This window comes from Artemia franciscana, chromosome 4 (assembly GCF_032884065.1).
Source record: "Artemia franciscana chromosome 4, ASM3288406v1, whole genome shotgun sequence".
Classification (NCBI taxonomy): domain Eukaryota; kingdom Metazoa; phylum Arthropoda; class Branchiopoda; order Anostraca; family Artemiidae; genus Artemia; species Artemia franciscana.
In genome coordinates this window covers 15127821-15271999 of record NC_088866.1, presented here as the reverse complement: position 1 = coordinate 15271999, position 144179 = coordinate 15127821, and the positions used below count along the sequence as shown (strand labels likewise).

Here is a 144179-nt window from a genome sequence, read left to right as displayed (position 1 = left end):
AACATAAATCAGCAGGCAACAGGTTCTAAGGACAATAATTAGCGAGCAGCAAATTCCTTGAGCAAAATCAGTTTCACGAAAAGAAAAATCAATGTACAAGTTTTGCGAAGAGAAATATCAAAATGCAACAGGTTTCATGAAAAAAGCACGAATCAAGTTCTACTGACAAAAATCAGCACACAACAAGTTCCATGAACAGAACCAGTTTCAAAAGGAGAAAAATAGATGTACCGGTTTCATGAAGAAAAAATCAACATACAAAACATTTCACGAACAAAAATCAGCACGCAAGATGTTCAATGAATAAAATCAATATGAAATAAGTTCCAAGAACAAAATGAATTCTACGAGGAGAAATAAAATCAATGTAAAAGTTCCTCAAAGAGAAAAATGAACATGCAGGAAGCTGCACGAACAATATCAGCACGTTGCAAGTTTCACAGACAAGAATATCAGCACCCAGCAAGTCACCTTGAACAAAATAAGTTTCACGAGGAGAAATCTCAATGTAAAAATTTCACTATGATAAAATATCGATATACAAAAAGTTTCATGAAAAAAATCAGGAAGCGACATGTTCCACAAACAAAATCAGCGTGCAACAAGTTCCATGAACAAAAACTGTTTAATGACGAGGAAGATCAATGTGCAAGTTTTACCAAGAGAAAAATCAACATGCGACAAGTTTTACAAGCAATGTAAGCATGCAGTAGGTTCCATGAGCGAAAATGAACATGCAACAATTATCACGAACAAAGAATCAGCATACAGCAAGTTCCATAAACAAAATTGGTTTCACCAGGAGAAAAATAAATATACTAGTTACACGAAGAGAACAATCAAAATGCAACAAGTGTCACGAACAAAAATAAGAACGCAATAAGTTCTATAAACAAAGCCAGTCTCACAATAAGAAAAATCAAGGTACAATTTTCGCGAAGAGAAAAATCAACATGCAAAAAGTCTCATTAACAAAAATCAGCACGCAAAAAGTTCCAAGAACAAAAAATCAGCACCTAACAAGTTCCATAAACAAAATCTTCCCCAGGAAAAAAAAATCATTGTACAAGTTTCACCAAGAGAAAAAGAAACATGCAACAAGTTTTGTGAACATGCAGCAGCATAAAACAAGTTCCACAAACAAAATTATCACGTAACACATCTGATGAACAAAATCAGTTTAACAAGGAAAAAAATCAATGTACATGTTTCAATAAGATAAAATATCAATAAGCAAGCAGATCAATGTAAAAGTTTTGAAAGGAGGAAAATCAACATGCGACAAGTTTTACGAACAATTTAAGGAAGCAATAGGTTCCAAGAGCAAAAATCAAAACGCAACATATACAATGAGAAAAATCAGCACGCAGCAAGTTCCAGGAAAAAAATTGGTTTCAGGGGGGGAAAAAATCAATATACAAGTTTCACGAAGAGAACAAACAACATGCAACAAGTGTCACGAGCAAAAATCAGTCTGCAACAAGTTCCGCGAATGAAAATCAGAACGTAACAGGTTCCATGAAAAAAATCAGTTTCACAAGGAGAAAAACAAATTTACAAGTTTCACAAAGAGAAAAATTAACATGCAAAAAGTGTCACTAGCAAGATTCAGCGCACAACAAGTTCCATGAACAAAATCAGTTTTACGAGGAGTAAAATCAATGTAAAATTTTCACGAAGAGGGAAATCAATCTATAACAAGTTTTACGATCAAAAATCAGCACAAAACAAGTTTCATGAACAAGTTCAGCACACAACAAGTTCCATGAACAACATCTGCTTCACGAGAAGAAAAACCAATTTATTAGTTTCATGAAGAGAAAAAACAACATGTAATAAGTTTCATGAATAAATATCACTTGCAACAAGTTACAGGAGCAAAATTCAGCACGAAATAAGTTCCAGAAACAAAATCAGTTTCACGAAGAGAAAAAAAATCAATACATAAGTTTCACGAAGACAAAAATCTGCATGTGCCAAGTTTCACAAACAAAATCAACACACAACAAGTTTCAAGAACAAAAATCGAAAAACAACAAGTTCCATGAAGCAAAATCTTTTTCAAAAGGAGAAAAAATGAATGTGTAAGTTTCACAAAGAGAAAAGTCAGTAATGCAATCAGTTTCAAGAACAAAAATCAGCACGTAAGAAATCCCTCGAACAAAAATCCACACGTAAAATGTTCCATGAACAAAATTAGTTTCACAAGGAGAAAAACCAATGTGTTTCATGAAGAGAAAAATCAAAATGTAACAATTTTCACGAACAAACATCAGCAGATAATAAGTTACACGAAATAGAATCAGCAAGCAACAAGTTCCATGAACAAATTCAGTTTCACAAGGAGGAAAATCTAGTCACGGATTTCAAGAAGAGATAATTCTATATGCAAAAAGTTTTTCGAACAAAAAAACCAGCGCGCATTAATTTCAATGAACGAAAATTGGCACGTAACAGGCTCCATGAACAAAATAAGTTTCGAGGAGAAATATCAATGTACGAGTTTCACGAAGAGAAAATTCAACACGCAATTTCTTGAAGAAAACTGAGCACGCAAAGAGTTCCATGAACAAAAAATCAACACACAACAAATTCCTTGAGCAAAAATAATTTCACGAGGATAAAAATCAATGTGCAGCTTTCACGAAGAGAAAAATCAATATACAAAAGGTTCAGGAACAAAAATTCACCGGCAATCATAACCAAATGAGCATATTCCATAGCCAAAATGAGCATCCAACGGGTTCAATGAACAAAATTGGCACGCTATAATTTCCACCAACAAAATTAGTTTCACGAAGAGAAAAATAAATATGCAAAAGCTTCACGAATAAAACTCATTCACAAGAACTTACAAGAGCAAACATCAGCATGAAACAAGGTTCATTAACAAAATCAGTTTCATGAGGAGCAAAATCAATGTAAATCAAAATAAAGTTTAACGAAGAAAAAATCAACATGCAACAAGTTTCACGATCCAAAAATAAGCACGCATCAAGTTCCACGAACAAAAATAAGCACATAACAACTTCCATGAACAAGATCAGTTTCACGAAGAGAAAAAAAGTCAATGTATAAGTTTCAAAAAAGAAAAACCAACGTGTACTTAGTTTCACGAACAGATCAGCACACAAAACGTGTCATGAACAAAAATCATACCGCACCAAGCTACATGAATAAAATCAATTTCACGAGGAGAAGACAAATCAATGTGTAAGTTCCACGAAGAGTAAAATTAGTAATGTAACAAGTTTCACGAACAAAAATCAGCTGGCAACAAACCCCAGGAACAAAATTCAGTTTCGAAAATCAAACGGCAAGTTCCATGAACAAAATCAGTTTCAAAAGAGGATAAAACAATATGCAACAAGTTTCACGAACAAAAAAAAATCAGCACGCATGAAGTTCCAAGAACATAAATGAGCACTAAATAAGCTAAATGAACAAAATCAGTTTCTCCGAGGAACATCAAAGTACAAGTTTCAAGAAGAGAAAAAACCCAACAAGTTTCACGAACAAAATCAGCACGCAACGAGTTCTATGAGCAAAAAATCAACACCCCTTAAGTTCTATGAGCAAAATTAGTTTCACTTGGAGAAGTATGAATGTACAAGTTTTACGAAGAGAAAAATCAATATGCAACAAGGTTCATGAACAAAAATTCACAGGCAACAAGATCCACGAACAAAATCAGCATCCACGAGTTCCGTGAACAAAAATTGGCACGCAATAATCTTCTCAAACAGAATCAGTTTCACGAATGGAAAAATCAACCTACAACAAGATCTACGAATTAAAATCAAGACGGAGCAAGCTCCATGATCAAAATAAGTTTCACGAAGAGAAAAGAAATCAGTGTATAAGTAATACGAAGAGAAAAATCAACTTGTGCCTAGTTTCACTAACGAAAATGAGTACGCAACAGGTTCCATGAACAAAAGGAGTTTCAATAGGAAAAAATCAGTGTACAAGTTTTACGGAGAAAACAAATCAACATTCATTAAATTTCACGAGCAAAAAGAACCATGCAACAAGCCCCACGAACAAAAATCAGCAAGCAACAAGTTCAAGGAACAATAACAGTTTCACAAGGAGAAACACCAATACATTTAATAACTTTCACGAACAAAAATAAACACGCAACAAGTTCCTTGGACAAAATCAGTATCACGAAGGGAAAAATCTATGCTAAAATTTAGAAAAATCACTATGCAACAAGTTTCACGAACAAAAAATCACCCCGAAATAAGTTCCACGAAAAGAAGTGAGCACATTATAAGCTCCATGAACAAAATTAGTTTCGAGAAGAAATACTAGCTTACAAGTTTCACGAAGAGAAAATTCAAAACGCAGCAAGTTTCACGAATAAAATCACCATGCAACAAGTTCCATGAAGTGAATGTCAGCACGCAACAAGTTTCATGAGCAAAATTAGCGTCACGAGGAGAAAAATCAGTGTGCAAGTTTCACGAAGAGATAAATAAATATGCAGCGAGTTACAAAAACGAAAAAATTAGTGTGCAATAAGCTCCACGAACAAAAATCGGCACACAATAAGTTTCATGAACAAAATCAGTTTCGTGAGGATAAAAATCAATGTACAAGTTTCACGAACATAAAAATCTATATGCAACAAGGTTATTGAACAAAAATTCAGAAGCAACAAGCTCCATAACTAAAATCAGCGTGCAATGAATTCTCTGAGCAAAATCGGCACACAATAATTTCCACGACCGAAATCAATTTCACATTGAGGAAAATCATCATGCAACAAGTTTCACGAACTGAAATCAGCACGCAACAAGTTCAAATAAAATCGACGTTAATTTTTTACTTTATAAATTATTTTTGTGGTTAAAAGGTTGAAAAACCTTATGTGTGAATAATATGCGCCAGAAGGGTGTCATTGGGGGAAGAGGGGGAGGGGGCTGGAACAATGTGGTACACTGGCCTCAATTCCTCAATTCCACTGGTTAAAAGTTCCACCAATAAAATCAGCACGCTACAAGTTCTATGAATAAAATCAGTTTCACGAAGAAAAAAATCTATGTATAAGTTTCACGAAGAGGAAAATCAATTTAGAAGTTTTACAAAGAAAAAATCAAAATGCAAAAGCTCCCCGAACAAACCAACATGCGATAGGTTCCATGATCAAAATCAGTTTTACGAGAAGAAAAAGCAGTTTCTAGGCTTCACGAATAGAAAAATCAACATGCAATCAGTTTCACGAAGAATTATCAGTACGCAACAAACCCCACGAACAAAAATTAGCACGAAATAAGTTCCATGAACAAAATCAGTCTACAGGAAAAATATCAGCGAGCAACAGCTTTCAGGAAAAAGTTCAGTTTCAAGCAGAGAAAAATCAAAGTACAAGTCTTGCGAAGAGAAAAATCAATATGCAACAAGCTCACGAACAAAAAAATCAGCACGCATTAAGTACCACGAACAATAATGAGCACGTAACGAAAAAGGTAAAGGATACAGCACTAGACCCTTAAGGTCCAGACCGGCGGTGCTGATCTCCGTCTCAAAGCCCTTCAGCCTGGAAGTGAAATGGGGGGATGAGGGTCAGCCATCAATTAAGAAGAGAAAAATAAATCTAACAAGATTCAGAAACTAAAATTTGCAGGAAACAAGCTCCATAACATGCATAGCATGCAACGGGTTCCATGAACAAAATTGGCACGCAATAATTTCCACGAATAAAACAGTTTCACGAAGAGAAAAATCAACATGCAACAAGTTCCACGAGAAAAATCAGGTTCACGAAGAGAAAAAAATCAATGTGTAAATTTCACGAAGAGAAAAATCAAGATGTACCAAGCTTCACGAAAAAAATCAGCAAGCAACAGGTTCCATGAATAAAATCAGTTTCACGAGGAGAAATATTAATGTACAAGTTTCACGAAGAAAAAAATAAATACGACAAATTTATCGAAGAAACATCAGCACGCAACAAGTTCCATGAACAAAATCGGTTTCATGAGCAGAAAAATCTACGTATAAGTTTCACTAAGAGAAAAATCAATTTGCAACAAATTTCACGAAAAAAAAAATCAGCACGCATTTAGTTCCAAGAACAAAAACGAGCACGTAATAAGGTACATCAACAAAGTCAATTTCTCCAAGAAACATCAACTTACGATTTTCACAAAAAGAAAATTCAACACCCAACAAGTTTCACGAACAAAATCAGCTCGCAACGAGTTCCATGAGCAAAAAGACATCACGCAACAACTTACATGAACAAAATTAATTTCACTAGGAGAAAAATCAATGCCCAAGTTTCACGAAGAGAAAAATCAATATACAACAAGGTTCCCGGACAAAATTTTGCATGCAACAGGATCCACGAGCAAAATTAGCATGCAACGAGTTCCTTGAACAAAATTGGCACACAATAATTTCCACGAACAAAATCAGTTTCACGAAAAGAAAAGTCAACATGCAACAATTTCCACGAACAAAAATCAGCACGCAAAAAGCTACATGATCAAATCAGTTTCACGAAGAGAATAAAATGTATCAATGTAAAAGTTTCGCAAGGAGAAAAATCAACGTCTACTAAGTCTCACGAACAGTTTTGAGCACGCAACATGCTCCATTAACAGAATCAGATCAATAGGAGAAAAAACGTCAATGTATAAGTTTCACGAAGTAAATAAATCAGTGCATAAGTTTTACGAAGAGGAAAAATCAACGTCTACCAATTTTTGATACACGAGGTTCCATAAATAAAATCAGTTTCAATAAGAGAAAAAAAATTTAATGGATTAGTCTCACGAAGAGGAAAGTCAGTAATACAACCAATTTCACGAATAAAAATCAGCACGCAACAAGCCCAACGAAATAAAATCAGCAAGCGATAACTTTCATGACGAAGATTAGTTTCAAAAGGAAAAAAACCAATGTATTTCGTGAAAAGAAAAATTAATATGTAACTAGTTCCACAAACAAAAATCAGCACAAAACAAGTTCCATGAAACAAAATCAGTTTCGGGATTGTCTGATGACATACTCTAAAGCATTACTTAACAAGCATGTGTACTTCAAATGTAGCAAAATATCAGTAAATTGCCCTGCATATCAGTTATATCCATCATATGGGAACATTCAATTAATAGCTTAATCATTCTAGTATGCGTAAACAGGGGATTCTCCTCGCGTGCAACGGAATATCATGTAGAATACATTAGTTGAATCAAAATATTAGAGGGGGTTCATGGTCTAATTCGTTAATGCTCCATTTCATTTAGGAGGAATCCAATCCAAAACCAAACGGGGACAAAATATCTCTAGTTAATTAAGGTTCCCTGAAAAAAAACTTCTTGAAACAAAAAAGAACACCTTGAAAAAACATGAAATCCTGAAGAAAATGGAATCTCTTAAAGTATTATTTAAATCCCATGTGTATATTTTTTTACGTAACACCCTACGGGTGCTCTGCCATTACGTAACATCTCACGTGTGAGCTGTCATTATGTAACATCCATGTATGCGCTGCCATTAATTAACACCCAGTGTGCGCTGCAATTACTTAGCACCCACGTTCGCACCATCATTACGTAACACCCATGTGTATGCCCTCCTCGGCATACACATGCCAATTTTTTCTCATTGTGAAATTTTTTTTAAGTTGATTACTATAAAAATCACTAAGTCTCATTTTCTTTTTCGTCAATTTCTTTTTCATGTTTTTCAATGAAAAAATGTTCTATTTTCCATAATTTTTTGTTTTTCAGTGATTCCATTTCGTTCCTATTTGCATGTGTAGATCGTGTATTCATATTCATTTTTCTAAGTTTTTAAACAAGAAATCATTGTCTTTAACTGGTAAATTTTAGGAAGTAAAAGACGCAAGTATCTGGGAGGAAAATTTATCTGAGCAAACTTGGCAAAACAGGAACTATAGTACTTTTTCGCTATTTGCCATTAACCGCACTGTTTTTCTCTTAAAACTTTGTCCACAGCATCTCAGTCTAAAAAGTGTCACATTACTAAATAATTTGCTACCTAAACAGACCTGACTATTGTCTCAATAATAACCACGCTCACTCTTATCACCTTTCTTATACAGTAGTTTGATTAAGGTTTTTCGAAAATTGCTAGGTACTTCCCTTTTATCAAAATCAAACTCATAATCTTCAGTAGCTTATTTCTAACCTCAAAGCCGCCATATTTAAAAAACTTATTTACAACACAATCAGCACATTGAACCGAGCTGTTTTTCAATCTTATTTGTACTGTCGCTACTTCTACCTCACATAACAAATCTCCCTTCACATCCAAAGTATCACAAACTTTTTTCATTTTCTTCTATACCTTTCCCTGCAGCTCTATCTCAATTTAGCATGTTCTCAAAATGTTCTGCCCATCTCTCATTAACCTTTTCTTTATCACTAATTCTGGCGCCTTTACATCTTTAACTGGGACGAGTCCAGAATGACTAATCCCTCTTAATTTATTAACATACCAGAAAAGTATATTACTATTATGTCTTATAGCTGCATATGTTAGATCCTTGGCAATTTTATCCATGGCCTCCACTTCACATCTCCGTAATTCATATTTTAAAGCTTTCCCCACTTTCGTTACATTCCTATTGTTTTCATATGATCTATGTTTCAGGTAATTCTTGTACAAGCCCCTTCTCCTCTCAATTAACCATGAAGCTTTGACACTAATATTCCTAGCTGCGGACTCAACCTTCTTCCCCAAGACACCATCAGCAACATCACAAATTGTTTTTCTAAAGTTATTCCATCCATCTTTTACATTGTCAAATTTTAAATTCTCCAAAGTCATAACTTCCTGGAAGGTAGTTACCCTTCCAAAATTTCAGCTCTAAATTTACCTAGAGACTACCAGATGGTGGTTTTTACTTTTAACCTCAATAAGAGCATTCTTATATACCTTAGTATCCTGTATTGACGCTGCAATTCTTCGGTTTACGATACCATAATAAATAAGGTTTTCTGTCTTACCATCGAGTGTATACCATGTTAACTTATGGATCATTTTATTACCAAACACCGTAATGTTTAAAACTAGATTGTTATGCCTACAAAATTGTAATAGTCTGTAGTTGTTTCTGTTTTTCTTATACATCAAAATTACCTAGGTTAGGATACTATCTATTCCAATTTCTACCAACCTAGGTTTTAAAGTCTCCTAATGAAGCACTATTTTTCTACCTGGTACCCTGTCTATTTTCTCCAGTAGCTGTAACTAAAATTCATCTGAGTCGCTAATATCTCTATCAGTTGATCCTACAGGGGCATATTCCAGGGGGGTAGCTACCCTTCCAAAATTTCAGCACTAAATTTACCTAGACACTACCAGATGGTGGTCTTTACTTTTAACCTCAATAAGAGCACTCTTATATGCCTTAGTATCCTGTATTGACGCTACAATTCTTCGGTTTACGATAACATAATAAATAAGGTTTTCTGTCGTACCATCGAAGGTATACCATGTTAACTTATGGGCCATTTTATTACCAAACACCGTAATGGTTAAAACTAGATTGTTATGCCTACAAATTGTGATAGTCTGTAGTTGTTACTTTTTTTTAATACATCAAAATTTCCTTGGTTAGGATACTATCTATTCCAATTTCTACCAATCTAGGCTTTAAAGTCTCCTAATGAAACGCTATTTTTCTACCTGGTACCCTGTCTACTTTCTCCAGTACCTGTAACTAAAATTCATCTGAGTCGCTAATATCTCTATCAGTCGGTTCTACAGGGGCATATACTACTATAACTGGTATCCTGAGCTTTTTAGACGTAAAATGAACAATTAGTGTTCTATTATTAATGCCCTTCCAGCCTAAATAAGACTTAGCAGTTTCCTTACTCATCATGAGATCTACTCCCTATCTATGGCCCCATCCTTCATTGCTGAGTAAACAAATTCTATATCCCCTAGTTTCATGCTACCTATCCCCTAGAATATGAGTTTCTGAAACTCATAACAAGTCCAGTTCGAATCGTCTGAATTCATCAGTTTAAATGTCAACACGATAATCATTTTTAATGTTGTAACATTGCAAGTTCCAGTTTCCAAATTCTTTAAATTGTAGAAATAATTTTGGTCTCAAGAAAATCAATAGCCATGGATGCCAGTGGAGGATGGAGACAAACAAACCTTCCCAAGTCTACACTGAAGTATTTAAGCCGGCTTAGAACCGGATAGCAAGAAGTCCCTGGGAGCTCTAGTAGAATAAAGGCTTTGTGCAATCCTGGGCCCATCTTGGTCACAACATGGTTTTCAGCAATTGGCGATGCTCTTCTGTTTTGCGCTAGAATTCAGTTTGTTTAACTGGATAATTTCCGAACAAGAGCAGCTGATAAAAAGCGAATCTTTTCGTGCTATTATTTAACCGTATGTGTGTTTGATATGTGTCCTACTGTAATTATGGCCTAAACTGAAATAAACCCTGCGCAAAAGGGAGAGTAATTAACTTGGCTTGAACACATCTGTCAGCTTTTGTAATTCTAGCCCGCTGATTGAATATGCTTGAAAGCGTATTAATAAAAGTCATGGCTCTTACAGTAAAGAATATTTAGACGTGATAAAAAAAAGAGACATTTATCACTGAGAGAATCGTGCAATAGCAGATGGGAGGGGATTTTAGTCGCTATTCCAAAATAGAAGATAATAGTAGGTTGATTTGGGTTTTCACACCTTTTTTCGGTGGGGGGAGGGGGTATTTAGAAAACGGCTACCTGTTGGCATCTTTGAGATATATCCATTTTTTAAAGTTGATTTGCTGATCACTTTCAGAATATTATATAAAACTGATGGGGAAGATCGTTCAATAGCAGTTTTTATGCCCCCCCCCCCCCGCGACAATAGAAAATTATTCGTTCCCCGTTAGAATAATACAGGATCACGTGGTGCTTCTGTTTCCTGGAAACAGTGGTACATCCTTTGTTTACCAACAAGCCTTTGTACATAAGAAAATCAATATATGTCTAAACTCTTTAACGGTTCTGGTCATAGAAAATGGCGGCAAAAATTCCTTGTTTGCTGACATGAAATGGCTCTAGAGCATTAAAAATATTGGGTGATGAAGATTTGGGAGCACTTCGCAACTTGAGGGTGACTCCTGAAGGTTTAAAGAATCCAAAAAAATATTAGGTAGCATTCAAACCTCCATTATGTAACAATAATCAATGGAATCCTTTTTTGGCGGGGTCTCGTAGGTTTTTTAAATACTCAAAGAATCTACCTTAGTTCTTCTGCCATAGGAATGACGAATGGACGGATAGTAGGTAAACTTATCTATTAACAAATGAGCTAACATCGTTTTTTACAATCCTAACAAGGGGGTTAATGCCAGATTTGTGTCCCACTCAGTCGGAGTATCTGTCTTAGCTTTTTCTGCAATTAGCCATGGCTTAATGACCACATCTAGTGGATTTTAATTCAAAGGATCTATTAACAAATGAACTAACATTAATTTTATACAATCCTAATAAGGGAGCTAATGCCAGATTTGCCTCTCACTCAATCAGACTATCTGTCTTGGCTTTTTCACAATTACCCATGGCTTGATGACGACAACTACTTAATTTCAATTCAGAACTTCAAGCAATTGTGGTCATGGCTAATTGTAGAAAAGCCAAGACAGATAGTCTGATTGAGTGAGAGGCAAATCGGGCATTAACTCCCTTATTGGGACTGTATAAAACTGATGTTAGTTCATAGTAGTTCAAAGTGATGCTAGTTCACAGTACTTCAAAGCAGCAAAAGTGGAAGTTTTTACAGGATTTAGATTACATACTTTATTAGTAATATGTATAATATTAGACTACGCTAGAGGAAAAAGATGCAGAATCAGTAAACTTTTACTCTGTTGCCTAGGGTTACACCCAACCCTATTAAGGAGGAGGGAGGCTCTCTCAAATAAATTAATATTGTTGTCAAAAAATACGATTGTTTGCTAGTTTTAACTACTATACTGGAAAAATATTATCCACGTCCTCATTTAGTACCCAAATAAAATATATTTCTGTAACCGTTTTGCGCTAGAATTCAATTAATTTAGGTGAATATTTTCCAAACAAGATTACCTGATAAGAAAGCGTAAGAGTCACTCCTCCTGACATCGGCTATAGAATGCTGTCACTTATCATGACAATTCTTATTTCTCGTTGCTTAAGCCTAGTGCAAGTGCGTAACAGGTACAATAAAACAACTAATACCTGCACTAGAACCCCTTTTCTGCGCCTAATGTGATGACTGTCTTAACCTCTAATTTATATGGTGAACTTGCTCAGAAAATAAAGTTTTATCATACACCCCAAAAGGCTCGTATGGAATTTGCACTCTTTCCAATATCTTTTATTTAATACATCGAGTTTTAAGATTTCTTTCATCTTTATTTGAAAATAACCCATGCAAATTGGATAGAGAATACTATCACCTTACATCTAAGAACCCACAGAACTTATGGGTGGTGGAAAATATAAATTTTGTTTTTTGAAGAAATGTTGGGTAGATTGGTTACAAACCCCAAAATAATAAGCTTTAAAACCTTCTTATTAAAATTTTGATAGGGACATAAGGAATCTCAAAGGGACCAAACAAAAATAGAAGGGTCGGAAAGAACTATAAGAAGTTCAATTGGAGCACTGGTAGTTAAAATATGTAAGAAAGTCTTAAGGAATTGGAGAAGTTCAAAGGGATCAAAGAAATCTAGAAGACTTTAAAAATCTTAGAAAGGACTAATAAACGTTGAAAGAACTAAGAATATCAGAAGGCTCGAAAGGAATCTAAAGGTAACATACAATGTTGGGAGGGTCAGACAGGACTAAAGAAAGTCGAAGGGACGAAAGAGATTTGGGAGGGCCTAAGAATTTCGGAAGGGAAAAAGGAAGCTAAAAAAAAAATCAAAGGATCAGATTAAGCCTCCTTAATGAACAAAATCTTGATCAAATTTGCCAGTAATCTGTGACTTTTATTTTTGACATTAACTTTGTCACTAAAAAAGCAGTAAGTTGAAATACCGAAAAATCGGTTTGAACAGTTTCAATTCTAATTTGTTCCAAACTGTTGCGTCTAAATATTTTTACTAATGCTATAAAATTACTATTTCTAATATTGTATCTAAATATTTTAGTAGATTGATCATGCGCATAAGAAAAATGCTGCCAAAAGATTGCATTTTCATTATTTCTGAAAAAACATGGCTTAAGTTTCAACTCTAATTTGCCCATGTTAAAGTATATCGTTGAAAGCTGAACACAACCCAATACACCCAACTCAGCAAATGATGTAGCGGAAATATTACTAGTGTTGTAGTAAAGCATAAATTTGATTTTATCCATAAACTTTATTATATTGAAAAAAGAATCCTTTTATATTATTAAGAGAAAAGACAAAACAATCCTAAGCATCCAAGCAAAGAGAACAGGTTTATTTATTTAATTCAACAAAAATATAAAACTAAAGAATATGGAACATATTTTATTTTTCCAGCCTTTTACCACATCTTTTGCAATGATCTATACCAAGGTTCAGACAAATGCAGAGTCCAATGAATGGGATCAGTAGAAGAAACAACGCTTCAGGCTTCCAGCGCGTAACAGTTCCTTCATGCTAAACGAGGAAGAATAAAATTAAAGTTCTTGGATCGAAAAAACATACAAGACGTTTTGCAGTTTAACCAGAAAGTATTCGCATACAAAAACTAGGCTGTCCCTTAAAATGCAAAAAATTCCAAGATCTACTTATGAAAATTCCCAAAGTTGGAATTATTTCAAAAATATAAATAGTTAACGCCTGCAAACGAATTTTTTTTATCATCGCCTTTACAGGTAAAAAAGTGGAGTAGCAAACAAAAACAAACAAAAAGAAAAAAAGAGAAAATATATTGCAGAGACCTATCTAAACTACAACCACTGTAAATTTATCGCGGTATAGTGACTTCCCAGATTAGTGGGTGATTATCACCCAGTGTATCTCAAACTATTTTTTTTTTTAATTGAGGCTTTGCCTGGTAAAGTAATTTGTAACATTAGGAACACTAAAAACTTTTATTTTCCTACTATTGGATCTGAGAGAAAGGTACTGCAAAACGTCCCAACGTTGCTATTAAAGACATAAGCTATACACCGTAGCTATATAAATGAGCACTTTGTTCGACAAAATTCTGCATAATTGGTTACCTTTCATAGCATCAGAAATACGTAAGGGTCACTCCTCCCAACATCAGCTATAGAACACTGTCACTTCTTACGACATTTTTTTGGTCTGGTTTCTTAAGCCTGCTAATACCGGCACTAAGGAAAAGCCTCTTTCATATACGGAGCAATTTCTGTTCGTTTTAAGTTATAATGTCGCCCCTTGCTTTCAGTTAAAAAAAACTTGTTTTTTTTTTAATTTAATTTCTGAACGGTTTTGAATTAATGCATGTTTTGATTTTGGCTCTCTGCAAATAAATAATTAAAACGAAATTTGCAAATTATTTTTTTGGCTGAATAGCTTTCTCATAGTTTTAATCGACATATTTTGAGAGGAAAAAGGAGTGGGGGAAGAGGCCTAGTTGCCCTCCAATTTTTTGATTACTTAAAAAGGAAGTAAAACTTTTAATTTTGTTACGAACATTTTCATTAGTAAAAAATATACGTAACTTATGAATTAACTTACGTAACGAACTTATATATTAGTATGTTTTAATTGTGTATAAGAGGGATTCACCCCCTCGTCAATACCTCGCTCTTTACGCTAAGCTTTTGTCCCTATTCCTTAAGAATGACACCTGAATCACAAAGGCCGTAAAATAAATAGTTGAAACTAATAAAAATACTTTAGCGTAAAGAGGAGGTATTTCGAGGAGGTGAACACCTCATATTCATAAAATTTCTGTTCGTTTTAAGTTTTAATGCTGCTCCTTGCTTCACAAAAAGTTTTGAAAAAACTTTTCATATTTATTTTTTCATTGTTTTATTATATAATGCTAGAAAATCCTGCGATCTCTACATTGAAATTCTCTTCCCCTATGACAAAGTCCTACGTGAAAATATCCTCCCACGTAACCCCCCTCAAATTCTCCCCCCACCCTCAAACCAAAAAAAATCCCCTGTAAATGCCTGTACACTTCCCAGTAACCATTACTATATGTAAACACAGGTCAAAGTTTGTAACTTGCAGCCCCTCCCACGGGGACTTTGGGGAGTAAGTCGTCCCGAAAACACAGTTATTAGGTTTTCCGACTATGGTGAATAAAATGGCTATTTCAGAGTTCTGATCCGGTGACTTTGGGAAACATGAGCGTGGGAGGGGGCCTAGGTACCCTCCATTTTTTTAGTCACTTGAAAAGCGCACTAGAACTTTTAATTTTTGTTAGAATGAGCTCTCTTACGACATTCTAGGACCACTGAGTCGATACGATCACGCCTGGGAAAAAAACAAAAAAAAAACAACAAATAAACGCGCATCCGTGATCTGCCTTCTGACAAAAAAAAATGCAAAATTCCACATTTTGTAGATAGGAGCATGAAACTTCTACAATCGGGTTCTCTGATATGCTAAATCCGATGGTTTGATTTTCGTTAAGATTGTATGGCTTTTAGGGGGGTATTTCCCCCTATTTTCTAAAATAAGGCAAATTTTCTCAGGCTCGTAATTTTTGATGGATAAGACGAAACTTGTTTAAACTTATATATTTAAAATCAGCATTAAAATTCAATTCTTTTGATGTAACTATTGGTATCAAAATTCCATTTTTTGAGTTTCGGTTACTATTGAGGCGGGTCGCTCCTTACTATAGTTCGTTACCACGAACTGTTTGACTTGCTCAGAAAATAAAGTTTTATTATACACCACAAAATTTTGTATGGAAGTCGCACTCTCCAATATCTTTTATTTAATATAACGGGTTTTAAGATTTCTTTTATCTTTATTTAAATTTAATCCGTGCGACTGGGTGGGAGAATATTACCACCTTACATTTATGTACCCATATAAATTCTGGTTAATAGAAAATATAAGTTTTATTTTTCGAAAAATGGTGATGTAGCTTGGCTACTACCCCTAAAATACTAAGTTTTGAGAGCTTCTTATTAAAATGTTGATAGGGACAAAAGGAAGCTCAAAGAGACCAAACAAAATTGGAAGGGTGAGAAAGAACTAAAAGAAGTCCGATTGGAGTAATAAAAGTCAGAAGATTGGAGTAATAAAAGTCAGAAAAGTGTAAGAAAGTCATAAAGGGATTGAGGATGTTAAAGGGAATCAAAGAAAGTTAGATGGTTTTACAAATATCAGAAAGGACTAATGGATGTTAGAAGGACTAAGTATTTCATAAGGTTTTAAAGGAAGCTGAGGGTAACAACAAAGTCAGGAGGGCCAGAAATGACAAGAGAAAGTCGAAGGGACAAAAGAAATGTCGGAAGGGAAAAAAAGTAGCTTAGAACAATCAAAGAAAGTCTGAAAAAAGTAGAGAAAGTCGGTTTTAACTATGAATACCAGAATAGATACTAAGGATTAGGGGACTAAATGAAATTGGAAGAGATTAAGAGTGTCGAAAGGCACGAAAAGAAGCTCAGAGAAACCAAACATACTTAGGTGGGACACAAAGGACTTAAGAAAGTCGGAGAGACTAAAGGACTTTGGAAGGGAATAAGAAGTTCGGAAGGGCTAAAGGAAGTTCAAAGCAATCAAAAGAATTTTGAAGGGGACTAAAAAAGACATAAGAGACTAAAAGAAGTCGGTAAAACGATTAATATCGAAAATAAATCCGACGTAATTGGTTTTATGAGAATTCGGAAAAGACTAAGGATGTCAGAAGGTATGGAACGAAGGTTAAGGAGACTAAACCAACCTGGAGGGGTTATAAAAGATTAAAAGAAGTCCATATGAATTAAAGAAAGTCAAAAGGAATTAAGGAGATTTGAAGGATCTAAAGAAAGCTTGAAGGAATTAAGGTTGCAAGAAGGGACTAAGAAATTTGGGAGTTGGAGGTTGGAAGTTGGTAGGAAGTTGGAAGTTGGACTGTAGGAAGTTGGAAGAAACAAAAGGACGTTGTTAAAAAAAAAAAAAAAAAAAAAAACAACTATGAATGTCTAGGAATATCAAAGAATTTGGAAGGGACTAAGAATGTCAGAAGGCACAACAGGAAGTGCAAATATAGGGTCAGAATGAACTAAAGTCCAAATGAAATAAAGAAAGTCAAAGGGGAAAAAGAAAGCGGACGGGGCCTGTAGAAACTATAGGAAGTCATTAAGGACTAAAGGAAATTGGAAGGGAAGAGGAAATCAGCAGAAGTCGAGGACACGCTGGAAACAACCCTAAAAGTCCAAAAATTTAAACGAAAGTCAAATTCAACTCGACAAGAGGAAATACAATAAAATGAAGTCTCTCTATAGGTCACTTTCATGCCACCATCTCCACCCCTCAGCATATAGACGCCATAAATTCGAACATTTTTCAGTTATTTCTAAAAGTGCATATCCATAATATTAATTTTGGATCATCTGTTTGTAATAGCCTACAAAACTGCATGGAATAATGGCTCCTCACATGGCCGCTTAGAAAACCCATGGGCTGACATGATTTTTAGACAAGCAGAAGAAGCTCTGCCCATGAAAATCAATGTGATGCAAGATAACATTAGCAATCCAATTGAGATTATACCCATCACTATAAAAAAAAAATTCTAGTGCAAGAAGTCAATTCTGAATTATCAAATATTCAGTGAAAGGCTGTTCCTCTTCTCCAGACCCCAACAAATTCAGGAAAATCAGGCTTTGCTAAAGGAAAATAGGATTAACCTATAGACATATGAAACATGCAATGCAACTTTTACATCTAGTTCTCGTCTATCCAGATATTTGACAATTCATATTTGTGAAAACCTTATGGGTGCAATATCTTTACTAAAACATTTCAGTTCTACCCTATCTACATTTAGGAGACCTCATACTGGAGGAAAAGCCTTTGCCTGCAAATTATACTTGAAACCATATGCTCCCATATCTAATTCACACGAACATGCGATAGTTCACACCGGACAAAAGCCTTATGTCTATAAGATCTGTGCGAAACAATTTTTTCAGAGTTCAAACTTGCACACCCATTCCAGACTTATTCTTGAGAAAATCCTTATGCCCTCAATATCTGTACTAAAGAAGTTTCTCGGAAAATTTACTCGAATAATCAAAAAGAGTGAGAATACTCCCCGAGAAAATCAATTTTTCAACTTTATTTTGAATATATTTTTTTTTTATAAAATAATCTCGCAATATATTTATTCTTTTTATCTTATATCTTTGATTTAACCCTAAAGCAAACATATGATGTTTTTCTTTTCTTCTTCAAATCTTTATGCATACTTTGAATTTGTCCATTATTGGAGGACAATATCGATTGTTGAGCCCCCTCCACCATCACTAGCACAATATAAGTAAAGCAAAGTTCAGTTTGGCAGCCAGCCAATCCACCAAAAAAGAGACTGTATCTTGAGAAACAATACCCATGGGCAGTGCTGTCGCTTTTTTGAAGTACTTTTACTTGAAGTACTACTTAAGTAAAATTTTCCATTACCTGTATTTGTACTTAAGTAAAAAGTCTAAGGTGTACTCATTACTTGATACTTAAGTAAGAATACGAAATACTTATTACTTAAGATACTGAAAATGTACTTGTTTTTCAAAACTTTACCTTTGACACGAAAGTTTTTTGTGCGTGTGCTTTGGCAATGTACAATAAAACATCGCTTTTGGATTTAGAGTAAACTCAGATATGAGTTTACTATGTCCTATTTTTATTTTCTTGATAGCTTGTTTTCTGATTATTTAGATTGTTTTCTTGAGAGCCAAAGATAAAATAAAATGAATCAAACAGTTCGTGGTAACGAACTGTAGCAAGGAGCAACTTGGCTAAGTAGTAACCGAAACTCTAAAAAATGGACTTTTGATACCAATAGTTAGATAAAAAGAATCGCATTTTAATGCTGACAAATAAAAAAAAACAAGTTTTTAAACTGAAAGTAAGGAGCGACATTCAAACTTAAAACGAAAAGAAATGATTCTGTATATGAAAGGGTTTGACCCCTCCTCAACGCCTGGCTCTTTACGCTAAAGTTTGACTCTTTCTCTCAGCTCTACTTTTTAAACAATAAAAACTTTAGCGTAAAGAGCGAGGCGTTGAGGAGCGGTCAACCCCTTTATATAAGGAATAATTTCTGTCCGTTTTAAGTTTTAATGTCGCTCCTTACTTGCAGTTTAAAAAATTTCTTTGTTTTTTTATTTAATTTCTGAACGTTTTTTAATTAATGCATGTTTTGATTTTTGGTCACCGCACATGCATAATTCAAACGAAACTTACATATTATTTTGTTTTTGGCGAAATGGCTTTCTCATAGTTTTGATCGGACGATTTTGATAAAAAGGGGGTTGGCGAGGAGGCCTAGTTGCCCTCCAATTTTTTTTTTTTTTGCTTAAAAATGCAACTAGATTTTTTTGTTTTTTACGAACATTTTTGTTAATAATAAACATACGTACCTTACGAATTAACTTACGTAATGAATTTCTATATCTGTGTATTTTTATTACGTATATGAGGGGGTTCACCACCTCGTCAATACCTCGTTCTTTACACTAAAGCTTGAATTTTGTCCCAAATCTGTAAGAATGACCCCTGAATCACAAAGGCTTTAGAATAAATAGTTGAAATTATTAAAAATACCTTAGCGTTATGAGCAAGGTATTGGGGAGGAGGCGAACCCCCTTATATACGTAATATTTTATGTTCGTTTTAAGTTTTAATGCTGCTCATTACTTCCAGTTGAAAAAAAATATTTATTTTCTTATATTTTTTTAAATAATGTTAGAAAATCCTGTGCCCCTTCACAAAAATTCTCTTCCCTCATAAAAAATTCCTCAATGGAAAGATCCTCCCACGTAACCTCCTCCCCACGACCCATCCCAATCCCAATTCGAAAAAGCCCCCCTGAAAACGTCTGTACACTTCATAATTAACAATTACTATATGTAAACAATGGTTAAAGTTTGTAACTTGCAGCCCCTCCCCCAGGGACTCGGGGATAAGTCATCCCCCAGTTTTCGACTAAGGTGAACAGAATGGCTATCTCAAAATTTTAATCTGGTGACTTTGGGGAAAAATGTGCGTGGGAGGGGGACTAGATGCCCTCCAATTTTCTTGTCACTTAAAAAGTGCCCTAGAACTTTCAATTTCCGTCAGATTGAGCCCTCCTACGACATTCTAGGACAAATGGGTCGATACAATCACCCCTGGGGAAAAAAAAATTAAACACGCATCCGTGATTTGTCTTCTGGCAAAAAATACAAAATCCACATTTTTGTTGATAGAAGCGTGAAACTTCTACTGCAGGGTTCTCTGATACGATGAATCTGATGGTTTGATTTTCGTTAATATTATGTGGCTTTTAGGGGATGTGTCCCCCTATTTTCTAAAATAAGACAAATTTTCTCAGGCTCGTAATTTTTGATGGGTTTGATGAAACTTGATGAAACTTACATATTTAAAATCATCATTAAAATGCAATTCTTTTAAAGTGCAATTCAGTAAACTATGATGTAACTATATCGTTTTTTAGAGTTTCGGTTACTATTGAGCCGGGTCGCTCCTTACTGCAGTACGTTACCACGAACTGTTTGATTATAAATATATAAGTTTCATCAAGTTTAGTCTTACCCATCAAAAGTTAAGAGCCTGAGAAAATTTGCCTTATTTTAGAAAATAGGGAGAAACACCCCCTAAAAGTCATAGAATCTTAACGACAATCTCACCATCATTTCAGCGTATCAGAGAACCCCCAGTAGCAGTTTCAAGCTCCTATCTACAAAAATGTGGATAATCGAATTTTTTGCCAGAAGATCGATCACGGGTGCATGTTTATTTGTTTGTTTGTTTTTGTTTTTTTCAGGGGTGATCGTATCGACCCAGTGGTCCTAGAATGTTGCAAGAGGGATCCTTCTAACTGGAATTAAAAGTTCTTGTGCCCTTTTTAAGTGACCAATAAACTGGAAGGCACCTAGGCCCTCTCCCACGCTTTTTTTCTCAAAGTCACTGGATCAAAATTCTGATATAGCTATTTTATTCACCATAATCGAAAAATTTAGTAACTATGTCTTTGGGGACGACTCACTCCCCCACAGTCTCTCTGGGAGAGGCCGCAAGTTACAAACTTTGACCAGTGTTAACATACAGTAATGGTTGCTTGGAAGTGTACAGACATTTTCAGGGGGATTTTTTTTGGTTTGGGAGGGGCGAAGGGTAGAAGTTGAGGATCTTTCCATGGAGGAATTTGTCACGAGGAGAAGAGAATTTCGATAAAGAGGTCGCAGGATTTTCTAGCATTATTTAAAAAAAAAACATGAAAAAATAAATATGAAAAGTTTTTTCAAAACTTTTTGTGTAGCATGGAGAGGCATTAAAACTTAAAACGAACAGAAATTATTACGCATATGAGGGGTTAACCTCCTCGTAATACCTTGCTCTTTACGCTGTAGTGTTGAAAAGAAGAGTTAACAGAAAGAGTCAAACTTTGGCGGAAAGAGCGGGGCGTTGAGGAGGAAAAGCCTCTTTTGTATACGGAGGAATTTCTGTTCGTTTTAAGTTTTTTTTTGTCGTTCCTTACTTTCAGTTAAAAAAACTTGTTTTTTTATTTAATCAAATAAAAGTACTATTAGAGCTTTACATGACAACAATAAATTTAACTTGGTTAACCAGGCTGTAATGAAACAGGCCAGAAATATCTTTGAACTAATTAAATTTCTGATAATACGATGTTACAAAAAAAAAAAAAAAAAAAAAAAAAACAGAAGACAAACAGTGCCCTTTTCACCTTTGTCTTTGCGGGCAGCAGATTTTTTTTTTTATAGGTACAGACGACATATCGTTTTTAAGAGGACTGTTGAAATAGGGAATCATAGAAAAGAGCATCAGGCAGAATTGATTTTGACATGTTTTCCACCTTAAGATAGCGAACTGTAAGTAAAGAGTGACGCGGCTTAATAGTAACTGAAACTCTTATAAAGCGGAGTTCTGATATCAATAGGTATATCAAAGGGATTTGATTAAGTTTACTGTTGTTCATCAAAAGCTACGAGCGTGAGAAAATTTGGCTGATTTTCGAAAAAGAGCTGAAACTCTAATGGAAATTAAAAATAAATAAAAGTCTAAGAATCTTAATATGAATCACACCATCAGATTCAGCGTATCCAAGAACCCTGTGAACCCTGCGTTGAAGTTCGCTGCCTATATCTTCAGAAATATGGAATTTTGCATTTTTTGCCAGAAGAAAGATCAAGGATGCATGTTTATTTGTATGTTTATTTTTTTTTTCTTGGGGTGATAGCATCGAGCCAATAGTCCGCGACTATCAAAATCCAGCTCATTTGCTCTGAAATTAAAAGTCCTAGTCCCTTTTTAAGTGACTAAGTAATTGGGGGTCAACTCAACCTCTTTTTATCTGAAAGTCGTCGGCAAAATTTCGAGATTTTGATTCAGCTTGATTGAAAAGTCCTGCAACTATGCCTTTGGGTATAACATAACAACCCAGTGCTCCTGGGGAAAGGTCTGTAAGCCATTAAATTCACCCTTTGTTGATGCATAGTATTTGTTATTGTTAAGTATGTAGACATTTTTCAAGGAGGATTGAATTTTAATCTGGTGGGATTTTCCACGGGGAGAATTTTTCGTGTGGAGGGATGTTTCCAGGAGGTGAAATTTCCAGGGCGGAATTTTACACTGGGAGAAATTGTTAGAATTCATATGCAAAATTCTTTTTATTTGTCCGACTTTATCTTTGCTGACTCAATTTTACATGTGGAGATATTAATGGGAATGGCCTGGAGGGGAATTCTTAACATTTTTAAACAATTGTAACAAATTTTACGAGGTATTGAGGAGGGGGAAACCCCTATCGAATACAAAATAATTTCTATTCGTTTTAATTTTTTGTGTCGTCATTGCTTTCAGTTGAAAATTCTTGTTTTTAATTTAATCAGACAATGATAAATTCCTTGCAAGTTATCAAATCAGATTAAACAAAATCTACTTCTTAGGCGTGTTATGAAATAGTGATAAGAAACTATAGATCAATAAAACAAAAACTTTTTAGATCATCACAAAAGAGGGAATAATAATAGTCAACGCGTAATGTTAATCCAACATAATCTACTTCTTATGCTTGTTAGGGAATTATGATAAAAAAAACAACAATAAATCAACAACATAAAAAAACAACCTTTTAGATTACCACAATAAAAAGGATGATAAAAGCCAACGCGCCATAATTTTAATGATAATTTTGACTGCTGAAGTTGAAATACTAATGATGGGTGCATTATAGTCAGTAGTGATGCCCCTCTGTTTTAAATGAGGCCCATAGAGTCTGTACAGAAGGAGCTACTAGTCCCTCAAGACGTTATTAGATAAAGAAAAACAAGTTTTTTTTTAAACTGAAAGTAAGGATTGACATTAAAACTTAAAACGATCAGAAATTATTCCATATAATAAAGGGGTTGTCCCCTCCTCAAAACCTCACTCTTTACGCTAGAGTTTTACTCTTTGTCACAATTCTACTTTTTAAAACCATAAAAAGACTTAAGCGTAAAGAGCGAGGTGTTGAGGAGGGGACAACCCCTTTACTATACGGAATAATTTCTGTTCGTTTTAAGTTTTAATGTCGCTCCTTACTTTCAGTTAAAAAAAACTTATTTTTTATTTGATTTCTGAACGTTTTTGAATTAATGCATGTTTTGATTTTAAGTCCCTGCACATAAATAATTAAAACTAAATTTGGATATTAATTTTTTTGGCTAAATGGCTTTCTCATAGTTTTAATTGGAAGATTTTGAGAAAAAACTAGCGGGGGAGCACCTAGCGGGGGGCCTAGTTGCCCTCCAATTTTTTGATTACTTAAAAAGGCAACTAAAACTTTTACTTTGTTACGAACGTTTTCATTAGTAAAAAATATACGTAAATTATGAATTGACTTACGTAGCGAACTTCTATATTCATATATTTTTATTACGTATATGAGGGGGCTCACCCCTTCGTCAATACCTCGCTCTTTACAGTAACGCTTACATTTTGTCCCGATTCCTTAAGAATGACCCCTGAATCACAAAGGCCATAGAAAAATAGTTGAAATTACGAAAATACTTTAGCTTAAAGAGCAAGTTATTACGATTAGTTATTACGAATTTCTTTTCGTTTTAAGTTTTAATGCTGCTCCTTACTTTCAGTTGAAAAAACTTTTCATGTTTATTTTTCATTATTTTTTTAATAGTGCTAGCAAATCCTAAGCCCCTTTCATTGAAATTCTTTTCCCCCGTGACAAATTCCTCCATGGGAAGATCCTCCCACGTAACCTCTTTCAACTTCTCCCCCCACCCCCGAACCAAAAAAATCCCTTTGAAAACGTCTTTAAATTTCCCAATAACCATTACTACATGTAAAGGCTAGTGGAAGTTTTTAACTTGCAGCTCCTCCACGGGGAATGTGGGGGAGAAAATCGGCCGCAAAGACATAGTTAAAAGGTTTTTCGACTATAGTGAATAAAATGGATGTCTCAGAATTTTGATCCGGTGACTTCGGTGAAAAATGAGCGTGGAAAGGAGCCTAGGTGCCCTCAAATTTTTTGGTCACTTAAAAGGGCACTAGAACTTTTAATTTCTATTATAATGAGCCCTCTCGCGACATTTTAGGACCACTGAGACGGTACGATCACCCCTGGGGAAAAAACAAACAACACAACAAATAAAAACGCATACGTGATCTATCTTCTGGCAAAAAAATTCAAAATTGCACATTTTTGTAGATAGGAGCTTGAAACTTCTGCATTAAGGTTTTCTGATACGCTGAATCTGATTTTGTGATTTTTGTTACGATTGTATGACTTTTAGGGGCTTCCCAGGCCTTCTGAAATAGAGGAAGTTTTCCCTCTATTTTCTAAAATGAGGCAAAAATTTCCCAGGCCCTTAATTTTTAATGGATAAGACCAAACTTGCTGAAACTTATATATTTAAAATTAACATTAAAAAACGATTCTTTTGATGTAACTATTGGTATCATTTTTTATAATTTCGGCTACTATTGAGCTGGGTCGCTCCTTACTACAGTTCGTTACCACAAACTGTTTGATTACATGCACCAGGGTCATACGCAATACTATAGCGCACCTGTAATGGTATAGTACACCTACGAAGTGGCAAATGTTTTCTAAGAGATTTTTGCGTTATTTACTTAAAAACCAAGGATTACTGTTATTTAATAGGGTTTGGGTGCTTATATCAATGACCTGTAAATATACAGTACGCCTCTATGCAACGTAATCTTGTTATTTCACTTTTGTCTGTTACATAATAGGGTTTGGTTACTTCAAGATGTATGTGTTTGTGTAATAGTTTTGTTTAATTTTTGTTGTTACGTTAAAGGACTTTTTTTGAGTCCGCTATTCAAACATGGATTCCCTTGTTGTAACCGAGGGGGACACACCCATGTGTGTTACGTGACAACGGTGCAAACGTGGGTGTTACCTAATGGTGGCGTACACGTGGGATACTACTTAAAGGCAGTACACACTTGGGATTTTGCATAGTGACGATGAACGAATTGATTGTTACATAGTGCTTTCAGGGATTAAATGGATTAAGTGTTCTAATATGGCTGCAATAATTGACATGTAGTGATTAGATGCACCTACATGTTACAGCGTTATTAATTTCCTAAAGTGACCTTAACAGGTTAGCTTTTGAATCTATAAGATGTTACATAGCATTGACTTTAGATATTTCATTGCGTAAACGATTACACAAAAATACATGCAGAGGCAAAAACACACACACACACAACCAGACAGAGCCACACACATAGGCACGCACCCAGTCAGAAACACATACACGTAAAGCAAGACAGAAACACATTGGGAACACATAAACATACACAATAACAACAACACAAATTCAGACACACAGGCAAGGAGAGAGAAATAAAAAAATACACAGAGGAAGAGCACACAAACACACAACCAAACAAAGTCGTCACAGACAGGAATTCACAGCCAGACACGCATGCATGGAAAGAGAGACAACAAAACACAGAGGAAAATACATACACACACAAACAGCAACACAAAATCAGACACAGAGGGAAAAACACAGTCAGACAAACAGTCACGGAGAGAAAGAGAGACAGAAACGCACAGATGGAAAGACACACAAACAACCAAACAAAGTCAGACACAGACACATACAGTCAGACAAAAAGGCAGGGAGAGTGTGACAAAAGAACATACAAGAGGAAACCCACACACAAAAAGACACAACCACAGACAGTCAGACACTAAGGCACGGAGAGAAAGAAAAAAACACACATAGGGAAAAACACAAACACACAACTAAACAAAGTCAGACACACAAGCACGGAGAGAAAGGACGATACAAAAATACTTAGAGGAAAACAACACATACACACACAACCAAATAGTCATAGACACAGGCAAACAACACAATCAGAAACACAGGCACGGGGAGAGATAAACAAACACACAGAGGGAAAAACACACACACACAAACAACCAGACAAACTCAGGCACACAGAAACGCACAGTCAGAAACACAAGCACAGAGAGAGAGGCAAAAATACACAGAGGGAAAAACAGACACAGAACCACGCAAAGCCTGAAACAGAGGCATAAACAATCAGTCACAAAGGCACGAAAGGAAAGGCAAAAACACGCAGAAGTAAAACAGATACACAAACAACCACATAATGCCTGACACATAGGCCCAAACCAGTCAGACACAAAGCCAAAGAGAGAGACAAAAACACAAAGAAAGAAAAACCAACCCACTCAACTACAACCATACAAAATCAGAAACAAAGGTAAACACACATTCAGACACACAGACAAAAAAGAGAGAGAGAGAGGGACAAAGAGAGTGAGAGAGAGAGAGAGAGAAAGAGAAAAACACGGGGGGAAACATACACACAGAACCATAGAAAATCAGGTCTAGGCATAAACAGTCAGGTACAATGACACTCACACAGGCAAACACAGAGGCACGGAGAGAGAGACAGAGACAAAAACAAAACAAACTACTACATAAAGTCAGACACACAGGTACAGACAAAGTCAGACACGCAGGCACGGAGAGACAAAAACACAGAGAGATAAAACACACTGACACAACCACACAAAGTCAGACGCTCAGGCACACACATACAATCTAACACACAGGCCCAAGGAAAGAGAAAAAACACAAAGAGGGGAAAAACACACAATCAGAGACAACTACACAAAGCAAGACATACAGACACACGCATACAATCAGACACACAGGAATAGAGAGATAAAACACTCAAAGGGAAAAACATACACATCCTAATGCACAAATAACCCCACAAAGTCAGACACACAGGCATACAGACAGGTACAGAGAGAGAGAGAGAGAGAGAGAGAGAGAGAGAGAGAGAGAGAGAGAGAGAGAGAGAGAGAGAGAGAGAGAGAGAGAGAGAAACACAGCGGGAAAACACACACACAGAACCATAGAAAATCAGGTCTAGGCACAAAAACTCAGGTACAATGACACAGAGACAAAAACAAAATAAACTACTGCATAAAGTCAGACACGCAGGCACGGAGAGACAAAAACACAGAGATAAAACACACTGACACAACTACACAAAGTCAGACGCACAGGCACACACATACAATCAGACACACAGGCACGAGGAAAGAGAAAAACGCACAGAGGGGAAAAGCACACAATCAGAGACAACTACTCAAATCAAGACATACAGACACACGCATATAGTCAGAAACACAGGCATAGAGAGATAAAAACACTCAGAGGGAAAAACATACACATCCAAATGCACAAATAACCCCACAAAGTCAGACACAGACAAGTACGGAGAGAGAGAGAGAGAGAGAGAGAGAGAGAGAGAGAGAGAGAGAGACCGAGGGAAAAATACACACAAACAAAACAAAAGGTCAGAAACAGGGGCACACACACAGAAAGTCAGAAACACAGAAAGTTTCAGTACAAAAAGGCATAAATACAGTCAGACACACTGGCACAAAGAAAGAGAAAGAAACACACAGATGGAAAAAATACACCGTCAGACAACCAAAAACTCAAACAAACAGGCCCACATACAGTCAGGCACACAGACACGGAGAGAGAGAGAAAACAAACAGAAAAGACACACACGTACAGAGGCGCAGAGAATAAGACAATATATACAGAGCAAACACACACAAATAAGTCCACACAATGTCAGACACAAAGGCACGCACACAGTCCAACAGACAGGCACGGAGAGAGAGAGAAAAATACACAGAGGAAACAACACACACAAAACCACACAAAGTCAGACACACAGTAAGTAAGACAAACACAAAGTAAGACACAAAGTAAGACAAACAGGCAGAGACAGAAAGACAAAACCATAAAGAGGGAAAAACACAAACACACAACCACAGAAATTTAGAAACACAGACCCACACAAAATCAGATGCACAAGCACGGAGAGAGAGGCAAAAATGCATAAAGGGAAAACACATATATACACATACAAAGTCAGACACACAGATAGACACACAGTTAGACAGAAAGACACGGAAGGAGAGACAAAACACACAGAGAGGAAAACCCACAAACACAACCGCACTACGTCAGACACACAATCACACAAACAGTCAGACACAGAAGCACGGAGATAAAGACAAAAACACACAGAGGAAAAAACACTCACACGAGCGCATTCACAAAAAATCAGATACACAGGAACAGACTCAGTCAGACGCTACGACACACACACAGTCAGAAACACAGACACGGAGAGGGACAAAAAAACAAAAAGGGAAAACCCACACACAAACGCCACCACACAAAGTCAAACAGACATAACCAGACACACAAGCACGGATAGAGGGAGAAACACCACAGAGAGAAACACAAACACATACACACAAAACCACACAAAGTTAGAAATTCAGGTACACAAACAATCAGAAACACAGGCACAGAGAGAGAGAGAGAGAGAGACGAAAACAAACACACAAACAGCCGCAAAGAGTCAGACACACAGTTATAAACAGTCGGACACAAAGGCACTGAGAGACAAAAGCACACACGCACGCAACCAAGCAAAATCAGACACAAGCAAACACACATAGTCAGACACACAGGCACAATGAGAGAGACAAAAAGGCTCAGAAGATAAAACCACACAGACACAACCACATAAAGTCAAAAACACTTCCACACAAACAGCCAGACAAGCAGGCATAGAGAGAGACAACAATACAAAGAGGAAAAAACACATACACACACAGCCACACAAAATCAGACACACAGACATAAAGAGTCAGGCAAACAGCGACGGAGAGAGATATAAATACACAGATGCAAAAAAGCATACACAAAGGTAGACACATAGGTACACACACCGTCAGACATAAAAGCGCAGAGAGAGAAAAATAAAAACGCAAAGAAGGTAAAAACACACACGCACACACATAACCACACAAAGTCAGTCACAAAGGCACAAATATAGTCAGAGGCACAGGCAGGAAGAGAGACAAAAACAGAGCGAAAAAACACACACCCACACACATGACCACATAAAATCAGACACCAAGCCACTCACAGAGTCATACATGTAGACACGGAAAGTGAGACAAAACGCATATAGGGAAAATACATGAACGAACACACAATCACACAAAGTCAGGCACGTATACAGACACACAGGCATGGAGAGAGAGACAAAAGCATACACACACACACACAACCAAACGAAGTCAGACACACAGGTACACATACAATCAGACCCATATGCTCGAAGAGAGAGGAAAAACACACAGAGGGAAGCCCACACACAACCACACACAAAAACACACAACCACACTCCGTGCCAGTGTGTCTGAATCTGACTGTGCCTGTGTGACTGACTTTGTGTTGTTGTGTGTGCTTTTGTTTTTTCTGTTTATTTTGTCTTTCTCGCAGTGCCTGTGTGTCTGACTGCTTGTGTGCCAGTGTTTCTGACTTTGTGTTGTTCTGTATATGTCTGTGTGTGTTTTTCCCTCTGTGTTTTTTTTCTCTCTTTCTTTCCAGCCCTGTGGGTCTGACTGTGTGTGTGCCTTTGAGTCAGACTTTGTGCAGTTGAATGTGTGTTTTTACCTCTGTTTTTTATCTCTCTTTCCGTGCCTGTCTGCCTGACTGTTTGAGCTCCTGTATGTCTGACTTTGTGTGGTTGTGTTTTTGTGTCTCCTTTCCGTCTGTGTTTTTGTCTCTCTCTCTCTCTCTCTCTCTCTTTCTCTCCAAGTCTATGTTTCCAAATATGTGCGTGTGCCTGTGTGTCTGACTTTGTGCGGCAATTGTGTATGTGTTACTTTTCCATCTGTGTTTTTTTGTCTTTCTCTTCGTGCCTTTGTATCTGACTCTGTGTGTATGACTGTGTGTCTATTTTTTGTATGGTTGTTTATATAAGTTTTCCCCTCTGTGTGTTTTGGTCTCTCCCTCTGTCCCTGCTTATTTGACTGTGTTTGCACCTGCAGGTCTAACTTTGTATAGCTGTTTGTGTTTTTCCTCTCTTTGTTTTAACCACTCTCTCTCCGTGCCTTTGTGTCTGACCCTGTTTGTAACTGTGTGTGTGAATTTGTGTGGTGGTGCGTGTTTTCCCTCTGTTTGTTTTTGTCTCCCCTCCCGTGCTTGTGTGTCTGACTGTGTATGTACCTGTGTGACTGACCTTGTGTGGTCGTTTGTGTTTTGTCTGTGTGTTTTTGTCTCTCTTTTCTTCCCCAAAGTCTGACTGTGCTTGTGCCTGTGTATCTGACTTTGTGTGGCTGTATGTGTGTATTTCTCTCAGTTTGTTTTGGTCTCTCTTTCTCCTTGCCTCCGTGTGTGTGCTTTTGTGTGTCACATTGTGTGGTTTTGTGTGCGTTTTTCCAACTATGTTTTTGTCTTTCTCCATGCCTGTGTGTCTGACTGTATGTGTGTCTGAGTATCTGAGTATGTGTGGTTTTGTGAGTTTGTTTTTCCCTCTGTGTTTTTTCTCTCTCTATCAGTCCCTTTGTGTCTGACAGTGTGTGTGCGGGTGTGTCTGACTTCTTATGGTCTTATATTTTTCCCTCTGTTTATTTTTGTCTGTTTATTTTTGTGCCTGTGTGTCTGACTTTACGTCGTTGTGTGTGTGTGTATGTCACCCTATCCTTATTTCTTCTCTCTCTCTCATTCCCTGTTTATCTGGCCGTGTGTGTGCCTGTTTTTCTGACTTTGTGTAGTTGTGTGTATATGTCTTATACCCTTTCTGTATTTTTTTTCTCCTTGCCTGTCTCCCTGCATGTCTGTGCTTGTATGTCTGACTGTTTGCGTGCATTAGTGACTGACTTTTTTGTTGTTGTATGTGTTTTTCTGTCTGTGCGTATTTTCTTTCTCTCTCCGTGCCTCTATGTCTGACTGTGTTTCTGCCTGTTAGTCTGACTTTGTGAGGGTGTGTTTTTGTGTTTTTCCCTCTGTGTGCTTTCTCTCTCTCTCCCCTTTCTCACTCTCTTCTCTATCTGTCCCCCTTTCCCCTCTCTCTCTCTCACTCTCTCTCTCTCTCTCTCTCTCTTTTTTTTTCTTTCTTTCTCTTTCTGTGATTGGGTGTCTGACTCTCTTTGTGAGTTTGTGTCTAACTTTGTGGGGTTGTTTGTTTGTTTTTCTTTCTGTGTGTTTTTGTCTTCCTGTCAATGCCTGTGTGTTTAACTGTATGTTTGACTGTCTGTCTGGCTTTGTGTGATTATTTATGTGTTTATTTTTCCTCTCAATGTGTTTTTGTTTCTCTCTGTGCCTCTGTGTCTGACTGTGTGTAATAAATGTGTGACTTTGTGTCGTTATGTGTGTGTGTATTTTAACCTCTCCGTGATTTTTTTCTCTCTCTTTCAGTCCCTGTGTGCCCGATAGTTTGTGTGCCTGTGTTTCTGACTGTGTGGGTGAGTGTTAATTTAATTTACTCTTTGTGTATTTTTGCCTTCTCTGTGCCTGTCTATCTGACTGTGTGAGTGCCTTTGTGTAAGACTTTTTTGGTTGTATGTGTGTGCTTGTTGTCTGACTTTGTGTGGTTTTGTGTTTTGAGTCAATTATTGTAATGATGACCGTTTTTTGATTACTCATTATTACTTATCTTTCAGACCCTTCCCCTTTAAAATAAATATTTGGAGGGATGTACTTTTTTAAGGACGATTAGCATTCTTGAAACATTGCAATACGAATATAAACCTTGAACGTAAACTGTGGGGTTGAAGAATAGAGTAGTAGCCTCTCTCAAAGGGATTCTTGGATCAAACATTTTCCAGTAACAAGCTGTAAGCGAGCTTAATGTGTTTCTCTGTGTTTCCGTCAATATGGACTTGCAACCTTTGATACAAGGCTGTCCAATATGTTGAAGTTGTTGATTTTATTTTCAATGGAATTACTTTAACTTTTGGATGTCTTATTCAACTTTTTTGGAAATGATGAAAGTTCTCTCAGACTTGGAGCTTATAGTAGTAGTCTTAATTTTAGCTAATTTTACATATTTTAGAACTACCACAAAACTACAATTCCTTAGACTTATGCTATATATTGCTATCAAAAGTCCTTTTCTTCGATTTTTGGTTACTATTTGCAGGATTCACTACTTATTAAAGCTTGGTAAGTTTGATTTTGCCTGAACTCATAACTTCTTCATAAACGTTTAAAGAGTGTTAAATTGATGCTACTTAGACTAAACTTCAATGTCCTTCAATGTACTGACGGTAAGTTCATAATTTACTACGAACAGCTTTAAGCCTTAAAAATTTGAAATGAATGAGATTCAAACGTAAAAGCGAAGTAAGCTCACAATTTTGTCAGGCTGTGGATCCGTTAATGCTTACCCTTCCCATAAGAAACGTTGATATTTTTATGATGGTTCTAATTTTCCTTAAAATTCATCAGCTTTTGGTACTTATTTAAGTTATCCCTCCTAAAATAAATTTTCTTATCAACCTGATGAAGACAGCTACTTTGAGCGACCGGTATCTTGGCCCCATTGATAAGTAGAAAAAACAAAATAACAATGCTTACCTTGCACTCATTGGTTGGAAATGCTAGCTCTGTATCGGCAATTAAATCTGGGAAACCTTGAAATGTTACATGGGATGGGCTTGATGTGTGTGAGTGACTTGATGATGATACTCCAGAAGGATGAAAGTGTCGTGGATCTGTTACCTGAAGTATATATGAACTGGTATAGTACCTAAGGTTGGCATAGTACTGGCAATTACCAAGCATATTAAAAATAGAATCTATTTCTTTAAATTGGATAAATGGAAACTTAAACAGCCCTATATGACTTCAAAATTACGAATAATCGGATATTTAATTTTGAAGGAGAACAAACAGTAATTTTGAATTCAGATTCTTGTAATCATGGGTACCAAGTTAAAAAAACAAAGAACCATGCGTGAAAAATCCAAAGAAAAAAGTTTTTGTTAAAAACAAGATGTTTTGTTAAAAACAAGATCATGGTTCAATATTTACAGTTGAGGATGACGTAATCTTGCGTGACTTGCTATATTTCAGTGACTTACATAGGAAGGATAAACACTAATTTCTTTTTTTTTTTTTAAGTGAAGATGAAATATACCAAGAAGGCGCGTGGTCATGATAGTGTTGTAGTTGCATTGAATGCTGAGAACTATTAGAATTTTTTGAAGTATGAAACAACTACTAATGGTGACGTTATTGAATATGTATGTTTGTGTTGTCATTGTACAAAACTCTGTGTCCTTTAGATTTCTTCTTCAACGTACAGCCAACCATCGTTAATGATAAATGGCGGGAGTTCGTCAGGATTCAACTTTTATTCGTCTTGAGATTCAAAATGAGGGTCACATTTTCTATAATATAATGAAACTTTATTTTTATTATATCTGTTAGTAAAGTCAATAATACTGTTTCGATGCATATTATAGAATTAATCAGTTTCAATTATCTTATTTGAAGCAACGTCGCACACAAAATTCTCGCATGAACAATCACTTTCTGTAACAGTCAGATAACGATCAGTAGGTTTATAATCATAGTAGCCAGTATATTCACTGCAATGTCGTAAAAACCTAACTTTTTTATTATTCCAGCAATTGAAGTGTAGACCAGGTTCATCTTCCCAAAGTAATTTGAAACCACAACGATACCTGTCTCTTAAGAATAAACTGAAATCATGTTTACGGTTTTTTTTGTAATCATGTAAGGGTAAGTAATATCCCAATAGTCATATTTATGATAGTGACGATTGGAGCAGAGGAAACCTATAGTGTGCTATCAAAAATCTCTTCGAGTCTTTGATTATTAAAGTCTTTTATTTGTGCAGTATATCCCTAATGCAATTTACTAGATATGCATAATCTACACTTTGCATTATACTCATTAATAATAGGACAATTCTCACAGGATGACGAACCGCTCAATGCATACAAACATAATATACATGTGTAAAACATTTTTAATGTTGACTATCTCCTTTCCAAAAGGAAACTGACCCACGATTAATAAAATACAAGTTTTCTGTTCTAGTTTTAGAGACAGAGGGAGGAGTAATCGAGCGACGTCACAAAACTTATTCGACTTATTTTTTGTTGCCGTGGAAAATAGCCGTCTTGGTGGTTAAAAGCACAATCAGGATATCATTTTGTTTTGTTTGAATTAGTAAATCAGTATTTTGAACAAATAGATCTGGGCTACGTCGTAAAAGTTTCATGCTATAGTTCAAAGACGGAGACTCATTTCTCATCATATCGTTAAGCATTCTTTGAAAAAATATTTTCCTTTAAATAGAAAACTAGAGAATCATCATCAAGAACCCAGTCTTTTTTAATTGTGTCACTCTCAATACCGATTATATACCAACAATGATTATCACTACTAATAAACTTACTCCTTAAGATAGATTCAAGGCTCAATGAATGTGTTTGTGGTTAGAATATCAATGGAACTAGTAAAATTGTTTTTCATCAGTTCATGCTTAATTTCCTTGCAGATTATGTCTGCTAGTGCCCGTTTTATTTTACTTGCAGTTTCTCTGTTTATTTCCACATATTTTTGTAGAGGTAGCAGTTTCGGCCCCCAGACAAGATATGTTGCATGACGTTTCGGAGGTACATATTCTTCTTTTACATTTCGTTGAATCGTAATAGTAAGAGGATAGCGATAAGGTCTATCAATGGGTAGCTTTTTACCAGCAGCAAGAAGCTGGCCTTCTTTAAACACTAAAAGTTTTATGTTTGAGTTCTCTTTCAGCACTAACTTTTCTGGAAATACCCCTCTTGCATAAACACCTCTATAAGACTTTTACATATTTTCTTTTTCGGCATTCAACGCTTCCACATCGCTATCATGAATAAACGTCTTCTTGGTACATTTCATCTCTACTTTCTTAAAAATAATATAAAGATTTATCTCTCAGATACAGAAATAATCCTAAGGCAAATCTAGCAAGTCACGCACAATTAGGTTACCTTCAACTGCAAGTAATGAACCGTGATGAATTTTCTTAACAATCAGGACTTCCTCACCTGACTAACGGACTCTAGCATTTTCTATGACGTAGAATGCACCTGCATCTTGTCCTGAGGGAATCACCGTTCAACTTAAATCCTTAAAGGAAGAAAGGAGTAGCGACTATGAGTCTTTTGGAATCCAGAAAGGCCTCACTACTAGTATCCAGTTGGGAAATGTTTCGATTTATGTATTAAATTTACAAAATATTTCCTTTTTTGCTCTTTTATGTCCCAAATTTCTAAAACAAGTCGCTTGTTTGGCTTTTTTGTCATTCTTTTCCGGCACATTGCAATGTTTCCTTTTGACAAAAAATGTTAGTAGAGCTTGTTTGTATAAAAGAGAAATTTCCGCTTGCCTCTTTCAAAATTCAATCATGGCAACAACGGAGAGAATTTACGCAGCAAAAAAAATTACAGGTGTATAGCCACCAAAAGGAAAATCGTAGAAAATTCCGTTTTCCAGGTATGAACAGACCGAAAATCGAGACAGGAGGTAGACATTTTTTTTATCTTTATATCCTTTGTACTTTCATTCGAAAAAGAAAGTCATTTTTCGTGGAAGTAAAAAGTGAGGTTGAAACTTAAAACGAACAAAGATTATTCCTTCGCAGATTGCGTAGGATCTATTTACAAAACTACCTCAAAAAGGTTGGCTCATGATATCCTCCGATATTTGTTGGATTCTAAAACTCTAGCACTTTGCTGGGGACACAAATTAATTCCGAAAACAGGATTTTTTTGGAGCATAAATTTCCGTAAGCAGCCTGCAGGAAATAACGGACTGATTTACAAGACATTCAATAGTGTTTCCCCTTTCATGATGTCATTAAGTTGTAGTATAATATCAGAGACAAGCTTGTTTTCAGTAAAGCAATAGTTTTTAGATTTCTATAAATCTTAAAAAATATCACAAATCAGTTTGGTTTAGTAACTCGTGTGTATCTATACCTTGTTTAATGCGAGGCAATAATTCTTCCGCGTTTAAGTTTCAATTTTGCTCTTCATTTAAGTAATAAACAACTCGTTTAAAAAAATGAAAGCTAAGCTAAGATTTATACGCAATAGCCTTAGTAATTTATTGGGCACAATCAACTGAACTTCAATAAACATAACTTAGGCGATGAAACTATGGAAGTCGACATAAGTTATTGTAGGAATAAGATATTAAACATAGGTTTTAGTTCCTATTTCCCTTAAACTTTCCACGACCTAAAAGTAGCTTTGTCACACAGATAAATCCAAGAGATACGTTCCCATTGATACCTTTGATACTTTGTACGTACAAAATTAATTTTTTTTTATGTGAATAAAAATAAACAAATGACTCGCTTTTCACTTGGTAGTTTATCTTCAAACACATTTTGAAACACTGGTATGGGGATTGTTAACCTACAGCAAAGTGTTTTCAACCATAGATATTACAATGGTGTCCCTATTGCGCTTCCCAGTCTTTCCACTCCAGAAATCGAACTAAAAAGTGTAATTTTTAGTGTCAAATGATGCCCAGCGGCTGGTTCGTTTCCAATCACTTTCGACTTATAAAAAATGACTTGAAATCTCAATATCTGATCTAATGAACACCCTCCAATGTTCCTGTTTCTCTGAGGTGGAAGTGTGGATAAAGAAGGGGCGTCCCCTTCCTATACGGCATAAATTCTGCTCGTTTAGGAGTTTAATGTTACTCTTTACTTTCATAATACAAGCGTAGACCAGAAATGTTCACAGAAATCGAAAGGGAGTAGATATCAAAGTTACATATCTGATGCGTTTTTAAGTTTATTTTCTAATGCTCCACCATCACCCCTCCAAACGAAAATACTGGTTACGACCGTGAGGATCGTCCATCAATCTCTATTTCCATTCTCCCCTCGTCCCTCCCTTAGAACTATTTCTATATTTATCTGATGGTTCAGATAGCTGGGACGTTTTGGTATTAAAATGCACCTTTTGGAATATCTCTCTCCCTCCAAAACTACAAAATAATCAGAGGACACCATTGTAGAAGTTTAAGTATCTTTTTGTGTTTTGTAATTTGTCCACTGCTTACAGATAGTATTTGTTACTGGGAAACAAACATAAATATTTCGCAGAGGAGTTTTCTGCAGGGGATTGTCTCATGGAATTTTTAGTGGGTAGTAAATTTTGTGAATAATTTCCTTTCGGCGAGGATGTATTTTTTGGAGAATATATTTATCGGAGGGTATTTTAAGGGGTTTATTTGGGGGGGGGGGGGTTCCCGTTCGGTATTTTCCGCGGGAGTATTTCTCGTGGGAGCTATTTCCTGGGAGGTACCTCCTAGAAAAGAAATTAAATTTAACTAAAAATTTAACTACAAAAATTTAGCTATATCAAAACACACTTTGTGAATAGATATTTTCTTAAAGGTATATCAGAATAATCTTGGGAACGGCTGAGGGTATTTTCCTGGGGTATTTTCTGCGGGTGGAGGGTATTTTTAAGGGGTGAGGCTATTTTCCGATGGGGTATTTTCTGGGAGAAAACACCTAGAACCGCCAGTAGTGCCTTTCAAATGGGTCATTAAACATCTCTTCGTGATACTCCGGTAGCGTTCTAGTCTTGGCAGAAAAGTAAAATCATAAATATATAAGGTTTTGCATATTAAAGTCCCAATGATAGCCAATATTTTCTCCTTTTTTGGGAAAAACTGACGTTTTTTGCGAAAAATATAAGAAATTGCTCTCTTGTTGTGGCGTCATCTTCATTCAAATATTCAAGATTCAAAAACACCAGTGCCTAAGTAAAAATTCAAAAGCAATACCTCCAGTACTGTTCTAGTGACAGGATCTCCAAGAGCCCTGGAGCAAGGGCCTTTAAGTTATGTAGGCTGCCCATTGTCTCAATAGAGGGCTTTTTATTTGGAAAGGGTGCATATTTGATCCCGGTACTCCAATAAGAATAAAGGCATTGTGCTAAAATTTTCAGGAAATATTTAGGTTGATGTTGAACTAAATCAAAACAAACTTTGTGAATGTAGATTTTCAAAAAGGTATATCAGAATTATCTTGTGAACGGCGGAGGGTATTAAGTTGAAACTTTCATATCTACTACTACTGCTACTACTACTACTACTGCTACTACTACTACTACTGCTACTACTACTACTACTACTACTACTACTACTACTACTACTGCAACTACTACTACTACTACTACCACCACTACTACTACTACTACTACTACTTCTACTACTACTACTACTACTACTACCACTACTACTGCTACTGCAACTACTACTACTAATACTAATTCTACTGGTATTACTACTATACAATTCCTCAGATATTACAGGCATATCACTTTGACAACAAGGATGCATATGGTATTTTTGATTTAGTTTAACTTCCCGATCGACGATTCCTGTATGTATTAACTTAACAATTTTAGCTGATCCCCAGATATTACTGCTACGCCCATTGACAATTGGGATGTACCTAGTCTCCTTAGGTTCGACATCCATCTTAACATTCACTAGAAATTTTAACTTGTACTGTTCTTAAAATATTGAACATATGCTATTTTGATAACCTGGATACGTATATTGTCTTTTGATTTTCTTTTAAATCCTTCTTAGCATTCTATGATACTTTTAACTTAATACCTTTAGTCGTTCCTGAGATCAACATAGACACACTCTTTTGACAACTCAGATGTACCTAGAGTCTTATGATTTAGTGCAAAATCTCCTCCCAACCGTTTCTAATATTTTCAACTGAGTAACCTGTGGCATTTGTAAGATATTTTGTTTTGACAACCTTGATACACTTTGCCATTTTAACAAGCAGGATGCAGTTAAACCCTTTTGATTTTGTTCGATAGTTCTGGCTGTAAAAGTAAAAGTTATAGTAGTATTTCAGTCACAGTCACAATCACAGTAGTAGTAGCAGTTTACTAGTAGTTGCTCAAGTCGAAAGTTGTAGCACTTGCTGTTATAAATTATCCCAGTCGTAAGTAGTTGCAGTCATAAGTATTCATAGTATAGCCTCACCCTCTTCATGTCTGTGAAATGCATTCGAATGTGATACTGAATAGGCATGAGTTGTAACACTTTAATTTAAATAAAAAGATTGTCACAACAAGAAGTACACTGCTCCCCCCCCCCAAGTAATGAAGGCGTAGATCCAAAATGCATGTGGGAGCAAGGAAATATTAGGCAATAAGTCTTAAAATCTATTCAATTTTCACCTGAAGGCTCAATGATGCTTAGAAAACTAGGCCGTTAAAACGCACTCCCTTAGAAGTCTTGACCCTCCTCCACCTACACATTGACCTACCAACTCCCCTTCGCAATAGCAAATTCGTTCTTATACATCACCGTATTATTATAGGGGGGGTACATTACTTGGAAGCTCAATTGGAGACATTACACACACTTTTCATGGTAAAATCTTGCTAGACAATACCCTCCCAGCTAAAAATTTATTCCGGGCAAATCCCCTAGAACATTCCCTCCATGCGTAAAATTGTCCATCCTAAACAGTAAGAAAGGCAAAAAAAACAATTTTGCATATGAATTAAGGTAATTCCTTCAGAAAATTTTCTTTGCACGGAAAAGTTACTCCGTTGAAATCCCCACCCCCAGAGAAAACTCTACCACGAAAGATTTCCAAATGTTTCCCAGTGACAAATTCATATCAAAGCCAAGGACAAATTGTATAACTTAGATCATTTTGCCCAGGGAATGTGGGGGGCCACATTATCCCCAGAGGCATAGTTATTGGACCTTTCAATTATGTTAAACCAAATGAATATCTAAAAATCTCCACTGGGGGTCTTTGGGGAAACAGAGGCTTTGGAAAAGGGCTAGTTGCCCACCAAATATTTTTGGTCACTTAAAGGGAAGCCAAAATTTGTAATATATAAGGAGGCCTCACCCAATATTCTAGGAGTCTTGGTTCGATACGATCATCTCTAGGAAAAAAAACAAACACTTGTCCATGATCTTTATTTGGCCAAAACAAAATCCAAATGTTTGTAATCAGAGCTAGAAAGCTATATAGTAGGGTTCTCTGATCTTTTTGTAGTTGGGCAGGGGGCAGATGCCTCAATTGGTGCGTTTTAATACCATTAAATCCTAACTCTCATTGATCCTTCAGGTAAAGACAGAATTGGTTTTAGTTTGGGGGGGTCCCAAGTTGGGGGAATCATATTTGAGTTCCGGGAACATTTGTGGCCTTTACCGTTATTATGAAAGTAACGAGTAGCAATAAACCCCGAAACGAGAATAATTTATTTCGTGTAGAAGGGGGGGGGGTACCATCATCCCCCCTATGGTGATCATACACAATCTGGTGATGTTTATTAGATCAGAAATTGAGAGTTGTGCTCTTATTTTACTTTAAAGTTGGAAATGATAGGAGACTAGCCAGCCCTTGTCCAAGAAATTTCTTTAATATGTGGTCCTTTTGTAACCCCTTAGAATATTTGCATTTCGAGGTAATCATTTTGTGCGTTCTCTTTGCCTGCTCAATTTTGCACATGGGGAATTTTCTTTTGGGGAATTATCCAGAGAGGTTTTTTCTTTGGGAATGGGGAGTTCCAGGAAATCTTCCACTATAGCAGTTTGGGGTAAGACACTACTAAGTTTAAGCCTGAGGCTCTTAATATTGCCTATGCTACAGAGGCAGTTTGGAGTAAGACACTACTAAGTATAAGCCTGAGGCTCTAAATATTGCCTATGCTACAGAGGCTACACGCAATCAGATTGCTTATATTCAAACAGGTACATATTGCCTAAATTTAACAGGTACAAAATTAGCATATCACAGACGGCCCATATAGCCTATATTCCAACAGGTCCAAATTGCCTATATTTCAACAGATACATACTTAATATTCAGGAATTCCATGGTAATTTTATAACTAAATTTTTATTCTGGTTGAATGAAACCGGTTTACATTTTTATAGGAATCTTACACTGAGTGAATATAAAGCGGGATTTTAAACGAACTTTATCATACGAATCGAATTTGAATGTATCAAATAGCAACAAGTCTGCTACCCCTTTTTCTTATAATGCACGCTTGGGTAAAGTAAACCAGCAAACTTTTGGCCCCAATGAATCAATTATTTTGTCATTTTTATTAACTAACTTATGATTGTTCATGTCCCACCTTCAAGGGTCCCCAATGCCCTCCCCAAACTTTTTGCCCACCTCCTTTTTCTAAACTTAAGAGTTATTTTTTCAGCTTTGAATTTTTTTTAACTTAAAAATTTTTTCAAATTTTTTGCATCTCTTAAGATGCCATTGAAACATGTTCATATGAAAACTGGACATAGTATAATGGTATTGTTGTTGAAATAGACATTTTGAAATGATTTCTATGTAAATTTGAGACGTTATTAGCAAATGGTTTTGTCAAAAGAATATTTTTGGAAGGGGCCATATGACAAAAGGTTGTAATTGGTAAAAACATTAAACATAAATCACGGGTATGTCTAGCAACTGGCCTGTTTTATGGAAATTTATGACGTTACATGCTAGAAAGAAGCTTGAGTCAGGGATTGAACCCTGTGAAACATTTAAATAAACCAATTTTGCGTACAATAAACTCAGCTAGTAGCTGATTTCCGAGTTGCTGACTGATTATCAAAAATGTAATAAAAGCGCTTTTGAGTACAATAAACTCAGGTTATTAATAAATTCCGAATGATTTAATTGTTGACTGAGCATCTTTGATTTAATGAAAGTACTTCTGAATACAACACACTCAGCTAGTTGATACACTCTCTATGTCTTAGCTGCAAACTGAATACCAAAAATTTAATATGTGCTCCTTTTGGATATAAAAGAAAAAATAAAAGTATACAAGAAGAGAGTACAAGAAACTCTGCTAGTTCGTATATTCTGTGTGTTTTAGTTGCTGACTGAGTAACAAAAAATTTAATGACTGCTTTAGAGTACAACAAACTCAGCTATTTGATACGTGCTGGGTCTTTCAGTTGCTGATTGAGTAACAAAAATTTAATGAACGCACTTTTGAATGAAGCAAACTTAGCTAGTTGATAAATTCCAGGTGTTTTAATTGCTGGCTGAGTGTCAATTTTCTTTAAATAAAAGCACTTTTGAGTATAATAATCTCAGCTACTTGTTAAATTCCGAATGTTTTAGTTACCGACTGGGTATTAACAATTGTAATAAAGGCACTTCGGAGCACAACAAACTCAGCTAGTTGGCATATTCCGAGTGTTTTAGTTGCAGATTGAGTAACAAAATTTAATTAATTATAAGACCCAGGTGTGTGTAATAACGTCTTGAGGAGGTAGCAGTTCCAATAGCAAGGAAGGGAACTGGTTGCCCTCTGGTCAATTTTGAATCTTTAAAAAGAGACTGGAGTTTTCAATTTATAAGCGAATTAGCCACCTCTGGGTTTTATATGACCACCCATATCACACCACCAAATTACGGAAAAACACCACAAAGGAATATGGCAGGGGGGCCACCCACGCCGCATTATGTGTGGTGGCTCTAAGACAAAAGTACCATGGGATAATAGCCTGTTTCCATAGTCTTTATACTAGACAATATTAGCTTCGGCTCGGGGTTAAACTACTTTGTAGCTATATAATGATTAAACATTTAGTTGGTGTTTTGGTTAGGCTAGGCTAGGATAGTCTAGGTTATGTTTTTAATATAAGACGGTCTGAATGGCCCCCATTCCATAATTCTGTGTTATAGTTTTCATAATTTTGTTGATAAAGTATTATATTTTCATCATATTTTGTTCTATTTCATTAGCATTAACCAAACTTCACTTCTCGACAGAACTTGAGTGTGATGGCTATAGGACACAAATACCGATGATAAATATTGTGACCAAAATATGGGGGTCCATTTTATTCACTGTTTTGAGCAGAAGAGTAGCAGTTTTACCCACCAATAATTCATTAATTTTCATTTCATTGAAAATAATAATTGAGTGTGACAGACAACTGATATTTACCGATATAACAGATTTGTCAGAATTTCTTCGACTTGCGTTATCTAGCTGTATCCGCATAACTCCATTTCCACAAATAGCGAACCTGCTATCCCGTGAACCATTCGATTTTTCCCGGTGTACTAACCTTGCTGGAGGTAAGTTCTGTAGATGTAGCTCATATGCAGAACCTCGGTTGACTTCTGTCTTAATTACTGCAACGAAATAAACATAACAGAGGATCTTTACATATATTCTAAATTAAATAATTGCATATAATTTTCTACAAAATCTGAGGTTTCGTTGCCCCATCCTTCCTCTATTTCTTTTACCGACAGAAGCTGGAAGTTTCATCTCTATCCTCCAAACAGTTCAAGCACTTTTACAGACGCACGATTTTGCTGACTTGACTACAAACAGTGTCTTTCGATTCAATTTTGCCTTCTTCCCCTATTTTACAATCAAGTTTCTTTGATCTACCCCAAGTATTCCCTAAAAGTCTGAGCTTGATTGCTCAAGATATTCCCGCGATACTGCAGATAGTTCATAAATAAATCTCGGCTTACCGAAAAACCTAGCTAATGCGACAACCAAAGTTAGACAAGGCCACCTTTCTATTATTAAATAAAAAACGAGTTTTTTTTTTTAATTGAAAGTAAGGAGCGATATTAAAACTTAAAACGAACAGAAATTACTACGTATATGAAAGGGCTTTTCCCTCCTCAACGCCCTGCTCTTTACGCTAAAGTTTGACCCTTTCTTTCAACTCTACTTTTTAAAACAGTAAAAAACCTTAGCGTAAAGAGTGGGGCGTTGAGAAGGGAACAGCCCCTTTCATATATGGAGTATTTGTATTCGTTTTAAGTTTTAATATTGCTCATTACTTACAGTTAAAATACTTGTTTTTTTTTAATATCATTTCTGAACGTTTTTGAATTGATGCATGTTTTCATTTTGGCTCCCCACACATGAATAATTAAAACAAAATTTGCATATTAATTTATTTTTATGGCTAAACGGCTTTCTCATAGTTTTGATCGGACGATTTTGAGAAAAAAGGAGCGAGGGAGTAGGTCTAGTTACCCTCCAATTTTTTGATTATTTAAAAGGCAACTAAAACTTTTAATTTTTAAGAATGTTTTTATTAGTAAAAATATAAGTAACTTACCTAACTTACTTAACGAACTTCATATGTTTTTATCACGTAAATGATGGGTCCCCCCCTCATCAATACCTCGCTCTTTACACTAAAGCTTAAATTTCGTCCCAATTCCTTAAGAATGACCCCTGAATCACAAAGGCCGTAGAATAAATACTTATAATTGATAAAATCACTTTAGCGTAAAGAGTGAGGTTTAGGAAGAGGTGAACCCCTCATATGCGTAATAATTTCTATTTGTTTTAAGTTTTAATGCTGTTCCTTACTTTCAGTTCAAAAAAACTTTTTCATATTTATTTTTTCATTGTTCTTGAAGAAAATGCTAAAAAATCCTGCACCCCCTTCATGGAAATTTTCTTTCCCCGTGACAAATTCCTCCTTGGAAAGTTCCCCCCGCATAACCCTATCCCCTCAATCCCTCCCCAAGCCAAAAAATTTCCCCTGAAAGCGTTTGTACACTTCTCAATAACCATTACTATATGTAAACACTGGTCAAGGTTTGTAACTTGCAGCCCGTCCCACGGGGATTAAGTCTTCCCCAAATACATGGTTATTAGGTTTTTCGATTATGTTGAATAAAACAGCTATCTCAGAATTTTGATCCGGTGACTTCGGGAAGAAAATGAGCGTGGGAGGGGGCCTAGGTGCCCTCAAATTTTTTTGGTCACTTAAAAAGGCCACTAGAACTCTTAATTTCCGTTAGAAAGAGCCCTCTTACGACATTCTAGGACCGCTGGGTCTATACGATCACCCCTGGGGAAAAAAAACCAAAAAAACAAAGAAATAAACACACATCCGTGATCTGTCTTGTGGCAAAAAATGCAGAATTCCACATTTTTGTAGATAGGAGCTTGAAACTTCTACTGTAGAGTACTGTAGTACGCTCAATCTGATGGTGTGATTTTCGTTAAGATTCTATGACTTATAAGGGGTGTTTCTCCCTATTTTCTAAAATAAGGCAAATTTCCTCAGGCTCGTAACTTTTGATGAATAAATTTAAACTAAATGAAAATTATACATTTAGAATCAGCCTTAAAATGCAATTCTTTTGATATAACTATTGTTATAAAAATTTCTTTTTTTAGAGTTTCGGTTACTATTGAGCCGGTTCGCTCCTTACTACAGTTTGTTACCACGAACTGTTTGAAACCCTATCACTGAATCTGTAAACAAAGGGTAATTTCCAAAACTTTAGATTATTGATTCTGGGGTTTTGGGGATAATGACGATCATAGATGCACACTTGTTAAACCTGTTGACGTTTTGAACCATATGGCAACCAATTTTGACCTAATATAGTGGGGTAGGGGGTAGAAAGGATAGTAGAACTGACGATGGCTAATCGAACGAGCCCCTCCCAAGAAGCTACAGCAAACCCCTCTATACGAAATGGTCAGGGAAAAAATTTGTTGACATTCCTTTCAAATAAATAGAAAGAAAATTCGTTTGTGAACTATTGAAAGATTGCCCACTACTTCAACATTCCAAGCTGAAGTAGCCTAACATTACTATTTCGAAAACAAAAACAGCGACGCGGTTTTATTATAACGCCTTTGAAGCATGCCCAGTTTTATTTTTATAACGCTATTTTTCTACGGGCATATGCGAAGTAGGCTATATCTGAATACAGTAAATATCTATGAGTTTGGGATTCCTATAAATCGTCAAACGGTAGGCCTACTTCAAGGTGGATTATTTTGAAGTTGGAGGTTTTCTAAAGGAAATGAAGATTCTTATGGCAATAGTTAAGGCATAAAAATTATTAAGCCATCTGTTTTCTTCATAGTTGTACCCGAAAATAGAATTATACTCTGTAAATCTCAATTTCCACCCCCTTCTCTCTAAAAACAACGAATGTTCACTTTGGAAGCTACATCTAATTATAATCAAATACAAATCAAACCGATTTAAAAAATTGATTGTTATCAGTTTGCTGGTAAAATTTCCTATGTATTTGAGAAAAGATTCTGAAAAAGTATCCTTTTCAAATAAGAAGATTAAGTTGGAAGTCCTACATGTGTTTATTCAAAGAAACAACATTTTCTTCTCTATGATCCTTGATGAGTCTTGTGATTGTATGCTCTTTTTGTTGTTGTTATTCTTGATGATGGACATATAAAAAATAAAAGACTGAAATACATACTGTTTTTAGTGAGGCATAAATGACATCCTGGCCTTTAGAGCGTTTGAGGTGGCAGTATCCCGATTTTTATTTATTGTAGCTCTCATTCCTTTGGCCTGAGTAGTGTTGTGATTGTGCTGCTGTTGACGCAGTATAAAAAAAACACACTTTTCCAAAATAGAATATATATATATATATATATATATATATATATATATATATATATATATATATATATATATATATATATATATATATATATATATATATATATATTTTGATCGAATGATTTTGATAAAAAAAGAGCGGAGGAGGAAGCCTAGTTGCCCTCCAATTTTTTGGTTAATAAAAAAGGCAACTAGAACTTTTAATTTTTTACGAATCTTTTTATTAGTAAGAGATATACGTAACTTATAAACTAGCTTACGTAAAGAATTTTTTATTCTCATGTTTTTATTACACATATGAGAGGGTTCGCCCCCTCGTCAGTACCTCTCTCTTTACACTAAATCTTAAATTTTGGCCCAATTCATTAAGAATGACCCCTGAATCACAAAAGCCGTAGAATAAATAGTTGACATTACTAAAAATACTTTAGCGCAAAGAGCGAGGTATTAGGAGGAGGTGAGCCCCTCATATGGGTAATAATTTCTGTTCGTTTTAAGTTTTAATGCTGCACCTTACTTCCAGCTGAAAAAAACTTTTTCCTATTTATTTTTTCATTGTTTTTTTTTTCAAAATAATGCTAGTAAATCCTGCGCTCCCTTCATGGAAATTTTCATCCCCCATGACAAATTCCTCGATGGAAAGTTCCCCCAGTATATCCCCCTCTTTTCTACCCCTCCCCCCAACCAAAAAATCCTCCTGAAAACACCTGTACACTTCCCAATAACCATTTTTATATGTAAGCACTGGTCAAAGTTTGTAACTTGTAGCCCCTCCCGCGGGGACTGTGGAAGAGTAAGTCATCCCCAAAGATATAGTTACAAGGTTTTTTGACTACGCTGAATAAAATGGCTATCTCAGAATTTTGATCCGTTGACTTTGGGAAAATAATTAGCGTGGGACGGGGCCTAGGTGCCCTCCAATTTTTTTGGTCACCTAAAAAGGGCACTAAAACTTTTCATTTCCGTTAGAATGAGCCCTCTTGCAACATTCTAGGACAACTGGGTCGATACGATCACCCCTGGGAAAAAAAAAAAAAAAAAAAAACAAATAAACACGCATCCGTGATCTGCCTTCTGGCAAAAAATACAAAATTCCGAATTTTTGTAGATAGGAGCTTGAAACTTCTACAGTAGAGTTCTCTGATACGCTGAATCTGATGGTGTAATTTTGTTAAGATTCTATGACTTTTAGGGGGTGTTTCCCCCTATTTTCTAAAATAACACAAATTTTCTCAGGGTCGTAACTTTTGGAGCGTAAGACTAAACTTGATGAAACTTATATATTTAAAATCAGCATTAAAATGCGATTCTTTTGATGTAGCTATTGTTCTCAAAATTCCTTTTTTTAGAGTTTTGGTTTCTATTGAGCCGGGTCGCTCCTTACTACAGTTCGTTACCACGAACTGTTTGATAAGAGCTCTACAAAATCATGCAGTTAGGCTTTTAGCAGGGATTCCTCTTTGTCAATCTGTTCGGGGATTTTATCCAACCTGGAAAATTTTGCCAGCTGCAAGTCTCCGTGAACTTTATGTATTGTGGTTTATTTTGGATTACTGCAGGATATTCAACCACACTGTTTAAGTGATTTATTATGAGTTAGGTCTTTTTATCATCCACACGATACAAGGGTAATGTTGATTTAAGTGTACCTAGAGGCATTTCTTCCCGTTCATGTTTTTCTGTCTTATACAGAGGTACACGGAAATGAAATAGATTGACGAGTAATATAAAGAGTATTTGAGACTCGGTTATATTTCGAAGACCATTAAGGAACTTCTTTTTTTAGATAATGAGTTTTGATTCATTTGTTTATTTTGAAGGTTATGATGATATGCAACTCCCAGAGGAAAAGTAAAGTAATGATGATGTTGTTTTTTTCATATTTATAGTTGAGTTTGGCGGTATTAGTGGTGTCGGTGGCCTAGTGTTGTTTTATTTTATCTATTTTGTTTTCTCTATCTCCCCCTCGGAATAGCTTTGCTTTTTAGAGGAGGTAGTAACCATTTTTGGTTTATTATCTGTTTAATGAATAAATTCTTCTCTCTCTATTTACTAGATGCCCTGGCAGAACTCATTTAACAACAACAAACCAATAGCCACATGTTCGGCCTTGACCTATGTGTGCTCGATAAGAACCCTAAGGAAAAAGCTTCGTTATTCCTTGCCACACCCATTAGAGTAACATAAAGAATCTAAATTGGAAATCGTAAAAACATGCAGCTTGGAATTTCTTTGCATCTTAAGAGGGTTCAAACGCCCTCTGATAGACATTGTGGTTGTTTTGCTCCATAACTGTGATCCAGATGCCACAGTTTCCGAACTACTTCAAGCCGCCTTAGCTCCAAAGATCTAGTTAGTGATTAATTTTGACCCTAATTTGCCAGAAAAAATATTGACACCACACAAATATGTCCAGTTAAGAGCGCTTACCCCCCCCCCTCTCTCTCGTTTGAACAGCCCTGGCCATGACTTATAAATACCTTTAGAGCTAATAAATATCATATCATATCCCTTATCCTATAATAACTAATCTTTGGACAGCTGAAACACAACCGAAATTTGACTTACCAACTGAATTCTGCATATCACTTATTCATGACATACCGTCAGTGAAAACACAACTGTCTTTTGGCGGAAGTTTATCATCCCTGGTATAAGCAAGAATAGACATGCATTCAGCAAAAAAACCAAATAGATAAGATATAATCAAAAACATTTCTACAGCAAAGATGTATTGACAATGATTTATCTTTGCATGTTATATCCATGGAAACAAGACCACTAGATTATAAGTAAGATGTTCTTTGTAATTGCGACCTTTTTTTAAAAAAGCCGACTCCATGTCGGCATGATATTAAAAAATTAAATAAAAAGAAAATCAGTTCACTCGAAAAACCAAAAATCACTGTAAAATTTGCCTTGGTAACGCAGCATTTATCTGTATTTTTATTCTTAGCGAAATAAAAGGTAGATTAATTTGATTTTTTTTCTCATTGATGACAAAAATAAGTTTGGGGAAATTTTGAAGAACAGCATAGCTCTTTACAAATTCATTGGAGACAAATATGTTTTATCACAATTTCAAACGAACATATAAACTTTCAAATTGGGATTTGAAAGTTTTTTACTGTTTTAAAAAGAAGAATTGAGAGACAGAGTCAAACTTTAGCGTAAAGAGCGGGGCGTTGATGAGGAAGCAGCCTCTTTCATATACGAAGTAATTTCTGTGCGTTTTAAGTTTTAATGTCGCTCCTTACTTTCAGTTAAAAAAACTTGTTTTTTTTATTTAATTTCATTAAGATCCGATCACTCCTTCGTAAGTTAAAAATACCGCATTTTTTCTAATTTTTCCAAATTGACAACCCACAGCTCCCCTAAAGAGAAAGGAGCGGAAAGGAGCGGATCCGTTCCAGCTATGTCAATCATATATCTAGGAATTGTGATTATTTTTCCCACCAAGTTTAATCCTGATCCCTCTACTCTAAACGTTTTCCAAGATTCTAAGCTCCCCCCCCCCTAACTCCCCCCAATGTCACCGGATCCAGTCGAAATTTAAAAAAAGAGCTCTGAGACACAATATCCTTCCAAACAGCAAATTTGATTAAGATCGGATCACTCCTTCGTAAGTTGAAAATACCGCGTTTTTTCTAATTTTTCAGAATTAACCCCCCTCACCCCAGTTCCCCCAAAGACAACGGATCCGTTTCGGTTATGTCAATCACATTTCTAGGACTTGTGATTATTCTTCCCACCAAGTTTCATCCCGATCCCTCTACTCTATGTGTTTTCTAAGATTTTAGGTTCTCCCCCCAACTCCCCGCAATGTTACCGGATCCAGTCGGAGTTTCAAAAAAGAGCCCTGAGACACGATATCTTTCCAAACATCAAATTTCATTAAGATCCGATCACTCCTTCGTAAGTTAAAAATACCGCATTTTTTCTAATTTTTCCAAATTGAGAACCCACAGCTCCCCTAAAGAGAAAGGATCCATTCCAATTATGTCACTCACGCATCTATAACTTGTGTTTATTCTTCCCATCTAGTTTCATCCCTATCTCTCCACTCTAAGCGTTCCAAGATTACCGGTTTCCAAGTTTTCTGGTTCTCCCCTCCAGCTTCCCCCAGTGTCACCGGGTCTGTTCGGGATTTAAAATGAGAGTTCTAAAGCACAAGACCCTTCTAAAGAACAAATTTCATTAAGATCTGATCACCCGTTCGTAAGTTACAAATACATCCTTTTTTCTAATTTTTCCGAATTATCCCCCCCCCCAACTCCACCAAAGAGAGCGGATTCAGTTCGGTTATTTCCGTCATATATTTTGGACTTGTGCTTATTCTTCCCACCAAGTTTCATACTGATCTCTCCGCTTTAAGCGTTTTCCACGATTTTCGGTCCCCCACCCCCAATGACACTGGATCCGGTCGGGATTTAAAATAAGAGATCTGAGTTACGATGTCCTTCTAAATATGGAATTTCACTAAGATCCAATCACTCCTTGGTAAGTTAAAAATACCTAATTTTTTTCTAATTTTTTAGAATTAACCCCCCCCCCCCAAATCCCCCAAAGAGAGCAAATCCATTCCGGTTATGTCAATCACGTATCTAGGATTTGTGCTTTTTTTTCACCAAGTTTAATCCTGATCCCTCTACTCTAAACGTTTTCCAAGATTCTAAACTCCCCCCCCCAACTCCCCCCAATGTCACCAGATCCAGTCGAAATTTAAAAAAAAAGCTCTGAGGCACAATATCCTTCCAAACAGCAAATTTGATTAAGATCGGATCACTCCTTCGTAAGTTGAAAATACCTCATTTTTCTAATTTTTCAGAATTAACCCTCCCCCCAACTCCCCCAAAGAGAGCAGATCCGTTCCAGCTATGTCAATCATATATCTAGGAATTGTGATTCTTTTTCCCACCAAGTTTCATCCCGATCCCTCTACTCTATGTGTTTCCCAAGATTTTAGGTTCTCCCCCCAACTCCCCGCAATGTTACCGGATCCAGTCGGAGTTTCAAAAAAGAGCCCTGAGACACGATATCTTTCCAAACATCAAATTTCATTAAGATCCGATCACTCCTTCGTAAGTTAAAAATACCGCATTTTTTCTAATTTTTCAGAATTAACTTCCCTCCCCCCAGCTCCCCCAAAGACAATGGATCCGTTTCGGTTATGTCAATCACATTTCTAGGACTTGTGATTATTTTTCCCACCAAGTTTCGTCCCGATTTCTCCACTTTAAGCGTTTTCCAAAAATTTAGGTTCTCCCCCCAACCAAACTTCCCGCAATGTCACCGGATCCTGTCGGGATTTAAAATAAGAGCTCTGAAAAACGATATATTTCCAAAAGTAAAATTTCATTAATATCTGATCACCCATTAGTAAGTTTAAAATTCCTCATTTTTTCTAATTTTTCCGATTTAACTATCCCCCCCCCATCCTCCCATCCCCAGATGGTCAAATCGGGGAAACAACAATTTCCAAATTTAATCTGGTCTGGTTCCTGATACGCCTGCCAAAATTTCATCGTCCTAGCTTACCTAGAAATGCCTAAAGTAGCAAAACCGAGACAGACAGACCGACAGAATATTTATATATTCTTTTATATACTTTATATATATTCTTATATATATTCTTAATATATACTTATATATATTCTTTTAATATATATATATACTTTTCTAAACATGTCTTTCTGATGACAGAGAAATTTTTATTCGTGCTTATTTTCATTTCGTTTGTAAAACGCCACGGCATGCATCATATATGCCCCAGAATAAGAATATCTTTCAAATTAGAAATCTTTACTTTCATAGAATGTTAATAACCGGGGGCGAATTAATCCCCAAAGTTTGTATTTTCGTCACTATTATAAACAAAATTAAATTACGAAATTTTTCAAACGAAATAAAAAGGCGACATTAAAGTTTAAAACAACAAAAATTATTCCGTGTTTTTTTCAGTTCTTGGCATTTACACCTTCCCTCCGAAAAACAACCCCCACAGAAAATAACCCCCCTCCTGGAGCCCTCCCCCCATGGAAAATACTCCCCAGTGCTTACCCCACCCGGAAAATACCTTACCCTCCGCCGTGGAAAATAAGTCTTTCCAATTTTTTTTATCTGTAGGGGGAAGGGATTTTGGGTCTTGGGTATTATACGCCACTTACTCAAGTTTACGCTGTGTGAAGCTCGAAAACGAATCGTTTTCTTCTTTCGTTTCTTTCAGCTTAGCGTGAGCCAAGACAAAGACAAGTGACAAAATTGATGAGGAATATGTAATTTGGGTTATGCATTTGCACATAAGAGGGGGGGAGGGAGGAAAAGTAACTGGACAGTTTGAAGTCAGAAGGATAGTTTTACCTAATACATTTTCCACGCAGACCCGCTATACTTTATCTTCCGCCTCCCCTAATGTACAAATATATAGCCGAAATTTATTTCTAAAGTAACCAGGAAAACGGTTTGCTCTTGAGTTTTATCCATCGTAAACTTGGGTGAGTGGCGTATAATACACAAGTACCGGAATTTTTCATGAAGAAAGAGCCTGATTTCCTCAGAAGATAAATATAAAAAACAAGTTTTTTTCAACTGAAAGTAAGAAGCAACATCAAATCGTAAAACGAACAGAAATAATTACCTATATGAAACGGGTTGCCTATTACTCAAGATTTCACTCTTTACGCTAATTTTCAAACAAATCTTATTACTCTAATTAAACGGCCGTTGTGTTTCAGGAATCAATCATAGAAAATTAGGACAAAAAGTCAAAACTTTAGCGTAAAGAGCGACCTCTTGTGGAAGGGGCAATTCCTTTCATATACGTAATAATTTCTGTTTGCTTCAAGTTTTGATGTTACTTCTTTCCGGTGGGTATTGCCAAGGTTAATGCCAGAGGGAATTTGCAAGAAATGTTAAGGGGAATCGTCCACGGGAGGTTTTTACTGGTCGGAATAGTATAATGTCTTTCTGTACATTTTTCATGGGATATATTTTCCAGAGAAAACTTTCTGCAGGAGCAACTTTCAACTAGGGAATGGATGGGGAATGTTGCGGGAAAACTACCACAGAGGAGGGGATTACCGGCTTTACTATCAAAACAGTGAAAAATTAGATTATGTTTCAAATGAAAGTGCGCTAAGAAAAATGTCTCACCCGAGATCGTCCATAAGAAATTTTCTTTGCGGAATTTTCAGCTAGAATAGAATTATCTTGGGGGGGGGGAATTGGAATATTTTAATTAAAAAAAAACTTTTTAAACCAAACAATGTTTTTAAAAGAAAAGTAAAGAGCTACATTAAGTCAAAATAAGTAAAAAACTAATATTATTAGGGATTACAGCCCCCACTCCTCAAGACCAAAACTTTATTTGCACTTTACTAGAAACAAAATACCTTTTAAATGCTTTTCGCTTCTTTGGCTTATAATAAATAAAGATGTAATAAATAATAGATAAATAAAGACATTAAATCAGATGAAACTGACAGTACATGATTATCTTTCTGTAATAAAATGCAAATTATGTTCTGATCTTGTAAAGACATAGTGGTTGAGATCCCAATCCTTTCAATTTTTTGTACGCTCTGACTTTGACTATATTTTCTTTTGCAATTTCTTTTCCTTTTGGGTTTCATTTATTTATTAATGGTGATTTGTTGTAGTTATAAACTTGGAAGATAGAAAAACTAACTCGTAGAATTTAACAACGCATTTGTCCGTAGAAATAATGTATTGTTTTCAAAAGGAAAATATTTCCATATGCCTTCAAAGGAAAGCTAAACCTTCCTAAACTTTATGGTGTCATGTGTTTTTAGCTTAATTTTAATGACTGTCTGTCTACGTTTTTTGTTCTTCTTTGTTAATTTGGTACCAGCTACCGCCGAAAATCTTAGAAACTTATATGGAGGTCCTTTCAACAAAAATGGATTTGCAATTTTTTGATTAAAGTTTTTAAGATATTTGTGGTGTATAAATTCCTCCTTTTTTTTACTTTCCTTAGATCTCCTCAACAAAAATTAAAAATATAAATAAAACACAACTCAAATAAAATTCTCAAATTTGTGAATCCCTAATTTATACGGGGGTGGAGAGGGGTTCCAGGCAATATTATCCACGGGGGGGGAGGTGGAGCAAAAAACTAGAGTCCGATCGTTATTCATATCAATATTCATTCATCCTGTTGACATCGTTAAGCCTAATATTTAGTCCACCGTTTTATTAAAAAAAAATTTCGTGTTACATTTAAATACAACCAAAATAGTAAAATTTCAAAAGCTACAAAATAGTTATGAACCAACCAATACAATCATATTTGTTCCTCAGCTTGTTATCGCATTAAATCAATGAATAATTTTTCAACATTATTCATATGCTCTCCAGGTCTCTTCAGCCTTCGGCTTTAGAATTACGAACAGGGCTTTGTCTTTGTCTTTGTCTAAGAAAACTTCTATCCGATTTTGAAAGTGTACTCTGATTCAAAATACAGATCTTTCCTTCCCTTTAAAAATAGGAGTTCGTATTTGGTGCAAAAGTGACACTAATTGTTCTGTCAAATCTGTTAAGCTTTCAATAGAACTACATTTGAAAGCAAATGCTCATATTTACTTGATTTAAACTTTTTTTTTTTTTGACTACACAATCGTATCGTGCAACATTGCGGAAAACTGAACTTTTTAGTACACGAAGGTTGGAATAAGGAAGGCTATGAAGGATGGAAGAAATATCACTTTATTACCATCTTTAAGAGTCTTTAACTGTATATTTAAAGTCTCCCATCATAATTACCCATCTCCCATACCCCAGTTGTGCCATTATAGAAGGTTTATCTTATTCAAAACTGAAATTTCTAGTTCACTTTTTAAGAGTCAAAGGTAATTGGAAGGCAACCACCCCCCCCCTCTCTCTCCTCCGCGCCCTCTTTTCCCTAAATTCGTCTAATCGAAATTTTTGCATCGCCATTTGTGGTGTTGCCAAACAATGAGAGACACTACGCCTGAGGTTCTGGGACAAGGTCAATACTCAAGAGCTTACCGCCAAGCCATACATCATTAGTAAAACCGGCTAGTATCGAAGTAACAGGGCCGACGATTCCATAACTAGCATACTTGCATTAAAGTAAAATTAGAACACGTTCTAGATAAGAATAGTAAGCGCAAGGAAAGTTGAAAAACCTCTATTTTTGACATATTCTTTGTATATAAGATTTATCTCTAATAGAAAATTCACACTATCGAATCAAAAATTCAATAATGAGTAATCGATCTTAAGATTTTTATGTAAGTAATTTTGAATTCATAATCTATTAGAATTATATATACCTTAACTATTAGATTAACATTTTTATACCTTATCATTTAGACTATCCTTTAAATAATCCAAATTTTTCATTGCAAAAAACATACGAATTAACTTTCATGATTAACTGTTTAAACATACCATTGAACTAACTTGTTAGCACTGCACTGTATCTACTATCAAAATAACCTATCAGAGAAGGATAAGATAGAACACGGACGATTAGCATCCCGTGGGATTCTCGTATTTTGATAATATTATTCTAGTTATGCAGACTTTTATATTAGCAGCGACTGTCAAGTTTAAAAGGAAAACATATATATTTGAGAAATCAGCAATAGGGGAGGGCTGGTGACATTATTCAGGCTAATATTTAGTCCACTGTTTTATAAAAAAAAAAAATTCGTGTTACTTTTCAATACAACCAAATTAGTAAAATTTCGAAAGCTACATAATAGTTATGAACCAACCAATACAACCAGAATTGTTCTTTAGCTTGTTATCGGATTAAATCAATGATCAATTTTTCAACATGTTACATATGCTCTCCACGTCTCCTCAGCCTTCGGCTTTGGAATTACAAACAGGGCTTTGTCTTTGTCTTTGTCTAAGAAAACTTCTACCCGATTTTGAGAGCATACTCAGATCCAAAATACCTCTGCGATCCCCCTAAATATTGTATTGATGTGCGTAAGCCTAACAGATCTTTCCTACCCTTTAAAAATAGGAGTTCGTATTTGGGCCAAAAGTGACACTAACTATTCTGTCAGTTACGTTAAGCTTTCCATAGAACTACATCTATGGAAGCACTATCAATGTTACAAGATTCTTGCCTAGTATTTCCACTATTAGTAAAACTATCAAAAATACTTTCTTCATTAATAACAATATCATGGTAAACATGATGAAGGGCAAGTCCGGTGGGTCTTTCCTCTGTCTTTTCGTTTCTTTGCAACATTTGCAATATTCTCTATTTTTGTTCTGTTTAAAAGACGCCGCACTGAAAGGTAGGGTCATGAAGATCCTCCCAACTAAAGAACAAGAAAAATCAATTTTTCCCCTCTATCATCGGTGCCATTAGATTACAGGAAAATCCCAGATAGGTGGTACTTCTTGATGCCACTTCCAAAATACAGAAGTTACTGAAAGTAACTGCTCCTGATCACCTTTGGCTGGATGTTTATATTGTTTCATGGTGGTTGGTAGCAGCCAACAAGTAAAGACCAAAACCCAGTAACAATTAATCGAAAACTATATAATTTTTTCTCAAAGAAACTGTACAACAAAAAAACCTAATAAATTAATTCGGGTATAATAATCTACTATACCATATTATGCATACGTTGTATTAATGCGGTTATGCGTCTAATTTATTCTCTATCTTTGCTTTCACCTGTGCTATTAGGCTACAGGAAAGTCGTAGAAAGATGGTTAATAGGTCATTTGAACATAAATGCTCATATTTATTTGATTTTAAAATTGTTTTTTGACAGCACAATTGTATCGTGAAACACAGGGAAAATTGAACTTTTTAGTGCACGAAGGCAAGAATAAAGCAGGCTAGAAAGGATGGAAGAAACATCACTTTATTACCATCTTTCAGAGTCTTTAACTGTAGATTTAAAGTCTCCCATCATAATTACCCCATCTCCCATATCCAAGTTGCGCCATAATAGGAGGCTAATCTGATTCAAAAGTGAAATTTATAGTTCACTTTTTAAGAGTCAAAGGTGATTTGAGGGCAACCAGTTCCCCCCCCCCCCTCTCCGCGCTCTATATTCCTTAAATGCGTCTAATCGAAATATTTGCATAGCCATTTGTGGTGTTGCCTAAACAGGGAGATACTTTACGTCTGAGGTTCTGGGATAAGGTCAATACTCAAGAGCTCATAGCCCTGACGTACATCATTAGCAAAACCGGCCACTATCTATGTAACAGGGCCGATGATTCCATAATTAGCATACTTGCATGAAATTAAAATTGGAGCATGTTCTAGATAAGAGTAGTGAGTGCAAGGAAAGTTGAAAAACCTCTATTTTTTTACATAATTTTTTGTATATAAGGTTCATCTCCAATAGAAAATTGACACTATCGAATCAAAAGTTCAATAATGAGCAACCGATCTCAAGATAATGCTTATTATGTAAGTAATTTTGAATTCAAAATCTATTAGAATTGTATATACCTTAAAATTTAGATGATCCTTTAAGTACTTCAAATTTTTCATTGCATAAAATATAAGTATTAAATTTCATGGTTATCTGTATATGATGTTGATCTGTATATGCAGTTATGCAGACTTTTATATTAGCAGCGACTGTAAAGTTTAAAAAGATAAAATACATAGTTGAGAAATCAGCAATAAGGGAGGGCGGTTTATGTGGTGCTGGAAAGGGACTGAATCCTTTTTTCATTCATTATTAGTTGTATTTCGAATAAGCTCCTATGCAACATTCGATGGACTAAGACTACGAGATAGCATACTCAAAAAAAGAAGTGCTTTTCTGAGTGGAAACCCCTGGGGGACATAGTAAATGTATAGCGTAACTATTGTACAGTTTAAAACAGAGTCTGTGATGCACGATCACAAATCACGGTTGAATTCTTCAAAATTATCTAAGACTCTTTAATTAAGTTATTTAGACTTCGAAATAAGAATTCTAAACTAAGTTATAATCAGGGCCTTTGTTATAGCATCTTCAATCTCATTTGAATTTTTGAAAATTACCTTATACTCTATAGTTACACCCAGGCTTCGAAATAAGAATTATAAGCTAAGTTTTAAGCAGGGCGTGTGTCACACGTTCTTGTATCTCGTTTGAAATCTTGAAAATTATCTAAAAATCTTTAGTTAAGCTATTCAGGCTTCAAAATAAGAATTCCAAGCTAAGTTTAAAAATGGCTTGTTTTACAGCCTCTTGAATCTCGTTATATTTCTTGAAAAGTATCTCAGACGTATTTTTCTTTTTAAGGTTTTCAATTAAAATGACCTTGAAGATCTAATGCCAAATGGCGGGATGAGGATTGGTTACACTTCTCCTTCACTCTTACAGATACGACAATAATATTCATACCTTTAAAAATAAAATGTATACCTCTAATGAGGCACAAGGAAACTATTCCGAGCCTCATAACTTTACTCAATTCTGATTTACAATGATTTGAGGATTGAAAATGCATTTCTCAAATTTAGGAAAGATATCCTTGATGTGACTTAGAATCCTGCTGAAATGATAGAATTGCGTTATCAAAAACAAAAAAAAAATGAATAAAAAGACTGAAAACCCAAAATTAAGGTGAACTATTCTTTGTCCAAATTTAGATAGATTAGGTATAGGCTAGACCTGTCATCGGTGGGGTATTCTAAGCCTTAAAATTACAGACAGGTAGAGATAGAGGCTTGATTGCACCTTCCATGTGAATATTTTAAGCCCTGGTTTCATTCCTGAAAGTTTTATCTATCTAAATCAGCTAGGCTACTAGATAAGTAAATTCTAGTACAATTTCATTAGCATACTTACGTAAGTTTAAATATTAAATAAAAAAGTTTTTTTTTACTGAAAATACATTCTAAAATACTCTCTGGTAAAGAAGCATCAACACCACCGCCAGGAAAGAGATATAAGAAAATAAGAATGGTCAAACTCAAAATACCACGAACAATAAATCCTATAGTATTTGTGAGGGAAAATAGGAATGAGATTCAACATCCTGTGTACGTAAATCGCTCATTTATGGACTTTTTTGAACAAGGTAGAGATTATTCCAAGCCACAGCAGCTCTATGATATAAGATGAGCCCATCGAGGTTCCACAAGCCAGTCACAATGGACGATGTAGGTGTCCTTAGTGACAATCTTGACCAGCTTAAGTCTGAACTCGAGACACTCTCCTCCATAGCCTCTAGAGTTGGGCTGCAAATCAACTGGAAGAAAACGAAGATCATGTCCATAGAAAAAAATGCATCAGTACCACTCTCAACTGTTGAGTTTAACGGCCAAGCTGTTGATGTGGCAAGGCAGTTAACATATCTCGGATCAACCACATCATCATATGGCACACTTGATGCCAAAATCTCAGCTAGATTAGCCAAGGCAAGCTCTGTGTTTGGACGACTCCTGAGAGCAGTCTTCCACAAACCAAAAATTAGCCACCATACTAAAACCCGAATTTACAACGCCACAGTCTCAAGCATCATGCTGTATTCATCTGAGATATGGCCGATGACCCTAACTCAACTAAAAAGGATCATACCGTTTAGTCTAGGCACCTGTGTCGAGTCGAAGGCCTCAGATGGTATGACAAGATCTGGAATTCTGAGATACTGGAGACCATCAAGCTGGCAAATCTCTCTACCAAAGTAGAAGCCCACTCTCTAAGGTGGTAAGGCCACTTACTCTGTCTCCCGCTAAGTACTACCCAAAAATCATCTTGGACTTCAAACCCTCGGAAAATGGCTGAAATTGCCCTTGAGGAAGGCCACACACTAGATGGGCAGATGTAATAAACCAAAGCCTTCTCAGCCGCAACATCAACACAAATGAGGCCCCTCCCTTAATCCTGTACAGGGCTACTTGGAGAAGACTGACGGCACTTTCAACCACTTCCCTCTACACTGGCGACCCTGCTGAGTAAGAGCGTTAAGTAAAAGTAAGTCAATGACAAACTTGTTGAAATATTATTGAGTGACTCTGATGATACTTTGAAGAGATTAATTTGGATGCAATATTCACTTATCGCTCACCTCCATATAAAAAGGCAAGATATAGTTCATTGAATACTGAAAGAGAAGTCAAACTACAAGGAAAATATAAAACAGTTGACAGATCATTTGATACTCTTGTTCCTAATAACTGGTTGTCGTTAACATAAATGAGCTTACTGACTCACTTCTCAATGATTCAGATAGTATTGCTGAACAAACTGATTTAGAAACGATATGATTGGATCATATCCCTCAAGATAAAAAAAAGGGCAGTACGATGCATAAAATATCAGAGTAATATCTACAAACAAGACTGCAGGGGTTATTCCTATCTCTACTGAATCACACAACTCTAATGCTGGAAGGAAACGTGAATAGAATTTAAAAAAAAATATATATAAAAAAGGAGACGCACCAACTAATATCTTTTGGCAATTTAGAGAGGTTTGCCTTACTTAAGTCAGCTTTGGGCTATGGATTTCAGTAATAATAACACACACACTATTCATTCAATTAACTAAGGCTAAAGCAATCTAATAATGTTTGTAAATTTGATTATTAATAAAAATGACTGCATAAAAAACATTTTCTCATTATTCAAATTTACATGTTCATAAATGAATCCATACAACAGGGAATCCAAACAATTCTAGTGTAATTCAGAAAGGCTTAACCAGGTTTCAAATTTACATATACATGAAAGAATTCACACAAAGGAACAATCTTATGGGTGTGAGGTATGTATAAAAGGTTTACTCGTAATGCAACTTTACATTTCCATCGAAGGTTTTACACAAAAGAGAAGCCATACAAAGTTAATAATAACGAAACTAATGAAATCTTTTAAATTCTAAGCAATAATATGACAGCCCTATGAAAGATATGATACATCCTGGAACGTTGTTAACTGCTCCTAGTTACTTAAGATTTATTTTTTGAATATAGAATAGAGTTTGAGACATGAACGAAGTCACATTCTAGTTGTGTAACATAGTGTTTTGGGATCAGTTATATGTTAAGCTGCAACCTAACGTCTCTATAATTAGTGATGACCACCGTACTAAAGACGGAGTTTTAGTAATTTCGCCACTAAGCAATCGAGCACCAAAGTGGTTTAGTGGCCCTACATTTATGACGGTTGAAAAAATTAAACGTCCCTGGAAATACCGTGAAATACCTGTGAATTACGTACGGTAATGATGTCAGAAGTTTTTATTTACTAATAATCGAAGAAATTACAAATGGTATTTGTTCAAGTTACAGGAATATCGTCTTTCTGAAATTTAGCTTAAACAGGAAGATTTTTGCAAAACCTTAAGCATCGGCTGCTCTCCCTCACCTGCTTTAGGTATCTTCTCTTTGGGACTGCTTCACACATAGTGAAAGAATAAAACTCCGATCTGTATACTACAAATACCTCCAGTTTTTGCTTCGATACCCACTTTACAAGAGAAACACATATGTTATAAGATATCCAATTTAGTGGACCCGATTGCCGCTGTGCTGTCTACTGAAACAAGTACAGAAAAAGGTATCGGAAAATGTTTTCGAGTTTTGCCTCTACATCTGATCTACGAGTGCGAATGAATTAATTCTGTTCTTCGATGTTGAGTGTTCTTGTTTTTTTCTTAATAAATTTCCTTTTCTATAGTTAAAATGGCAGCTATTTAGATAATCCGACTGAAACAATCCCTGATACTCCAGCCAGCAAGGGATGAAAAGTGCGCAACTATCTTACAAGCTTCTAGCTCCAATAGGAAACGTCCAAAGTGAAAACAATACAACATCAATTAAGAAAACATTTTCCAATGAGTAAATCTAATATTTTATAAATTGGGCTTAAAAATGTTTTCATGAATATGAAGAAAGAACGTCATTCCTTAGAAAATTTATTTATTATGAGTTTTTCCTTAGAAAACTTATTCCTTATGAAATTTATTGTAGTACTGATCATTCCACTTTATCTGTAATATCTTACCAAATTTTTTCTTCTTTTGTATTACTTCACTTTTTTCTTTTTGTATGAGTAGGCAAAAATAAGATTAGTTTTATTATTATACCGAGGAATATACCTGGTCGAGATAAGTGCATATGATACGATAAAGAAAAGTATGCTATATCAAGGGAACCACCGTTTATGGATGTTTAGTATGGAACTATGTGAATATGTTTTTTTTTTTAATCGTTCTTGATATCCACTCTGTTTTTTAAAATATAAGTGTTTTAGTTGCATTCAATATAAAAGATTTTAAATGCCCTAAATTTGAAGGAGTTTATCGCTGTGCTTAAGATGAGGTTAAGTTCTTCAAACAGTAGATATCAAGGGACGTATATTATCATCATATATATATATATATATATATATATATATATATATATATATATATATATATATATATATAGTAAATCTGATGCAGTAAAAGGTATGATATATCACAGGTGCCCCGTTCTGTGGATGTGTGACAATGAACCTTAAGCAATAAACATCTCTAAGCTTAACTTGTCCTTAACCTGACCTGTTACAAGAAGCATTCGGACTGCTAGTTTCAAACACAGCTGATATGGATAAAAATATTGAAAAAAAAATATCTTTTTACTACGATCATAGCATTTGTAGAGGCAGTTATTATGACTTCACCAATTCTTATGAGTGTAATGCAATCAATTTAGAATATGTAGATATTGGAACCCATGAGATGAATCTGGAAGAGATGAGAAAAATCTTGAACGAATTGAAATCAACTAGAATGGAGAGAAGTTCAATTTTAAATTGGTCAAGTAAGAAACTAGCGGAAGAAATTGCGCCCTTTAAAGCTCAAAATCACCCAATGAAAGCTCGAAATCACAACGACACCATTTGCTGAGTAGGTACAGTATACTAGAAAGGGAACATGAAGAGAAAAATAACAGATCAAGAACTGAAGAGTCCCTCTACAGAAATTGTTTGCCTTGCTTGAGACATAAAAGAGAAGATTTTGTATAAAAGACTTAAATCAAGAATTTGTCATTGTTACTTAACTGTTTTAAAATAATATTTAACGTTTGTCTTGAATTTATTATTTGAGTGTTCCACATTAATATATTGTGGTTTAACTTGTCTTAACTTATTAATTTGATTAGTTCGTTGTCTGTTAGGACTTTCGAATTATACTTTGGCTTTTTGTGGATGTTTCACATCGGAAGCTTGTTAGTTGAGATTTGTACTGTGTTAAAAACCTGGTTAACCTATCTCAGACTCTAGTATACTGCCTCTGAGCAAGGTAATAGTGTTTATGTCTGAAAATTACTGTTCTGACATCTCTGAGTACTTGAACAAGCCTTCTAAGTGTTGGAGTTGCTAGCGTGCCCCTAAAAAAGGAAACAGCAGAAATATCAACACAAAAAGGACATATTCAGCGAAAGCTTAGGTTACATCAAGCTAACTACTTTTAAGTTAGGTTCCTTTAGGTTACTTTAGCGTGGCCAGCCATGCTAACAACTCCAGCGTGTTTAAGAGTACGCTAGCATCTCCAACGTTTAGTAGGCTAGTTCAAAAACTCGTGCTAGCAACTCCAACGTTTAGTAGGCTTGTTCAAAAACTCAGAGATCTAGAGCAGAAATTTTGGACATGAATACTAATACCGGGATCAAAGGCGGTATACTAAACTCTGAGATATTTTAACTGGGTTTTTAACACAGTAAACATTATAACTAAAAACTTGAAAATATCACTGAAATTTAACAACCTATTGTCATATGGCCCACTTCCAAAAATATTCACTTGACAGGAACATTTGACTTTTACCTATGGAATAGGACCATTCTAAAAATAAAGACAGGTTAGGGTTAAGGATGTTTACTGATTAGACATAATCCTTAACCCTCCTCTAAGGAGATCCAAGAGTTAATTAATATGGAAAAAGCGGATTTATTGCATATATAAAAACAAAAATACACTTATAAGTGCCATCAGTAACAAGATTTGGCATAAATTGGTAAGTGGCAGTTCTTCCAGTACGAAAAAAAATTCTTGTGTTCTCTACAATCTTCTTTGTTATTTCTCAAGGAATGTGTCTCCTTTTCTTGATCTTTTAGTTTTCTCTTCATGATCCCTTTCTAGAATACTCTACCTCCACATCAAATGGCATTTTTTGCTTTTGAGTTTTCATGGGGCGGCAAGAGCACTTTTTCTTCCACTAGTCTCCGACTTGACCAATCTACAATTGAGCTTCTCCTATTCCTAGTTATTTTTATTTCATTCAATATTTTTCTTACCTCTTCCAGATTCATCTCATCGATTCCAATATCCGCATGTCCCAAATTGATTGCATTAGACTCATAATAAAACTTGCTTCATCGTATCATTTCATAAGTCATATATTTGTCGTTGGATTAGGTATTTTCGCGTTGTATACTGTTTATGTATGTGCTTGGAATTTATTCTGTTGTTTAATATCCTTCCTTGTTTGTTATTTATTTATATTTTTGTGTATATATGGCCCTTGGACTGTTGAAATCCGGTCTGTTTGGGGAGTTAGGGGCGGGGGTTCCGTGCTTTGGCGACTTCGGTGCTTTAGGACGTGCTAGGAAGATGAAAATTGGTAGGTGTATCAGGGACCTGCACAAATTGACTTAATAAAGTCGTTTTCCCCGACTTGACCATCTGGGGGGCTGGAGGGAGAGGAAAAAGTAGAAAAAATGAGGTATTTATAACTTAAGAGTGGGTGATTGGATCTTAAAGAATTTTAATATCTAGAAGTATTTCGTGTCTTAGAGCTCTTATTCTAAATCCCGACAGGCATTAAGCCTTTGATTTTTTTAAATCAATCTATTGATTCATAGAATTTTGTTAGAGCTCATGCCATATGAGCTCTTGGCTCTTGGCTCTTACGGCGTCGTCACAAGTGCCATATGAGCTTTTGGCTCTTGCTATGGAAGCGAAGGTCATATAAAATTTGGAGGTGGCTCACTTGACTGGAAATCAAGTGTGCCCACGGCCACTGGGGAAAGGATTGTAGATTATCGTGTTTGTTCATTTTTATCATACAGAATTTACCAAGGGGAAAAGGGTAAATGTTTGATCATGGGCTAAACCGAAATGAGTTAAAGTAAAATTTTTTGTAGTATTGAGGGTTTTGATGAACTAAATAAAAATATAATGTTTACATCTATATTATCAAACATGCATATCTGCGTCATTGGAGCAGTATTGAAAATTATATGTGTATGTAACAATTAGGAAAGAACTAGTTAAATTAAACTGAATAAGTCCAAAGGAAGTATTTTAATATGATTTGTTTGAAAATGGTATGTGTTTTCAACAGTCCTTGAAAAGATCTAATGAAATGAAACTGAACAATTTATACATAAGGTGATTAATTACTGAAAGCTCAATAATTCAGGATTTTATTTCACTGTTATTTTATTTTGTTTTAAATGCTTTCATTAAAAAAGAAAATATTTTAGAAGTTACTATTTTTGTGTTCTTTTGATGGTGTGCTATTTCGATGGTGTGTTCTTTTGATGGTGTTTTCTGTGTGTCTTCTAACGGTGTAGTTCCTATACGTTCGTTTCGCTGAAGATCAACATGGTAGAGAGTGTCAAAAAAAAATATAGAACAAAAGAATGATATAAATATGATATATAATAGCAAATTTTTTGTAATAAATAAGATATAACAACATAACAAAGCATAACAAATTTTTTATGACTTTGAAAGAATAAACAAGAAGAGACTTAATATTTTGGGATCGGATGTGTGGATGATTGCAATGGCAGAACACAAGCAAAAAATAAACAAACAGAAACAAAGAGAAGAAACAAACACAAACACTAACTTACATCAAAACTGAAATTCTGTGCAGCAAAATCGTGCTCCATTGGAAACAAGACTGAAATATCTCGTCAGCAATGCATCTTAAGCATCAAAAAAAAAATAAACATTCGGGAACTATAAAAGCACATAAACATCCATGAATCACTGAAATAAAAACTATATTGAGAAAACTAACTTTTATCTGAGGTGAAAGTTACTTTATGGTAATTCCATTGCAATTTCATTATCAGAAAACTAGCCTATTCGTCGTATAGTGAATTCTTCGAAGCTAAAATCATGATAAAGCTAATCCATCTTTTATGATAGGCATTTTAAAATGTAAATATGCTATTGAAATCGCAATAAATATAACTTTTCTATAATTTGACATTCATTTTCATCTCAAAATGTAACAAAATCTTAAATTGTTTTTCCTGCTACTCGAAAACGTTGAAATTTTATAGTCCGCATCCAGAGGCGTGTGTCTTTCAGGGGGTGGCACACGTGTGATGCAATTAGTTTCAGGGTGGAATGCAGGGTAACCGACAATGCTTATTCCAGATATTATTATGGCACTGGCGCTGGCTCGTGCCTGTATAGAAAAGGCATATTTTTGTCTATAGGCTCAAAACTGCCTTATAAGGACCCTGCTGCATAATTTATTTTCTGCAGCTCTGAAATTGAAAGCAAATTATAACAAACTGTGCATGTTCTGAATCACATAGAGGAATAATTTTGAGTGGTGTTTTTTGTTTTACATTTAGATAAACGTAGTACATATTAGGTGTCTCCATCTCAACTAAAGATTACATTTTGCAAATGTTACTAATGATTTTTTACTTTTTTCTTGAAACTTCTTCGGGGCTGCTTTTTTACTTCATTTTGAGATTTTCTTACCTATTTTTAAATATTTTTTACGGATCCTTGAAGATGAAAATTTCCTTTTTTGAGGAAGCTACCATATGCATTTATCCACCATACCTGTGACATGGTCATACGAACATCGTATTGGTATATGTCAGTTGTTTTTTTCATTGAAGCGACGCAGATTGATGAGTATGGGATCCAAATATGAGAAGAAGCAATTAATGTGACATCTAAGATATTTTTGCACTTGCTGATTCATACTGTGGGCTTGCCACAGCTATGACCAGTGTGGGTGTGATAAGTGCCCTACATGTGGGAAAGTAATTGACACACTATTTGGCCCACAGTGCCTAGGCCTGTGCCACCAATAATTTACATACAAATTTATCTTTGTAGGGGACGGGCCCTCTAGTGGATAATTATAATGACGGCAAAATCCAAATAGTCTCTTCCCAACACTACCAGATTTTGTGGAAAATAATTAAAATCGTGCGAATATAACTCACTTTATTTGTACAGTTTCAAAATGAATAAGTGGTTTTTACCGATGTCAGATCCAATATATGAATCTGAACTCCAAACATGAACTCTAGAGACGAACTCTTAACAGGAACTAACAAGAAACGCGTGTGCAGAAAAGGGGCAAGTTTACTTCCTTCACTACCAGGTGACGACGTGGGCCAATCAAGCAAATGGAGCCCCAAATTAAAGTAAAATTATCCATTAATTATGAATCAATGGCAAGATTTAGCTAGCCCGTGAGAGAGCTAAAACAGAATTTCAATCCAAGCCAATTGATTCCCTCTAGTGAAATTATTATATTGAAAACAGGTTTTCAATGTTTAACCTGCAAGAGTTTATAAAGAGTTTAAGAGTTTATAAGAGTTTAACCTGCAAATTAGAAATGTATTATAAGTAAATCTATGAAGAAACGAAAAGAGTATTTATCTGATATGGGGTAGGGGCCCCAACACCAACCCTGTGAGATAAGTGGCCACCAGCTCGTCACGCTGGTCAGCCATTAATAACACAAAACACTAAACATCAGCTTTAAAGAGTTCATTATCCATCAAATCGTCTATCTCTGACCTATGTCTGTACTGCTGTTCTCAGCAGCTTGTCTCAGGATCCACCAGCATTCCACTATGCAACAAGGGTGCTAGATTGCACAGCTATCAGAGTGAGGTTTGAGGTTTTGGTGAATGGAAATCCATTCTTTTAGTAGAAAATAATTGTACCAATCTAATCAAGTGATTTTTTGGCCTAGGAAGAGTAAACTCATATCCACCAATCCTATGGCACAATGGAAAAATTCCAAACCGATAAGAATCATACAGGCCTTTGGGCATAATTAATCCGAGGTTTGTAGCACAGTAACCAGAACTTTCCAATTCTCAAGAAATTACATTTAAAAGAAGCAAAGAAAAGGGATTCTGGCACATGATACGATGCCAGAAGTCGAGAGAGACTGGCTAAACTAACCTTTTAACCTCTTTCAATGAAAATTAATCCATATTTCAATAAAGACTTGAATTGCCCCATGTCATAACTTAAATTTATTCATGGCCTAAAGTACAATTAGTCAACGAAAATGACTGAGGTACAGGGAAATCAAGTAAAAATCTAAGCGAAACATAAATGGGCTTCCTCTGGGTCCCATCCCAAGGAATAGTCGAATGAAGAATGAACATGGACGCCAACTGAACGTCAAATCTGGATATAGCTCAAGGACTATGGTGTGGATGAAATAAGGGTCGACTTCAATCCACGGTAAGAATGGCGAATGGGGCTACCCGGTAAAGGCTAGGAGGAAGTATTCAGTGATTGGTGATAGGAGAGAGTTTCCCCCTGGAGCCTATGATTGGAAAGGAAAAGCCTCGGTAAAGGAATCACAACTGGCCCCATTTGTGCATTGAGAGAACGAACCGGCTATCATTCATGGGTTCCCAATAGACTCCTTCGCCCCTCAAAAGAGGCCAAATATCGGATAGGACCGATCCAAAAGTCCTTTCCAAGTCTCTCCAATCCAATCCAAAAATCAATACCTCCCAATATTATTCTAACTTTTGATCATCTTTGGTTCTCCCCAATGGGTCCCAGACCTCTTTGCCCCCTAATTCCGTTTGCCATTCCAATGTTTTGTACTTGTCCCAAAATTTTACTCTCTGCCATCATAGACTAAATCTGTAAATTGTGTCTCTTTTTTGCATTTCTGCTCTCTTTTCTACTTTTCTCATATTCTCTGTGGCACCAAATAAATCATCTTTAAATTCTAATTGGAGTCTCGTTGTCTTTTTCTTAGATTGAGCTTCTTTGTTGCAGTCTCGTCTTATAATTCTTTTTTGTCTCTCTTACTTTTCTTCACTTTTGTTTCAGCATCAAGTAAATCGTCGCTGACTGAAAACTGAGTTCTTAAATTGTAGTTTCATCTCGCAGATTTTTCTCTCTTTTCAATCTTCATTATTTTTACAAAAGGAAAAATAAATGTTCGTCAGAATGGGAGTTGGAATCTGACGTTTGTTTTTTCATACTGGACCAGAATTTTCTGAACTATTTGCGGGAACGTGCGCACAAAAAAAAATTGTTTTTAATCTTCTCTGACAGACTAAATACCTAATCCTGGTATTTTTCGACTCCTCATAATTAGCATACATGTTTTGAAGTTTGTTATCGTCTAAAAAGTTTCCCTAAAAATCCATAAAAAAATATTTTGTATATAAGTTGGTCTAGCCAATTCTACATCCCCCTCCGCTATAGAAGCCGCTTCGACAAATGGGAGATTCCCGATATTTTCAAAGTTCCTTCCCATGAGGAAGTTTACTGTAAGAGTAGGTACTAAGCTGGCCTTTATTATTGTTCTATGGACTGTGCCTTCTTTCTATGCAATGTCTATCCTAGTCCATGCTGACGGGCAGGCGTTGGTCGCTGCAATAATCAATCGCCATCTCAACTAATTTCCCATTCAATTTTCCGTGTCTTTTGTAGAAATTTGCAAAATTATGAATTTTTCTTTGTTATTTTATGGGTTATTCTATCATCTCTAATGATGCAAGTTTTTGTAAAATTCCATGGAGTAATACATTTTACCGGATTACTAACATTCCGGACTGGAATTTCAAGCATTTTGTTTTTTAGACAGGTTGGCTTAGCCATCCTTTAAGCTAGGATTGGAGGGGTCTGGTATAAAGATTATCTTAGCCGTGGTGTTTAACCAGCATAATTGGAGCCCATTCAACAACAATCTGCAATAAAATGAAAATTATAAGCAAAGTGTATGCAAACATTATAAGCAAAGCCAAAGAAACATTCTTATCATATAACATGCAAATACAGCGGTATGTTACACCTCTCATAAACAGTAAAAAAAAAAACAAAGACAATATAATATAAAGCCTTTTTATTATCATTCATATAAGCCAATATCTTTTCTTTCTGCACTATTAACTAAACTAATATGAAGTCCCCAATGACTTTACTTTCTTCACAAACAAACACAGTAATTTCATTTTTTTAAGTTATAGGTTAAGCCTTGAGGGAGCTTAACCACTATTCCGAAACTACCCTTCCTTAACTACTCTGTAGTTGGTAATACACCACCGTGACTGTTCTTGTGTGCTGCTGGTATTAACCCTGAGGTTTGAAAAAGGGGAGAGTTTCGTGGACTATTAAACGTGGTAGAAAAAGTGAAGCTGCTCTACTTCTATGTCTTCTGGGAAAGGTCTCGGAAAAGGTTCTTTCGATTTCCTTGATAGATCTTCTTATCTTGAGTTTGCACAATATATTATCTCGACAGCTTGCTTTTAAACAATACGACAGCTGGTTCCCAGGATTTCCTTTGGATCTTAGCATGAACTGATTCCCCTTACTTGAATTCTTGAAGATCTTTCGAGTGAAGATTCTGGTACTTTTTCTAGCTCAATTGACATTCCTTATGTTTTTAAGTGATTTTGTTTTAAGGAACAATCTGACGAGATAGATTTCCGCGGGCACAAAATATGGTTAAGCGCAAGTTCCTACTCTTAGAAGACGAACAGGGTTTTTATTCCCTCTACTAGAATATTTTTTTATCCAAGAAGAGCGTTCCTCATTTCGCTTTTGCAAAATCAAGTCTTTGTTATCCTCTTTTTGTTTTGTTTTTTTGCAATGTCAGCAGCCTTGTCAGCCAAACCATTTTACCTTGGGTTATATGGATTCAACATTCTATGTCCTACCTACCACCAATTAGTAATATCTTTGAATATGGAAGAGGTAAAATGTGTACGAATATCTGAAGTTATAACAGCAGAGATGCCATATCTAGCAAAATGGTCTTTTAGCAGAGGTATTACCTGCTTGAAGGGTCTGTTTTTTTCTGAGATAATCAATTTCAAAGAATCGACTATAATAGTCAACCGTAATCAAAAAGTGGCTTTCTTCCACGCATAACAGGTCTACTTTGACATGTTCCCGTGGGTGGCTTGGTATATCAAGGGGTTTGAGATATTCATTTGGGTTGTTCCTTTTGAATGTTCGGCAGTCTGGGCAACTTTACACATATTCTTCAATACATTTGGTCATGTATGTCCAAAAGACGATTGTTTTAGCTGTTTGTTTAACCTTTTATATACCAAAGTGAGAAGCATGAATACTTTTCAGGATGCTGAGACGAAGCCTCTTAGGGATTACCAATTGGTCTCCTTTGAGAATACTTCCATCGACAGCTGTAAGATCATACCTGGAATTAAAATACTATATTATGACTCCCGGTGTCTGAGCTTCAATTGATCACCAGCCAGACTCGATTGTGTCCGCAAGACATACTAAAGAAAGGTCTAATAGTGTTTCCTTTTCAATTCAAATAGCCCTACGAGACTAATGAGAATAGGGCTCATTACATATCAAACTTATGCTTCGATTTTCTTTTGTAGATTTTCACTTTTGGTTTTGAAGGTGAATGATTAAAGTGGCGTATGGGGATACTGATTGACTTTTTGATGATTTCAAAAACACTGTCATAAATTTCTTTCAATCAAACTTCCACAGCTTTGAAAATGTTCTTTGACAAGACAGCAAGTCCGGGATGGGTATATCTTTCCAGGTTGAAAAGTAATTGTGAAATCATATGGCTGAAACTGGAGCAACACTCTTTATTGACAAGGAGATTACTTCTGCATTAGTGGATTAATAAGTTTTTAAGCGATTTTGTTCAGTAACTACAATGAATCTTTGACCCTTCATCAGATATTGGTGGGAACAACAAATCCCAAAGAAGATGGTGTAGTTCCTTTTCAATTTGAGAGTAGCTCTGTTCTGATGCGTTTAAAGATTGAGAAGCCAACGAGATTATCGTATCTTTTTGAACAAAAACTATTTCCAGCCCCGACTTGGATGCATCATTTTGCTGCTCTTTGTTTGCATTTGAATGATTAAAGTGGCGTAGGGGGATACTGATTGACTTTTTGATGATTTCAAAAACACTGTCATAAATTTCTTTCAATCAAACTTCCACAGCTTTGAAAATATTCTCAGCGACTCTTTATTGGATGATTGATTTGGGATATATTTTGACAGGTAGCTCAGCATCACAGATAAAGTTTGAAGTTCTTTACGGTTGCATAAAGAGGGCATTTTTTTCATAGGTTCAACTTTACCTGTGTCGAGATGGATGCCTTCCTTAGAAATCATATGTCCAAAGTAAGATATGGACTCTGACTTAAGTATGCACTTTGCTTTGCTTATATTATACTCTCTGGCTCTATTTAGTGCTGTTCTTAAGCTTGCTTCGTGTTCACTTTTGATTTTCCTGGAATAATAATGACCTCAATAATGACAGATAATCACGGTACATTCTCAGATACATCCTCCATCCGTCTCTGAAACTCATCCTGAAAAAATATAGGGCTGGAGAATATTCACTTGAATTTGAATCTTCTAAATGGTGTTGGAAAAGTAGCCAGATCAGATCTTTATCCTCTATTCTTTATGAGAAACAAGTAACCATGTGTTGCATTAAGTTTAGTAAAGAATTTTATACCTTCGTGTATTGAATAACCTCATCAAAGGTTGGCTTAGGTTGTGTGACCTTTTTAAAGTTTTTTAAGGTCATATGAATCTATACAAATCCAAAGTGATTTGTCAAGCTTTTCAGCAACTACCCCTGAATTGAACGAGTATGTAGGGCTAGTAATCTTTTTGATAACATCTAAGCTTTCCATATACTCAAGCTCTTACCTGACCCTTGGTAAGAATACTTGGGGGATACCTTCCGTTGGTTGAAATGTTGACAGTCCCCCTTCTTTGAGATAAATCTTACATTTATTCTTTGATTTTTCAACACCATTGAAGAGAATGTGGTAAATACATTGTCTGATGATTCATTGTTGTAAGGATGCATTTTATCAGTGGCAACTTGTGACTTGCAAGAAGTCCTAATATTTATGTGGGGGCTACTTCTACTATAAAGATACTTAAAAGTTCATTGTTTTCATTGTTGTGAGAGCAAAGGAACTGGAATGTACCAAGAACTGGCATTTTCTGATCATGAGAACTAGGATGGGCTTTGACAGGCTGAGTGAAAGCTGGACTGGTCCTGATTTCATCAAGTAGAAACTTTGTTAGGATATTGGCTTAAGTCTCAGTATTTAACTTGAATCTGACATTGAGTTTTTGATTAGGCTCAAGAACAGAGTAAGGCTGATCATCTATGTTTAGCACAAAAACCTTATGAATATAAAGTCCATCATCAATACAGCTTCAACCATTGTAGTATGCTTGGCTTGACTCTATTGAATTGATAGTTTTCTTCACACTTCCTTTACTTCGGTAAAATGTTTTAATATATTGCATTTACTGCAGGCTTTACCTTTTGCAGGATATTTATGCATAAGAGAATACTCCCCGCCCCCACAAATAGCAGTCTCGCCCCTTATACTCTTGCAGATGTTGTAGACTGTCTGCTATACTCTACTAGGTTGATTTATTGCTTAAACTGATCTTCGTTGCCTGATGTTGATACTACTAACATTGATATAAGTTTTGCCTAGATTTTGGTGTGGGCTCTAGCGGTAGTGATTGCTTCAATAAAAATTATTATTGGCCCCATCTGCAATATTTTTTTCACGAATCCTTTGAAAATCTATTCATCAAATAAATCTGTCTCATACAGTTTCAATATTATTCTGATCATGTTTCTGGAAATTGTAACAAAAGATAACGGGATTTGAGGATGGGCTAAAAGACTCCTCAAACTTGTTTATATCTATTGCAGTGTAATTCTATTCGGCCTCAGCAAGAGACGGATTGATAAAAACGTCGCGTCCCTTTTCGCCAAGCCGTATTCTTGGAAATACAAATCTAACAGTTTCTGTTTTTCCACTCAAGGGGCCTTGAAACACTAGTGCTGCATTGCTTTGGAGTCTATTTTAAGCTTCTTTGAGGTTTTCTGATACCCAATTAAGCCCAGGGTAAGAGACAGTTTATTCTATTATTCTGGCACCATGTAAAGATATTTTTTGCCGTGACGTTTCAATAGTGTAATTGAAAACCGATTTACAGCAATCAGCAATACAATGCTGACTATAATAAAACTAAATCAAATATCATAAGCAAAGCAAAAGCAAGTTTCAAATCATACCACATGCAAATACAGGGATACATTACAGTGGAAGTCTCATTGCATAAAGTCAAAGCTTCGGAACGAATTGTTTTACTAATTCTGAACACCATGATAAAACGTGTCTTAAGTAATGGACTATTCTTTCCTATCAATACATAATGGTAAGTACACAAGCTAGATGCTGTGTTGAGTTTAGGCAAAAAAAATGTCTGGCTTATTTTCGACTTGTTTTTCAAAGAATCTTTTGGTTTATGATATGGCAATATTGCTTGGCGAAATTTCTAAAATGTTGAAAAGTGGCAAAATTCTGAGATTCCTATTCAGGTACAGCCTGAGAAATAATAGCTGCTATAGTAACAAAGCGCTGCCAAATCAATTGCCAGCAAGTAAATCTTATGTTAAACCCCAAAGAGGTGACTTCTTTCAAGAAGCCCCAAGGCTAGAAAATTATTTTGTTGGAGATGCAAGCTTGAAGTCATATTTAACTCGGCTTCTACCTGAAGAGGTAAGATAAATATTATTTTTTAACTGTCTTTAGTCAGGATGGAATACCACTGGATGAGAGGGCTCTTCTGAAGGAAACAATAGACTAGTAGGCTTATTCTACCATTAATTTCATTTTTGCTATTTTTACAATATAATGGGGTGAAGTTCTTTTTTACCCATGATGGTTGTGATTATTTCAATGAACCCAACTCCCTCCCACTGTCTTTGGAATAATTCAGAATAATTTAATTTTTGGCTGTTATTCATCTTGTGATAGCCTAGGTTATTCTGTTTGATAAAATAGGTTTGCTGCATTCTTGACATGTGAAAGCAACTCAGTCTAGGTGATTTCAGTGAAATGTTGACTAAAACGTTACATATCATTTTAGTGGTACACCATTTCTAAAGAAAATACTTGAATATAAGTAGCCTAGTACCTTTGTTTTCTTATTTTATATGTCTTGCAAATCCTTTCTGAAATTTGCATAATGATAGCAAGAAGTCAGTTAACTAGAATTTTACCCAAACAGTTTCTTATCTGACATTAATTCTTAATATTTTATATTTTTACATATATAACATAAATCATAAATAGGACCCAGACCTTGCATTAAACCTTGCTCACCCACCAGGTTATAAGGCCAAAATCCATAACTCCTCCCCTTTCTATAGTTTTTTACAGGCTACCCTTAATAAAACATTTCTCCATTAATTGAATTGTGTAGTATGTCATTGGCTTCTTTGTTCAAATGAGTCTCTGTACTCTAAACATGATGCTTTCCAGTTTTTATATAGGCTAGCCTATATATTTTGACAAAAAAATGTTTCCACTTGATTTTGGCTTTACAACTCTATTTAATTGGATCTAGTTTTGAAAATACTTCCATTTTAAATAGAAGTAATGGGAAAATACTTCCCATTGTTTCAATTGAATTTTAAGACATTTTGGTGGTCCTCTCCCCTAAATTTGAGAAATAGATTGAAAATTTATATAAATATTATAAATCAGGATTGAACAAAGGTATGAGGGTCAAAATGCTTTTCTTGTGCCTCACTTGAGAATTAGATCTATTTTTCAAGGCAAATTTTTTTTATAACACAAAGATTGTAAAAGATCCTCAAAGGTAAATATTATTCAGAGAGGGTGGGATTAGAGGTAGGTGTTTCATAACATCTTTCTGGTGACCATCAAGACTCTGGATTTATTCCTAGTATTTATTCCTTGTTCACATAACTTAATTGTTTTCCTATGTCAATAAAAGCCTCTAATATACAATTCTACTGGTTTATATATTTGTTTTGATAAGGATGCTTTTTTTAAGATAACCAAGCCAAAGTAATCTAATAAAAATCAACAAAACATCTAAGACTAGATAAATTCTTTATAATTTGTTGTTCCTTAGAATATTACCTCTAAAATGTGCTGGTATAAGAAATTACTGCTGTGTACTTTTTTTGAAGTCCTTCTTAAGGTTCATAGACCTTTTCTGGCAATGTTATTGATCACCAACTGTATTCTAGCTACCAGGAAAGGTTTTGTTCATCAGCATTGATGATCAAACAACCCTCAGTTGATATTGCTGACTGTCAAACCTTTGATGAAATTAAGCAAAAAATTCCAAGGCAGAATTTTGTGAAGGATATTTAACTTTGTTGTTACAGTATTTAAAAGAGTGAAAACAGTTATTTTGCCATAAAGATTATTATATTATTATTATTTTGATATTCTACCTTAAATTAAACAAGAAAAGGTATTTTCTTTTAAATTATGTATTGCAATGGGCACTGTACAAACTCTGTTGTGAAAAACTAAGATTTTCAGAATTTCACAAAATAGTGAAAAGCTGTTCTAGAAGTAAAAGTTACAAGACTAAACATGAGTATAATAGAAAGTAGTAAAACAATACTCAATTGATTCCAAAAATATTTATGTTTATTTCCAATAACATTAAAAATTTGTGGTCTTGCTAGAAGTATTGTTGATGTGCAATTGTTGATAAAGAAATATGTCCTTGTGATTGTTGATTAATAATAATGTAATAGCCAGAAATAAGTCTTATATATATAAATTTAAGCTTGGTCCCAATTGTGTGGTGTCATATGTTGTAGTCATTAAGTTAGAGAGAGAAAGATAGGTTTATTAAAATAAATAACAAAACAAGCAAATGGCCCAAAGCAAAGCTTGTTTGGGCCTACAACCCCAATACACATACTAATAAAAACAATAGAAAAAAGAAGAAGAAAATAAAAAAGAAAAGAAAAGAAGAAGAAAAAAATTCAATTACCCTGCATTTCAATCAAAATGGAATTACACTTCAAGAGAGACAAAACAAAAAGAAACTAAAACCACTTGACCAGTATTGCCAAAAACAAAACCAACATCTTGGCTCCACTTGAGGTCCACTCAACTATCAAAACCATAAATATTAAGGCAAAATAGCTTTAATTCCTGCTGAAATTCAAGAAAATTATCCATGTTTCTCAAAGTTGTAGGTAAACAATTCCATGCATGGGGTCCTAGATACCAAATAGAAAATTGAGATCTATGGGTAATAGCAAGTGGATGATGAATTATATTGGACTCTCTTGTAGAATGTGTATGAATATCACTTCCTAATTCAAACATACTTTTAAAACATATTGGTAAACAATTTTGAAAATATTTATGAATAAACAGGCCTTGATAAAAAGTAATAAGTCCTGCTAAAGGCAAGATTTTGCTTTCTATATACCTCTTTTGTACCAAGTCTTTAAAACCTACACCACATAACACTCGAAGCGCTTTATGCTGCAAAACTCAAATATGATAGAGATGAGAAGGAAATGTACTATCCTAAACATTACAACAATATAGCAGATAAGGATGAATTAAGGAATAATACAGTGTTCTTAAAATATCTCTTGGGAAAATATACTGCAACTTTCTTAAAATGCCAACATTCCTAGCAAGTTTAAGACTAATATAATCTATATGTTCTCTAAAGCTGAGACATTCATCAATTAAAACTCCGAGATATTTTGTACAATTTATTCTTAAAATACTCATATCAGCAATATTAAGTCTGTCTGTCCAAGGGTAATAATTTGAGCTCCTACCATACAATAAAAAGCAAGATTTACTATAATTCAAATTTAACTTATTAAGCTTCATCCAATTTTGTACAAACTCCAGACAAGAACTTATACAACTCAACAGCTGAATTCCTGTTTGTGCAGCCACAGTTATATGAGTGTCATACACAAAGCTGGGAACAATTACTTTTTCCCCATCACATCCAATGTCAAGATCATACAAAATCATATTAAAAGCTCTACATAAATCATTTATAAAATTAGAAATAACAGGGGACCAAGAACAGATCCTTCAGGCACTCCAAATTTAACACTACTGACTGAAGAAACGTTATCTCCTAGTTGTACATATTGAGTTCTTTCTTTTAGAAACGAGGACAGTAATTAAAGAAATGGTCCTCTAAAACCGTAATTTTCTAATTTGGTAATGAGTATAAAATGGTCAATGCAGTCAAAAGCTTTCACAATATCAAGAAAAACAGAAGCGACTTTCATACCATTATCCAACACATCACTCACAAAAGTTGTCAAAAATAAAACAGCATGCTCAGTAGATCAACCCCTCCAAAAACCAAATTGATTTGGATTAAAAAATGACTTACTCTCCAAAAATTCAACCATTCTTTTAACTATCAAATTCTCAAACAACCTGGATACTACTGGTAATAAAGAAATGGGCCCATAATTTCCTTGTACATTTTTATCTCCACCTTTATAGACAGGAATAACTTTTGCAATTTTAAAACAACTTGGAAACACTCCAGTCCTTAAACATTCATTAGATAAATACACTAAATGACCAGAAATAACAGGGTAAATATACTTTAAAGTTTTAACTGTTACAAAATCAGAGCCAATTAGTCTGTGCAATTGTACTGCTTGGTTCATTAGAATTATGGTAAATTTTCTTTATTGTCATAATCAATGGTTTTGTATAAACAAGTGTTAATAATTGATTTTCATTTTTATTTTGTAAAAATGCTATCCATCTCTTGAAGTAATTGACAATAAAATAAGGGAAAGAGTCAACATCAGAAGTTTTACTGCAGCACTCCATGTAATATTTTAAGTTTAACTCTAACAATCACAATGGCAGAAATTCCTTTCCACTTCAGACTGGACTTGCTTTGCAAGTTCAGCCAATTCTGGTCTTGTTGCCAATAATGCAATAAAGCTTTTCCACTAGTCACAAATAATGAAAGCAAACAATTGAAAGCAAAGATGGCTTTGCTTCCCAGCTTGCAAAAAAGGTATTTGGTTAGTCTATCTTTTTTGTCTCACAGCTTGGATCAGGTTGAAATTTTAGTGAAAGGAATAGCTTTGTTGGAAGGAAGAAGCTAGGAGATTGGTCTGTGTTTTTTTTGCTTTTAAAATAGTGCTTGAAACCTTGACATTGCTGTGTAAGTAAATAGTTTAGTTCAGCTTTTGCTTGCATTCTAAAAGAAATATGGAAGTATTATACAAGGATAATCTGTCATTTATTCTGTTTGACGGTGTTGCCAAATTTTATTTAGTACCATTTGAAGTGGTCAAACTGTATCTCTCTCCCTAGGTATTTGGAATAGTTGGTCCTGATCTTTTGAAGTTTGGAAGCAGAGTTGGATCTGATATTTACAATTTTGGTAGAGAGTGTGAATTAAATCCACCAACGTTTTCTAAGTTTGATGCATGGGGTAATAAAAAGGATGAAATAGGTAATTAGATGTTTAATATTGAGTCATGTTCCAGATAAAGTAAAATTCCAAGGAAAGTGGGATCATTAATCAATTATACCATTACAAAGATCAGAGTCCTTCTGATCTTTGAACAAATCACTCCTGCTTAATTTTTTTCTCTTTAATAAAAACTCTCAAAAAGTTTTTTGTAGTTAAAATTACCTTAGATTACCTTACCTTAAATCACAGCTTGGAGCAATATAAGGATTTTCCATCAAATACTCAAAATGCATTTAGTATTCCACTCTTTCCAAAAGAAAAGAAATTGTTTTACGCTAAGGGTCCAAGCCATGATCACTATGAAATGGTGTTCCTTGTTGGTTGCTGTGCACATAGACCTCTTCTCTGTGTTCCCCGTTTGTTTGTTTTTAAATTAAGTTACATGGTTCTAGCTGCAGCTGCAACATAATAAAAAGCAAACCACAGCCTGTTGTAACCATAACTTCAAAAAAAAAAATTAAAAACGGCTTGAGGAAGAATCAGCACCTGAGACTGATCCAGGAATGTTTACTGTTATTTTGGGTAATCTTAGTTGTAAAATTTTATCGTAAAAATAAATTTATGGAAATTTTGAAAAGAGCCTGAAAATCCTCAATAATGTTATCTGAGCAAAAATGAAAAATTGAACCATAGTCAAAAACTCCATGTAGGAGAATTGCAGGCCCTCATCTTGAAAGTAAGGAATATCACTGTTTTGCATGGGAAGCAGTCATGTGCTCTCAAAACTTAGTTTAAAGGATAGCTATTGAAACTAAGCTGGGATAACTCGAAATGGATATTATTGATTGGACTTGTAGTCAATTTCTTTTGGTATCTAGGTCTTTTTCAAATTAGAAAAAGGTAGGGATTAGAAGGGTGGAAATTCAGTGTTGATAAAGGTGGTATATAGGTGTATTCTCTAGAAAGAAAAGAAGCCTAGATGAAAGGATAAGAAAAAGAAAAGAAACAAAAGATAAAGGAAATAAGAGAGAGAAAAGTAAAACAAATGATTGAAAAAATGGACAGAAAATAAGTGGAAAAATACAAGAAGAAAAAAAAATAAAGGGAAAGTATTGAGAGAAACAAAATGAAAGATAAAGAAGGAGAAATGAAAGAAGGCAAAATGGAAAAAGAAACTAAATAAAGAAAATAGAGAAGAGATAAAAAATTAAAGAAAAGAAATGTAAGTAGAGGAAAAAACCCCTTGGGCTGTTTGTGTGACGAAATTATGTTGGCTACTCTAGTTTCTTTGCCTAAATTAGGCAAAGATATTCTATGATCTTTATTGCGTCTATTTTGGAACAAAAAAAAAAAACAAACAAAAAACAATTTACTTTAAAACAGCATTTTTTTGATGAAGGTAAAAATCAAAGTTGAAACCTAAAAACGAAGACAGATAACTACTTTGCAGTTTGTGTAACATGTATCTGCAAGATTGGTTCAACTAAACTAACTTGTGATTTTTCTCTGTATTTTTAGAATTCTAGCCTGTAATGAAAACTGAGTTTGTTTGAGTTTTTTTTATCTACAGAAGATTTAAGGACTTTTCTCCTCTTAAGTGACAAGAAGAACCAAGAAAATGGGTCTAAGGTCAGTGCAATTTGCAGGAAAAAATGTACCTAAGATATTTTGCTTTTATAATTAACAGGCACAAATTTAATTTACTCTTCACCACAAATAGAGGTCCTGTTTTTCGTATCGGTTTGGTGTTTTCAGTAAAGGGCTTGTTTTATAGATTTTTGCTAACACATGGGATTATAACGAGTCAGTTTATCGAGTCGATTGGCTCACGAATCAGATTGGTTCAAATAAACTAACTCGTGATTTTTCTGTGTATTTGTGGAATTCTAGCCTGTAATAAAAACTGAGCTTGTTTGAGTTCTTTGTATCTAGAGAAGATTTAACAACTTTTCTCCTCTTAAGTTACAAGAAGAATCAAGAAAATGGGTCTAAAGTCAACGCAATTTGCAGGAAAAAATATACCCCAGGTATTTTGCTTTTATGATTAGCAGGTACCATCAGCACAAATAGAGATCCTGTTTTGGCATCGGTTTTTGTGTTTCCAGTAAAGGGCTCGTTTTACAGATTTCTGCAAACACATGGGAATATCACGAGTCAGTTTGTCTGAACCAATTTTGCTGATATTAGAAGAAAATTTTTGTTCGTTTTCAGTTTCAACTGTGCTCTTTACTCCTATCAAAACATTATTAAACAAAAAATTATTAATAAGTAACGTCGACATGACTCCAAAGCCCTCTCCTAAATTCTCTATGGCAACCCGATCTATGCCAAATAGCCAGAAGACAGAAAAAGAATACATAGAGGCCATTTTGTTTGTTAATAAATGCCCCCTACTGGGAGCAGTGGATGACAAGATCACTGTGTAAAATCGGTGTTTAAAATTGTCAAACTCCCATATAGTTGGAACTACATCTAATCTCAATAGTCTCCTTAGACTAAAGAATAACTCCGGATAAGTAGTTTTCCAAGGTACGCACGCATTGGTTTAAAACATAGGTGGTCATCACAAGACTTTTTAGGTTAAAGTGTGATGCAAAGAAATGAAGAAACTGAAGATACGTAGATTCTTAACGCTCTAAAGTGACTATTAAAATTGGAAGCTACTTGCACTTAAGTGCAGAATATTGTTCTCCAAGTAAATTGACATTTAATGAAAGTTCAAAAATATTTATGCTGCTAGCAATATAAAAAGTATTCATAATCTATATGACCCCAAAACATAGTTAGTTTAAGTAGTTTATAATTTAGCTGAAATTAGTCTATTAAGATGCTCAGTCTATTGGTTCTTGTTGGAATTAAAGAGTCATGAAAGCAATATAGTCAAATCACGGGCTGATAAATGTCGTCGAGAATGTTTGTTTTAGATTTAACTGTGTCTAGATGTGTTTTTTAAATCTCTATTTTATGTCAAACCTTTTCATACTTTCAGTTCCTTTCCCTCAGATCTCTATATACCATGTCGGTTGTAGTGACATATTTTTAAGCTTTTATATCGTTCTGATCCAAACGCCTGTCTTGAGATTGTGATTTGACGTAATGTGAGGCTCCAGTGGTAGATGGGTCGAATGGGATATCGGTGGTGCTTTAGGTTATGCTTCAATTGGTCTCGGGCCTTATCAAGGATATTACAACTTTGAACTGACGATCGAATGTGCGGCCTAACCTTTATGTGAAAAATTGCTAATTTCCATAGCTTAGGTGCATTATTACTAGGATTGAAGGGGGAGAGGATTTTTTTGTCCCGGAGGCATATTTATTGAACCTTTAAGCATACTTGAACAAAATGACTACCTAAAATTTTTATCAAATATTATTATATTTATGGGGAATGAGTAGCACAGAATAGCAGGGGAATGAAAATAGCACCCTCAAATCGCTTTTACCCCAAAAAGGGCATAGAAACATTTAATTTCCAATCAAATGAGGACCCTCTAAAGTTTCTATGAGCACCCTGTTATGGGAAGTGGCCAGAAAACAAAGTCTTCTGTTTCGTTGGCGGGCCTTTTTAAGGGAAAATCAATGTTTTTAGGGATAACAAAGGTTTGTGCGCTCCTTTTTTCATATTTTTTCCTTGGAATTGGGTTCCCCTTAGTCCGAGGACTGAAGGGTATAAGTTTCGAGCCGATCGAGAAAAACAGTCCTTTTTGTTTTTATTTGGGGGGAGAGGGTGTGTGGATGTTGCAGCAAAAAAAAATTCGTACATTAGATTCCCGTCAGTAGAAGGACTTACGGCTATGAGTTTCGAGGTGGTCAGGGAAAAAAAGTTCTTCAGTCTATTTCTGGGATAAGATTGGGAAATCAAGCCGGTCCTATGAAACTTGAGTGCTATTAAGCATATCTTGGTAAAATCCTAGTTTTCGTTCTTAAACTATTGAGGCCATCAAAATGCAAACCACTTTGTGGCCTGTACCCGTCTTGGATCTATTCATGCTTGTAAAATTTTCTTTTGGTTGCTTCAAAATTATGAAGTTCATAGAAATGCTCCGAAATGTCTTGGATTTTACAAAGGAAAATAGAACTTTGAACTAATGATCAAAGGTGCGACCCTCCTAAGTTTCTTCAGCCATCTGTTCGATATGATAAAGTCGGTTAAAAAAATTACAAGGATATGCTCAGTCTTTACAAAGTTAACAGCACAGCGTTGAATGCAATAAAAATAATGTTTAAAAAATCTGTCTGCTCTCTTTTCTTCCGCTTTTGCATTTCAGAACATGATATTGTGATAATACCCCTCTACACAAACTTTTTGGTACCAGATTGTAGAAATCTTGAAAATGATCATTATTAGATTGACCATGGATACACTAATTAATATTGATTTATGCATTATTCCAACTTGATACATATCTAGTTTAAATCCTATGTGCACTGTCAAATAATAAAATTTCGTGACGAAATAAACTTTTTTTGAATACATTAATTTCGTTTGTGGTTTTCAAATCATAAAAATAAAATAAAAAGACTGTAAACACAGAATTAAAATTTCAGTTTGTCAGTTGATTTGTTGAATTTACTTTACTGGAAATTTTAGATGCGATTTTTATTATAGTAACAACTTGCTTTTTCATTAACAGTTACTTGCAACGCTTGGAAGAAACTTAAAGATGTGTCTGCTGAAGAAGGTCTGGTGGCAATTGGTTATGAAAGGAAACATGGCGAGTTTAGTCGATTACATCAAATTGCCAAACTTTACTTGTTCAGTCCCTCTTCTGGCTTGTTCAGCTGTCCTTTAGCTATGACTGATGGGGCTGCCCGTGTTCTTGAAACGATTGCTGGTCCGGAGTTCCGTGACACATATAATAGGCTCACTACGCGGAATCCTGAAATATTTTGGACATCGGGTCAGTGGATGACAGAAAGAGCTGGTACGTAACTATACTTTAGTTCAATATATATTATAGCCTAGATCTTGTTCATTAAAGCTACAATTTATGTCACAACTATATTTTGTTTTTAATATTGTGTTTGCTACTTCAGCTTAATTTCAATTGAGCCTTTAAACATCTCTTTAATGCTTCACCACCTCAGGAGCAGTGAAGAAAGAAAAAGAAACAGATCGTTGTTTCTCATGCGAAAAAGTGGTTTTCCTTGTTGCTCAAGAGGGGGGACTGTAATTCTACCAATTGGGATTTTTTCTCGTAGCGGCTCAAATGATGCAGTTCTCATGTTGACCCTACGCCATTTTGTTGGGTAACGACTATTTTTCCAAATTTGTCCGGAAATTTATGTTCGCAATGAACTTTGACTATTAATATTAAAAGAAATAATGATTACCATTCTTGAAGCAGCTTCAAATGACAATTCAGAAACGCTGTTTTAAGTTTTCGGCTGTTGTGGACTAGGATTCGTTCTTTACTATTTTGCCTCTAGGTAACCGTGATCAGTATTAGTTCTCTTGAAAAAATGAAAAAAATTAGATATCCATTTTACAATTGGTCTTTTTTGGTGATCCTCTGGGTTTTGAAAATGTTGAACACAATCTGTTTTAGCCTGTCTATGAATAGTGACGATTTTGTTGTGACAATTTTACAATTGGTCTTTTTTGGTGATCCTCTGGGTTTTGAAAATGTTGAACACAATCTGTTTTAGCCTGTTATTGTTTATGAATAGTGACGATTTTATTGTGACGATTATGATATTGTGACAATTTTATGGCCTGTTCAGGTACATCATAAGTGCAAACTATGTGACTATTCTTTTATGTAACCCATTCTAATCACTAGATTTAATGCACCTGTTTAAACCTCTCTTAAAAAAAACAATTTAATTTTGATTAAATAATCCTTTCGGGTGATGGTCTCTGATTGACGTTTAGCCATGAAAATATGTTGCTTTTCAAAGTCAATCTTCTCTTGGGGCTCATATGTTTTTCTGAAGAATAAATTTTTTCTGATAGCTTTCTTCTCTTTTTTTCAAAACATTGTTAAAGGAAGCTTTAAAACGATTGATTGTATAAATTCTACGTTTTTAGCAAGGATGTTTATCGAAAAGGGAAATTGAATAAATAGTAAAGTAGCTCTGCTCATGTCTGATTTCTGGCAGTAAAATTTTAATGGTGAATTGGTAAATGGAAATTTGTGCCTATATTGCTTTGAACATTTTATGCTTTGAACTGAAAGAGAGTTTGAATTGTAGGTGGCTCTGATGTCGGGAGTGGGAGTGATACCTATGCAGAAAAAATCATGGATGATTTGTATGCTTTGTATGGTTACAAATGGTTCACCTCTGCCACTGATAGTGATATAGCGCTTACGCTAGCTAGAGAAGTTGACTCGGATGGAAATTACACCAGCGTAAGCTCTTAGTATGATAAACACTAAAAATTGTCTATTTCTATGCACAGTAGTCAGTGGTACCAATTAGTGAGGAGGGGACTTCTGTTCTTTTCAACTTTCGAAAAAATTCTTTTTTTAGTATCCTAATCTGAAAACGCCTGTATTTTGATATTTTCTTTGAAAAAACAAGAAATGGCAAAAATGTACCCCCTAGATTTTGAAAAGATACCGCCCTCCCCGTCCCACATTTCTGTTAATTGGCACTTCTGACTGTAGCTGGACAAAAAAGTTTTTTTGATTTTTTTAATCTCCTGATAAATTTTCATTTTTTCTTTCTCGTTTAAACTAAATTCTTATTTCTTAGATACATTTAAAAAGTTAAACTACATTATTCTTTTTATTTTGATTAATTAAAAAAAACTTTTCCCATAAAATAAGTTTTTCAAAGAAAAGTAAAGAACTCTTTTAAACCAAAAATGAGCATAAATAAAATCAAATAATCTACCAAGCGAACTACCACAAATCAGCATCGATAAATAAATGAAATCCAAAACAAATAGAAATTACAGTAATAACCCAGTCAAAGTCAAAACTAGCAGAAATTAACATGAGTAGGGCTCAAAACCTATGCCTTCCCAAGGCATAGGTTTTGGTTTTCAGTGAATTTGCACTTCACTGAAAAAAATATAAATGAATGTGTATTGTCAATTTTATATACATATGCTGATATTTATTCCTTAAAATGTTAAAAACATTTGATTTATTAAAGTTGTGAAAATGAAAACATTTAGTCTTTTTCAGTAAAGTGCAAATTTATATTCTAGCCTTGGGAAGGCATAGGTTTTGAGCCTTAATCATGTTAATATCTGTTTGTTTTCTATTTGACTCGGTTATTTATTTTAATTTCTGTTTGTATTGCTTATTGTGATATCGCTTTGCGATGAAATTTGAACTTAATATCATCAACCGGTCCTTAAGCATTGCTGTTACTTCCTCTTAACAACCTGTGTGGACATAGTGTGTTTTGATTTATTTCAATACAGTTACAATATTGCCCAAAATTTTTGGTTTATTGGTGGTAGTAGCAGCACCAGTAGTTATAGTAGTAGCAGTAGGATTAGACTTAATAGTAGTAGTAGCAGCAATAATAACATTAACAGTAGTAGTAGTTGTAGGAGTAGAGGCAGTAGTATTATGATGCAAATTTTGTCTTTTGGTTAGTTCAACATCCCCCACAACGAGCGTTTCAAGTTTTAATTTCACACATGAAACTGTTACTAAGATATTGCTGATATGCCCTTTTGACAATCTGCTTATGGATAACAGGGTTTCATTCGTACAATAGAAATTTTCCAAAATATTCTCTGAAGATTTCACAGGTATAGTTGTAATAGCAGTCACAGCAGTATCATAATTACTCAACCTAATAAAATTAGCCATTGCTATGATAGTGTCGATTTGCTCTTTTGATAACATGTATATTCATATACTTCTTGAAATCTTCGTCGTAATGATCTTAACCTTTCAAGTATCCGTGGTTCGATTATTCACAATGCGGATTAACCGCGGCAATATAAATTTAAATAAAGAGCTGTAAATACAGAAATTTTAAAAAACCTATGATTTGTTTATCTTTTTTTGATTGTGTCATTCCATTTATTTCTTGTTCCCGTTGTTTTGTTTTAAACACACGTTTTAATAAGCGTAATTTTGTTTTTCTATATCTCTACAACCTTTTTTCTAATATGCGGATTATCCACGAAATTCAATTATCCGCGGCACTCACGCCGCTGAATTCTGTGGATAATCGAGAGTTAACTGTTGTGGTTGGAGCAATAGTACTAGTAGCAGTAGAACTAGAAAATGTTGTAGTAGCATTCGTAGTAGTTTGTACATATTGCCTTTTGGCCAGTTGATCTTCCCCTTTAAGTATTCTCCGAGAGTTCTAACTTAATACAAAAATCAATTCTGTTGATACGCTATTTTGACAATCTAAATGCACATAGTGTCTTTTGTTAGTTCGAATTTGCCATCAATATTCTCTCAAATTTTCTATCATAGACGTAGCCTTAATAGTACTATTATTGGTAGTTTCGGTGGTAGTAGAAGTAGTTGCAGTGTTAGTGTTGTATTAGTAGTAGTAGTAGTAGGGGCAGTATTAATTGCGATAGTAGCATATGCATATTGCCTTTTAGTCAGTTGAACATCGCTTTCATGATGCCCTGGAAGTTTCACCTTGACACGGTAAGCCGTTCCAAAAATATTGTTGATGTGCACTTTTGACACCCTTTAGACGTCCTTTTCACCATAAAAGTCCAAGCCTTTCAAGCTGTTGCAATTGAAATAGTAGTTGGAGTGTTTTGGTTGGAGTAGTAGCATAAGTAAAAGTAACAGTGGTATTAGTGTTAGTAGTAACATGCATGTATTACCTTTTTTGTCAATTGATCTTCCCTTTAAGTCTTATCCAAAAGTCTCAACTTAATACCCAAATGATATCTTGAAATACGCCCTTTTGACAATCTGCATGCGCTTATTATGTTTTGATTTAGTTCAAGCTCCCCCATTATTTTGTCAACTTTTCAACTTCATCCGTGCATCCTTAATTGTGCTAGCATCATAGACGTAGCGGTAGTAGTAGGGATAGTAGTAGCAGTAATAGGGTATAATTATTAGTAGTAACAGTAGCAGCAGCAGTATTAATTGTAGTAGTAGTTGGTACATTTTGCCTTTTGGTCAACTGAACATCCCACTCATGATGTCCTGAAGTATCTTCTTGATATGATTAGCCGTTCCCAAAATATTCCTGATACGTTTGTATTAGCAATCTGTATACACATAGTAAGTTTTGCTTTAGTTCAACTTTCCCCTCAATGTTTCCTCGGATATTTTTTCAATATCCCCAACCTTAGTAGTACTTGCTACAAAAGTAGTAGTCGTAGTGATAGTAGCAAAAGTGCTTGTGGTAGCAGTAATTTTAGTAGTAATAACGTGCAAATATTGCCTTTTTGGTCAATTGATCATCTTCCTTATCATTTCCTGAAAATTCCAAATTGATATGCTCATTAATTCCTAAGTTACACCATTTTGACAACCCAGATACACATAACATGTTATGATTTAGTTCAACACTCCCTTCAACATTCCCTGAAAGACTCATCTTAATGCCCAAGCAGAAGAAAACATGCATAACTTTACATGCATTCCATAAAACCTTGTATGCTCTCAGGGCGTAACTTAAAGCCCTTCCCCCAGGGCTCTGGAAGGTTGTGTTGACCCTGGAGGCATTGTTATATGTTCTTTGGACTATTTTAAACAAAATTACCGTTGCATAATTGCGTTTGGTGAAAAGATAGGTAGTTAGAGGGGGATGGCTAGTTGACTTCCATCATTATTGACTCTTAAAAGCGAACTAGAACTTCCAATTTCAACCAACTGAACCACCTCTATGCTCTCAGTATGCTCTCAGGGCGTAACTTAAAGCCCTTCCCCCAGGGCTCTGGAAGGTTGTGTTGACCCTGGAGGCACTGTTATATGTTCTTTGGACTATTTTAAACAAAATTACCGTTGCATAATTGCGTTTGGTGAAAAGATAGGTAGTTAGAGGGGGATGGCTAGTTGACTTCCATCATTATTGACTCTTAAAAGCGAACTAGAACTTCCAATTTCAACCAACTGAACCACCTCTAAAGTTTATACAGCCATCCTTTCCACAATAACCTTAAATGCCCCAGGGAAATAACTCACTACCTTTGCCCTCAGGCTATGGCGGTTTGTATCAACCCCAAAAGCCTTGTTACCGTATATGATCTTTGGACATTTTTGGATAAAAGAACTGTCTCAAAATTTCTATTGTTTACATTTCGTGAAAACACAACGTGTTTTTGTGTGTGTATGGCGGAAGGAGGGGGGTTAACTGTGCTCTGATCAATTTGACTCTTAAAAAGGAACTAGAATTACCAATCCAATGAGTCCCTTCCAAAGCATATGCGATCACCCTTTCTATGAGAACATAATATGCCCCCAGGGCATAACTTACAACCCTTGTCCTGAAAACTGGAGGGGAGGGGGTTGTCTTCCTAACAGGCATAATCTCCGGACCCTTCGACTACAACGAACAAAATTGTTATATCCAAATTTTGATAGGAGGTGTTTAAGGGAAATGATGAGGGTGAAGGGGATGGGAGGCTGGTTTCTCTGAAATCACCTTGACTCTTAAAAAGGCACTATAACTTAATAATTCAAATGAATTAAATGGAATAGTGGAATTTTGAATGGAATTTAAAGGGAATATTGAATTAAAATGGAATAGTTGGTGGGCATCAAGTCATGGCTGATTGTAGAAAAGGCCAAGACAGATATTCCAATTGAGTGAGAAGAAAAACCTTTTTCTCTTAAAAAGGGCACTATAAATCAAATGAGCCCCATTTGAAGTTTATACGACCAACTATTCCATAAAAACCTTATATGCCCCGAGGGTAGGACTTGTAATGCTATCCCCAGGGCACTGGGGGGTTGTGTCAAACCTAAGGGCATTGTTATATTTTCTTTGTAGCATTTTGAGCAAAATCGCTATCTCACACTTTTAATCAGATTCATTGAAGAGGGTTAGTCGGGGGGAGGAGGGGGATCTAGCTGCCCCCCATCATTTTTGACTCTTAAAAGGAATTAGAACTTCCAGTTTTCAACCAAATGAGCCTCCTCTAAAGCTTATACAACCATCCCTTCCATAAAATCCTGAAATACCCCCGGGGCATAATTTACAAATCTTACCCCTAGGCTCGGGGGTTTGCTTCAACCCCAAAAGCCTTGTTATATGACACCTGGAGTATTTTTGCTTTAAATGGCTATTTCAAAATTTCTGTTAGATGCATCTCGGGACGATACGACTTGTGTGTGTGTGGGAGGGGTTAGCTGTCCTCCGATGTTTTTCCGATGTGTTTATGCTACCACGTTTTCTATACAAAAACTTATATGCCCTTAGGGCATAACTCACAACACTTGCCCTGAAGGCTGGGGGGGTGTCATCCTCAAAGACATAATTTCTGGACCTTTCAACTACGGTTGAATAAAATGTCTATCTCAAAACTTTGATTGGAAGTGTTTGGGAAAATGATTGGGGGGAGGGGAGCAGCATTCGCTCTACAACTTTTTCGACTATTAAAAAGGGCACTAGTCCTCTCAATTTCCAGTCGAAGGAGCACTTTTTGCAGTTTCTACTACAACACTTTCTATAAAAAACCTTATATGCCCCAAGGGTATAACTTACAACCCTTGCCTTGAGGGCTACTGGGGAGGGGCTGTTGTCCTCGAAGATATAATTTCCGAACCTTTCAGCTGCGCTGAAAAAAAGGACTATCTAAAAAATTTGACCGAAAGTATTTGGGAAAATGATGGCCATGGGGAGCATTTGCCCTCTGATCTCTTTTGGCTTCTAAAAAGGGCACTAGTTCTCTCGATTTCCAATCGAATGAGCTCTTTTCGAAGTTTCTACGACAACTCCTTCGATACGAAGTGCTCTGGTCTAAAACAAGAAGAAAAAATAGTAATAAGTTATTCCAACATCGTATTTTACTTGGGCAGTATTGCACTGCCTGTAATATGCTCCGATTTTAACAATATGGTGAAGAATGCAAGTTAAAAGTGCCAGTTAAATGTTAAATATGTATTTATTTTAATTCAACAATTTAACTAGGGTTGATTATGATTGGGCAGTCGAAAAATTCAGTTATTTTGCTTAATTTGAATATCTCAGGACCCCATAGTCTCGTTTTTTTTTTTTTTTTTTTAAACAACGTTAAAAGTTTGCCAGCACTTTTTCTTCAGCATAGCATTCGAATAGTATGTGAATGAAGACCTAAAACTCATCGTGTCTCTCGTTACTTGGGCTTTGAAATAAACGTTTGGGCAAATATTATTCGTTCTAATCAACGCTATAGCGTTACCTTAGTAAAGAATAATGTATATGGTATTAATAGTTTTCTTCATGGGTCACAGTGTAAAATGGTTTTCGAATAGCTTATTCGATCTCAATTCCTGAGTCGCAATGCCCTGATTTTGAGTCAAAACTGCTTGGAGGATGACATGACACCTCTTTGGTGTCCCATCAACCAGGTGTGCAATTTTGGTGTCCAGGATATACAAACTCTGTAAAATAGAGGCCTCATAGATACATTGTAATATAAAAGAGTGAATATTTTGTACGTTATTGAAATCAGGCTAAAAGTCACCCCTTTGGCCTTTTCCCTCTCCTTTTCTTTAAATCTCGTAAGATCGAGGGTCAAAAGTGAAGCCCGCCTTCCCTTTAATTCATATTCTTTCAGTTTATTTTCAGATAAAAAGATGGGGTTATCTTGCTTTGTTGAAATCAGAGCCATACAAGAATGTTCAGTGTGTATAATTGGAAATCTGTCAATAGGAATTCTGTACGAAAGGAGATATTTATACAGAAGATCTTGTCTATATAGCTAAAACAAAGGAAATGGAGCTGGGGCTACATATTTATATTTTAGCCGTGTACTTTAAGTAGCAAAATTAGAAAAGATGCACTTTAAGCAGAAAAATTGGAAAGAAAGCTGACTGGTATTAATCTATTCTAATCAGTGTAAACTGTGTGAAACCAATGGGACTGTAGGGATCTCTTTGGCCATTTGAAAAGAAATCTTCAGTTTATTTCTCGCCAAAGATCATGGGATTTTGTTGAACTGTAATATTTTGGATTTTTTTTAAACTACGACGTTTCCATGTGAAAGACACCCCTTCCTCAATATAAACTTCTTTGTATTCCAGGAAAAGGGGTGGGTATCCCTTGTGTTAGTTTAAATTACAAAGTTGGAGTTGGAAAATTTCAATGTGTCAAAGCAGGGCCGGATCCAGGATTTTTTTCAGGGGTTGTTCCCTCCTCAACGCCTCGCCTTTTACGCAAAAGTTTTTTATTGTTTAAAAAGTAGAACTGTGATAAAGAGGCAAACTTTAGCGTAAAGAGCGAGGCGTCGAGGACGGGACAGCCCTTTCATATACGGAATAATTTCTGTTCGTTTGCAGTTTTAATGTCGCTCCTTACTTGCAGTTAAAGAAAAACTTGTTTTTTTTTAAATTTAATTTCTGAACGTTTTTGAATTAATGCATGTTTTGATTTTGGCTCACCGCACATGAATAATTAAAACGGAGTTTGCATATTAATTTTTTTTTGGCTAAATGACTTTCTCATAGTTTTGATCAGACGATTTTGATAAAAAAAGGGATGAGGGATGAGGCATAATGCCCTCCAAATTTTGGTTACTTAAAATTGAAACTAGAACTTTTTTTGTTAACGTTTTTATTAGTAATAATATACGTAAATTACGAATTAACCCACGTAACGAACTTGTATATTTGTAAATTTTTAGCGGGTATATGAAGGGGTTCGAGGGGATTCGCCCCCTCGTCAATACCTCGCTCTTTACACTAAAGCTTGAATTTTGTCCCAGTTCTTTAAGAATGACCCCTGAATCACAAAGGCCGTAGAATAAATAGTTGAAATTGCAAAAAATAATTTAGCGTAAAGGGCAAGTTATTGTGGAGGAGACGAAGCCCCGTATGTCCGTAATATTTTCTATTTGTTTCAAGTTTTAATGCTGCTCATTCCTTCCAGTTGAAAAAAGTTTTTTTTTAATTTATTTTCTCATTTCTCTTCATGGAAATTCTGTTCCCTCAAGATAATATCCTCCATGGAAAGATCCTCCCACTAAACCTCCGACCCACCCCAATGCGAAAAAAATTCCACCTGAAAACGTCTGTACACTTCGCAATAACCATTACTATACGTAAACAATGGTCAAAGTTTGTAATTTGCAGCCCCTCCCCCGGGGACTGTGGGGAATTAAGTCGTCCCTAAAGACATAGTCATAGGTTTTTCGACTATGTTGAACAAAATGGCTATCTCAAAATATTGAACGGATGACTTCGGGAAAAAAATGAGCGTTGGAGGGGCCTCGATGCACTAAGATTTTTTGGTCCCTTAAAAAGGGCACTAGAACTTTTAATTTCCGTTAGAATGAGCCCTCTCACGACATTATAGACTATTGGATCGATACGATCACTCCTGGGAAAAAAACAACAAAAAAAGCAGAAACAAACGAATAAATAAACACGCATCCGTGATCTGTCTACTGGCAAAAAATACTAAATTCCACACTTTTCTAGATAGGAGCTTGAAACTTCTCCAGTAGGGTTCTCTGATATGCTGAATCTGATGGTGGGATTTCGTTAAGATTCTATGACTTTTAGTGGGTGTTTCCCCCTATTTTCTAAAATAAGGCAAATTTTCTTAGGCTCGTAACTTTTGATGGGTAAGACTAAACTCGGTGAAACTTATATATTCAATATCAGCATTAAAATGCGATTCTTTTGATGCAACTATTGGCATCAAAATTCCGTTTTTTAGAGTCGGTTACTAATGAGCCGGGTCGCTCCTTACTACAGTTTGTTACCACGAACTGTTTGATATTTCGGTGAATATTTATAATGGCTAGTCCTGTCAGTTTAGAGCTTTTCATTAGTGTTTCCTCTTCTATTCATCCTAAAATTCTCGAATTAAGACCAAAATCGTCAGAAAAAATACGAACTCTAATAAAGATGCATGTAGGTATTTGCTTCAAACTAAGTATGTGAGTCGAAATACTCCTTAAAAAATAAATAATTATGTGTTTATCGTTTTTGAAGTTGATCGGTATAGATTGTTGATTTAAATACTCAGGGTTCCAAGCTGTGGTAGATTACTAATTAATTTTTCTTTTAATCTTGAGATTTTCAGATATTCATTTCAAACGTTTTAATCTCGATACGTCTGTTGAGCACAAAATAAGAATTTAAAATTTGAATCAGATTTAGCATTAAGTAAGAGAATTGTCCTGTAAAACATTTGATTTATAAACAGCTTATCATGGAAATATGATTAGATGGCGTGTATCAAAATAAGTATGAAAATTCTCAGCCGTATAGACAATTTTATGAACAAATATATGCAACTCCTATCAAAAACATAACTATATTTTGTGACTGGTTGGTATTTAGAAGGTGAGAAATTCTGAAGTAATATTGTTGTTGCATTCCGTTTCCGTGGTTAACTGAAGTTGTGAATTTCCACTTTTTATCAACGTTTTATTTGTAAATGTTAAAAAAAATCGATGCCATTCCTCTGATTCAAACTAAGAATTCGGAGAGCCATCTATACCAGCTAGATAAAAAAAAATAAACACATAATTATTTGCCTTCTTTTATAAACAATTTTTCGAAAATTTATTTTTCTTAAATGATTACTCCGACCTTGGAAGGAGAATTTCGCCTCGTATACTTAGTTTTATGTATATACTTATACGAACTTTTATTGAAGTTCTGAAGAGTTGGGCTTTTATTTTAATGTTAGGATGAACAGAGGAGGTGATATGTCATAATGCAGAGCTTTAATTAGATGAAAATAGACAATAAAGCACCATCATTTCCTCACCAAAATCCAAAACTTAAATTCATCATTTTTGCACTTCTCATACATTTACTTTTTGTTATACAAATCCCCTAAAAAACAACCCGCTTCGCTAAAAAAAACGAACCCAAAAAGCCAAACAAACAACCCAAAAAAGTAGTAATATCAATTTCTTCGCCTCAGTGCCATAGCAAGACTCGAAAACAAATTTTTGACAGTAAAAAGAAGTAAATATTTTGCTTTTCAGCCCCGTTGTGAGAGCATAATCCTGAAATATCGTTTCGACAGCCTAAAGAAGTTAGGATTGTAAATTTCCCCTCCTTGTTATTATAAAATGAAGATTTTTGCCTCCGAGTTGGCTTTTGTAATAATACGGATAGATTCCCTTTATAAACCCGAATTTAATTGGACAATTTTTGGCGGTATGCGACATTGGTAAAATCTAACAGGGACCGCACAAAGTGACTAAAACCTTGTTTCAAACTTGTTTGCAAATAGAAACAGTCTTAATAATTAAAAAGTTTTTAAAAACTCAACTTTTAAAAACCAATTAAAAAAAAAATAATTCATCCCAAACCAGAGCAAGCGGTCCCAACTACAAATCCACCACCACATCACGAGGGGGGGGCACCCCCGCGCTCCCCTCACTGTGTCAAAGTAAAAGTCTGATAACTATCAAAGATTTCACCAACAAATAATTTTGTTGCTCTAGTTTGGGGATTTGCCGTTTGTGTGCGGATTCAAATGCCATTTGTGTCAAAGTAAAAGCCTGATAACTATCAAAGATTTGATAGCAAATATTCAGTGTTATAGCAAATATTCACAATTCAGTGTTATACTCCAGTCACATGTCTTATGTGCGTGATGCTAACTCGACTAATTTGACATCAAGCATGTTATGGCTCAGTGGCAAGTAAAAAGGACTTTTAGGAAGGAAGGAAGTTCTTGGATGCCAAGCTCTTAAAGAATGCTTGTTTCTATTTTAGACCATCAGTATTTCTATATGTCTTTTAGCAAACCCGCTATAAATAGTAGAGTATGCTTATTTGACAACATCAACAGAAAACTTCTCAAATCCCCTACTGAATTAAATGGTGTTTTAACATGTATCCTTAGATGTAAAGACATCTTACTACAGTTAAATTTTATTTGCTGACAGAACCCATATGAGACCTTTCGTTTTTTTCGTTGACAAAGGCTTTAAGACGTGAACCGAAATATTCGGAATTTTTATATTTTATGTTTTTTTTCTGTTTTTGTCTACTGTCTTGTTTTAAAGTATTACACCCGTTGTTCTGTATTTTTATTTGTATAATTTTGTGAATGGAAAGGGATTTCGGTCTGAGAAATTATTAACTTCTAAATGCCAGAGAGCAATCATCTAAAGGCCAGAAAGGCTTACGTTTTATTCAAAATAATTTTATTTTTAGATAAAGACAGGGTTCAAAAACACTTGGATCATATTAGTTCGTCCGAAAAAGGATCGAAAAGTTTTCTTCAAAGATTGAAACTTGTATCCGTAAGCCATTGTGGTCAACGGAATGATTACGTACTGAAAAAACTAGAAATTCTTTTTGTCTGAGTGTGAGCTAGTGAGGTATGGGTAATGGTGCAGTTACCTGGGTGGCTTACACCAGTATCCAACTTTAGAATAGGTATATACCGCTATTCAGTAGCCACTGTGCAATTTAAACTAACCTCTCGTAACTTCCCGGACACGTCGGGACTTGAAAACCAAATATTAAGGTATTCTTGTCTCTGAGAGTTTGGCTATCAAGCCCGGTAGAACCAGTGAACCAATCAACTCTGAAATATTTCCCTACCTCAGGTTGAGCAAAATAACTCTCGTAATATCAAGACGAACTCACATCTAAGTGACAAGGCTACAGTAGATTAAGCAAAACCTGCAAAAACCAGCTCCAAGAAAACTACTCTTCTTTCTCTGAGATCTAGAGGACATGGTAAATAAGTCAAGGGTGAAATGAATGGGATCTTTATCTCCCACTTCACCAACTTTAAAAACACTTAACTTATTTTTATCGAAAGAACGTGCAGTAGTATGACTCACTGTTACGTGAAACAAGAATTTTATTGTGATCAAGACATTTTAAAGAACAACATAAAAGTTAATTTATTTAAAAAAAGGCAAAGGTTTTTGTCTGAGATTTGAATGGTTATCGGCATGTCACCCCCCAGGGCCCAAAACTTTTTTTGGAGCTCTTAACACTTGTAATACTTGCCCAGTTTCTTAGCTTGGAATCTTTTTGATTATCCCAAACCGAAAAATTAAAAGAGTTATGATGCAGAAAATAGGGCTCTAATTTCGTCTCTTCAATTCACTTGAAAATTATATTCATGATTTTCTTGGCCATTTGGACTCCTGTGCAGAAAAAAATTCTAACTAGTTTTGATTGCACTAGCTTAGGATGCCCCAAAATTTGTTCGTATCTGATAGGTTTGTAACTTACAAGGGATGTGGACAGGGCCAGCACAGAACCAGCCACAGGACAGGGCCAGGACAGGGTCAGCTGAATGAAAATCAAAGATTCCGAAGATGGGGTGTGTCTATATGTGACAAAGGGGGCCAAAAAAAATTTTCTCACAGATTGGCTTAGGCTTACAGGGCGTGTAGATGAATACAAGATAACTTCCGAAGACACTAAATGCAATGCAAGCTATTTGGAAAAAAATATTCCATCAGTTCATGACACCCAAAATAGGCCCAACTTAGTTTGTCCCCAATCACTCGCAACCTACTGGGCATGTGTTCTGGACTGTACAATCCTATGAGGGAAAAAGGGAAAAGAATTGGGTTAAATTGAGTTTTGAAATCCTAACAACAACCATTATTTTCTCTGATTGGCACGGCGTGATATATTCAAAGGTAACTGGACTAAGGGAACGTTACGAGTATATATATTCTGGAAGAAGATGCGATCTTATTGCTTTTTGGCGCGAAAATATATTCCTTTTGTTAACGCTAAACTTATATTTCTATTTAACGTTAAATATATATTCCTTTTGTTAATGTTAACGCTTAAAATTTTTAAGCCACTAAGACACCTCTGTTAAAATCTCAAGACCAAGAGATCCTTGATTAAGACCAAAAAATTAAGGAAAAAATCTGGTTGTATTCACTCGTAATTTCCATTTGTTCATTCTTTTAATTCTTTTGTTCATTCGGAACTCTTTGGACATATTTAAACGGTTAAACATTACATCAGAAAGCACAAAGTTTCATAGGCAGCGCAGTATCACCGCCTACCAAAAAAGCCACAAGCCCTCAATGTATTGTTTTTGTCCTTCCGGCCCCTTATTATAAGTGCGGTGGTACAATCTTCAAAGGGGGCCTATTCGATTAGAAATTAAAGGTTCTAGTGCTCTTTTATCAGTCGAAAGGTAATAGAAGGCAACCAGCTCCCATCCGTGTCCTTTTTGCTACCTGGCCTTCTTAACTGCCAAAAAGACCTGATCATAATTTTGATATAGTCATTTTGTTTGGAATAGTTGAAAGGGGATGATCGTCTTATCTTCTCCAGGGATAGTATGACTCCCTCAGCCTCTGGGGCAATGACGGCTAATAATACAACTTTTGAAAAGTAGGTTTTTAATGGAGAAGGGGAGCTTGTTTAATATTGAATGTGTATTCGGTTCATTTTGGAACATATAGACTTTCAGCAATCAAGTGTTAGAGCTAGGTTTCCAATGAGATTTCAAATCCCTTCTGTAGCAAATACGTCTAAACTAACACTAAATTTGAAAGCCAATTATCGCTTTCATTGAAAGGAAAAAAATATATATTGTTTCAATAGAAACAAATCCTTTTATTTGACAATGAAACAATAAACAGATTCCGGGATATTTATAGTGTACAGTGGCCGTCTTCAGCAGATACCTAAAATCACTGTCATTTAAAAGGATTTGTCCCTATTGACCTATTATTTGTATGCGTGTATATATTGTTTATCATTGATGGCGGGGTTATCCTGTATTTTAGTGTTTTGGTAGTGTACTATTGTGAATTTGCCGCGCGGGTGTACCCTCCTTTGTCCCACTCTTGTCTAAAGCTACCATGTTTTGAGGTTGTGTTTATTCCTTTTTTGTTACATTTAGTTTTTTATTGTTATTGTTGTTGATGAGCTCCCTATTGTCTCCATTTAAATATTTGATCATGTTTGTTTCGGGTCTATTAAAAATCTTGAATCCCCAAGCCATTGCCAGGGTATTGCAGATAAGCTACTTTGGTGACCTGAATGCACATTTTATGTACCTCTCCCTCTCTTCATCTCAAAAGTTTCGAGCTGACCAATAAAAAAGTGGGCTCTTCGGCTTCTATCTTGGGAGAGGGGGTGTGGGGGTTTCGCTGAGAAATTTTCTCGTACATTAGGTTCCCCTTGGTCCATGGACTTGTGGCTGTGAGTTTCAAGGTGATCAGTGAAAAAAAAAGTTCTTCAGTCTATTTCTGGGATAAGATTGGGAAATCAAGCTGGCCATGTAAAACCTGAGTGATGTTAAACATATCTGGGTAAAATCCTAGTTTTCATTCTTAAAGTACCGAGACCATCAAAACGAAAACCACTTTGCGGCCAGGACCCATCTTGGGTCCATTCATGCTTGAAAGATTTTGTTTTGGTTTCTGAAAAATTATGAAGTTCATAGGCAGTACAACACTTTCATGATTGTTGCCATGTCAAACCGTCAAAAAAATAAGCAAGATGCTTATTTTAGAATGTTTTTTGCGAAATTCAAACGTTAACAATCTGGTGGTTCCCTGAGACAACTACACCTTCAAGGTAAAATCAAATCTTCTTAAATTGTTTTGTATCATAATTTTTCAGCTGATTTGTAGTTAATTTTTTACCCACGCTTTTTCTTTTTATCTTTAACACCTTTTATCACCAAAAGCATTGGGGTTACCTTCTACCACATTGGGGTTAAAATAGAATTCCTGATTTTTCAAAACTTTTTAAGATGTGTGTGGAGCTGTGTAGTTTCTACTTAAAAAAAAAATCGTATTTCATTATTAATGTCCTTGGCACTTTAACATCTAAATAAAAATAATAATCTATACAGCCTTACGTGGTAAATATTTAAGGACTTGGTGTCAAAGAAATAAACTACAGACAGCCTGAATAGGAGCAATGAGGCTGAATAGGAGTATTTTATGTAGAATCTTAATAGCTAGAATGATACTACGTGTAAAATTTCCCTTATTCAGATACTTGGTTCTTCTACTTGCCTAGTCCTGATAGAAAGAGTGGTCAAGAAATTAAGGGCACCGTATGGACAAATTTTGCCCTATAAAGGATGATAAATCGACAGAATCTCTGGAATTTTAACTGCAGTTTTAATTTCCAACTTATTATTGTTCTTTACGGTACTACTCCTTTTTTTTTGGGGGGGGGGGCATTGTAATACCTAACATGTGGCATATTTTAGGCTATGTTAGGCTTCGTTTATCACGTTCCAATCAAAACAATAAGTTTGTCCTTGTTAGTATGCCATCTCAGATAAAAGGTCAATGGGGACTTTGGACTATGTTTTTGAATATGGTTATCTTTATTGTTTTCTCCTCCCTAAAGCTGGTTAAAGAAATTTTATCTGATTTCTTTATTTGATTATTTTTTGTACATCCATTGTGTGTGTTTTTTTTTTTTTGTTTTTTTTTTTTTGGTGATGAAAAAAATTATTGACAATTTTGTCGTTCATGTTCATCTCGGGTCGAATATGCACCCAATATATACTCGATAAATTTTGATTTTTCTATGTTTCTGGCCACTGTTATGTTGTTCACACGAAATTATTTCCGCTGAAATTAAAACAATTTTCTTCCCTGACATTTGGTGAGTTTGAATTGGCAAATAATGTTTCTTAGCAGCTTAAAGATGTGTACATGTGTTGAAACTAAACACAGTTTCAGCTGGTGTTGAAATTTTTAACGGTCAGTAACGCTACATTGTTCGTGAGTTTAGTCCTTGCAATTCCTATAGGAGCGTCTATTTAGTTCTTTTATGTCTTGTAAGTCATTCCAAAAACAATTGAGCGTTTCAGAAGCCAATTTGACCAAGCCAACCTTCGAGATTTTTTCAAGCTCTATTATAAAAACACATAGACATTCTTTATGAAATGAGGATTAATGTGCACACACAAAAAAAGGCAAAACATGTTTTTTTTTACCATCAAACAATAGTCATTTCTTGACCAACAATTTGACCAACCCAAATCAGAAATAAATTTCTGAGCCTTCTCTATGCTTAATCACGTGAGTCTGATTATTTCAGAACCTAAAATATTTTTCTTTCAACTTTATGAAATTTGAGTTAATTCTGTTGGATCAGAATTAGTAAAAATAATTTTGGAAATTAAAATTAACGCTTTTAACTTTTTTCGAAAGTGACAGAGGGACCGAAATTCTCATTTATCGATATACTTTTAGGGCTCCCCAGGTCTTTCGTTGTTTTACTTGGAGACAAGACATCCGGACGGAACTTTGAACAATATCGATGTACAAAGGCTTAAGGATAAATTAGGCACCAAGCAACTGCCTACTGCTGAGGTAAGAATAATAAATTACTAATTCAGGGATTACATTCTTTGAAGGTAATCTATTTTTGACAATGACGATTCTGCTGTGCTTGTTCGTGAAACACTACCTTTCAGGGCTCAAGCATAAAAAAAACAGTAATATAAAAAAAGAATGTTTTTGGAATTCATTTTTCTTCAGTAGCTATTTTCTACATAAATAAAGTTAACGGCCTTTATTCCTGGCAAGGCAAGCCATTATTCACTTTGAACTAATACAGAATAACACAAAAAAGATGTATCCTCAAAAATAGGCTTTAGATGGCTCTTTCTTTGCTTTTTTTTCTTCTGGAAATATGGGTATTAAAAGCTTTGTTCACATAAAAAAAAATTGTGGAAAAAAGAAGAAAGTATGTGTTTTGATAAAGGGATTTTGCAAATCCCTCAGTATTGTTAGTTTAGGCGGTGGGAAAAGTATTTGCAGTTTAGAACCTGAAGTATTTAGAATATTTTATAGTAGAAAAAAAAATTTTGGTTATTTGTTATGATTTGAATTCGCTTAGTTGAGTACAACCTGTAGATTATTATTTAGAAGATAAATTTGAAGTGAAGGTGTCTGAGTAGTGTTTGGAGTATAGACTAACCTAATAAATTCACAGCACTGCTTGAAAATCTCTGTACTATTGGAAGAAAACCAGATTTTTTAGAGTTTCTGTTATCATTTGTTAGTCCTTCATTTCGACTGACGTTAAATAGTCTTTCCATGGTTTAAAAATATGTCACTATCTATCGATTGTATGACTGTTGAGACCAATGGGTTGCATTATAATGAGTTATATTGTAATGAGTTGCATTATTATTTGTGTATGTTGACTTTTCATTTAATGCAAAATAATTATTGGTCAATTTATTGTGAAGATTTAGATTCTTCACTGAAAGTTATTTATATCTTAGTCGGTAAAATATTGTTAAGAGCCTTATAATTTAGTGTTTTATTTTTCTGCAGGCTGCATAAGGACGTTTCTTCTTCTAAAATAACATCTTTTTTTTTGTGTGGGTTTTCTTTTTTCAGTGAAGCAGTAGTTCTCCAAAATCCTACAAATATGTGGAAAAATCGTGAGTTGGTTTATTTGAGCTAATCTTGTAGATTTGTAATGAATCGGCTTCTAAACAATATTTTTTTTGCATTAAGTTTCAGTTTTGATCTTCAATTTTGACGGGACAACTATGTATTTTTATTTATTTTAATTTTTTTTTTTCCATCTAGAAAGTAAACCTTATAAATTAGTCTTTTACTTTCTGTCGGCTACTTCAGGATTATACTGCACCCTACGTCGCCTGGATGAAGTTTCTAATTTCTCATAGTTTAGAAACCCATAGGTTTATATGATATACTGAAATGAAATAGCAATCTGAAAGAGATTACAGATCTCAGAACGGACACCTCAAAATGTATAGAAAATTTTGCAAAGCGCTGAAAATGTATATCATTTCCTGCTGGAATGCTGAAATATAGAAGATGCACATCGCTGAGTTTACAATTAACGGCCAGTTTTTCTTTTACGATGATCTGGGATGAGATAGGGAGTGTGAAGGGCTTTTGCTTTCGTTGAAAATTAATTGGAAAATATCAAAAAGAGAAAAAAACAAATATATTTCTGCATTTTTCCATGACATTGCTTGTTGTGTCATTGATTTCCTGTGGAGTATTTAATGACTTGGTAAATTAAATTCTCAAAAGATAAAAATCTGTTGACAAATTGACAATCCTTTGCAAAAGGCCTGATAAAAGTGGTTTACATTTTGAATGGGCATACGAAAACAGAATTTTCACATTTTCTTTAAATCTAATAAATTGACGTAAGGGTTTTTGAAGTCCGTCCTTGCTTTTACCTCCTCTGTTCTAAATGACCTCCTTGCCCCCTCCCCTCCTTCAAAAAGAGACAAACTTCCATTTGTTATAACTATGAATCATCCAAAATCTTAGGCCTACGTTCCTTACACTGGTAAACAAGCCCATCGCGTAGTTGTTTCAATCATGGCCACACACGTAGATGCGACCACAGGTGCTGTTATAAACTAGTATAAGTTTGTTGCGAAGGCGAAATTATGGGAATTCCGATATTGATCCAAAAATTCGTCAAAAATGATGTTGGACCGAAACAAAAACTGCACTGTTGGAATCACTGTGGTCAAAAACCTATATTAGAGAAGTATAGTTTCCCGTGTTGAACAATAAGGAACATTACTTTTCCGCATTGGAGGCAGTGGTCATCATAGCGATCTTCTTTCTTCTGTTTTTCTTATGAGTGATCATACTGAACCAATAGTAGTAAAATGCTGGGAGAGAGCTCGTTTGAAAGGAAATTATTATATCTGATGTTTTTTTGGTAACAGAAGATAGTAATAAAATATAATGCGACTTTGACAAAACCAGCATCTTCATATACAAGATTAAATAAAAAAAAAACAAGTTTTTCTTAGCAAAAGTGAAGAGTGAAAATATGTCCAACAGAGTAAAAAAAATTGACATTATAATGAATAATCAACTAATAGTTAAAAGAAACAACCTAATAAAAATGAAACCAATAATGAACTTATAAGTTACAAAAAAAAACTAGAACTCATGGTTTATTGCTTAGCCCGAGATCTTCCGCAGATTTTCAAAAGTCATAATTCGAGGCCCAAGTTTGGGCTGTGGTCACATCAACTGGAAATTTCCCGCAGAAGAGCAGGTAAATTTTTTCTCCCATATCGCGTAAAACTTATTGGATATGTCTTTTGAAAACAAATGCCTACGTAGACTTCTCGGCATCCACTGGACCCTGAAGGTAGCGAATGAGCACATTAGAAATATCACAGGTCAACCGTCCCTCATCGAGACCATACGAAGGCGTAGATGGACCTACCTCAGACAAGTGCTGCGCAAGAATGAGTCTAGAATCCCCAAATATACATTTTCTGGTTACCTGGAGGCACCCGCCGCAGAGGAAGACCCAAAAACTCACTCTGCCATACCTACAACAACGACCTGCGGCACCTTCACGCCTCAATACAGCCGAAGTGGGAAGATATCGTCGCAGCCGCAAGTTTCAGAGATGACTGGAGACTCTTCTTGGACGCCCTTGGCGCCTAAGAAGGCACAGGAGGATCTAAGGTCTAAGGACCTTATAACAATGTAAAATGAAAACTATGATTAAATGCCTAAAATTGGAAACCATAGTATTTGAGCTTTGCTATTTATCATTCCTTTGAGGTTGTATATTTTTTTTCAGCTTTTATTGCATGGTACGAATGCCCGCCTCATTGGTAAGCCAGGAAGAGGAGTTGCGAATATCAGCAGCATGCTAACCATTACCAGAATACATAATGCTATTGCAAGTGTCAGTGCAATGAGAAGGTATTAGTTTCTTCCCATTTGATATGATGTAAGTCATTTAATCCTATATAAGGACACTTTTCAATATGTCAACAGAGGTTACTTTTGAAATATTTATGCAACGCAGTTGGAATGTGTGTCTTAAGGTTTACTTTGTTTTTGCAACATGAAGAGTTGTTGCAACCTGTGGTTAACTCCATGGTAAAACTTTTCGAAATGTTTTAAACGATTAAAATAAAACAGGTGTAATTTAACGAACTGTAAGCAAGGAGTGACTCGGAATAATAGTAACTAAAACTCTAAAAAGGAGGAGTTTCGATAGCAATCAATGTGTCGAAAGAATTGTCCTTTTCTTCTGATTCCAAATATATATAAAAAAATCACGAAGTTTAAAGTTACCCATTAAAGGCTACAAAGCCGAGGAAACCTCTAATCTCCCTTTACTTGGACTAAATCTGAATAAGGGTGTTTTGTGGCTATAACTCCCTTTCTATAGCAAAAAAAAAAAAGTATTTTTTCGTTGTAAAATAAAAGATTTATTTTGTATCATTGCCACCAAAAAAGGTGAAGAGGTAGACAAGGGACAGTTCATGAGCACCGTCAGGAAATTTACCAGGAGGGGGAAGCAAGTGCAACTAGGAGCATTGTTTTTATCGACGTCGAAATGAGTATATTTACTTCTGTGTTTATTTATTTTTTCATTTTTAGTAAATGGCAACTCGTGCTGATAATGACCAAAACTCTAAAAAAAAGTTTAAATAAGAAAGTGAATACTAAAAGATTTGGCTTTTTGGTGACTCCCAATGTATAAGATTCATTTAGTTTAAATTTGCCCATCAAAATTTACGAGAGTGAGAAAATGTGCCCAATTTTCCAAAAGGGCAAGTAACTTGATGAAAATCTTGCCATTTAATTCCCTATATAAGAGAACTCTGAATGTATGGGTTTGAAGCCATTGTCTACAAAAACGTATTTTTTTTTTTCTGTGAATGGTCACGATGCGTGTTTTGTTTGTTTGTTTTTGTTGTTGTTTTTTTCCTGGAGTGATCATTTGGAACATTGGAAGTGTCTCATTAGAAAAAAATGAATATTCTACTGACCTTTTTAATTACCAAAAAAGATTGTGCTGAAACGAAGTAGTCTTTCCTGCCATTGTGTGGCGTAAAACGACAATTTCAGCCAAAAAGGTGCCAATAAACCATCGACTGAAAATCCATTGCGAGATAGCCAATCGATTTAAATTTATCGAAAAACCATTTATTTAGATATCTATTTTCAGATATAGACATGCCTTACACGGGTGCATTTGTTCCTAAAGATGCATAGATTCCCACTAAATAGACGGGTAATATGAAAATTCCCTATAAGTCTTCATTATACTAAGACTTAAAATAACATTATGTATGGTAGTATATAATTTTGCATCAGCCATTTTGTAGGGGGCCATTGGAGCTTTGTGTTGGTGAAGGAGTGTGCCCAAAACTTAGAAAATAAGCTTGTATGCCTAAATTTCCCATTGGTATCCTCGTGGAACATCTCTATAAAACAGGTTTGTTCGAAGAATTTGCCTTTAAAACGGTGGAAATAATGGTCTTTTAAATAATTTTCGATATTCCATCCCCCACTCTCCTAATGAATACTCGAGGGGTGCCTTTTTCAGGGACGAAAACAATTCTAGAAGCACTTTTAAGAACGTTAGAAAGGGACATGAAGGAGGAGGAAGTAGCCCTGCATCACATTTGCGAGAACATTGTATCGAACAACCCGTAGTAACAAACTATAAGTAAAGAGCGACCCAAAAGGTGGTGCCTTCTTGGTTGAAAATGTGCCGTCAAATTCGAAATGTATGAGAGACTTAAAGACACTTATCTTCACTCAATCAATGTGTTTACTTTACAATACCAATGTCGTGTTATAGCAAATATACGCACGCTATAATACGTGTATGTGTTTTTTGTATAAATAAGATAAGAAATATTGCAAAAAAGCCTGCGGGCCATAACAACATTGAATACAGTCTATAAACAAAGCTCAGGAACCAAATACAACTTTAGGTAATATAAATAAAAAAATAAAAAAGAACAACGAAAGAACGGATCAGAATACAACTATACAACAACAATACACCTAACCAGCTATCCACTAAACATGATTTTCTATGTTGAATCCCTAAACGAAGAAACTTGCACAACTGTTTAATAGCCCATGCGTTCCTCTCAGCCATCCGCTCAGTTAGCCAACAGTCACTCCCAAACTTTCGTCCAAAACATTCCTTTCGCAATTCAGACAGCTCTTTACAGTCGGATACAAAATGAAATAAGTTTTCATTCACACATCCACACATAGGGCAAAAATAGGGTCCAGCTGACAGCCTAAACTTTCCCAAAATAATGTTCCTTGTAAAACCGTGAAATTGCGTGTTTGTATTTACGATTTATGATGCTTTATGTTTATGATACATACAGAGTAAAATTTTTCTACCCTCAAAATTATGGGAAGCGAATAAAAGGTAGACTAATAAGCATTTGACGTGTCACTCTGGAAGGTGAAAGGTGATCAACGACTTTGATTGTAGTCGCTCATCATGAAATTTACAGCGAGTTCGGGTTGTTTCCGACGGAATGTAGGTAAGGCTCGTAAGTTTTGTATTCCTTTACACAATTTTTTTCTCTGTCTGCTTGCCTTAATTTATTTGCCCCGTAAATTTCCAGTGGATCTGAGGAATTTCCAAGCAAAAAGGTGCATGCCTCTGAAAATCATCATTTTGAAGCATAATTGACGAAAGGTATTCGCTCAAAATTTATAGCCAATCAGTGGAACGATTTCTCCCTATATTTCTGCTAAAAAAAACAGTAGTTGTCGTAAGCCGCGTACTGGCCAACTTTCTGCCTCCGTGTATACAGAGTGAATATCCTTGTATGATTCCAGCACAAACAAGGTACATAATGCGTGTCTTTGTGCTGAAATAGTAATGGTGGGGGAAGTAGAGAGAATTCTGGTCCAATTTGGTTAAATGCAATTTATTATGGGCTCCCTTCATACCACATGACATTTTCTTAAATGTACTTAAATCCCTGTTGTTCGAGCAAGGTGACACATGACTATGTATCAGAGAGCTTTTTGTTCATAAGGGAGGTGATTCAACTGGAAGTTGAAAGTTCTAGTGCCCTTTTTAAGATTAAAGAACTAATAAAGGGTAACCAGGCCCCCTTTCTTCCCTTTCTTTTTGCTACTCCCTCTATCCACCCCATAAAGTTCAAAGACATTGGTTCGAAACTGTTAGGAACTATTGTTTCAGTCAAAATGCATCAATTTTTTTGTTTGTGAGGATAGGTGGCGCATAAATAGGCCAAAAACTTTTTGTCTGTGATCAGTTTGAAGCTTACAGTCGTAAATTGTTGGGGCAAGAGGCTTGTCAGCCCTGTTATGCTTGATCTCTTTTTAACCTGAGACCGATCCTTGAAAGCTACGAGCCGTCCGAGTGTACAAATATTCTAGGGCGCAGTCACCCCTTAAAAAGGCAAGAAAGGAAATTGAATGAGGAAAGGGGTCAATAACTTTTTTCCTGATCCTTGAGTTCTTGGACAAAGTCCTGGAACTAGGAACTAGTCCTGGGACTTTTTAACTGAAAGTAAGGGGCAACTTTAAAACATAAAACGAACATAAACTATTATGTATATGAAGGGGGTTACTCCTCCACAACACATTGTTCTTTAGTTTAAAGTTTGACTTCTCTCCAATTCCTTAAGAACGAACGACTCCCGAAACAATATTTAATTTTAAACATTTATTATTAAATTTTTAATGCTTGTATTGAAAATGTATTATCAAAAATATCGACTATGTGCCTACTAGGACCATCTGATATCTCATATCTGGCTTATGCGGATGACCTTCTTCTGATTAGTCAAACTGAGTCTGGTCTTGCCCGTTCAGTGAAGTCAGTTACTTCTGCTTTCCGATATATCGGCCTGTACCTAAATATTGACAAGTGCGAGTTTCTTGTTTTCAATGGTAATAATTGTTCCGAATCACTATACTGCGGTGGTTTTAGTATTCCTCTTGTTAAATCGTTTCGTTGGCTTGGTATAACAGTTTGCGATTCTATAAATGATCTCCGGTCTCGTGCTGTCAAAGATATTAGTGATAAGCTGAGGCTCGGTTACTCTAAGATTGTAGCAAATCGTAGACACTATAGGAGAAGAGCGCTAACTCGGCTTTACTCAAATTTTTGTGATCATTCTGTGCTCTTCTGTTCTGGTATTAGGCCACTTCTGTTGACTGGTGATCTAAAACGTATTCGCATAAATTATTACGGGTACTGCAAATTTCTTTTATATCTACCTCGTTCTTACCGGAATACAAAACTGGTTAAAAAGTATTGTGCGACAGATATTACTGGTGCTTGCGAAAGATTATCTGCGAAGCTAGCTATTGAAGCGCTTTATAGGCTAGGATGTTTTCATCGCCTTATCCGTCTTTTTTCTGTATGTGATTAAATTTGTTTCTTTTGTATTACTTTTGCTGTTTTTCTTTTGTATTTTACTCCACTTAACCTCTGTTTTGTGAAGTGGGTGATAAATAAATTATTATTATTATTATTATTAATATGTTTGTTTAATTAGAACAAGAAGAAGCTTTTTTTAAAGTAGTTTAAAGAGCGGGGTATTGTGGAGGAGTAACCCCCCTTCATATAAGTAATAATTTCTGTTCGTTTTAAGTTTTAAAGTTGCTCCTTACTTTCAGTTGAAAAACATGTTGTTTTTTAATCCTTTGACAAGGGCCGTAAATAATGTGAACTGCCAATTGTTTACAAATCAGTTTTATAATGAAAAAAGGGGGATTTTTTTTTATATTGGGCGTGATATTGGCTTGTAACTTTCAAGGATCGGACTCAAGTTAGAAAGATATCAAGCATTTGATCGTAGGAGGAGAGAGGTATCCTGGAAAGGGGCCAAATAATTTTTATCCCTAGTGTGTATAAAACTTATACTCATCTGACTATGGGCCAAAAGATGCTTAATGAAAAAAAAAAGATATTCCAGGCCAATACACTATTTCAATAACATGGTTTAAAAAAAGGTCCAGATAATGTATCTCCCATTTTATTGAAACATAAGTGTTCAAGTTTTCGGGCTAAGGGAACCTCAATGCAGAAAGAAAACAAATTACCAATTGGCTCCTCCAAATGTAGCCCAATGAAGGGCTAGAAAGGTGCTATATATATATATATATATATATATATATATATATATATATATATATATATATATATATATATATATATATATATATATATATATATATATATATATATATATATATATATATATATATATATGTATATATAATATATATATATATATATATATATATATATATATAGACAACTTATTTATATATATATATATATATATATATATATATATATATATATATATATATATATATATATATATATATATATGTATATATATATGCATACATATATACATATATACGTATATCTATATATATATATACATATATATAAAAATAAGTTGTCTGTGTGTGTGTGTGTCTGTCGAGTGACGTCATGTTTTCGACTGACGAAATTACAGACCGGGACATCGGGACACAAATGACGACCGGGACACCGGCACATAGGGAATATAAATGACGACCGGGACACTCAAAGAGAAAGCGACCGGGACACAAAGAATGTTCGATTAGCAATCACCATCAACAAAGCACCGGGATACAAATGACGACCGGGACACAGGGAGCATAAATGACGACCAGGACATAAGTAAAAAAAAAAACTAAAAAAAACTAAAAAAAAGGTAAAAACTACAAAAAAAACTAAAAAGAAAAAAAAACTAAAAACTAATAAAAAAAACTAAAAAAGCTAAAAAACTAAAAAAAACTAAAAAAGAAAAAAAAACTAAAAAAGAAAAAAAAATAAAAAAAGGAAAAAAAATGAAAAATAAAGGAGAAAAACAAAACTAAAAAAAATAAAAATAAAAAAAAACTAAAAAGAAAAAAGAAAAAAAACTAAAAAAACTAAAAAAAAAGTAAAAACCAAAAAAAAAAAACTAAAAAGAAAAAAAGGGGGAAAATACAAAAATTTATTTCATCATATACCATTTCAAAAACGAATGTATATACAGACCGGGACACCGGGATACAAATGACGACCGGGACACAGGGAATATAAATGACGACCAGGACACAGGGACTCAACTACAGCGGGGACGCCGGGGGGCACAGGGGGATATATGAATGACGACAGGGACACAGGGAATGTTCGATTAGCAATCACCATCAACAAAGCTCAAGGGCAATCATTAGAATCATGAGGTATAACTAAAAAAACTAAAAAAAGGTAAAAAACTAAAAACTAAAAAAAAGACCAATTCAAAAACGAATGTATATACAGACCGGGACACAAATGACGACCTGGACACCGGGACACAAGGAATATAAATGACGCCCGGGACACTCAAAGAGAAATCACAGACTGGGACACCGGGACACAAATGACGACCGGGACACAGGGAATATAAATGACGCACGGGACACAGGGACACAACTACAACGGGGACGCCGGGGGCACAGGGGGATATATAAATGACGACGGCAACACAGGGAATGGTCGATTAGCAATCACCATCAACAAAGCTCAAGGGCAATCATTGGAATCATGAGGTATAGATCTGAATACGGATTGTTTTCCCATGGACCATTATATGTTGCATGTTCAAGAGTCGGTAAACCTGACAATCTATTTATATGCACAGACAATGGAACAGCAAAGAATGTTGTATATTCGCAAGTTTTACGTAGTTAAAAACATATATATATATATATATATATATATATATATATATATATATACTAGCTGTTAGTACCTAGTTGGTGGGGGCGCTTCGCGCCCCCCCCCCCCCCAAGCCCCCCGCGCGCGTAAATCGTTACGCGCCATATTAGTTACGCGCCATTGTAGTTGTGTCCCTATGTCCCACCTGTGAATATAGATATATATATATATATATATATATATATATATATATATATATATATATATATATATATATATATATATATATATATATATATGTTTTTAACTACGTAAAACTTGCGAATATACAACATTCTTTGCTGTCCCATTGTCTGTGCATATAAATAGATTGTCAGGTTTACCGACTCTTGAACATGCAACATATAATGGTCCATGGGAAAACAATCCGTATTCAGATCTATACCTCATGATTCTAATGATTGCCCTTGAGCTTTGTTGATGGTGATTGCTAATCGACCATTCCCTGAGTCGCCATCGTCATTTATATATCCCCCTGTGCACCCCGGCGTCCCCTTTGTAGTTATGTCTCTGTGTCCCGGTCGTCATTTATATTCCCTGTGTCCCGGTCGTCATTTGTGTCCCGGTGTTCCAGTCTGTGATTTCTCTTTGAGTGTCCCGGGCGTCATTTATCTTATTTTTCAGTTTTTTCCTTTTTTTTTAGTTTTTTCTTTTTTAGTTTTTAGTTTTTTTTTGTTTTTTACCTTTTTTTAGTTTTTTTAGTTTTTTTAGTTTTTTAGCTTTTTTAGTTTTTTTATTAGTTTTTAGTTTTTTTTTAGTTTTTGCCTTTTTTTAGTTTTTTCAGTTTTGACATAACCCACAAACAACTTATTTTTATATATATTTATTCATATTTTTTTAGTTTTATTTTTCTCTTTTATTTTTCAGTTTTTTCCTTTTTTTTAGTTTTTTTCTTTTTTAGTTTTTAGTTTTTTTTTTTTTTTTACCTTTTTTTTAGTTTTTTTTAGTTTTTTTTAGTTTTTTAGCTTTTTTAGTTTTTTTATTAGTTTTTATTTTTTTTGTAGTTTTTGCCTTTTTTTATTTTTTTCAGTTTTTTTTTAGTTATTAGATTTTTACCTTTTTTTAGTTTTTTTTTAGTTTTTTAGCTTTTTTAGTTTTTTTTTTCTTTTTAGTTTTTTTTGTAGTTTTTACCTTTTTTAGTTTTCTTCTTCTTTTGTATTAGTGTGAAATAATTCAGACGTCATATGCGAACAAACATGACGTCACCTGATCCATCCACAGATCCACACACAGACAACTTATTTTTATATATATATATATATATATATATATATATATATATATATATATATATATATATATATATATATATATATATATATATATATATATATATATATATATATATATATATATATATATATATATGTATATATATATATATATGTATATATATATATATACACATATATATATATATATATATATATATATATATATATATATATATATATATATATATATATATATATATATATATATATATATATATGTATATATATATATATATACTTACAACAAAATACGAGCAATAAAACTGAAATGATTTTTTTAAATAGTCCAAGCATCCTTACTTCAGTGAAGTTCAACCAGGATTCAAATTATTATTATGATTCATTTATTATGATTTAAATTATAATATCAATGTCTTAAAAAAATCCCTATTGTTCTTCTTGTTTTTGATGTATGTGATGAAAAAACAGTGTGGTCTTCGTCGCTATTTAGAAAAGGAAAAAAAAACGTTTAAGCCACTAATGTACAATCATTGACGAACCTGGCATATAAGACGGTCTAGTGAAGTTCAACCAGGATTCAAATTATTATTATGATTCATTTATTATGATTTAAATTATAATATCAATGTCTTAAAAAAAATCCCTATTGTTCTTCTTGTTTTTGATGTATGTGATGAAAAAACAGTGTGGTCTTCGTCGCTATTTAGAAAAGGAAAAAAAAAACGTTTAAGCCACTAATGTACAATAGTTGACGAACCTGGCATATAAGACGGTCTAGTGAAGTTCAACCAGGATTCAAATTATTATTATGATTCGTTTATTTGATTTAAATTATAATATCAATGTCTTAAAAAAAAATCCCTATTGTTCTTCTTGTTTTTGATGTATGTGATGAAAAAACAGTGTGGTTTTCGTCGCTATTTAGAAAAGGAAAAAAACGTTTAAGCCACTAATGTACAATAGTTGACGAACCTGGCATATAAGACGGTTTAGAGAAAATGATTATCAATATTGCCTGAAAAGCAATTTGTTTGAAACTTTAACACTAGTTTGTCGTCCCAATAAATGTATGTCTAAACTGATCCTTTTCTTTGGGGGGGCATCAGCTATGATTCTGCAAGGTTTTTTAGAATATCATTCATTTCGTGAAATCACTGTTTTACATGATAAAGAAAATACTGGAGTTTCTATGTCTAGGCAAGTCTGGTGTTCTTGTGAATATCTGTTTTCCAGCTTCCTGTGAGTCGTGCATATGAGATGGAAAGCTAAGCCGGCTGGACAAGCCAGTTCACAAGTACCGTTTTTAAAAGTTCTTATTCAATCCAATTTTAGCCTTTTGCTCCTTTGTTGCATTAATAAACGCTGTTTTAATGGAAATGAGCCATGTGCAACAGTGAATGTCTAGTCGTCTAAGTGTTCTTGTCCTTTGAGGAGACGAAAAATTTTCATTTTATGCCATCGTTTTGTATTTCAGAATTATCGCCCTAGCCAGAGATTACGCGACTCGACGTGTTACTTTTGGAAAGCGTTTGATTAACCATCCTCTTCACATGAAAACTTTGGCTCGAATGGAAGTTGAAACTAGAGGTTCCTTTTCTTTATTGATGGAAGTTGCCAGGTAAGGCATAACAAAAAGTATTGGGGGATTTAAAGTAGTGTTGTAATTTTTCCGAATTCCGGGGGGAGGGGGGAGTTGGAGCCAATTATCCCGAATCAAGTGAAGATTACAGTGAAAAGTGAAAAACGGGTCGTATAGTACCATAAAAGCAAAGATATACTAAAGAAAACTCACCCGTTCCTGTGAATGCTTGAATTATGCAGACTTACCTTAGTTTGACAAGGCTTTTGAAGAAGCTAAATTTCAATTGGGGGAGGGGGAAACAAGGGTGTGGGAGGGCAGTTGCTCCCCCTCCGGTCTCATAGGAAACTATGGCCCTGATTTAGAATGTATACAAGGTACTTGATTAAGCTTTATGCTTATCTGTTTCTGTATTTGTGATAACTCTAGTTTACTCTTGAAGTTGTCAATATAATATTAAGACCTTGATTCGTCACTAAAATAAACTCTATGGCAGAAGTGCGCACAAGTTTTAAGGCTTAAAAAGGAACGACCAGCTTGTTTTTCTCACAAAAGGAAAAGTTGCATAACGATACACCCCAAAATAAGCTTTACTTTTTTGGTTAAACATATCTAACCCTCTTTCCCTGCCTCAGATTATTTCTAGTATTGGCTTTATCAGACGTTCCCTTGATGACGTTATATGCGAATATCTGACTTTGACGTAAATGTACTGAATGATTGAAGATCCACCCATAGAAATGTTTTTCTTTCTTTTTTTTGACAGATAGTATCATCAGTTATAACGCTAATCAGTGATGGCGTGTGACAGGTAGTTTGATCACATTAACTCCTAATTAACTTGGCTGCATCTGAGCTTTGAAGCCTGAACCAATACATTTGAAGTCAAAACCTTATTAGCTTTGGTTAGTGATATATCAAACAAATATCAAATCAAACGAGCCATAAGTAAAAAGCAACCAGTGGCAGTATTAATTGAGAAGTTAAAAGACGGATTTACAAACAATGTATTCATCAAAAGAACCAGTTTTCTACGTTGCTTTGTACGTCAAGTTTTTAGAGTTTAAAAGTTAGCCATCTAAACCTACCAGCTTAAGGAAAGGGTGGGAACACCTCAAAAAAGAAGATCTTAATGAAAGTTATACCATCAAATTCAGCATGTGCAAGAATACTATAACCATAGGCTCCTACTTTCCATATGCAAAAATACGAAATTTTTCGTTTTTCCAAACTTGTTATTTGATGAATATTGGAATTCTGGGGGGCTTTCTTGTTTATTGTTTCTATGAGTGGTCGTTGGAACAAATGGTCATCGAATGTTTTGAGAGGGCTGATTGTGACGGAAATTCAAAGGTATATTCTGCTTTTGAGCTACTAAATGAATTGTGCCATATGTCTCTAGGATGGCACACCCCCGTAACCCCTGTAAAAAGGGTTTTTAATTATGAAAGCTGCTTATTGTTTGCACAAAGGTGTTATATTTAATAAAGGGGCGTATTCGATCCTTGGTATCTTGTTAGCTTGAAATTTTCGGAGATCTTTCTTTGGGCCAAGAAAATTACACATTTTCTGGGGATTAGGAAGGGGGGGATCTTAAGATATTCCTTAAACAGTTTGTTCCTGATTAGTTGTATTTTGAGTGAATCCTTACGGATCGTTCACTAGACCAACATTATCAGAATTTGTCTAAAGCACACTCTGGAGACGACATGCCTACCTAAGTAAATAAAAAGACGTTGTATTCACCTGATTTTTCAGATTATTTACGATATTCAGGGAATTATTTAAGGGATCAACTTAGAATTTTGAGGGATTGTTCGAAGGTTGAGTGGATTCATAATTTTTACCTTGGGAGGAGAAGGTAAATCAAACGACACTATGTGTTTTCTCGTCTTCGAAAAAGTATGCTTGCAATATCCTACGAGCAGCTTAGATGATAGATTTGAAACTTTTTGGCTCTGTTTGAGGAAAGAAGGGGGAGGACTGGACAAGGGAATTAAAATTTTATCTTTGGCAAGGGGAAAGGGCAAACCAATATCAATGTCTCAAATTCACACAAAAATTACGACTTTCCACTATGAGTTTCTATGAGTCTTGTAATTTATGCATAGTTAAGTGGCTTATAGATGGAAAAGCAGAAAATGGTGTCCGGTTTTAAGTAAAGCATATGCGTAATATCTCAGCAACAGCTTAGGGTATTAAATAGAAACTTTCAGGGAATTTTGAATGGAAGTGAACACTGAATTATGGCATGGGGAGAAGGGCAATATCAAATCAAAGACTATTTATACATCCAGGCGATCCCAATGCCAAATCTGCAGTGTGTCAAGAATGGAAATTAACGACTTAAGGGACCCAGTTGGTATTTATGGTAAATATTGAATGGGGGGGGGAGGTAATTATTGAATTCTGACCTGGGGGACAAAGGGAACTCACCGAAGACAATAAATTCTTGAAGCAAAAGTGGTTCTTTTGATTTTTAGTGCGAAAGATTTACTTTCTTTGTTTATGCTTATGTGCCTTAAAGTTTAAGGCAATGAAGACACTTCAATTAAAATTTCAGAATTAGTCAAGGACCCACGATAAAGAAAGATCACTAGAAAATAGTTACCAGGCTTTAATGATCTAAAAATGGTTCGAATATGGAACTTAGGGCAGAAACAAGCGCTGAAAGTGAATATCTGGCGGAGCATTCAAAATTTGTTGCGTAAATGTGAAAAAGGGCGTATCTGCAGAAACAGAAAAAAAGGATTGGTTATATTTTTATTCTAGGCAGCTTTTTGAGCATTTTGTCGGGTAGAATGTTTGTCTATGAGCGTAATTTTGAGATTCAATTCCACTAATGAGGGATTTCAAGAGTAGAGGGGAGTATTATCTTTCCACTCTACTTTTCACATTTACCTTGCCTTAATTCGCACTTGCAAACATTAAGAACTTATGAGTTCTTCAACTAATCGACATTAGTGTGAAAAGGCTATATTCTGTGCAATACTAAATATTTTGCAAGTTCTCTGCCCTCCCTTCACCATAACTCCCTCGATGTGACACATATCTTTTCACGCTTGGACACCTTCTTTGCGCTACACTTATGCACCTAGCGCTAATTTTACGGGAGTGCTACCTAGCAATGCGATCGCATTGCACGAACGTCAATTTCATCACTTTGTTGATAATCAAAGATTTTAAAGCCAACAAAGGACTGACTAACTGTCGCAGACAAGAAGTATGTAATACAGACGTCCAACTAAAATAATTTTATGGTACCAATAATTTAGTGCTTGTGCTTGTCTGTCCTCAATGTTTTCTAAAAATGTTTCAATAAAGGTTGCCTAGTTAAATCGGGGCTATTCAAATATTTATTACTTCTGAAGAAGAGGAAAGAAATAATTTTAAACGGTATCTATATCGTTTGAGTACATATTGAAAATTTTTCTGGCAAGTGCATTCAAACATGATAACAAGGTCATACTTTGCACATCTGAGACAGCCTAAGACAATAAATGGCAGTCATAGGTAGTCTTGTGTTTTTGTAAAGATTATGTATGTCCTCTTGTTAAATAAACACAATAGCCTAATAAGAAGAACGCTACATTAAGTTTTTTCTTCAATTGTTTTATACTAGTAGACTTATGGGCTAGCAGACTTATACTGGCTTAGTAGTTGCTACTATTACATCTTGCTTATCTTATAGCCGCAAACTGAATTAATACCCTACCTTTTGTTGCCTTAGTTTCGTCTGCTTTATGACCTTATTAATATGAATGAAACTTCAGGGTGTGATTCTCCGCATCACGAAGATAGCTCGAAATTTGTCGAAAAGCAGGTGATGCTCGTAAAAGCGAGCATCTGGAGTGTGTGTTCGGCTGTCTGGAGAATTTGAAGACAGGATGAGAGCTGTGTTTAAGTCATAATGTTAATTCGCTTAGTTTCGAGGAATTGCTGTGTAGCACCAGAATGGCTCTGCACGTTGCCTTTTGCTTCAGAAACGGGCTTGAAGGGTGACTGTCTGTGCTAATGATACTGATGTAGTTGTGATGCTAGTGGACCAATTCCTTCGTCTCCTTATCATTTGTCCCTGCTGAAAGTGTTTTTCCGAGCTGAAAGCGTTGCCTCCTACAGAGGGGTCGTTTGTGGAACATTGCAAGAGTTCTTGCTATCAGCTTGCAATCTGGAATGCCTCATTGATTGGAAGACCATGTCTGCCAAGTCATATGAATTATGGATGGTAATTTTCTGGACAAGATGTTGTTCCTGTTGTTCCGAGTGCTTCCTCGCTTCCTTCGGGATGTTCACAACTCTTTCGTGAATGTAGAAAAAAGTGCAACAAGAACTGTAAATGCCTTCTTCGATTTTGTGATGTTTTCTGTGCTTGTGCCGGAAAGTGGGATAATTCGCTCGAAGAAGTATAACATATGCATAATTCGTGGTCATTTTCTTTTTATTCTTTTTCTTTCTTTTTTTTCATAAAAAGCTCTATTTCTGCAGCTATTTTTTTTTTATTTGGATGAAACTCTGTCGAGGCTAGGATTCAATATCTGTGCACTTTAGTTTATTACAACTCGCTTCTGATTCGACGCCACTAACGGAATGGAGTCGCAAAGGTGTTCTCACCTTCCTGTGCAACCCAAATTGCTCTGTTCCTCCCCCTTTGAACATAACTCTAATGCAAGTACATGAAAGCTGGTTTCTGATGTCACCACTTAAGTAGGTTTTAATAATGTGCAGTTAGGAAGCTAGACCTTCTTGTGCTCATCATTTTTTCTTTGGCCTCTCGGTACCTTATTCTGTTTCACATTTTAAGCTCAATTTCCTCTCATCTAGGTCGAAAAATAGAAAATATAGCTGATGACGCATCGATTATGGAAATTAGATGATATTCGCTTTGACACACAAAATTTTCGTTGCTCCCGCCTATATTCGTTTTCAGTAACCAATTCTGCCCCAGATAAATTCCTCAAACTGTCTTTAGCTTGTTGAAGCCTGTGATGTTAGAGTTTCGTTGGCTGGATCCCTGACTAAATCAAGGGAACCTTTATCAGGAAACAAATCTGGTTGTATTGATTCTTGGTGTCCTGTTTTTATTCTGATTTTCTAAACACCAAAAAAAGGACTATTTAATAAATGAGCTCAAATGACATTTATTTAAATTAATTTGAAAAACTTTTTCCACGAAAACAAGTTTTTCAAAGAAAAGTAAAGAGCTCGATAAAAGCCTTGAATGAGCAAAAATAAAGTCAAATAATCTTCCAAGCGTAAAACTACCACAAATCGCTACCAACAAATAAATGAAACTCAAAATGAATAGAAATTGCAATAAATGGCCGAGTAAAACTCAAAGCGAGCAAAACTTAACGTGAGTAGGGCTGATAACCCCTATGCCTTCTCAAGAGTAGAACACAGTTTGCGCTTTATTGAAAAAAAAATGACCGTGGATTGTCACTTAAATTGACATTTACTGACATTTCTTCGTTAAGGTTTGACAATTTTTTATTTATGAAAGCAAGAAGGGTGAAAACATTTCAAGCGTATTTTTACGCTGAACAAAGTGGCTATCTCAAAATTTTGATTATATGTTTTTGGAATTGATGGGTGGGCGGGGGCTTGTTGCCCTTCAATCACTTTGACTAATAAAAAGGGCGCTAGCCCTTTCAATTTCCAATCGAACGAGCCTTTTTTGAAGTTTCTACGACAGCAAATGGCCGTCTCAAAATATCTACCAGATGCATTATGGGAAAGTACGAAGTTTGGCGGGGTGGGGTTTATCCAGTCTCCGATCATTCTAGATCTTGAAAAGGGCACTAGAACTTCTGATTATCATTCCAACAAGCCCCCTCCGAAGTTTATACGGTCTCCCTTTCTATATATACCGTATATGCCCCCAGGGTATAACTTACCTTGCCTTGAGGGCTCGTTGGAGGAGAGGGTTGTCATCTTCAAAGACATAGTTTCTGGTCCTTTCAAATACGTTGATCAAAATGGATATCTCAAAACTTTGCTTGGATATGTTTAGGAAAATAGTAGGCGATGGAGGGGGGTTTGTTGCCCACCAATCACTTTCGAATATTAAAAACGACACTGGCCCTTTCAATTTCCAATCGAATAAGCTGTTTTTGAAGTTTCTACGACAACAAATGGTCATCTCAAAATTTCTATCAGATGCGTTTTGCTAAAATACGAGGTTTGGGGGTGGTTTCCACTCTCCGATCACTCTGAGTCTTAAAGGACATTAGAATTTCTGATTACGGATCCAATGAGCCCCCTCCGAAGTTTATACGATCACCCTTTCTATATACCTTATATGCCCCTAGGGCATAACGTACAGCTCTTTCCCTGAGGGCTGGGGGGGTTGTCATTATCAAAGACAAAATTTCTGGACCTTTCAATTACGTGAAAAAATAGTTAATCTCAAAATTTTGTTGATACGTTTGGGGAAATGGTGGACTTGGGAGGGGGTTAGTTGCCCTCCAATCACTTTCGACTGCAAAAAAAGGGCATTGACCCTTTCAATTTCCAATTGAATGAGCTTTTTTTTGAAGTTTCTACGAAAAACAAATGGCCATTTCAAAATTAAAATCAGATGCATTTGGGAAAAAACGAGGTGTGGGGGGAGGGAGATATCCACCCTCCGATCACTCCGAATCTTAAAAAGAGCAATAGAACTTCTGATTACCATTCCCGTATTCCCCCTCCAAAGGTTACACGATCACCCTCTCTATATATACCTTATATGCCCCCAGGGCATAACTTACAACCCTTGCCCTGAGGGCCGGGGGGGGGTTGTCATTCTCAAATACATAATTTCTTGACCTTTAAATCACGCTGAACAAAATGACTATCTAAAAATTTGGATTGGATGGGTTTGGGGAAATGGTGGGCGTAGGAGGGAGATTAATTGCCCTTCAATCACTTTCGACTAATAAAAAGGGATCTAGTCCTTTCAATTTCCAATCGAATGAGCTGTATTTGAAGTTTCTAAGACAACAAATGGCATCTCAAAATGTATAGATACATTTCGGGAAAATATGAGGTGTGGGGGGTGGACATCCACCCTCCGATCACCATGAATCTTAAAAAGGACACTAGATTTTGACTACCAATCGAGTGATCTCCCTCCGAAGTTTATACGATCATCTTTTCTATATATACCTTAGATGCCCCCAGGGCATAATTTACAACCCTTACCTTGAGGGCTGTGGGGGGCGGGAGAGTTGTCATATTCAAAGATATAATTTCCGAATCTTTCAACTATGTTGAACAAAATGGTTATCTCAAAAGTTTGATTGAATGTGTTGGGGAAATGGTGGGTGTGGTAGGGGGGGTAGTTGCCCTCCAATCACTTTTTAATATTAAAAAGGGCACTAGTCCTTTCAATTTCCAATCGAATGAGCACTTTTTGAAGTTTCTACGACAGCTCCTTCGATGCGAAATGCCCTGGTCTAAGCAAAAAAAAAAAAAAAATAATGCATTGTGCCCACATCGCTCTTTGCTTAGTGCCTATGATAAGCAAACACTTAAACAAAACATTATACAGTAAGATTCTTGAAAAAAGGAGCAACAATACTCGTCTGTATTTGGGGGTCTGGCATGCATGGGTGGAATATTCTACTCATATTCCAAAATACCCATACTATAGTATAGTATATTTGAGCCGCATTTTCGGAAACCGCGGGTCTCAACACGGGTTGGACGCGTGTAGGGCAACAAGTGTTTTGACAGTGTGGGTTTTACCACCAAAGCACAAGGTTTGGACTCTCTCTGCTGAAAACACCTTTTGGTGGGATTAAAGAAAAGAATTTAAAAATTGCGTAAAATGAACTTTTAAACCGATGTTGATTCAAGTTGCCTCGAGGTTTAATAAGAAAAAGAATTAGATCAAGAAGTACAAAGATATTTGCTCGTTTTATTATGCTTCAGATTTTCATTGATTTTTACTGTTTTCGCTAAGAATAATTCAATCTTATAAGCTGTTTCTATTATTGTATTTCAACAGTACCTTAAAAAGATGTATAAATTGGTCTTATTGTTAAAGATTAAATGTATAGATAGTTTCCAGCACAGTGACAAAGGCCTAAAAAAAAATGAACAACGGATCCTAATGAACAATTTTCAACAACTATAAACTCAGGTTTGTAGCTAACTTTTAAATTTTAACGCCAATTACTGTGAACTCCTTGTTTGAACTTGGTATTGAAGCAGGTTCCAGGTTTAAGAAACCCGGGTTTAAACACGATAGAAAACACAGTGACTGAAAACGGTTGATAGCAGACTCGTGTAGAACCCAGATTTCTGAAGACGGCTTAACCGGTATTAACCCGTGTTGGTGTTTGAAAACGGAGCTTTGGTGTAGAATCAAAAAATTTGTGTTTACGAACTGCAAAGTAAGAGTTACTCTTGCCAATAGTAAATAAGACTCTTAAAAAGGAATTTTGACTATAATCAATACATCAAAAGAACTGACTTCCTGATTCCAAATATATGTAGTTCATTAAGTTTGATGCTACACACCAAACGCTACGAGGCTGAGAAAACTTTCCTAATTTTCTAAAAATGAAGAAAACGCCCCCAAAAAGGCAAATGGTCTTAGTGAAAATCAAACTATTAGATTTAGTGCATTGGAAAAACCTACTATGGAGATTTCAAGCTCCAATGTACAAAAATGTGGAATTCTGCAATTTTTTCCAGGGGAAAGATCGCAAGCATGCTATTTGTTTTTTTCCAGAAAGATCGTATCGAACCGACGGTCCTAGAAGATTGAAAGAGGGCTCATTCGAGCGGAAATTAAAATTCTTAGAGCTCTTCTAGCGTGACAAAAAAAGACTATGATAAGGGAAAGCGCCGTTTTCTGCTGTTTTGTGGCACTAAACTACGATTTTGCCCCATAGAGGACCAAGTTGATATTGATGATAAAATTCTGAGATAGCCCCCAAAAATATATATTTAACTACCCAATGGCTTTTGAAAAGTCAAGTACTCCATTCATGTAAATGTATTTCGAACCAAAAAACCTTCTTGTATACACCAAGTGAATGTGTTCTCGATTGAAAGAGACAAACTGGCATCATGTACTATATTTGTTGGCAGTGGTGCCATGTCTGGGGGAGGGTTGATGTCCCTCCTCCTATGTTTTCAGCCGATGGTGAAAATTATTTGAGAGTAAAATAAGTTGCGCGAAGCACCAGTATTTACTGGCTCGATTTTTTTCTTAAACTCAATGAAAGCTTCATTCGATAAAAATAAAAGATCACATATTTCAGTCAATAAAAATGTATGGATAGTTTCCAGCACAATGACAAAGGCCACAAAAATTGGAACAACAAGTCCTAACGAACAAATTTCGTCAACTGTAAACTCAGGTTTGTAGTTCATTCTTAAATTTTAGTGCCGATTACTATGAACCCGTCTTTAAACTTGGTATTAAAGCAGGTTCCAGATTTAATAATTTAAACTTAAAACGGACAGAAATCACTCTCAATTAATAAATGAGACCCAAAACGAATAGAAATTTCAATAAAGAATCAGTCAAAACTCGAAACAACCATGGCTTACCGGAAACGGAGTGCGGCTTGAAGCTCTTTAAGTCTTCTAAAGGTAAAAGCGTCATTAGACGTAGTAAAAAGAAAGTAGAGCGTATGTAATTATTGCTTTATGTGCTAATTTGTCAGAAATCTTGTTTTGGCCGGTAATAAACGTCAAAAGTTCAAATTATAAATTTTAAATACAAGATCTTCTACCAAGTTTTATAATAATTTAAACAATCATCTGTTGGAATTTGCCAAAAGATACCCCCGGCGCGTACGATTTGAGATGGCACACACTGCTCTCTTATCATTGGCTGTAAGTGATCACACAGGATTATTTGGTTTAGCTGCTGGGAGTTCTTACACCGACCAATCAAATATTCACTGTGAAAACTGTGTGTGATAGGATTTCTTTCTTAATGTTTTAATCCCTTCTCATTAATTACGTCGAGCAAAAAAGAAAGAGGTCGGACGAATATGTATAATATAAACTCACATATACAACAGAACATGATGGGAGTCATCGTCCTAACTGCAGGACTCGTAATACCAAATTGAGAAGTTCTAGTCTAGTACTAACAAAAATAAAAGAACACTTCTTTGAGCCTTATGAAGATGAAAAATACAAGAATACGATGTTTGCCGAATTCATGGTTAGCAAAGCAAAATTCAGCGACTACTCTGCTTGTTCTCAGCATTGTATTCATAAATAAATCGATCCCAAAGCTCGGGATCGATCCCATAGCCTGATCCCAATTCATGACAAACCACCCACTATTAATGAAACACTAAAAAAACACACATCCAACTGTGCTGAAGATGGTGAATATCATACGAGGAATAATTGCTAAAGTTAATTCATACCAAATGCCACTGTCAAATAACGTCATTAGCAACTGAATAGAGGACATTAGCAAAGACATCTTGGCTCAAATAGTAGCAGAACTGATTTCAAAGTTGGTGAAACACAATCTTCAGCTTCACAGGACACATATGTTTCCAATCTAAGCAAGCTTCTCGTGCTATGTCAAAGGCGGCTTAAAAAAGGAAGAAATTCTGTATTGTAAGCTTCTTGCAATAACAGCTAAGGCAGCCGATGTGAAGAAACTTGTGAATATCTTTTTCAGGGGCAGTAATATTTCATGGGATATGGTTTCTGGTGTTTGTGCGGATGGAGCTCCGGCCATGCTGGGAATAAAATCTAGTTTTGCTGCTCACATGAAAGCTGATGCACCACACATCATTTTCCGTATTTTATTCTGTACAGGCATGAAATAGTAATAAAAACCTTGAAACTTTGCATCCAAAACAGTAAAAAGTATAAACAATTGTAGTGGAATGTGTAAACTGTGTGCAAAAAGAAATGCTCTGAAGCCACTTCTTTAGAAAGCTGTGTAAAGAAAAAGGATCTGTAGTTGATGTATTTATTACCATTCAAATGTCAAGTGGTTAACCCGAGGATATGTACCGAATCGCTTTTGTTATACTTGTGAAATTAGCTCTGTTTTGTAGGAGAGGCAACATTGTCCAGTAGATTCTTCGAAGTAGATGCTCATTCTCATTTTAGCATACGAGACGGATACCCTCGTAGCTCTCAATAAGCAGACGGAGGATGGTGAAGCTAAATGCTTTTAAAAAAAAGCTACCGCTGTGGAGACGACGAACATAAAGCGGTAATTTGGAAAAATTTATCTGCTAGATGACTTTTTAAGTAAGAAAAAATATTTATTTGAAATTGGAGACATTTCTGTTCCAGTAGAAATTAAGCAAGCAATTGCCACGCACTTGCATGAGCTTCCAAAATCTCTTGGTGGATAGATCCCTACAAGAGATTCATATTCAGCATATGTTATGCAGCCGTTCACATTTAGTGTTGAGAGAGCCAATATCAACGATGAAATCATTGAAATTAGCATAGCTATGTTCAGCAGCAACTCTTCAGAACGACAACTATTTCAATGTATTGGTGTTGACAATTATTAACGTGCCCTTTTATTGCTATGAAAGCTCTTGAGTCTTTCACACTGTTTTATACATCATGTTTCTGTGAGCAATCCTTAGTTAGGATACTGGACATAAAAACGAAGAAAAGTAGCACACTTTGTTGCGAAGACGACATGATTGACACTTGCCAGGGTAGAGTCGCACGTTTCTGAACTGTTCTCTGAAAGGCTGCAGCAGAAGTTACACAGATTTGCAGTAAATATTCATTATTATGTTTTTGTGTGATAATGTTTATTTTGTGCACCTTAGCATTAACATATACCTATTTTTAAATTTGATTAAAAATTTGTGTTTAATCTTTCTAATTAAGAAGATTCGACGAATGTGCATATTAAACTGGTAGGGAAAAGTACCTCCAACTAGGCTAGGAACTACTATTTTAGAAGAACGTTAACTCTACTCCTGCACGTAGCAACATATGTTCGTTTTAAGTTTGGCTTGTTTATTTGTTGGACTTTCTGTTTTTTCTGGGTCTCATTGGTTAATTCGTAGTGATTTCTGTTTTTTTTTAAATTAATCTAGAAAAATACGAAATTTCTTGTTTTTCTCAAAATCGGTGATCACTGATGTGTGTTTGTTTGTTTTTTGGTCTTTTTCCAGGAATCATTCTGTCGGACTAAGGCGAGTTCTAACGAAAATCGGAATTTGTAGTAGCCTTTGCAAGTAACCAAAGAGATTATGCCACAGCAAAATCACAATTTCTACTCTATGTGTTTTGAAATAATTAACATTAGCTCTATTAGGGCTGAAATGCTATCTTTAGGGGTACAGAGGGGAACTGTACCCCTTTCTCAACGAATTGGATCTGGGGTTGTTGGTATCTGATCAAACACCCTTCTCTCCCGCATAAAAGGAACATTACCATATACATGGTGTTTAAATGGGCATTTTCTTATTAGATCAACCAGAAGTTGCCACTTGTTCCAAGATATTTAGTTACGATCAAAAATTTGAACCCTTTTAAGTACCCCTCTACCAGAAAAAAAGTAAACAAAAATTGTTTTTGAGTCTGTAGAGCCTCCCTTCATTTGTGAATTAGGGATGAAATACCAGTCCTCTCCCCTTATTGTGAACTGTAGTGTTTAACAGGAAACATAGGTTTCAAAATATGGAAGCATTTCAAAATATGAAAGCATCGCAAAATAAGTTGAACTAGAGCCTAATTGTACTTTTTATTTCGTATCTAAGACGCTTCTATTTTGTTATGAAACGTAATTACACCCAAATAATCGCTTATGCTCAAAATACTACTATATAAAATTTAAGCTTTAACGTAACGAATAGAATAGTGAGATATTGTCTTTAGATTGCCTTGAGTATGATATTAAAAGCGACTATAAATCAAAGAATTTTTTTATCAAATAAAATTAGGAAGCCTCGTTAATGTTTAAAATGATCCTAATAATTATGTATTTTACTTTTTTCTATAAGTCAGGATATTAATAGCTTCCTTTATATGAGAAATGCAAGATTCTTCGCAGGATGGACTGAATAAATTGACGCTCATATTTATGCTCAAAAGTTTGAATCTTATGTTTGATTTATTAGTAAAATGTTTTAGGAGGAGGGCGAGCTGTAGTGATTTCAATTAATGTTTCTTTGTTGTTGTTTTTTTCCTAGAAATCTGTTCTTAATACCTAACCTCTTGATAAAAAAACACTTGTTGAAGAAAAAAGTTTCTTTTCTTCAAATTAGTTCCCATGGTTTCTTCGATTTAATTATAGTATGTATGTTAATTCATGTAAAATGGTCAGTTATAAAATTTTTGTTTATTCGTCCCACTCTGTTTCAAAACATTTTTTGTAAGAAACTTATTAGCAGGTCTCCTAACTTCGGGATCCCTTTGTTAAAGCTTATGTCAGTCCTTTGGAAAGTGGGCCCTGTGGAATATAAATGAAGAACACCATTTAAAAGAAGTCTGGTGACATTATCAATAATTAGGATTCAAGCTAACTTGAATTTGCACCGAAGTAGGAAACCAAAATCCAGAATAACAGTAAGAAAGCGAAGTAGTATCTGTGATTTTTGCCAAATTGTATCAGTGATAATTATTTCAATCAAATCTGTATCAACCATGGTAGTATTCAACATGTGGAATGAAAATCAATTCTCATCCCAGATATGTGGAATATGTGCAATGGAGGCGCGTTTGAGCTGAAGCCATTCCTTTAAAGAAAAAAATCTTGAACGTTCTGTTCGGATTTAATGCTTTTTAATCGGACTGAACATCCCTACACACTCGCGTTCACTCGTTTCGTGCAGTGACTTCTTATCACCTCCAAATATGTATTGTTTTTTTCTTACAGGCTTCTCGGGAGGGAGGAAGCTAACTGTGCCACAGATTCTGAAAAATTAACACTAAGAATTTTGACACCCCTTTTGAAGCTATATACTGCCAAGATGTGTGTACCTGTTATATCAGAAGGACTAGAAGCTTTTGGTGGACAAGGTTATATAGAAACGACAGGTATCCCTGGTATACTTAGAGATGCTCAGGCAAGTACCTTCTTATTTACCGTTGTTTTCAAGCCGAAGGTCTTATCTTGGACCCTTTGTTTTCTAAAATGAGTCAGAGTCTAGATCCTCCATCTTTAGAATATATAGAGTGGTTGTTCTTTCAAACTGATCAATCGGCCTAATAGTCAAAATGTTACAGAACTTGTGGTTTCAAAAAAGTGGTTGAACCTGTGGTTGATATGATTTTTGTAAATTATGCTTATAGTACCTAGTTTTTATTTTATTTCTATTCTCTTTGGGATTAAAATAAGAAAAAAATGTGAATAGGGCTTTTTACTGTGCCGGCAGATAACGGGGCTTTTTATATGTTATAATAATACTCAAAGAGATGGTTACAGATAATAGGAAAAAATAGCAAGAAAAGGTAACAAAAAGGGTCTAGGTTCGGTGGGATTCTCAAAAAAAAAAATATCCCATAAATATTTTGCTTGGCCAAATCAGGAGTTACTTCTGACCAATTCGTAATTTTAGATAAAAAAAAAACCACTATGGGCCTTAGGACTTGGTTTCTAGACCACTGGAACCAGTTACATGGAAAGGAAATATAAGAAAATAATAAATTATATATAATTATATAATAAATAAGAGAAGGTTCTCATTCTTTTGAATTGCTGCAATGTCATCAGGTCAAAACTATTCTGTGGAACTGAGGCTCCGATCTTTAGAGGTTCATAAGAGGAAAAATGAATGTTGGTGATGAATGCTGCAGTTTTGATGCTTTGAGGAAAACCACATGTACATGTGTAGTAGAAAAAGAAATAAAAATAACTTTTTTTAACTTCCGTGGTTTTACTCGTACTCTAACTTTTGTTTTGATTTATGTGTTTTAGAAACGCGAAAAAAATTCAAATTGAGTTGAAAGCTAGTTGAAAGTAATTTCATATTTTCTAAAGAAATATTTTTTTTTGTCATGTCAATATTTTCCAATAAAAAGTGTTATACAAAAAAGGAGTATAATTGAACTCTAGTCTAGAGTAGAAAGTCAGATTGGGCTTGCGTGAGGTTGAAAATAACTTTCGCTTTGGCATGTATTTTCTTCTATAGGGTTGTTCTACTTAGAGTCCAGTATTACAGTTTAGATGTACCAAATCACTATTTTTTAACAAAAATTATAAAAAATACAGTAATTTAACTGTAATGTAAGATAAATACTTGTTTGGAACTTGAAGTTGTTTGAATTTAATTTTTATGCTGAAAGGTTTTTTTCAAACTGTGCTACTTAAACAACAATGTTACTTCATTTTTTACTTAATGTAGAATACATATTTTCCAAAATACTGTAAATTGCCCGTGAAAAAATAACAGTTATAAACTGTAGTAAATAGATTAAATTAAAACAAAAATTCACATTGAGCTTCAAGCCGGTCGAAAAATATTTTCATTCTGAAGTTGGTTTTTTCCTTTCTAGTCGTTTTTTTTTAAACAAATGTATCACATTTTTTGGTGCATCATCATATTACTATTTTCTCACATGAAATACTAAAATAACATAAGTAGAATGTAATGTAACGCGAAAATCTGCATTGGACTTGAAGCTAGTTGAAGAGTGTTTTTCTTTCGAATTGTACTACTACTGTTCAGTCATTTCTTTTCAAAAATTAATGGTTCTAAAATAGTGTAAATTTAGAATACTGTATTGTGGAACAATTATATGACGTTTGACTTAGTTGGAAGCTAGTTGAACTATATTTTTACAATTTTTTTTGTATATATACTACCCATCACTGTTTTCCCACAAAAATACTAGAATAATATAAAATAGTCGTAATTTAAAGAGGAATTTTTTATAAGGTGCAGTTTCGTTGAAAAAATTTCCTTATTGAAAAATCTTCCAACCATAAAACTACCACAAATCACCATCAATAAATAAATGAAACTTAAAACGAACAGAAATTACAATAAAGAACCGATTCAAACTCAAAACGAGTAAAAATTAACATGATTAGGGCTGACAACCCCCATATATTTCACTAATATTTATTCCTGTCACAAATAGTATTGTTTAATTTAGTTATATACCTCCTCAACTTGACTTGAAAAATAACACATAATATCGTTCCCGAAAATTCGACAACCATTATACATTTATACTCTTTTTATTTATTTATTTAAGTTGTAAGAGTAGATGTGGTGATAGTAGTAGCCTAATGGGCGAATTACATACTAGTGGGGGGTTGACATACCCAGATATCCCTAGAGACATAGAAACTGGACCGTTCTAATATGCTGAAGAAAATATGTGTCTCACAATTTTGACAAGATAGGTTTGGAAAACGAATGGGCTCAGGAGAGGGCTGCTTGCCCTACAATCACTTATGACTCTTAAAAAGGGCACTAGAACTTTTTGACTTAGTACAAGCTCCGCCTAAATTTTTCTTGAAAGCTTCACTTTAATACTCTTAGCTAGCGTAGTAGCAATACTTGTAGTAGCATTAGCATCATTATGTGTATAGCACCTTTGTTTTTCTTCAACATGTCTTCACCACACGCTGAAAGTTTCAACTTAATACTGTCAACTGTTCCTGAAGCATTTCTTATACGTCCTCTTGACAACCTGTGTGGGCATAATGTGTTTTGATTTAGTTCCGTACAGCTTCAATATTTCCCAATTTTTTGTGTTAATACTTATAGTCTTAGTAGCAGCAGTAGTAGTAGAATTAATAGTAGTAGCCTTAGCTTTAGTGACAGTAGTAGTAGTAGAAGTAGTAATAATAGTAGCAGTAATAGCAGTATGAGTAGAAGCAGTAACATTAGAAATCAAATATTTTCTTTTGGTTAGTTCAACATCCTCCACAGCAAGCCCTGTTGGTTTCAACTTCAGAAACCGAACTGTCCTTAAGATACTGCTGTTACGCCATTTTGAAAATCTGCATACGGACGGTGTGTTGTGATTAAGTTCACCTTTCCCAACTCCAAATACAAATTTTCGTGAAAATTTCACCTTCATACCCTTAGGAATAGTTGTCACAGTTGTAGAACTGGTAATACTAGTAGCAGTGCTAATAGTATTTTTAACGTATTGCCTTTAAAAGTAGTTGCAATGGGAGTAATAGTTGGAGTAATATTATTAGCAGCGTGCACATATTGTCTTTTTGTCAGATGATCTTCCCCTTTTAGCATTCTCCGAAAGTTCCAACTTAATACCAAAATAAATTCTCGAGATATGCTCTTTTAACAAAAATACTTGCACATAGCGTCTTCTGATTTAGTTCAAATATCCCCTCATTATTTGAAATGGAGTAGCTTGCTAGAAGTAGATGTAGTGCTAGCGTGCAAATATTTCCTTTTTGATCATCTCCCTTATCATTTCTTGGAAGTTCCAAATAAATCTACCGAGTCATTCCTGAGTTCCGCCCTTTTGACAATCTGTATACACATAGCGTGTTTTGATTTAGTTCAATATTCTCCCTTAAGCATTCTCTGAAAGGTTCACCTGAATGTCCTTTATCTTTCTGGAAAGTTAGGTTCAAACATGCATACCATGCAAACATGTAAACAATGAACCATTTGCCTAACTTACATCCCCAAAGACATAAAAAGACGAGCTTGACATCCCCAAAGACATAATTCCTGGACCTTTCAACAATGCTGAGGAAAATAGCTCTCTTAAAATTTTGAACGGGTTTGTCTCTTAAAATTTTGGTTGGATATATCTCTGTTTAAATTTTGATTGGAGATGTTTTGGGGAATGATAGGCTTGTGGGGAAGAGGCTGATGGCTGTCAGTTCACTTTCATCTCTTCAAAAGGGCACTAGAACTTCCGACTTTCAATCAAATGAGCCCCATCCGATCCAAAGTTTATGCGACCACCCGTTCCATTAAAACTTTATATGCCCCAGACCATAACTTAAGTGATTTTTGGACTGTTTTTGAACAAATGGCTATCTCAAAAGTTCTATCAGATGCATTTGAGAAAATAGGACGTTAGGGGGGGGGGGGATAGTTGCCCTCCAATCACTTTGACTCTTAGAAAGGGCACTAAAGGGTTGTCATTCTCAAAGACATAATTACTGGAATTTTCAACTACGCTGAACAAAATGGGCATCTAAAATTTTGATTAGATGTGTTTGGGGAAATGATGGGCATGGGTGGGGGCTAGTTGCCCTCCAATCACTTTCGACTATTAAAAAGGGCGCTAGAACTTACAGTTTCCAATTGAATGGTCCCCTTTCGAAGTTTCTACGATAACTCCTTCTATAGGAAGTGCCATGGTCTGAAAAAATTTACTTAGGCAGCGCTATTGCACTGCCTATATTAGGTGAACCCTAATATAGAAACCTGCATTATATTTTGAAACCTACAGCATGTTTCTCTGTTGTATTGAATCTGATGGTGGGTTCTTGATTATCCTGGGTATAAGCTGTCTCCAGTATCGTTCCAGCCAAAAATTCTTTGGTTCCTAAATAATCTAGACTTGAGAAGACTACTTCTTCATGTTTCTTTAAAGGGAAAGTGCTATTGACAGTTATTATTCCAAGAAGTGAACCAATCCGCTATTATGTCTACATAGGTCCAATCTTTGCAAGAAGGGGGGCGGTCGAAAGAATACAAATGAGCTTTTTGGAAAATAAGGCAAATTTTTTCAGGCTAATAGTCTGTCACGGGTAAGTTTAAAACTAAATGAATTTCATATATTTGGAATGAGGTTAAAAGCCAATTCTGTTAATGCATCAATTGCTCTGGATTTATTTTTTTATTCAGAGTTTTAGTTATTATTAGCCCGAGTCACTCATCACTTATAATTCTTAACTCTTTAATTATTTTATAATTTTTCTAAATCTATAATTTTTTAACAAATACTTATTAAAGAGTTACATAATTGACAATTTAGTCTACTTACTGCTTTTCTTAAAGTAAAGTCGATATTTTATTTACATTTTCTTTTATTGAAAAACGATTATCTAAATATTCACTCATATCACCAACTTCTTTTATAGATAAATTCTATATATGATGTCTTTGGAACTTCAATATGATCATCAATTCCCTGTTCAAGTCATGTTGCTATCAATTCTGAATACTTTCCCAGATTCAATAGCCATGTAGGTTCTCTAACCCATGGACAATGCTTGACTGTTTTTGGTCTGACAATTATAAAGTCGGATGTTCTTATCAGAAACAAACTTTATATCAACTTTTCTTCCGTATTTCCAAGAGTTGATGTCACTGGTAAGATTTCTAATAACTGTCTATTAAGAGGAATCACACCTGCTCTTTAAATTAGAGGAAGAAGTTTTAGTATTTTATTTAGGCTTCATGAGCTATGATTGTAATAAGAAACCACATTATTTTCTTAATTGATTGTGTTTTTTGAGGTCTATCAGTAGTTAGACTTGTTTGTTTTAAACTTGATGATCTATTCAAAGTATCAATCAAATCATTTTTTTGGCTAGGGTCTCGATTTATATTTCCATTTGATGACATATAGTAGGGTGATTTGTTTGGAGACTCATTAAAAGTATTTTCAGGAACTGATTCCTGATTAGACCTGATTCCTGATTCCGCCGGTTTTGGCAATGTTTCAAAATTATTTAATGGAAAAGGCATCTCAACTCCATTTCTCTTAACCTCATGACTACTGAATAATTTAGAGTTATCTCTATTAGTATTAATTTCCGAAATTTTAGAAAATTTGGAGATAGTCAACTTAAGTTGACTAGTTCTGACATATATTACCAAGAAATTCCTTTTCTTGTTCAGTAACGACTAGATCAATAGACATCACAAGATTAATAAGTTGAGGCTTGCTCTCGGCTGATAAATCTTTTTCTGGCTGGGCCGAAGTGAGTGCATTATTAGTTGGTGTAGATGAATTTGCAATGAAAACAGATAATTCAGTATGGAAGATATTATTATCTTTAAAAATGTCGAATCCACATAGCAATTATAGAGAACATTTTCTAGAAAGATTAATAGATGTTTTAGAAAACGTCCCTGCGTTTTTATTGTGATTACTTTGTTTCAGGAGTGGATACTTAGATAATTCTGTTTCTGGTAGGGCTGAAGGGAGTGCATTATTACTCTGTGTATCTAGATTTGGAATAAAATGTTGATCTTTGGAGAGACTATAGTCTTTCGTGATGTCAAGGACACTAATAGATTCAACAGATAAAGTTCTTGAAAGATTAATAAGTGTTTCAGAGATTGATTTTGTATTCTTATCGAAATCACTCTGTTGATCTTGAGTCTCTTCATTGAAGTCTAGTAAACCACTAATATTGATTCTATCTCTACCAGTGTTGTCATTTTTCACGATCTCATCTATAATTTTATCTAGACCCATATCGACGTCAAACTTCAGTTTTTGACCGACTTCTTTTCAACTTCAGTAGCCTTCCTCTTCTTAGGCACTTTATTTTTGTCTTTAGTTGATTCCGGCTTCTGTGATCCTTTTTTCTTCTCCGTCTCTTTACTATCACCCTTCTTGGATTTATCCTTGACTTCTTGTCTTTTTCCTTTTGTCTTGTTTTCTTTGAACCCGTCGTCATCCTCATCTTCTTGTTCAGAGCTATCTAGAAGTTGACTATAGACTTCTATATGAAATTTAACCTTCTTAAGTAGATTTGGGATTAATTCTGGATTTTTCTTATCCTCCCTTTTGAATTTGTTCAACAGCTCGTTTCGTGCACATTGTGAAAAAATTTGAGTAATCTTCTCGAAGTTGGATCCAGTTAAAGGCAGTGTGGTGTAAAAGTTTTGTAGTTTCTTTTTGGGAGATGAATGGGTGAGGCTTCTTGGCTTTTGGGTTTTTAAACCGACCGAAACTTGTACTTCTTGAATCCATAGCTGATTGTGACTCCAAAGCCTGTCTTTCTGCATCTATCTTCTTCTGTTTCTATTTCCAAACCTTGCATATCAATTTAAAAGTTCCCTCCTTCATCAAAAGGAATAACTTTTTATATTGGTAGTGACGTTAGTGTCTTTGGTAGTTTTGTAGTTTCTATTGGTAGTGATTGGTAGTGAGTGGTTACCTTTTTTCTATTGGTAGTTATTGCTCGGAACTGACATCGTTTTTGCATTCAATTGTCACAGTTTCTGTGGTTTCTTCTTGTGTTTGATTCGGTTCTAATTCTTCTTTTTTTCATCGTCTCCTCATTTCTTTTCTTAACCTTTGGTTTTAATTTGCTAATGAATTCTTTTGAGTAGAAACAAAGATTGGAAATGCTCAGCTCAGAAGTATTTATTTCTTTTTCTCCCTTCTTTTCTAATTGTTATACAAATATGTCTCTGGCGGATTAGAAATGCTCAAATTCGGCAGTCTTATTTCTTTTTAACTTTAATATAATTTTTTAAGCAGAGTTTTGGATCTTGGCGACACTTCCAGCATGTATGGTATCACAGATGCTGAATTTGGTTTCTGAGGTATCAATTTTATTGATAGCTACTGGTCTTTTGGATACCAGCTCATCTCTATTCTTATTTATAGTAATGTTTTCTGTACCTTCACCCATGTCACAAAGCTTGAAACTACCCTTATCCGAGTACTCAAGGCGTTCTTGTTTGACTTTTGTGTTCACATTGACATCTTTATTGCCCCCCTTGGGGCTTGGTTGTCAATTACTACCTACATTTTCCGAAGCATTTGGACATGTAGTAACTGTGGGTTTGATTTTAGTAGGTAGGGCAGCATCACTATTTTATAGTAGTTCTCTCTCATAGTCTTTTGAAATGTCTTCTTTTTCAGTTGTAACTGTTGCACTCTTCCCTGATATTCCATTATCTGGAATAGATCCTGCCTTTTTAACTGAAGGTCTAAGTTTTTTAACTAAGACCTTCTCCGTCTAGAAACTCCTCCGTCTTCCGAAGTACGTACGTCTCAGAACCTAACTTGATCAATGTCATTACTGTAGCCTCTAATGTTCTAGTCTTGGGACTTACACTTACCTTCATATTCTTCCAGAGTTTCAACTATACAAAATATCCATCTTTACTAAAAATTAATTTAATAAAACTTTTCCACGAAACAAGTTTTTCAAAGAAAAGCAAAGAGATCCATTAGCAGAAACCAAAATTAGCAGACCAACCAAACCAACCAAAAATTAGTAGAAATAAAGTCAATAATCTTCCATACGTGAAACTACCAATAAATAAATCAAACCCAAAACGAACGCAAATTACAATAAATAATCGACTCAAACTCAAAACGAGCAAAAATTAACCTGAATAGTCCTGACAACCTCAATGCCTTCTCAGGAGCAGAACATAATTTGCACTTTACTGAAAATAAATAAATTCTAAACTTTTCACTTTTTTTAATTTAATGAATAAAAGCATTCTTCAAACTTTAAGGAATCTGACAATCCACGGTCATTTGTTTCTTTTTTCACTTGGTCTACTGCTCAGCAGAGGCTCCCCCGGACCACTCAGTGTTTCCGTTGGCGGTGGATAGGGGAATGTCCTACAGATGCGTAGGGTACCTCCATGGCAGGCACGGACCAAGGAGGACCCGTCCCTGGGATAGGGGAACGCCCTACAGATACGTAGGATACCTCCGTGGGAGCCGTGCACCAATGGGAACCTATCTCTGGGGGACCATAATAGAAACTGGGGCACCTTCGCCGGGCGGTCGTAAATACAAACGAAGGTGGAAGAAAATGCCTGGAATGTATATTCAGCAAGGTCCACCGGTGTAGGGACAGATCCCACGAGTTACATACCTTCTCCCAGCAATGAATTAAGTTACATGGTGAGGCGAAACACTATCGTGGGAGAATCCTCTATAGGAGGACAAGTTTGGTACGGTATAAGATCCAGATCTTTGGACAACCGCCTCTACAGGGGGCTGCTTCGATCCTGCCGGGGTACCAACAAGATTGGGGACTTTTTGTCAACTCTATTCCCACTTGAGAACTAGCGGCCCCGAGGAAATTATAGCATAGTAAACGGGATTCTGACTAATGAATAATAAATGGAAGATGGATGGAATAATTTTAGGAAAATCATTTCTGAAGTTGTTGATGGTGTCTTGGGGAAGAAAGTTAGGAACGCGGTTAGGAATATTAATGAAAATAATTTATGTTTAATAGAGAGAAGGAGGGGCTGGTCCGGTAATTATCTGAGGGATAGATCCTGTGAAAATAAGAGGAATGTAAAGAGAGTTGAGAAAGCACTAAAATATGGACTAAGGAGGTCGGAAGTGGAGTCCATGGATAAAATGGTCGAGGATTTGAAGGATACTGCTAGACGGCATAATAGTAAAATGCTGCACTGGCATGTTAATAATTTGAGAGGGAGCAGTCAATCTGGACTGGTTCTAGTTAATTATAGGAATGTGGCCATAATTAATGATAAGACAAGAGTTCTAAAGAGGTGGGCAGAACATTTTGAGAATGTGCTAAACCGGAAAAAGTTTGTGATACTTTTGATGTGAAGGAAGATTTACTTTGTGGGGAAGAATTAGTGACAAGACTAAAAGGGTCTATAAAATAACAATGCCCAATGTCCTGATAGTGTTGTAAATGAATTTCTTAAATATGGTGGCAATGAGGTTAGAAATAAGCTACTGATGATTATGAATATGATCTTCAAAAAAGAGGAAGTACCTGACGATTTTAGGAAAATTATAATTTAACCCTTGAATAAGAAAGGTGAGAAGAGTGAATGTGGTAATTATAGAGGCAATAGTCCGGTTTTTGTAGGTAGCAAATTACTTATTGTGATGATACTTATTAAACTTGGAGATCCTGCACTCAAAGTTACCCTTCATCAAATTTTGACACTTCAAAGGGAACTAGAAGTTTAAATTCCCAACGAAATGAGGCTCCTCTAACGTTCACACAACATTCCCTTCCATAAAAACCCCATATGTCTCCGAGGCATAACTTACACATAGCGACGAAGACCGCACTGCCTTTCCATCACAAACATCAAAAACAAGAAGAACAATAGGAAATCATTTTCGTAAGACGGTAGAATTCTAATTTGAGTGAATATTTCGGCCCTATGTTCAAGGGCCGTTCTTAGCAAAACATAAATATATAAAAGTAAAATGACTTACAACAACATACGACCAAAAAACTAAAATGAAAGTTTTTTAAAACAGTCCCAGCATCCTTACTTCAGCGAACCAGGACTGATAAATAAAGCGAGGTGAAGCAAGGCAATTCATTGAAATGAAAGAAGAATAATTAAAAACACGTTTTTATTGCTAATCTTGTCTTTTTGGCAGCTAACCTCAAAGGTATTTTTGTAACTGAACAAAAAGACCTTTGAGGTTAGCTGCCAAAAAGCCAAGATTAGCAAAAAACGTGTTTTTAATTATTCTTCTTTCATTTCAATGAGTTTCCTTGCTTCAGCCATCTCAAACCTTTTCTCATTATAGCCCTAGATAGCAGGATCAAATCAGAATTTTTGGACAGCTTACTGTTTGAAATATGGTCATTCAACCAGGCATTCAACTAACAAAGTGTCTGCCATTCGAAGGCCTTGATCGAGCCCGTTGATTTTGAGTTAAAATCAAGCAGTTGCAGACATCATACCATGGCTTAGCATCATACCATGGCGAATTGTAGAAAAAGCCAAGACAGATAGTCCGAGTGAGTGTGCGGCAAATCTGGTGGCAAAGGCCCTTTTTAGGATTGTATAAAAATGATGTCATTTCATTTGTTGATAGATAAGTCTATCCATCATCCCAGTCTATCTATCTTTCATCAGTATATTTATCTATATACATCTATTTAGTCACTTTATCTATTAGTCCTGGTTGAACTTCGCTGAAGTAAGGATGCTGGGGATGTTTTAAAAATAATTCATTATAGGTTTATTGGTCGGTTGTTGTTCTAAGTCTTTTTACTTTTATATATTTATGTTTTGCTGAGGATGACCCTTAGACATAAGGCCGAAATGTTCATTCAAAATTGAATTCCACTGTCTTATGAAAAGAATTCCCTATTGTTCTTCTCGTTCTTAATGTTTGTCATAATTTAAAACCCTTGCCCTCAGACTTTGGGGGGTATTGTCAGTCCCAAATGCCTTGTTATGGGATCTTTGGACTATTTTTAAACAAATGGCTATCTCAAAATTTCCATCAGAAGTATTAGGAGAAAATCAGGCACTATTATTGACGTAAGGGGGAGTGTATATGCCCTCCGATCACTTTGACTCTTAAAAAGCGTACTAGAACTAATGATTTCCAATCGAGTGAGCCCGTTCCAAGGTGTATACGATCATCCTTTCCATAAAAAATACCTTATATGTCCCGGGGCATAACTTACAACGCTTGCCCTGGGAGCTGTGGGGGAGGGATGTCATCCTCAACAACATAATTACTTGACTTTTAAACTACGTTGAAAAAAAAGGCTACCTCAAAATTTTGATTGGATGTGTTTGGGGAAATGATGGGCGTGAAGGGTGGGGTCTGGCTACCCTTCAATCGCTTTCGACTATTAGAAAGGGCACTAGAACTTTTGATTTTCAATCCAGTGAGCTCCCTCCAAAGTTTATACGGCATAGTTTTCACCCCTTGCTCTGAGGGCTTTTGGGATTGTCATCTTAGATACATAATTACTGGACCTTTCAACTACTCTGAACAGATTTGCTATCTCAAAATTTTGATTGAAAGTATTTGGGGAAATAATGGGTTTGAGGAGGGCTGGTTGCCCCTCCAATTGCTTTTAACTCTTAAAAAGATACTAGAACTTGCAATTTCCAATCGAATGAGCCCCTTTCAATATTTCTATGACAACTCCTGCTATACGAAGTTCCCTGGTCTAAAATAATAAATAAATAATTCATTGTGCCCACATCGCTCTTTGCTTAGGCTGCGCTATTGTGCTGCCTATGATAAAACTGCCCTGAATTAGTATGCATTAACTGTGTAATAGAACAGTAATTCACATTAGACTTGCAGCTGGTTGAAATATGTTTTTACATTAAAAATTTTATTTTGATGTACTGTCAAAGCGTTATTTCGCTGCAAAAGGTTCTAAAATAACTTAATTAACTGTAGTATAAAAAGAAAGTTCATATTAGAATTAAAACTTGTTGAAAAGATTTTCAAGTTGAAACGTTTTTTCACAAGTTTTACTTCTTAAGCAAAAGTGCTAATATTTTTCCATGGTGTCGACTCTCTTTTCTAATAAAAGCACCAAAAAAAAGAAGTAAGAAGAAAAAAAAGTTTAATAGTCAAGTAAAGTGGATAGTGCAAAGTGAAAATTCAAATTGGACATGTAGCTTGTTAATAATAATTTCTATTTGATTTTTCCTCAGGATTGTGCTATTTATAAAATTAAAAGTTTTTGAATATGCCGTCGAGTCAATATTTTTTAACAAAAGTATTAAGATTATTAGAAGATTATTAATTTAGCCCGCGGTGATGATCAGTCCTTTCCTTTCTAGAATTTGCTTTTGTATTTTGAAATTTATTCTTTGATTTTGGAGTTCACAGATCTAGTCTGAATGGTTGGAATTGGTTGGAATGCTTGGAATTTGTTTCCTTCTGTTTCTTCCTAGCCTTACAGAGAAGGTTATGTTGTTATTGATTTTCAATGTAAATTTACTGTCAAATAAAAGAACACAGAACTCAAATTTTTGTTTCATTTTCAGGTGACTCCAATCTGGGAGGGTGCAACCAATATACTTTCGTTGGATACACTTCGAGCTATTGCAAAGACTAAAGGGGAAGCTCTTTTGGCTTTGTCAGAAAGGCTGAATACAGCAATGTCAAACCATAGAAATGACTTAAAAGGATCTGCTAATCAGGTGCGAGAAGTCTTCGCCAAGACCTTGGAGTTTATCAAAAATGAACCGACATTGTTGGAACCAGCTGCTCGAGATATAGCTATGTGTTTGAGCAAAGTTACCATTGGAGCGCTGATGATAGAACATGCTTCGTGGCACGGGGCATCAGCAGTTGATATTATATGCGCCCAAAGATTTTGCTTCGATCTGAAAATTTTAAATATTGAAAAATATTTGGGAGAATCACAAATAAATGATGGACAAATTGTTATGGAGGGCTACAAAAAAGAAATGGTGCTTGGTCATTTATTTTGACATGTCTGTTATAATCTGGTATCTTTAAGTAGAGTTGATAAATCCTTCGTCTAATTGCCATTCTAAAAATTCTTACTCGTTTATATTTAAGCGCTGAACATTGATCTATGTTATGTTTTTCGTCGGGATTTCCGTTGAAGTTTTTTTTAATTCCATTTCTATAAAGAAAATTTATGATCAGATGTGGTTTAGCACGGCCGACCAGATACATTTCGAACCTGCTGAGTAATTAATTCAGGAACTTTTAAGTATTTACCTGTAAATCAACAATAATCACTAATTAATCAGGAAGTTGGTTCCTAGTAAGTAAGTAATTTATCTTTTGAAAGGTTTCCAGTGTCCAGGCAAAAAAAATGGTAACTTTTTCTGGTGTTTATCATGTAACGGGAAGGTGGCCTAACAGGAAGCAATAAAACTGTTCCTTTTTTTTTGTTTTTTTTGTAAAGGAGCTTGTCGTTCATGTTTGAGAAGAAGCTTGGTTTTTCTTCTGAGTTCAGTCTTTATTGAAAAATTTCAGTTATTTTTACAGCTTAGGTTTTCTAAGCCTAAAAATAAGTAATTTATCCAAAATATTCTAACTCTTCGCTATGTTTGGCAATTAAACTTACAAGAAAACAAGAGAATATAAAAAAGTTAGTATTGTATAGTCTTCTATCATTAATTATGGGAATTTTGTTTCGTTTGGTAATTTGTAATTTGCTAATTTTGTTCGGTAATTTCGTTATGAATAAAACTTTATATATGGAACCCAAAGGATTATTGATGGTGTGTAGTTTTAATGATTTCCCTTTTAAATATATCTGGAATAGTAGTTGGTTCACGACATTTTTTTCAAAATTAGCGTGTTTGCATCCATCGTACTTTGCACCAAATTCCTAGGCTTTTCTTCCTAAGAATTTGTTGGACTAGCTATTCTCTTTTACTTACAGTAAATATTTTCTAGGCCCCCAGTAGGCTCAAAAAACGAGGACCTTTTTTCAACATCCTCCAGAAGGAGAGGGCTAATATTTGAGGAAAATGGCAATTCGCTGGGCCCTGGTTGCATCATGGAATCATCCTTGTTTGACTGGCTGGTCATTATTCACAGTCAAAACCTCAGTGGTCATTTTTCAATTTTGTCCTGCTATAAAATATTTGTTCTTATGTTTTAACTCTCATTGGATCTAAACAATTACTTATGAAAACTTGTGCGCTAAATTTTCTGTGCTTAGTGTATGGTTCAGATGTTCAAGATACATGGCAACCGTCCCATGCCTGACTCAGCTTGTTTGCAAGTCTCGAAATAATTTGCTTTCTAAGTTAAATAAGTGAGGAACGCACTGGGAGAGTAATTTCAAGAATATACTTTGAGGTTTGA

The 144179-nt window shown here is 35.2% G+C and overlaps 2 protein-coding genes across 3 annotated transcripts; one reads left to right on the top strand and one right to left on the bottom strand.

The window, feature by feature from the left end:
* Positions 1-13414: 13414 nt before the first annotated feature.
* LOC136026040 (uncharacterized) lies at positions 13415-49636 on the bottom strand. 2 transcript variants are annotated; one of them, XM_065702201.1, is made up of 4 exons: positions 49530-49636; positions 43538-43728; positions 33102-33245; positions 13415-13611 (listed from the first exon to the last, which is right to left on the bottom strand). In XM_065702201.1, exons 1-4 carry the CDS (start codon positions 49543-49545, stop codon positions 13480-13482), a joined length of 483 nt encoding a protein of 160 aa, XP_065558273.1. In that variant the 5' UTR covers positions 49546-49636; the 3' UTR covers positions 13415-13479. The 2 variants fall into 2 exon arrangements, with proteins under 2 accessions (XP_065558273.1, XP_065558272.1); XM_065702200.1 differs by lacking the exon at positions 49530-49636 and adding an exon at positions 49442-49525.
* Positions 49637-75458: 25822 nt separating this feature from the next.
* Positions 75459-143569, top strand: LOC136026039 (acyl-CoA dehydrogenase family member 11-like). The gene is made up of 9 exons (XM_065702199.1): positions 75459-75716; positions 80322-80463; positions 85059-85349; positions 86620-86777; positions 102656-102775; positions 106017-106141; positions 115686-115829; positions 129619-129808; positions 142373-143569. The coding sequence occupies exons 1-9, from the start codon at positions 75468-75470 to the stop codon at positions 142820-142822; spliced, it is 1869 nt and encodes a 622-aa protein (XP_065558271.1). The 5' UTR covers positions 75459-75467; the 3' UTR covers positions 142823-143569.
* Positions 143570-144179: the final 610 nt, after the last annotated feature.

What these genes read in the sequence shown, in the direction of transcription:
- LOC136026039 (XM_065702199.1), top strand. Translation starts at nt 75,468, where the DNA reads ATGGCAATATTGCTTGGCGAAATTTCTAAAATGTTGAAAAGTGGCAAA. An exon ending in CTCGGCTTCTACCTGAAGAG is followed by an intron (nt 75,717 to 80,321) that starts GTAAGATAAATA and finishes CTCTCTCCCTAG; the next exon opens with GTATTTGGAATAGTTGGTCC. An exon ending in GTATACTTAGAGATGCTCAG is followed by an intron (nt 129,809 to 142,372) that starts GCAAGTACCTTC and finishes TTTCATTTTCAG; the next exon opens with GTGACTCCAATCTGGGAGGG.
- LOC136026040 (XM_065702200.1), bottom strand. Translation starts at nt 49,463, where the DNA reads ATGATATTTATTAGCTCTAAAG. An exon ending in CTGACAAATCTGTTATATCG is followed by an intron (nt 33,246 to 43,537) that starts GTAAATATCAGT and finishes TATATACTTCAG; the next exon opens with GTAACAGATCCACGACACTT. An exon ending in TTCCAACCAATGAGTGCAAG is followed by an intron (nt 13,612 to 33,101) that starts GTAAGCATTGTT and finishes TTCCTCGTTTAG; the next exon opens with CATGAAGGAACTGTTACGCG.